Raw genomic sequence first — 144,179 nt, 5'->3', positions numbered from 1 at the left:
ATATCCTTTTAGAGTGTGTGGTGGTTGGAAGCTACATGAACCCCAGAAAAACATGTTCTTAAATGTAATCCATTCAAACCCATTGTAAGTAAGACCTTTTGAGAGTAACTTCAGTTATAGTATGGCCCAGTCCAATCAGGATGGGCCTTAATACTGGAGACCTTTTACAAGCAGAATGAAATTCAGACACAGAGAGAGAAAAAGCCATGGAAATAAAGAAGCTAAACATCAGTAGAATCCAGAAGAGAAGGGAAAGACCACCATGTGCCTTGCCATGTGACAGAGGAACCAAGGATCACCAACAGCCATCCCTAGAATACCACAGTCTTTGGGGAAAAAGCATCATTTTGATGATGCCTTGATTTGGACTTCTTCCCAGGCTCAAACTCTAAGTGAATATATTCCCATTGTTCAGCCCAGCTCATTTCATGGCATTTGCTCGAGCAGCCTAGGAGACTGAAATAGAAGGCTACATTAGAAGGAACACGCTAATAGAGCACTTCCAGAATGCCCTTCTTTTCATCTAGGTCTCAGGAGCCTTTTGGGGATGAAAAGTCTGGTATACTGCACATCAAACTATGTAAGAGAAATTTCTAGCCCTAAACTGCACATGTGCCAGTGGGTCTGTATCAGTCAGGGTTCTTGATTGCAAGCAACAGAAGCACACTACAGATAATTTGAGCAGAAAGCGGATTTATTAAATGGATATTAATAGAGTCTCCAGGAGGAAAAAATATGCAAGCTATTAAGTTACAATGCTAAAAACAATACCTAAAATCACACAGCAGGACTATAACCATCAGTTGCTGCTGCTGCCTCTGTCAAGCCACAGATGAATCAGGTGCTCCTCCAATGCCACTTGGCACCAAATTCACCTTTAGCACTGTCGCTGCTGCTTTGGGTTCTTGGTCTTTCCATCAGCACCACCACTACAGAGAGAGGGGACCCTTTGTGTCCCTGCTTCTTCATGTCACTAGTGCCAGACACTCAGTCAGGACCAGACATGCCTGGTTGGCTGCACCAAAGTCAAATTCCTACAGAAAAGGAGCCGCAAAAGTAAGATTCTCATAAGATGGGTGTTATGGGTTGAATGGTGTCCCCCCAAAAAAGATATATTTAGGTTCTAAATCTTCATCCTGCGAATGTGACCTTACTTGTATGTGTTTAGTTAAGATGAGGCCAAATTGGATGAGGATGGGTCCTAAACCCATTAGAATTGGTATCTTTATAAGAAGAAGAAATTTGAGCACAGACATAACACACACACAGAGGAGAAGGCCATGTGACAATAGATCCAACAAAGAAGGCTGTATTAGTCAGCCAATGGGGGGCTGATGCAAAATAGCAGAAATTGGTTGGCTTTTATAAATGGTATTTATTGGGGGTAGGAGCTTACAGATACCAGGCCATAAAGCATAAGTTACTTCCCTCACCAAAGTCTATTTTTGCATTTCAGAGCAAGATGGCTGCCAACGTCTGCCAGGGTTCAGGCTTCCTGGGTTCCTCCCTTCCAGGGTCTTGCTTCTCTCTGGGTTCAGGATTCCTTCCTTCCTGGCACTGGCTTCTCTTTCCTCTGTGTGCTGACTTCCCGGGGCTCCAGCCTAAGGCTTCAGCATCAAACTCCAACATCAAAACTCCAGCATCAGAAACCCTCATCTCTGCTCTTTGCCATGGCTTTTATCTGTGAGTCTCCACCCACCAAGGGGTGGGGATTCAACGCCCTAATCATAACTCAGTCATGCCCAGGTACAGACCAGATTACAAACATAATCCAGTATCTATTTTGGAATCCATAACCTGCTACAAAGGCTGTGTGAAGACAGTGGTGGAGACTAGTGTGCTGCAGCTACAAGCCAAGAAACTCCAGGGATTGCAGGCAAACCCCAGCAGCTTGGAAGAGGAGAGCAAGGACTCTTCCCTACAGAGTTCAGAGAAAGCATGGCCCTGCTGGCACCTTGATTTCAGACTTCTAGCCTCCAGAGTGACTTGTAACCATTCAGTTTATGGTTCTTTATTACTGCTCCCCTAGGAAACCAAGACATTGGGGTAGTTTGGAAGTGCATGTATCCCAGAAAAACTTGTTCTTAAAGTCAACCCATTCCTTTGGGTGTGAACCCATTGTAAATAGGTCTTTTTTTTAAAATTTTCTTTGTTTACTTATTTTTATTTATCCCCTCTCCCCCAAACGGTTCTTTCATCTTTCTCTTCATTGTTTGCTCACCTTTTCCAGGAGGCACTGGGAACTGAACCAGGGACCTCCCATATGGGAGGCAAGTGCCCAACAGCCTGAGCCACATCTGCTTCGTGCAGGTTGTGGTGTCTCCTGGCTTGTGGCACCTGCCATTTAGGCATCTAGCTCATTGCAGTGGGTGCAACATCTGCTCGTCTTCTTTAGGAGGCACTGGGACATGAACCCAGGACCTCCCACGTGGTAGGCAGGTGTCCGACTGGTTGAGTCACATGCACTTCCAAAGTAGGGCCTTTTGATAGGTTACTTCGGTTAAGGTGTGGCCTATCTCAGGATGGGTTGTTTTCTTTAGAAGATACCAGGATTGAACCCAGGACCTTGCAATGTAAAGCAGGCTCTCAACCACTGAGCTGCACCCATTTCCCAGAAGCTAAAGTCAATGGAATCCAAAAGACCAAGAGACACTGCTATATGCCTTACCACATGACAAACGACCAAAAATATCTGACAGCCAGCCCTGGAACACCAGGCTTCAGGGAGAAAGCATCACCTTGATGACACCTTGATTTGGAATTTCTCTTAGCCTTAAGACTGTAAGATTTTCAGGACTTGGAGTTGTCCTGAATGATATCGCAGGGACAGATGCAGGACATTATATATCCTGCCATAACCCACTAAATGGCCTGGGAGAGAGTGTAAAGCACAACATAAACTATAATCCACGCTGTGCAGCAGTGCTTCGAAAGGTATTCATCAAATGCAATGAATGTACCACACTAATGAAAGAAGTTGTTGATGTGGGAAAAGCGGGGGTGTGGGGAGTGGGGCATATGGGAATCACCCATATATTTTTAATGTGACATTTTGTGTGATCTATGTATCTTTTAAAAATAAATTTTAAAAATATTTTTAAGCAAAGATAAGCTGGGGGGCAAGTGTAGCTCAGTAGTTGAGCAACTGCTTTACATGTATGAGGTCCCAAGTTCAATCCCCAGTACCTTCTAAAAAAAAAAACATAAGCTAATAAATTTCCACGGTTTACGTCAATCCATTTCATGGTATTTGCTTGAGCAGCCTAGGAAACTAAAATATATAGGAAGGGGTTTAGATTCTGGGTGGCCAAAAGGAAAAACAAAGATCCACTTCAGGTTTTAATTTGGTTCTAAAGAGCTCTCCAACCCTTTCCCCAGTCCTAATCAAAGGCAGTATGTCCCTGTCCAATACTTCCCATAAGCCTAATTAAATAGGGATTTTACCCTGAGACCCACGCTTTAAGGGCCCAGCTCCATCATACCCCACCCCACAGGGTTTAAGTCAGGGGGCTAATGTGATGTGCCCACCTTTTAGGCCAGGCTCTTCTGAGTACCCAGAGCTTGCCTCCAGGACTCCCACAGTCCTCCTTGGATCCAGCAATAGGTAGAGCCCCCGCTTGAAGGGTGGCCAACTGGTGCTGTTTGCAGAGGGTGTGGATGGAACTTGCATGTGCTGCCAGGGGTATCCACACATGTGCCAGTAAGGGCCCTCTTGATGAGGGACAGGGCCAAATGCATCAAGAGAAGAGGTGTGGGCCAGAGGCCAGGGCCCAGCTCTCCCCATGCAGCCGTGCTCTGGCACAGAACTCCAAGGAATCTGAGAATTGTACATTTGAACCTAGCCTTCCATTTAGTACTGTGGAGGTGGGTGGATGGAACGTATTTTATTGGAGAGTTTGGTAGCTTGTTTTATAGCTTAAATACTTAGGCATAAGAGATGCACGTCCCCCATTTCTACTCTGAGCCCAGACCCAGCCGTTGTTAGGGTTGGACCTCCACTTATCGCCATAATTTATTAGAGAAGTGTATTTGTTCTTCTGGCTTCCATAGCAAACAACCCCAAACTCAGTGGCTTCAAGCAACAGAAATTTATTCCCTCACAGTGCTGGAGGTCAGATGTCTAAAATCAAGATGTTGACAGGGGAAGACACCACGTGCCCAGGAGGCAGAGACCTAAATGCTGCAGGAATGGCAGTGACTGCCAGCAACCCACCAAAAGCTAGAAGAGGCAAGGTTTTGGGGGAGCTGTGATCCCTTGATTACACACATCCAGCCTCCAGAACTTGGTGTTCCTACAGATGTGAGCAGGCAACAGGGTTGGTGCACAGAAAAGACTGGACCCATAGAATACACTACTCCCCAAAGGCAGCTGTAGGCACCAAGGAAGATCCTAATTCATTTCCCTCTACCACCTACAAACAAATCATGGGATGCTTCTGTGACGAGGACAACAGTGCCGTCATCTGGTTGTGGCTGCACAGAAGCCATGGCATTGGCTCCTTATCCCATTGGGGGGAAAAAGGTATCAACTGGGTGCACTCTATCTGGAAGCTCTAGAGGAGAATCTGCTCCTTGTCTCTTCCAGCTTTTGGTGTCTCCAGGCATCCCTTGGCTCTGGGCAAACCCACTCCAGTCTCTGCCTCCATCTTCACATGGCCTTCTTCCTTGTGTCTCTGTATGTCCTTTTCCAACTCTTATAAGGACACTCTCATCTAAATCCAGTATGATCTCATCTCCATATTTACCTGAACTGCATCAACAAAGACCCTCTTTCCCAATAGAGTCTCTGTGCTGGTTTGAGTCTTATGTGGACCCCAGGAAATCCTGTTCTTAAAGTAAACCCATTCCTGTGCCTATAAACCCATTGTAGATGGGACGTTTTTATTAGATCGCTTTTGATAGATCGTTTCAGTTAAGGTTATTCGATTAGATTGCAGGACCCAGGGTGGGTCTTAATCCTTTTACTGGAGTCCTTTATAAACAGAAGACTAAAAAGCTGCAGACACACAGAGAAAAAAGCTGCAGAAATGAAGAGGAATCCGGGAGCTCAAAGAGGAACCCAGAAAAGCCACAGAGAGGGCTGCCTGAAGCAGAAGTAGCAAAGAGGCCCAGAGGAGAGGGGAGAAATGAGAGGACAAGCATTGTGACTTGCTATGTGCTTGATGACCTACAATTGAACTTGGGGAGAAAGAAGGCAAAGACCCAGACCAGCAGATGCCGCCATTCTGTCTTGCCACACGGCAGGATTCCAGGATGGCCGGCAGCCGATCTTTGGTGAGACAGCATCTCTGATAACACCTTGATTTGGACATTTTCACAGCCTAGAGCTGTAAGCTTGTAACCTAAAAAATTCCCAGTTGTAAAAGCCAACCCATTTCTGGTATAATGCTCCCAGCAGCTTTTAGTAAGCTAAAATAGTCACATTCTGAGATTTTGGGTCTACATGAGTTTTTAGGAGAGCCTATTCAATCCACTACAGGAGATGAGTCTCTGCCCACATGCTCCATTGCACCAGCAATAGAGAACCCATCTGAACGGTGCTGTTGGCAGCTCAGGAGGTAACCGGATTCACCAGCTAGGAGCATCCCAGACCTGTCCTCAATGGGTGGACACTGGCTCACTCTAACTCAGAAATGTCAAAACACTGTGTTCTTTAATTTTCCAGAAATGAGCTGAGTTGCTCCCAAACTCCCATACCACCTTTGTTCTGGAAAGGTACTTAATCTTGGCCCCCCAGAGTTACCCAGTCCGTCTCTTCTGGTTTAAGTAGTTCTTTTAGACCAACAAGCAATTAGGGTTTCAAATCCAGTCATTTTAGAGTTTCAACTCCATGCCAGAGTGACTCTCCTCTCTGAAGAGTTCTTTCCTCACATTTCTCCTTGTAGAGAAGAGATGGCATCTGCCTGCCAGGGCGGCTATGGGACCTCACAGCATTAGAGGTTGTATGAGTTCTTCAAGATTCAAATGCCAAGATAGGATGCATAGGCAAGGATGTTGTGAGGCTGTTGAGCGTGTAGGCTGACCACAGTGCATGTCTGAGCCCACCTGAGGACCAGGGAAGGATGGTCTGCGGATGGGCCCAAGCCTCCCAGGGCAGTCAAGGATGCAGGGAAGCTACCAGGAGAAATCCTTGAGTCCAGTTGGATTCCCCTCAGGAATTGGCCTGTCCTGGTCTCCCTGCCAGCTGTGCCACCAGCTGGAGTCATTCTAGGAAGGGTGGCGATGGGTTTCCGAGCACAGCCACTGGGGCACCAGATAAACTACACTTCCTGCAGGCAATTAATATTAAGGTAATTAATAGTTTAATAAAGTTAACCCTCCCATTTCTCTTCTCTTTTCCCATTTTCTCAATAAACTACTGGCCTAACTAAACCAATACGTTTTTAAAGTCTTTTCTGTAACATAGCCAAGAACCTACAGGAATCCATCTTCCCGTGACTTCCTCCAACGACTTCACAGGGAAGAACTGCACACAGTTTCCCACTTTCTGCTCTCGTCTTCTTTCCCCAGCTCCACCGCCAGCTCTGCCAGAGGCTTTCATCTCCTGCGTCTGACCCCCTCCCCCCAACCACTGTCATCAGTCTTCAAATAAACATCCCATGTGCTAGTCCTCCAGGCTGCACCTATTGATATTTAAAGCCCTGCTTTGGAAGTTCCCAGAAAACCTCTCCTCCCACTGTCTCCGCAATTAACTTTTTTTTTTTAAGATTTATTTTATTTATTTATTTATTTATTTCTCTCTCCCCCACCCCTCCTTGTTTGCACTCGCTGTCTGCTCTCTGTGTGTGTTTGTTGTGTGCTCTCTGTGTCTGATCAGAAACCAAACCCAGGACCTCCCATGTGGGAGGGAGGTGCCCAATTGCTTGAGCCACCTCTGCTCCCTGCTTGTTGTGTCTCCTTGTTGCATCAGCTCACTGCACCAGCCTGTCATGCCAGCTCGTTGTCTTGCTCAGCTTCTTTAGGAGGCACCGGGAACCAAACCCTGTACTTCCCATGTGGTAGGCAGGCACCCAACTGCTTGAGCCACATCCACATCCCTGCGATTAACTTTTTTTTAAAGATTTCTTTTTATTTCTCTCTTCTTCCCCCCTCCATTGTCTTCTCTCTGTGCCCATTTGCTGTGTGTTCTTCTACATCCGCTTGCATTATCCTGTGGCACTGGGAAACTGTGTCTCTTTTTTGTTGCATCACCTTGCTGCGTCGGCTCTGTGTGTGTGTGGCGCCACTCCTGAGCAGGCTGCACTTTTTTCACATAGGGCAGCTCTCCTTATGGGGTGCACTCCTTGTGCGTGGGGCACCCTTATGCGGGGGCGCCCTTGTATGACACAGCATTCCTTTCATGCAGCATCACTGCACGTGGGCCAGCTTACAACACGGGTCAAGAGGCCTGGGGATCGAACCCTGGACCCTCCATATGGTAGACGGACGCTCTATCAATTGAGCCACGTCCACTTCCTGCAATTAACTTTTTAAGCCCTGTTTTAAAACTCAAGCATGGACGATGGTGTTTGTTCTGGGCTGCAGAGCCCAGAGGACATGAACCTCAGCCAACAGGAGCCTTTTCAGACAACAGAAGCTCAGCCTCCACGGGTAGAGAGCCACAGGTAACATGCTCTTCTGCGGACAAAAAAATACATCAAAACATATTTCAAAAATATTATCTCTGCCTCATATTTGGGAGGTGGGCAGGAGATGAAGTTTTAAGTGATTTCGACTCTAGGCAACAAAAAGACCCATTTATTTCTTATTTTTTGGAGCCACCAAGTGGTGATTTAATTTTTCAAGGAATAAAAATCACTCAGTGATTATTTTTATTCTTGTTTCACTGCTTCTATAGAAAGTCAGACTGTTGCTTTAGGAGATTTATCCTAAAAGACCCTGGACAACCCTTCACCTTGGCCAGACTCCAAATTAGTCAAATAGTCAGCGAGTGATTCTGAATTTCCAGGAGGCAGCATCCAAAAGGAGTTTTAATGAAGTCCCTGCGTTTTCTACTCAAGATAATACTGCAAGATAATCAAGTATTGTCCACCCTATTTCCTATGCCCTCGCTCATGGATGTTTCTCTGAATTGTTTCAAAGATCCAAGGGTAGACCGAAGGCGGGTTCACGGACAGATTTTCCAAACCTACCCAATCGCTGCTTCCCTCTCACCAGGTGACCGGCCTCCCTCTTATATGCTCTTGATGACTGACAGTGATGGCATCCAATGGCAGCTTTTCTCTTCTCCTCTGTGGCCCTGAGAGGTGGTGGGTCTGAGCGGTATCTCTAAAGGCGCCTGACGAAATAGCAAGCATGCAAAAATTATCATGACATAAAGTGAGCTCTCAAGCCTAAGAACATCCTAAGTTCTTGATCCATTTCATTATTAGAAAACATTAAGTGAAGTCAGAGAATGGCACAGAAGGGCCTAGAGAAAGAGTCGTGATGGAGGCAGTACAAGCAGCTTAAACCCCAGCTTGCTTCTGTCCAGGGGTCACCAGAACATCTGCAGTAAATTAAAAATGCAGAATGAGCCTAAGGGGCTGCGATCAATCCAAGGGACGTGCATGTCAGATAATTTAAACAGAACACTAGACAAGATTGATTGGAATTTTTCCCAAAAATGTACATGTTTACATTCACATGTATTATATTTTCTCAAGGCCTTTTTTTCGGGCAGAAAGCACAAATACCAGAGTATCTAGTTCAAAATTAGAGATGACACCCCAGCCCCAGCTGACCCCTGATTTCAGCCTAATGAGGCTGAGCAGAGAGCTCAGCCTACCCATAACTGAACTCTTTTTTTTTAAGATTTATTTTATTTCTCTTCCTCTTCCCCCATCCCCCGCCTCGTTGTCTGCTCTCTTGTGTCCATTTGCTGTATGTTCTTCTGTGTCCCTTGCATTCTCGGCGGCACCAGGAATCTGTGTCTCTTTTTGCTGCATCATCGCTCCGTGTGTGCGGCGCCACTCCTGGGCAGGCTGCGCTTTTTTCGTGTGGGGTGGCTCCCCTTGCGGGGCATACTCCTTGCTCATGGGGCTCCCCATGTGGGGACACCCCTGTGTGGCAGGGCACTCCTTGCTTGTGGCAACACTGAGCATGGGCCAGCTCATCCCACGGGCCAGGAGGCCCTGGGTTTGAACCCTGGACCTCCTATATGGTAGGCAGACGCTCTATCAGGTGAGCCACACCTGCATCACCGTGATTGAACTCTTGACCCATGGAAACTGTGAGATAATACATGCATGCTGTTCTGAGCTGCTAAAGTTGTGATAATTTTTTATGCATCAGTAGAAAACTAATACATGGGCCAAAGCATCCTGAGGATCCCTGTAAAGAGAAAAAGGAAGCAGGATAGAGGAAATGTCAGGCACAGGGGAGATAAAATGAAATGACAGAGTCAGGAAATAGAAAATAAAAGATTAAGTGATCGGAGGAGCAATCCAGGAGGGTCAACATCCAAACGTGGTTTTAAAAAGAGAATGGAGGACAGAGAGAGGAGGAACTTACCAAACAAATAATACCATAACATCTCCAAGAATGGAAGTCACAATTCCCCAGACTGAAAAAAGCCCCCTAAAACAAATCGTCATGAAATAGCAGAACCCTGGCGATAAAGCAATGCTGTTCCATTTTGCTTGGAAATAATTACAGTGAGAAGTGGTTGAAAAAAATTGTGTCGAGAAAGCCCATGTACCCTTTGCCCAGTTTTCCCCTACAACTTACATCACTACTGTACAATATCAGTATTAGAAAACCGACATTAGTTCCAGTGGTTTTTAATATGCAGTATGGGTGTTGGGAAAGCAGTGTCATTCATTCTGAGTGGTGTTGAGAAGGCAGTGTCATTCATTCCAGGTCTTTTTCTTTCCTCTGTCACCTGGCTTTCTCTGGGGACGCTTTCAGCATCTTTTAATCTCCAGTGTTCTAAACACCCACCCCTGATGATGACAACCCAAAAAGCCTGCAGACATTGCCTTCAGGAGGAAAATCGCCCTCCGGTGAGGCCAGATCTAGGAAATAGTTCTCTCTGGCTGGCAGCACCACAGGAAAAAAAGAGAGATGAGACAATCTGATGGCTAGGAGTGAACACCCATGAAATAACCTTGCCAAAATAAAATTGAACCTGAAACAACCTAAAGCTCTAGAATACAAGAGACAGAGGAACATGTTAAGTCCGAAAAATCTAGACTATGGGAATCTCTCCAGGACAAATTTCTTCAACAACAACAACAACAAAAAAAAAAAGATAAGAAAAAAAAAGAGGGAGGGGAAAAAACCTATAGACTAAAAGAGACTTAGGAGACATATCATCTAATAATCACTGAATCTTATTTAGATGCTGTCTCAGTTTGAGATTATTTTATGAATCCCCAAAAAAGAAAGATTGTTTTTAAATTAATTCATTCCTGTGGGTATGATACTCTTTGCATTTAACTTGGTTGAGGGTACTTTGATTAGATTACTTGGCATGATCAATGTAGGGCTTCTTTCTTTCTGCTTAAAAATTTTTATTGAAGTATTAATATATCATTCACACATGAACATACATAGACAATAAGTGTAGAGTAAAAGTTGTGAACTTACAAAACAAAAACGTGCCTAACAACAGAAAGGGCCCCCAAACATCAAAATCTTTTATTGTTGTGAAACATTTGTAACAAATCATGAGAGCATCATTAAAGTATTACTTCTAGCTATAGTCCATATCTTGCATTTGGTATATTTTTCCTCCATCCCATCGTATTTGATTTAGGGCTTTTGATTGGACGAGTGAGTGAGGTGTGACTCAGGTTGTGTCTGCCTGAAATTGGATATAAACCCAGAGACACAGAGAGAGACAGACAGGAAAAGGAAACCGCCCTATTTGATCCTGTCACGTGCGAGAGGACCAGACGATCACTTAGATCTCTTAAGCACGAAGGCCCCAAGAGGCTGGGGGCACGGAGCAGCTCAAGAGGAGACGGTGAGCCCCAGAGAGAAGGCAGAGACCTCGGCAGAGACTGGCAGGCGTCTTGCTCTGCCATGTGCCCAGACAACAGGATCCACAGTAGCTGACTTTGGTGAGAAAGCACCTCTTACGGTGCCTCAGTCTGGACTTTTCACAGCCTTGGAACTGTAAGCTTTTACCCCGTAAAAACCCCCTTTATAAAAGCCAACCCATTTCTAGTACTTTGCATTGGCAGCCCTGTGGCAAATGAAAACAGATGCTGATTCAAACAAACACGCAAACTACTTTTTTTTTCTATCTGGTTGCATCATCCTCCTTTTGGTGTGTCTCTTGGGCATGGGGGCTGTTCCTCTCAGCACCGCTCTGGGACGCCTTTTTCATTTTTTTACTAGGAGGTTCCAGGGATCAAACCTGGGTCCTCAAATGGTAAATGGGAGCACAACTGCTTGAACCACTGCCACTTCCTCTGTACTTTGGAAAAGCCAACACATTTGTAGAACTGAATGGATATTTGATGACTTTAGGGAGTACTGCCAATTTTTTCAGGTGTGATATGGTATTGTCAGATTTTTTTGAGTCCTTATATTTTAGAGATCAAACATAATGAAATATTTACAGATGAAATTATATGTCTGAGGTTTGGTTCTAAAATAATCCAGTGGTTGGAAGAGCCATTGAGGGTATAGATGAAACAATTTTGGACATAAGTTGGTGTGGTGGTTTGGAGCCATGTGTACCCCAGAAAACATGTTCTTAATTAAACCTAATCCATTTCCATGAGCGTTAACCCATTGTGAGTAGGACCTTTTGCTGAGACTACTCCAGGATGGTTCTTAGTCCCATTACTGGAGTCCTTTAAAAGCAGAATGAAATTTAAACAGAGGCAAGAAAGCCATAGAAAGTAAGACATTGAAATTTTCAAAGGAACTCAGAAGAGAAGGGAGAAGACGCCATGTGCATTGCCATGTGACAGGGGAGCCCTGGATGAAGGATCACCAGCAATCAGCCCCAGAACACCAGTTTTGGGGAGGAAAGGTCGCCTTGATGATGCCTTGATTTGGACTTTATTCTAGCCTCAAAACCATGATGTAACAAAATCCCATTTGCTTAAGCTGACCCATTTCATGGTGTTTGCTTGAGTAGCCAAGGAAACTCGAATGGTTGATTACTGTTGAAATTGGGCAATGGGTTCACATAAGGATTTAGGTATTTTTTTCTCTACTTTGGCACATGTACAAAATTTTCCATAATAAAAAGTTTTTTTAAAGTCACCACCTTCATACCCTTTCTTTGGAAACCCCTCAGGGATGTGCTAAGGAAAGAGAAAGTCATTGGATCCCAAACACTGTGTATCCAACACAGGAATGCAGCCAATAAAGAAGTCCCAGGGCAAGAGCTGAGAAACCCAAAGAGAACCCACTGAGATTGGGTCAGGATGACAACGTGATCCAGGAGGGAGACCCCAGGAAAAACTGGGACAAATTGCTTAATATGTTGCTAGCTACTTGACATATAGAAGGGAAAAAATAAGAATAAATACAGGGAAACAGACTTGGCCCAGTGGTTAGGGCATCTGTCTACCACATAGGAGGTCCGTGGTTTAAACCCCGGGCCTCCTTGACCCGTGTGGAGCTGGCCCATGAGCAGTGCTGATGCGCAAAAGGAGTGCCGTGGCACGCAGGGGTGTCCCCTTGTAGGGGAGCCCCATGCACAAGGAGTGCACCCCATAAGGAGAGCCGCCCAGCGCGAAAGAAAGTTCAGCCTACCCAGGAATGGTGCTGCACACACGGAGAGCTGACACAGCAAGATGACGCAACAAAAAAGAAACACAGATTCCCGTGCTGCTGACAACAACAGAAGCGGACAAAAAGGAACACACAGCAAATAGACACAGAGAACAGACAACTGGGGCAGCGGAGAAGGGGAGAGAAATAAATAAAATAAATCTTTTTTTAAAAAAAGAATAAATACATCGAAAATTCCAAGTTAAAATATGTAAGTGCTCTGTCCTCCAAAAGAAGCTTTGAAAAACCAGCAAGAACTGGCAGAAAGCCTCAGAAGACGATTGAAGGCCTGCAGTAACCAACATGTGCCAAATCAAGAAACCAGCTATTTAAAAACAGTAGGTAGCACTGATGTGGAGAAAGTGGCCACAGCAGTTGCTGAGAGCAGGGAAAGTGAAGAAGAGATGTGCTGTGGGGGCATTTTAGGAACTTGGAGTTGTCCTAAATGATATTGCAGGGACAGATGCTGGGCATTGTATGTCCTGCCATGGCCCTCTGGGTGGACTGGGGGAGAGTGTAAACTACAATGTAAACCATTATCCATGTGGTACAGCAGTGCTCTAAAATGTATTCACCAAATGTAGTGAATGTGCCACAATGATGAAAGAAGTTGTTGATGTGGGAGGAGTGGGAGTGGGGTATATGGAACCTCTTATATATATATCTATTTTTTAAGATTTATATTATTTATTTCTCTCCCCTTCCCCCCCACCCCTTGTCTGCTCTCTGTGTCAAGTTGCTGTGTGTTCTTCTGTGCCCTCTTGCACCCTCAGTGGCACTGGGAAACTGCATTTTTTTGTTGTTGCGTCATCTTGCTGTGTCAGCTCTTGTGGGTGCAGCGCCACTCCTGGGTGGGCTGTGCATTTTTCACATGGGGTGGCTCTTCTTGTAGGGCGCACTCCTTGAGCGTGGGGCCACTCCCACATGGGGGCACCCCTGCGTGGCACAGCACTCCTTGCACGCATCAGCTCTGCGCGTGGGCCAGCTCACCACACGGGTCACGAGGGCCTGGGGCTTGAACCCTGGACCCTCCCATGTGGTAGGCAGACGCTCTATCAGCTGAGCCACATCTGCTTCCCTTATATTTTTTAAAGTAACATTTTTTGTGACCTATGTATCATTTTTAAAAAGGTAATTAATTTTTTAAAAAACATTTAAAGATAAGAATCAATAAAATATCTGAAAAATAAACAAATAAAAACAGTAGCATCTCCTAACACCCTTTACCGGCTCACAGCGGAGCCAGCTCGCAATTCCAGTGCAGTCTCCTGGTACCGGTCGTGGAGGGAGAAGAATAATTCTTGCGCACGTACAAGGAACCCAATCCCTCAGCGGTGGCCTGAGGGACTCGCTGTGCCAGAATTTGCCCCGCATGTGGAAGGTTGCACGAGGAACCGGTGGGAGAACAGTCCAGCCGTGCTGCCTGGAGCGAGAAACGCTGGCCGTAGGATGTAGAGTGCAGCGCCCACGACATGAGGAAGCATTCTCTAGGGAAGAAGGCCTTTGTGTCCCTGTAAATGGAGAGATTCAAAGGGCCGCTTGGGTATGCCTGATACAAGACAAATGCGCAGAAAGTATCGTGGAGGCCCCTGCGTTTGAGCTCAAGCTGTTCTCTAAACCCACTGTGTAGATAAGCCACAAAGAAGGCACTCACACGTCCATTTGTGAAACTGGGAAAGGAGTTTCCTATTTTTACTTCTATTTCTATGAGCTTCCATAGTCTCTGATATTTTCTCTGTAGGTACCCTGGGGCTTAAATTTAGCATCCTGTATCTATAACAATCTTGTTTGCTTAGATAACAAAATCTCAGTACTATACATTTACGATGTTCCTAAACTTCTCCATCCCCAACTTTAATGTAGTTCTTGTCACAAATTACATGTTTATACAATATAAAACTGGTTGATCATTTACATTTTATGCATTTTCCTTTTAGATCCTGCTGGAATTTTTTTTTAAGTACAGTTACAAAACAAAAATACAATGTCCTGGCATTTGTATTTACTCATGTTGTCAATATCCTCGCTGGGGATCTTTATTTCTTCATGCAGTTTTGATCTATTTCCTTTCCTTTCAACCTGCATAGCTCTCTGCAGCTTCTCTTGTAGGGCTAGTCTAGTGGTGACAAAGTCACTCTGCTTTTCTTTCTCTTGGAATGTCTTCATGTCTCCCTCATTTTTGAAGGGCAGGTTTGCCGGATGTAGAATTCTTGGGGGCAATTTTTTGCTTCCAGCACTTTACGTATGTCATCTCACTGCCTTCTTGCCTCTGTGGTTTCTGATGAGAAATTGGCACTTAACCTTCCTGAGGCTCCCTTGTATGTCACACAGTGCTTCTCTCTTGTGACTTTCAGAATTCTCTCATTATCTTTGGCATTCAACAGTTTAGTTATAATACTCTGTGGCATGGGTATGTTCAGGTTTATCCTGTTTGGAATTCATTGAGCATCTTGAACATACATGTCCTTTTTTTTTTTTTCATTAAATTTGGGAAGTTTTCAGCTGTTATTTCTTTGGACATTCTCTCTTCCCCTTTCTCTTTTTCTTCTCCGTCCAGGACTCACAAAATGCATATCTGGGTAAGCTGGGTGGTGTCCCACAGGCTCCCCAAGCTCCCTGTTTCTTCAATCCACTCCTCAGACAGGAAGATCTCAACCGTCTTATCTTCAGGTTCACTGATTCTTTTTCCTCCCAACTCCAGTCTGCTGTTGAGCCCCTCTGGGAAATTTTCATTTCTGTTCCTGTGGTCTTCAGCTCTGTTGGGTGCCTTTTCATAATTTCCATCTCTCTACTGATACTTTCTATGTGTTCATCTATCATTTTCCTGATTACCTTTAGTTCTTTGTGCATGTTTTCCTTTAGCTCTTTGAGCATATTTAAGCCCATTTTGCCTGAAATTTCCCAAGACTGGTCCTCCTCATTGATGGTTTTAATGCTTTAATTTTCTCCTTCAACTGGGCCCTCATTTACTGTTTTTTTTTTTTTAAAGATTTATTTTTATTTATTTAATTCCCCTTCCCTCCCCCGGCTGTCTGTTCTCTGTGTCTATTTGCTGCATCTTGTTTCTTTGTCCGCTTCTGTTGTCGTCAGCGGCACGGGAAGTGTGGGTGGCGCCATTCCTCGGCAGGCTGCTCCCTCCTTCGCACTGGGCGGCTCTCCTTATGGGTGCACTCCTTGCACGTGGGGTTCCCCTACGCGGGGGACATCCCTGTGTAGCACGGCACTCCTTGCGCGCATCAGCACTGCGCATGGGCCAGCTCCACACGGGTCAAGGAGGCCCGGGGCTTGAACCACAGGCCTCCCATGTGGTAGACGGACGCCCTAACCACTGGGCCAAAGTCCGTTTCCCATCATTTACTGTTTCTTTGTATGTTTTGTCATCTTTTTTTCAAACCTGGATATATTTTGATATTTTAATGATGCATTGCCACTGGAATTTAGAATCCAAGGCATCTGTTCCTTAAGCTTGAATCTAGCTAGAGTTATGACAGAGCTTCCCTTAAATGCTAGGAGCTAACAGAAAAGGAGAAGGAGAAGAAGGAGGAGGAGGAGGAGGAGAAGGGGAGGAGGAGGAGAAGAGGAGGAGAAGGAGAAGGAGGAGAAGGGGAGGAAGAGAAGGAAACACCTCTTGCAGTCTTTGCAAATCTATCCATGTGAATGTTGCCCTTCAGAACTTAGCCATACAGTGGGTTTAAGGATAACTAAAGGCCAAAGGCTGGGTACCTCCTGATTTCCCATGAATCTTGGATTGATCTTGCACGTGTGGCCACAGGAATTCACTCGTTTACATGAATAGAAATGTCCCCACTTCCCAGCACTGTATGTCCCACAGCCAGCAACCCCTTCCACCAGGCAGCCACAGCCCGACTGCTCTCCCACAGCATTCTGCAGGAGAGCTCTGTGGTCTGCTTTCTGCACACAGGGTACGTTTTGGAACAAATCACCTGGTTCAATCCCTCAGGCCACCACCAGAGAGATTGGGTCAGACATCCATGCCCCAAGGATGTGCACGAGGTTTACTCTGCTTCCTCTGGAACCAGGACCAGGGATCCTCACTGAGTATGCATGCCCGTCTCATTGCTCTTCTAGATATTTCTTTTATCAAATTGGCAAAATTTGTTTGGTTTTGTTTTAGGATAAAGTTCAATGGCACAAGTGACACTCCTCTGCTTTTTATGGAATTAGCGACTGGTGAAAAACTTCTCAAAAATGGTCCCACCAGTAAATTACATTTATTGACACTCATTATGGGTCAGGCACTTAGGTAAGCACTTTACAAGCATGAAATCATTTTCATTTTCTCAATGGCCATGTGAAGTAAGTACTGCTGTTATTATCTCCACCTTACTGAAAGGGAAACTGCGGTTTAAAGATTAATAAATTGCCCAAGATCTGACAACTAGTAACTTGGAACCAGTTTTAAACCCAAATCTCTGACCCCAAATCTGTGTCACGATCATTATGTTTTTCTGCTTCAAAGTCTTAAACTTCCTCATGATTTTTAAGGAAGTTCTTAGACTTGAAGTATTCTGTCTGTGATGGTTTGAATCTACATATTCCCCAGAATAACGTGTTATTAAATCTAGTACATTTCTGTGGGTGTGAACCCATTGTAAGTAGGATCTTTTTTTTTCTTTATTCCGCTCCCCCTCCCCTCCCCCAAGAGATGGCTCCCTTGTCTGTCTTTCATCTTCTTTAGGAGGAACCGGGAACCGAACCCAGGGGCTCCTGTGGGGGCGGGGGGTGGGCAGCCAATTGCTAAGCCACATCCATTCCCAGTAGAATCTTTTTTTCCTGCTCCCCACCACCCGCCCTATTATTTTTGGTGTCTGTGTCCATTCACCGTGTGATCTTCTCTATCTATTTCTCTTTTTGTCTTCTCGTCTTTGTCCTCTAGGATTCAGCAGGATTCAGCAGGAGATCCTGAGGACCTCCGATGTGGAGAGAGGTTCCCTGTCAATTGTGCCACCTCAGTTCCTGGTCTCTGCTGCACTTCACTTTGACTCTCCCCTTGTCTCTCTTTTGTTGCGGCACCATCTTGCTGCATGACTCACTTGCATGGGCGCTGGCTCACTGTGTGGGCACTTGGCTTGCTGCATGGGCACTCAGCTTGCCGCACAGGTACAGGCACTGGCTCTCCACACGGGCACGCGTTCTTTTCTTCTTTTTCACCAGGCAGCCCCAGGAATGGAACCAGGGTCCTCCCATAAGGTAGACAGAGGCCTCATCACTTGAGCCACATCTGCTTCTCCCAGTAGGATCTTTTGATGAGGCTACTTTAGTTAAGGTGTGGCCCAGCCCAATCAGGATGGGTCTTAGTACTATTATCAGAGTTCTTTATAAGTGGAATGAAATTCAGATGGACATTTAGACAGAATTTACAGTGAAACTAAAAAATAAGAATAAACAAAAAAAAAACAGCATCATATTATGTAGTCATCAAGAATCACAGTTGTGGCAGTTTGATATAACTGATGAGTTCAAAAAGAAATATTGGATTATGCTTGATCTGTATCTGGGCATGATTGAGTTATGATTAGGGCTTTGACTGGGCCACGTCATTAGGGCATTGATTCCCCAGCCCGTGGTGGATGGGGACTATCAGGTAAAAGGCATGGCAAAGGATAGAGTTGGAGCTTTTGATGCAGGGGTTTTCTGATGTTGGAGTTTGATGCTGAAGACTTAAGCTGGAGCCCTGGGAAGTCAGCACACAGAGGAAAGAGAAGCAAGCTCCTGGAAGAAAGGAACCTCGAACCCAGAGAAAAGCAAGCCCCAGGAACATAGGAACCCAGGAAGCCTGGACCCTCGCAGACGTCGGCAGCCATCTTGCTCCAAACAGACTTTGGTGAGAGAAGTAACGTACACTTTACGGCCTGGTATCTGTAAGCTCCTACCCCAAATAAATACCCTTTATAAAAACCAAGCAATTTCTGATATTTTGCATCAGCACCCCTCCGGCTGACTAATACAACAGTTTTGAAGAATTTTTTAAAACAGTAAAATATAATACTAGTGGCATAAATTAAGTAGATCCCAGGAAATCTTTCAACATATTCCTAGAACATATCTTTAGGATGGTGGCAAACCCAGGGTATCCAGTAGTTTTCATTTTCTTCCTTCTGCATTTTTTCAAAATTAATAATTAATGTCTATTTCTTTTAGTATCAAGGAAAGTCATATCTTTTATTAAAAAAAAAAAAAAAAAAAAGGAACCAAAAGGAGTTGGAGCAAAGGCTGGTTTCTGAGACACCCAAACCCATACTTGAACCATAATATCTAAGACAGTCTTTCCAAGCTAATATTGTCAACTATTTATAACACTGCCCTCAACACCCCTCCCCAACTTCCTTTCACTTGCATCTCCTTTTTAAATCTTCTGTTCCCTGTTTGTCAGAAGAGAAATTTTTTTTCTTAGAAAAGAATGGGATTATTGTTGAGGATACAAGAGCCCATGTTAGCACTTACTGGAGATGATGTGACATTTGAAACATTGAGAAGGCATCCTGGGATCAGTTTGGAAATAGATGAGCTGTCCCATAGTCCCTTAAAAATGCCAACCTATAAGAATGAAAGAGATCTTCAAAAAACATTATTTTAGCTTGGCTTGGGCATGGAAATATTCACATAGGTTTTTGCCTAGTGTGGGGCGTGCATGTACTCATGCATAAAACAGAACACATTCAAGAACACTTTCTCTGAAAAATGTGTAAATACATGAAATCTTTTTTTTCCAGAATATTTCAGCTAGGAGCTGTTACACATTTTCTTCAAACCCACCATCCGTCATTCCTCAATTCAGTACTAAGTAGCTCATTTTGACTGCCACCAATTCTTTTTGGAATGAGGCATTTTCTTTTTTTATTACAAAGAAAACATTTTGCCATAGTCCCAAGGTACCACTGATGGACCTCGCTATTTTAAGCCAGCGAAGTCCAAAGCACTCTCCAAAGACTATTTATAGATTTGCCCATCCATCCATTTTCTCAGTGGAATATTCTTGGGGAGCAAACTGATTGTCACAAAATAACTTTTTTTATTAAATATAATTTCACTCAACCAGGAACTTTACTCAGTGAGTTATTTGGTAGTATTGGGGCAGTTCTAAGAAATGACAAGAAGGTGCATCATAAAGCATAAATTAGAAAATGTATTTTTAAAAATATCACAATGGTTAATATTCCATAATATCTGAAATGCGCAATGAAATTGAAAAGAAAACCATGGAAACACTGATAGATAAATGAGTAATGGAGACTATAGGTAATTTATAAAAACGCACACCCATACATAACACTAACATACATGCATACACAAATACAAATGGCCCATATATTTAATAAAAATGTAAATTAAATAACAATACAATTTTAACCTACACAAATAGCAAAACCCAAATAAACAAAAAGATGATCCCAATGGCTAGCCAGACAGTGGTGAAAATGGCAGTAACATACACTGCTAAGAGAATAAGTTGCTACAACTTCTTTTGAGAACAGCTTGGCAGTTTCCCAATCCTCACTCTATCCTAAAATGGAGTGGTGATTCATTCAAGTGAATGCTCTGGCTGGTTCCTCAAGGTTGATAAGAGCCTTAGCCGTACTTTAAGGCTGCCTGACAAAGCCGTGCAGACTATCTCGCCTCCAGACCTCAAACAGCAAATACAACTTTGAACTCACCGATATCCTATCCTCATTAAAAATGCAGTTGTGAGAATTAAGAATTACAGATAATTGCCAGAAGAACATGGACTCCCTCTATCTATGCTTCCAAATATTTCAAATTTTACTCTAGAATGAAAGCAGGTCACTTCAGAGCCAAGTCATTAGAAAGCAATTATTTTGTACTCTTGTTAGTTGCCTTTAAAAAGTTAACCTTTGCTGCTCCACATTTGACTTGCCCTGGGAAACATAATAAATTACTACTGTAACCATTCCACTCTACTTGTTGAAGGGATGTATTTGAGTATATCATCCACCACATCACACGGTATCCTCTGAATAAAATCTGGGCATCAGGAGAAAGTATGCTTCTCTTGAATAGTTATTTTTTTAAATTCTTACAGACGGTATGACTCTTATAACTCAGCACTTTTCTCATTTTGCTTTGACAGCCAGGAAGCTCAGAACGAAATTTATGGTCTACTTGAAACAATTATACTGGACCATCTAATAGGTGTTTATGTTTGCTAATATTATTTTTCTTTTCTGACTATAGTTACCCTTCCCCCAAAGTCTGCAGAAACCCATGGAAGCAAGAAGTTGAAATCAGTGAAACCCAGAAGAGAAGGAAGAGATGAGCGGATGCCACCATGTGCCCTGCCACGTGGAAGAGGAGCCGAAGATTGCCAACAGCCAGCCCCAGAATTCTACAGTCATCTGGGAGAAAGCATCGCTTAGATGACGCCTTTTTTTTTTTTTTTAGCCTCGAAACTGTGCACAAATAAATTCCTATTGCTTAAGCCAACCCATTCCAGGTATTTCCTTGAGCAGCCTAGGAAACTGAAACATGTTTTGGTGAACGTCTTCAGTGACAGAATGGGGGTATAAATGCATTTAAGTTCGTTTAAAATAAGAAAAGGAAATTTCCTAAGCTCCAACTGGTTGTCGGAGGAGTCTATTTGAAAAGTCTGGAAATGACTCCCTTTAGTCACAGATTAGATCTCGGCGCTTTTAACTGGGCCTCTGTCCTTTTTCTGCCATTGATTCTGCATCAGTTTTAAGGCAAATAATTTATTTCATGGTCTGTACTACGGGGGGGGATCTGAGAAACCTAGGACTTATCCAGATGTATATACTTATCTCTGTACCAGTAACTGTTTATTTGAATAGCAGGATCCATCTGTAAAATACCTTTAGTCCTTGTAGAAAGGAATTTTGTCAAATACTACTATGGCACTTATGTATTCATTTACTCCACAAATATTTCTTGAGCACCTGGTCTGTTAGAAGTATGGTTCAAGATTCTGGGGAAGGGAAATGGACTTTGGCCCAGTGGTTAGGGCGTCCGTCTACCATATGGGAGGTCCGCGGTTCAAGCCCCGGACCTCCTTGACCCGTGTGGAGCTGGCCATGCGCAGCGCTGATGCGCGCAAGGAGTGCCGTGCCACGCGTCCCCCGCGTGGGGGAGCCCCACGCGCAAGGAGTGCGCCCGTGAGGAAAGCCGCCCAGCGTGAAAAGAAAGAGCAGCCTGCCCAGGAATGGCGCCGCCCACACTTCCCATGCCGCTGACAACAACAGAAGCGGACAAAGAAACAAGACGCAGCAAATAGACACCAAGAACAGACAACCAGGGGAGGGGGGGGAATTAAGTAAATAAATAAATCTTTAAAAAAATAAAAAAAATAAAAAAGATTCTGGGGAAGACATTGTGTATCAGCTTTGCATGAGTCTAGGTCTCCTCACTCCCACCCAGTCCTCCAGGCTGTTAGAGCCTTCAGGGCAAGGCCATGCCTTACTCACCCTAAAATTTCTAGCTCCAAGTAAATTTCTGGCACTGAAAAAGCATTTAATAATTGTTTGTTTAAAGAAATAATTGAAAAATATTCTTATAACCTCTGTCTGCCTGTATCTCCCATTATACTCCTGATTTATTAATGTTTAGAATTAGTACCACACTTTCTTTTTTGGCAAGTAAACAGAGGCATTTCTTTGGGTCTTAGAATTGCAATTGGACAAATGATTTAGGTAGCAAACCCAATCATTTCCCATCTTGGCATTTCCAGGCAAGAGTACCACATATTTTATTAATTAGTTATTTGCTCTGTGTTTCTGTGTTTTCCCCGGTAGACTGTAAACTATTTGAGGACAGGAGCCATATCTACATCTAACTAGAAGCTATATCTCTATCCATCTATTACCGTGCCATAAAAAGAGACTGAATTATCAGAAAATAGAATGAGGGTGAGAATGGGAAGCTGATGGTTAATCTGTGAATAATTGGTTAAAGATTGTTTGTAAATCTTTGGAAATGAATGGAAATGGTGAGAGCACATCATGGTGTGTTTGACTAGCACAGCTATTAAATGAGTATGACAGTGGTTGAAAGGGAAAGCCTAAGGACATGTATATTACTAAAAGGAAAGCTAAAAAATGTAAGAGAGACTATATAACATAGTGAAACCTCATGTAAAATATGAATATGGGTGATACTGCATATATAATAAGACTGTTTTTACAAAATACAAATAAACTAGAGAGAAAGAAACAGAATAGCAGCTATGTACAGCAGGGGAAGCATAGAGAGATTGACAGGTGATGAGTTTTGTTTATCATTATTATTATTACTGGAATAATGAAAATGCTCTAAAAATGATTGGAGTGATAAATGCACAACAATGTGATTAGGGAAGCAGACGTGGCTCAACTGATAGAGTGTCTGTCTGCCTACCATATGGAGGGTCCAGGGTTCGATACCCAGGGCCTCCTGACCCATGTGGTAAGCTGGCCCACGTGCAGTGCTGCCACGTGCAGGTAGCGCCGTACCATGTAGGGGCACCCACATGTAGAGGTGCCCCATGTACAAGGAGTGCACCCTGCAAGGAGAGCTGCCCTGTGTGGAAAACGTGCAGTCCACCCAGGAGTGGCACCGCACAGACGCAGCCAGATGATGCAACAACAAAAAGACACCGGTTTCACCTGTGCCGCCTGACAATGCAAGCGACGCAGAAGAACACACAGCAAATGGACACAGAGAGCAGACAGTGGGGAGGGAAGGGGAGAGAAATAAATAAAATAAATCTTTATAACCAAACAAAAGAAACAAGGTAATTATACCAAACACCATTGATTGTACACTTTGGATGGATTTATGCTTTATTAATACATATCAATAAAATTGTTTTGTTAAAAAAGAAAAAGACCAAATGCTTTGTAAGTATGTGACTCAACATTAGACCTGATTAGATTCCACGAATTAGTGTATTTTTTAGAACCAGTTTTTCCCTGCATATAATGATCCAATATCAATGCTTTGATTCCCGGGAAGCTAAAGAGCACGGAGGTTGAATGGGGGAGCAGAGGTGAGGTCAAGGTAACCAGAGGTGGCCTCCCTGTAACGGCACCACTTGAGGAAAGATCTGAAGTAGGTGAAGAACATGGAGAAGGGACTCGGCTAGAAGTAGGAGAACAGAAGCCATCTCAGAAAACAAGGCGTTTCGAAAGTGAGTGTTGAAGCTTGTGTAGTTCTCGGTGTATAAGATGTGGAATGGACACAACCAATCCAAGGTCCACAGGATGGAGGAATACAGTAAGGATTAGAGTGGACTTACTGATATTCTATTCATAAACTATTGTGGTTAGTAATAAATGTGGCATTGGTGTGGGAAAAGTGGCCATGGTGGCTGCTGGGTGTGGGGAATGGGAGGAAGAGATGAGATGTGGAGGCATTTTTGGGACTTGGAGTTGTCCTGGGTGGTGCTGCAGGAACAGTTACCGGACATTGTAGATCCTCCCATGGCCCACTGGATGGAATGTGGGAGAGTGTGGGCTATGATGTGGACCATTGACCATGAGGTGCAGCGGTGCCCAGAGATGCCCTCACCAAATGCAATGGATGTGTCATGATGATGGAGGAGAGTGTTGCTGTGGGGGGAATGATGGGGGGGGGGGGGGGGTTGAATGGGGACCTCGTATTTTTTTAAATGAATTTAAAAAAATAAAAATAAAAAATAAAAGCTTTAAAAAAAAAAAAAAAAGAAAGTGGGTGTTGACATCAGGCTCCAGACACAAGATGCCCTGGGGTTTTGTTTTGATCTGAGTCCAGAGAGCAAGAGCCTCTTGGAGCATGCTGTGCAGCCCAGTGTTCACGGACACGATGGTTCCGTGGGAGAACGTGGCTGCCCGTGCTTCCCTGATGATCTAAAGGTCCCAGAGCTCCTGGTCCCAGGAAAGGCTCTTTCTCTGTCCCTTTGAGTGACGAACTGTTTTAATCACCTCCCATGTATCCCATTGGTGAGGGAGATATTCCCACCCTAACATTATGGAGAAGACCAAACACGTGACACCCAAGACGAGGAAATCGCCGCAGGTCATTAATAACACAGTCCAGGGAGACCAATGGGGGCTGCGCTTGGAAACAGGATAAACAACAGGGGCTGTGGGAGGCAGACTTTGTAAGAACAAGAGGGTGTGGTGACTCCTTGTTCCCATGGGGGAATGTGAATAGTTTGTTTGAGTAATTCCGTGGGCTGGCAGGGAACTGAAACTAGCTACTGAGGGGTAAGCCAAAGCCGTACCTGGTCTCTTTGATAAGGAGGGCTGTTTCACCGGAGGACCTTATCCATAGGAACAGAATTCAGCCACTCAAGCCTCCCAATTTTGCCAGACCTCCATGCCGCATTTGATATTGGGTCTCAAAGTTAGGCTTGGCCCACAGCGGCTCTTACCTGGACGACACTGCGTCATGTCGGTGTGAGCTTGTGCTGAAGTACGAATGGGACTTTTCCTGTTGTCCCCAGGCTTGATGACTAAACCCCAACACTGAGAACAAAGAGATGATAAGCACCCCACAGTCTAGGGAGGGCTGCCAACTCTGGGACTGCCCCACGCTTAGTAAGAGGCCCCCGCTGGGGCAGGGACCATGGGTCCAAAGCAGCAGGGGGCAGGAGCCCCGGTGGGTGCGGTAGGTACAGTGAAAGGTCATTCTCTTAGACACTCCCCTATGGGATCTGCTCTTCTTTCTGCAGACAAATGGGGGACTTCAAGAAGAACATGTTTAAGTTTAGGGGTATCTGCAAGAACTGAGATACCCCGTTTCTCTTCCATATGCAGGCTTGGGGAATGGGCTTTGCTGCCTTACTCAGTGCGCAACCAAGCAGCGACAGAGAAAAAATGGGGCACGAATGGGATAGTTGGACAAGAACCAGCGCTCATACCCCCTAAATTTTCTAAGCAGGGAGCAGATTCCTCAAAAGATAGCTGGCTTGACTAGAATGAGATACCACTTCTCAACCACTAGGATGGCTATTGTTTCAGTTTGCTAAAAGCTGCTGAGAGCAAAATATGAGAAATAGGTTGGGTTTCACAATAGGGGTGTATTGGCTTGCAAGCTTACAGTTCTGAGGCTGAGAAAAATGTCCAAATCAAGGTATCATCAGGCTCCATCTATGACTTTCTCTGTCAGCTTCTATGGGTTTCTCTCTAAGCTCCTGTGTGTCTCTCTCTCTGTATTCATTCTGTTTATAAAGGACGCTAATAAGAAGATTAAGACCCACCCTGGGCCATGCCTTTTTAGTTTTTATTTTTATTTTTTTTGAGGAGGTACTGGAGTTTGAACTCAGGACCTTGAACATGGGAAGCAGATGCTCAACCACTGAGCTACATCCACTCCCCATCATGCCTTTTTGAAGTAATCTAATCAAAAGGCCCTTAACTGAAGTAATCTGATCAAATGATCCTGCCTGCAATAGATTCACACCCACAGGAAAGGATTAGCTCTAAGAAATATCTGGGCCCCATCCAGCATCAAACCATCACAGCTTTCATTTTAAAAATTGAAAATAACAAATGCTGATAAGGATGCAGAGAAATAGGAACCCTCATACATTGTTGGCAGGAATGTAAAATGGTACTGCCACCTCGGAAAACAATTTAACAGGTCCGCAGAAAATTAAACATAGAATTACCCTATAACCTGGCAATGCCACTCTTAATTACACATCCAAAAGAACTGAAAGCAGTTACTCAGATAGATATTTGTACACCAATGTTCATTGTAGAATTATTCACAATAGCCAAAAGGTGAAAGCAACCCATATGTCCATCAGCAGATGAACGGATAAACAAAATGTATGCGTGTGTATGTGTGCCCATACAGTGGAATCTTATTCAGCCATAAAAAGAAATGAAGTGCAGGTACATGCTGCAGCATGGAGGAACTTTGAAGACATCATGTTGAGTGAAATAAGACAGACACAAAAGACAAACATTGTAAGATTTCTCAAATATGAAATACTTAAGTAAATTCATAGAGACAGAAAGCAGAATAGTGGTTACCGGAGGGGAGGGGAGGGGATAATGGCAGGTTATTGCTGAACGAGTATAAGTTTTGGTTCGGGATGATGAAAATAGTTTGGAAATAGATAGCGGTGAAAGTTACTCAGTATTGTCAATGTACTCGTCAAAGAACTGTCCACTTAAAATGGTAAAATGATTTTTATGATATGCATATTTTACTGCAATTAAATATTAAAAAAATTTTTTTGTAAAGTTAGCTGACTTGAGCATCTAAGAAATACCCACTCAAGAGAGTGCCTGCCAGGCACTGAGGGGGCTGGGGACGGAAGCCACCTGGAGTGAAGGAGGGTGTACCATGCACCCATCTTTGAGAACTACTCTATGGGCAGCTCCAAACAAGTCCCAACGCATCTCAGGAGAGAGCCAGAGCCTGCCTCTCAGGGACCCTCAACCCCTTAAAGTTGGCCAGAGAAGCAGCGATGGAGATGGAGAGTGGAAGGGAGAGACAAGAGGGCAGGGAAGTAGTTGGCGTTTAAATCCAGTCGGAGACAGAAATTTCAACATGGATGGATTTTTATTTACCTGAACGGATTGAAATCTGTTTGGGAAGTGTTTAAGACACGGGAAAGCAAGATTTGACAGGGTGGTTTAAAGGCAGCCGTGGAAGACACAAAACCATTTTTATGTTTAAACCATACTGAGTTGAAGCTGTTCAATAAATGGTGAAATTTGGAGATCAAGAGACCCTTTCCCCCATAGATTACACAAAAGCCAAATCCATTCCTGGGAAGTATTGTCATTGAGCTGAATTTTATGAAAAGTCCATACATCTTGTAGACATCCTGAATTGGTAAGAAGAGCGCCTGGGGTCTTGCTGAGGTGACACTAAATTGTGAGGTGCTCTCCTCACTGAGCCTTCTCCGGAATACTCCTCAGTTTGACTTTGCTACTCACGCATGGTCCATGGAGGGCGGCATCGACATCACCTGGGGACTTGTTAGATGTGCAGAATCTCAGTGCCACCCAGCCCTACTGACCAGAATCTGCCCTTCAACAGGACCCCTTGTGATCTGACATTGTGCCGTGGGACATAAGGACTTCTATTTAAACAAAAAAAGAAAAAACTTTTTTTCTGGTTTCCTTTTTACTCATGTGCCCTCCTAGAGGTTGCCTTAATTTTGATGGAGGTGGGATTCTTTGGTGAGAGCAGCCGACACCTGCTTCTCTACAAGAAGAGAAACATTTTTATAGCTTTCCATAACAGGATAGGGTGATTGGGTCCCATTGTTCCGGGAGAAGAGTTTAACCAGATTTTTTTAAATCTCTCTTTTTTTTTTTTTTTTTTTTCCAGTATGGCAGAAAATAATTTCACTATTAAAGGGAGCAGCAAACACTACCCCATTAGACAAAGTTTTCACTGAATGTTTAATGGGACAATAGGTGAACCCTGAGCATCAATCTAAATCTGCCGTAACAGCAGACTGACATTTCCAGTAAACTTCAAATGTATTTCAAACAACCAAACATATCAAAATTTTTATAGTTTTATTAATCCTCTGGTGAAAAATCTGCAAAATCACCAATCAAGTCACTGAAGAATCTTTACTCCTTCTTTTTGCCCGCACCAACATTGGCCTTTGCAGTCCCCCTGACTTTCTTCATTCTGTTCTTGCGTTCTTTTCGCTGTTTTCTTGAGGTCTTTTTCTTCTCATACAGGCCATGTCTTGCAAGTCTGTGTTTGGGTTCATTTTTCTTTGCATAATCCAAGGAATCATAAATCATGCCAAAGCCAGTTGTCTTGCCGCCACCAAAATGGGTTCTGAATCCAAATACAAAGATGACATCAGGTGTGGTCTTATACATTTTGGCTAGTTTTTCCCGAATTTCTGTCTTAGGTACTGTTGCCTTCCCAGGATGAAGGACATCGATGACCATTTGTTTCCGCTGAAGTAGTCTGTTAGTCATGAACTTCCTGGTCCGGATAGTTACAGTGTCATTCATGATGGCTGGAGTTCTTCAGGCAGCCAGGGAGAAAAAACTTAAATCTCTTTATTTAAAATAATTCGAGAGCTGCAGAAAGTTGCAAAATAGTAGAGTTCCCTTCTGCCTTTCACTCAACTTCCTCTAACTGTCATGGGCAGGAAATTAATGTTGATTCAATGCTACTCACTGAAGAGCTTTAGCAAAAGCTGCCCCCCACCTCCATTTTCAAAGCTGCTAACTGGGGAGAAGGAGAAAAAAACAACACCCCAACCAATCCTTCCTCTCCAAGAATCAAAATTATGAAGACACTTAAGATGCGTGGTGGCCCTATCCAAGGCCCAGGAGTTAACAAAGCTCCTGAAAGTAAGTTACTGTGAGTCAAGAGATAGGTGTGAAAAATGGCCCTCTCTTGGCCAAAGACAGAGGATGAGGAGGGAGGAGGGGCGGGATGGTGGCTCTGAATTCATGAGGTGTAAAGTGCTGGAATCAGTTGTTCTGCCCTTTTATACCCTTCTGTGTGTATGAACTTGGAAGACTGTAATATTTAAAATCTAACTGGAAAACCCACAGCCAACAAGTTCTCTACCTATTTCTGTAGGAGCACAGCTCCTGATTGCCCTCTGGTGTTCCCAAATCGCATCTCCTGCCCCATCTGTCCTCTCCGGGGAGGTCAGGTGAGGGAGGGGGACTGCCATCCCATCCCCCAGTCCCTGCTCCCAAGCAGCAGATGCTCCGTCACCTGCGCTGCCAGGCTTCCCTGCGGCTCAGCATGCCGCCCCTGGCTTCTGGTCCCAGCTGGTTCCCTGCTTGCTGGCTGGTGGCCCTGAGCAAGTGACTAAGTTCCCAGTGATTCAGCTTCCTCATCTGTAGAACGAGAGCACTAAAAGTATCCACTTTCCAGGCTCGCAAGGATTAAATATGTCAGAAAAGGAAGAGTCTAGTACAGTGGCCGTCACACAGCAAGCCAGCAAACAAGTCATTGTTGTTGATCGTTTTGATACCCATTGTGACAGTGTGAAGTTCTTTCGTAAATCCCAGAGAAGACTGTTTTTGAACTAATCTATTCCTGTGGGTGTGAGACCCTTTGATAGTATTAGATTCAGTTAAGTGATCTTGATTGATGGCTCGATTAAATCGCTTTTGATTGGACTATGTCAGTGAGGCATGACTCAGGTTGGGTCTCCGCCCTTTTGCTGGATCCTTTTTTTTTTAAGATTTATTTTATTTATTTCTCTCCCCTTCCTTGCCCTGCCCCAGTTGTCTGCTCTCTGTGTCCATTTGCTGCGTGTTCTTCGTCTGTTTCTGTTGTTGTCAGCAGCATGGGAGTCTGACTCTTTTTGTTGCATCATCTTATTGTGTCAGCTCTCCATGTGTGCAGCGCCATTCCTGGGCAGGCTGAACTTTGTTTTGTGCTAGGTGGCTCTCCTTACGGGGCGCACTCCTTGCACGCATCAGCACTGCGCGTGGGCCAGCTCCACACGGGTCAAGGAGGCCTAGGGTTTGAACCACGGACCTCCCATGTGGTAGATGGACGCCCAATCTACTGGGCCAAGTCCGCTTCCCTGCTGGGTCTTATATAAACTGAGAACACATGGAGATCCACAGAGAAAGGAAGCTGCCATTTTTATCCTGCCCTGTGAGAGAAAGGAGAAAGTAGAGAGAGGACTCTGGGTTTGCCTACAGCTGCAGAAAGAGAGAGAGATCCCTAGAGGACCAAGGAGAGATGCCTGATCGCCCACAGCTGAGCTCAAGAAGAAACTAGAGAGAGACCGGCAGACCCTCCATCTTGCCTCGCCTCATGGCAGGATGCCAAAATAGCCAGTAGCTGACCGGTAAGAAAGCATCTTTGATGATGCCATGGTTTGGACATTTCAGAACTGTACGCTTTTACTCCAAATAAATCCCCTTTACAAAAGCCAAACCCATTTCTGGTCTTTTTGTATTGGCAGCCTTTGGCAAACTAAGACACCCATTGCATACCTGATACAAACCACGGAAGGCAAGAGTCAACAAATTGTTCTTGGAGGTTGAAGGTCCCCAGATGGCAGCTTGAGAAAGCAGGCACAGGGTGTGGGTTGTAGAAGGTTGAGAAACACTTTTGTTACAATAAATGCTTGTTTGCTGTGATAGAAACAGGGATGGTGTCAGGAAGTGTTCCTCAAGTGCCACTGAAATAACTTCAGGTCTCCCAGCACACGCCTGTGTGTGGTTCCAGAGCGTCGTCTTACGGCGGGTGAGAGTCCACAGCCCCCAGGACCCTCGAGTCCCAACTCCAGACCTCCGTTTTGCGCTCAGAGAAAGCAAAGCGCTTTCAGTAGTTCACATGGGGCGGAAATGAAGGAAGGGAGGGTGTTAACAATGATAATCACCGTGGAACTATGCTACACAAACAGAACCCTAAGTTAAACCACAGGCTGTAGTTAATGGTACACCTACAGCAATGTGCTACCATCAGTTGTGATGAATGTTCCACACCCACACTAGGTGTGAATAATAGGTGTATATGGAAATATGCGTAATTGTTCTGTAAACCCACGATTTCTCTAGCAAAGAAAAAAAAAGTATTTTTTGTTAAGAATGATAAATACAAAGAAAAGCCCTCTCCCCCACATCCACATACATACAAACAATGGAAGAGGAAGAAAGTAAACAATCCTGTTCTGTTATTTTCCTTATAAAAATATCAGGAAAGAAGGGAAGTTTGGGCCAATAATATTCTTTATTTTTAGATTTTAAAAAATGTTTTTATTAAACTTTGTCTGAATAAAAACAAAGTTCATCGGTGGGAAGCCCTTTTTCATTCCTTATCGTTTGGTGCCATCGTGTGGCCCGTTTGTTCATAATAAATAAATGAATGTATATGCTTACCAGTATATTTCTTGTCATTTTTCTACTCCTTGAAAAGGCATCTGAAATTATTCTTTTCTGAACTTTGAATACCTTTAAAGTACAGAACTTTTTTTACGAGATGCCTATGTATCTTGGGGGCAGAGTTGCCAGATGGATTTACAAAAATATTAGGTATATGTGACACAAATTTGTCAACTTACTAGATTTTTATGTACGGCATTTTCTTAACTTGCTTCTCAGGAGAAAGGCACAAACATTAAGGGTGTCCAAGTACAAGGCAGACACCTGGCAATTCAGTGTCGGGAGTTGTCACTGAGTGTCCAATCTCTTTTGTCTCCAGAGGGTTCTGGATCTTCCTGCAAATAGGTCATCCAGAGGTCGAGGGACAGCTGCTCCCACCTCTCCACAACCACGCAATAACTAATTCTTTTCTGTCCTTGGCTGAAGAGGAGCTACCTTGGTTCGCCAGCCAGGAACATTCCAGGAGGAGGTAGGAAAATTCAAGGGAGCTGCCATCTGCGTGCGGCGCTAAGGAATGTCCACAGGTGCATGTTTGTGAAGTGGCTCACACAAATAAATCAAACGGAAATGTGGACAGAGACAAAAGTCAAAATCAGAAAAGCCCAGGTAGGAGGGAAGACTTGGGCCACTGGGGAAATTAAACTGTACATATGCAGATCACAGAGACAGATGATGCTACAGCTGCGACATCTGTTGGACGCCAAGGTCCCTAGAGTCAAAGCAAAGAGAAAAACATAAGAAGATCCATGATTTGCATTCACCATAAGATAAAAGCTAACTAGCTCCCAGCTAGGGGGCATAACGAGGGTAAGAGGAAAAGAATTTCTGCTGTGCATACTCCCAGCAGAGAGCAGAGACTTTAAAATCAACCTTGCAGTAAGTGCAACTTTGAGGTCATCAGAAGATGTTTCTTATGACTCAAAAAAAAAAGTCTTTACTGAGATACAATTCGCATACCATAAAAATCATCCATTTAAAGTGTAATTCAGTGGTTTTTTTAGTATTTTTGGGTTTGGGCAGCAGCACCACAATCTAACTTTAGAACATCACTCCAAAAAGAAATTCCATACACATTAGCTGTCACACCCACCCCGTCCCCAATTCCCAGCAGCAGCCATCTTCTTTCTGCTTTGCCCATTCTGGACATTTCATATAAATGGAATCATACGACACTCGGTCATGGGTGATTGGCTTCTTTCACTTAGACTGTTTTCAAGGTTCATCCACAGTGTAACATGTATCAGTACTTCATTCCTTTTTATGGCCGACTAATATTCCTTTATGTGGATCTACCGTGTGACTCTTTCACATTTAACAGAGAGCATTAACTCTAGGATGGTGAGGGAGCACACATCAGATCAGAGGCCAGGTCCATGGAATTAACGAAATACCTAAGGAATGAGATGCATAGCAAGTCCTTCAAATTATATTCACACTTTTTCACCAAAATTGAGCAGGACGCCACCCCAGTATATATGGACTGAAAACATTTGGGTGAGCAGTAAGGTTTGTCATATACTTCAAGACTTAGCTGATCAACTGATAGGATCAAGAGCATTTGGGGGGGCTGGGGCGGGGCTGGGGTAGGGTCCCCATGGCTCAGTCCCTGCTGGTGGTGGGGGAGGGCGGTGGTGGCGGCCCCTGTGGCTGCAGGTGGTCCCGGGTAATGGCAGGCCCCGGAGGCCAAGGACAGCAGCTCCTTCAGTGGCTGAGTTTTCCAAGAACCCTTCTTTCCCCATCCTCCTGAGCTGGCTCCCTCACCTGTTAGCTCATTGCTTTTGCTCATTGTTTGTGTTTGTTTTCTGCTCGTTGTTTTTTGCTCGTTGCCTGTTTTTTCTTTCAGGAGGTGGTGGGAACCAAACCCAGACATCCCATGTTGGAAGCAGGTGCTGAACTGCTTGAGCCACTCCCACTCCTGTTTGTTCTGTTTGTCCATTGTCTGCTCATTGTCTGCTCGTTGTCTTGCTCGTTGTTTTTGCTCGACGTCTGCTTGTTGTTTGTCTTCCTTAGGGGGCACCAGGAACCAAACCTGAACCTCTCATGAGGGAGACAGGTGCTTAACTACCTGAGCCATGTCTGCTCCCCCCAGGAACCCTTCTTGATGCTCATGTCTCCCTCACCGTGCCCTGGCTCAGTGCCATACTGCTGCTGGTCTCCCCCATCAACCCCCAATCTCTCAGCTCCAAAGAGCCTCCTTTCTTGCCTGGTGTTCTGCAACCAAATATGAAGTTGCTGCTTGTGGAGAGACTTTGAAAATCAACTAATTGGACCAGAGTCCATAGCCGACATTGAGGATGTGCCGTTTACCAGTACCACAGATGGCTGGGTGGTCACATTTGAAAATTATGGTGAGGTAGAGACAACCGCCCAATTTGGAGCTGGCCTATGCAAAACCCAAGATGACGAGCCTGATTGTGGGACATACGTGGGCATCCAGGCTTGGCCCAACAGGACCCTCTTTGTGGTCGACACCTACAAGGGACTATTTGAAGTAAATCCTTGGAAAGTGAAGTGAAACTGCTGTTGTGTTCTGATACACCCATTGAGAGAAAGAAAATTTCCTTTGTCGATGATCTTACGCTAACTAAGGATGAGAGGAAAATTGATTTTACAGAAGAAGCTGCAACTGGCAAAGATGGGATGATCTGCTTTTGCTTATGTAAGGAACAGATGAAAGCTGCCTGCTCGAGTATGACACAGTGACCAAGGAGGTGAAGGTTTTATTGGACCAGCTGCGGTTCCCTAATGGACTCCAGCACTCTCCTGCAGAACTTTGTCCTGGTGGCAGAAACAACCATGGCCAGAATTAGGAGATTCTACATTTTGGGCCTGATGAAGGGAGGGACAGACATATTTATGGAGAACATGCCTGGATTTCCAGACAATATCCATCTCATCAGCTCTGGGGGACACTCCATTCTTGCCCTGACCTTTCTATGTTGGGCTTCTTATCTGAGAGGTTCTGGATTACATTTTTAAGCTCTTCAGTCAAGACCCGTGATGAACCTTGCGTCATGGTGCAGCCTGGTCCTGGAACTCTGGAAGAGCCCGCCGGACTCCAAAGGGCTGATGGCCACGTACGTTGGTGAGATGCACAAGCAGGACAGGCACCTATACCTGGGCTCGTTTGGGGCCCTCGTTCCTCTGCAGGCTCAGCCTCAAGATGGTTTAATGAGCATCCCCTTTCCCCAAGCCACCCCACCAGGCAAGGCCATATCTCCTGGAACCCCACCAGGCTGCAGGCACCCAAGGATGGGCACCTATCCATCCTCCCTCACCTGGGGCTGACTTCGTATTTGAAGAGACATATAACATACCTGCTCTCAGGAAAATAAGTCTATATAGAGCCATTTTTCTCTTTTTTTAAAAGAAGTTTTCTATATATAGTCATTCCCTAGGAATTGGGACACTTCATGCACTTTTTGGTTTAACAAATAAACTTTGTTTCAACTTCAAAAAATAAAATTACAAACAGAAGAGAATTTGTTTCCTTAACAAAGTATTTGTCTGGAGACATTTATCTCATCTAATCCTCAAAACATAGTGTTCTTCCAGTGTTCAGGAAGATATACATATGAGCACAGACTGATTAAGTAACACGACCAAGGAATCCTTGTTAATGAAGAAAATGAAGAAAAATGCTTAATCATATTCATATGATTCAACTCCCAACATTCTCAACCTGGGCAGTAGACAAGAGAACAGCTATTGTTTAGAAGTGGTCAACAAATGGCTGAGCTGGAGAAACAAATACAACAATTCTTGGCTTTTAAGTTAAAAGCAAAGTAAAACAAGAAAAATTGAAAGGCTGTCCCATTTGAAAAAACCATTTTCCCTACAACTCTCCCTCAATCCCACCTTCAGACCATGAGCTGAAGGACAGTAAAAGGAGTTAGAGGAGAAGTCTGTGGACTGCAGTTCTCCACAGGGGTAGCACCTTCCATCAACCTCCATTCTTTGAAATGTTCCATCAGTGGTAAGACAGTCACAACTTTCTTGGATTTTCCTGCAAGCTCTAACCAGCCCACCTGCCCCAGCTCTTATGGTTGGTGATCCTCTGACTCTGTCTTCCACAATTTCACTTCCTCAATATCTCCCATATTTGTATAAGCTTCATTTCCTGTGGTAAATCCTTATTCCCATAATAATTTTAGTGGCTTTGCTTCCTGACTGAACCCTGAATGATATTTTTGGGTACTAGAAATGGCTCCAGGGTAACTAAAACTTTAAGTTGGAAATCTAGAATTAGTTCTCTGATCTAACAAGCATTAAAGACAAAAATGACCCATTATGAGTGATAAATGAGGCACTGGCTGTCCATGGCATGAAGTTGCAACATGTAAATTATCACCTGCAGTCACCCATAGCCAAATGCCTGTAGAAGACAAGGTTTTGGGGGGCCAAGTAGCTGCTGCCACAGAACATTATAGTGGAAATAAAGCATAAGGAATGTGGGGACTGTTGGCCACTTAGTATGTGGAGGACTTGAATCATGTCCCCCACAAAAGGCATGTTCAGGTCCCAACCGTTAGTGTGGATATGAACCCATCCATAAATAGAGCTTTTGAAGACATTATTAGTTAAGGTGTACCCAAAACTAATGAGTAGCCATTAATCCAATATGGCAGGAGTACTTTTAAGCAAAGGAAATTGGAAACAGAGAGAAAGCAGTAGGGAACAATGAGAAGCTGGAAGTCAATGGAATCCAGAAGAGAAAGGAGAGGATGCCATCCTGTGCATTGTCATGTGACAGAAAAGCCGAGGTACCAAGGATCACCAGCAGCCAGCCCTGGATTGCCACAGCCTTCTAGGATGAAGCATCACCTTGCTGACATCTCAATTTTGGATTTCTCTGAGCCTCAAAGCCATCAATAAACTCCCATTGTTTATGCCTACCCATTTTATGGTATTTGTTTTAGCAGTGAGGAAACTAAAACAGGGGAACTCAAAGTAAAGAGAGGATGAGGGAAAGAATATCTCAATGAATACTTCAAATAATACCAATACATAAGGTTTACATGTGATAAGAATCTGAGTGGTCTCTTCTATACTTAAATTTACCTGCCACTTAGCCAGGAATTTTCTTTAATTCCCTTTAAGTCTCTTGTCAAACCAGGAACTGGAATACAATTTACTGAAACATAGAACCAATAAACTGATATTAATTTGTCAATAATCAATTGGTAGTTCTCCAAGCAGATACACAGATGGCCAATGAGCGCATGAATGGGTGCTCAATATCATTTGCCATTAGGGAAATACAACTCAAAACTACAATGAGTTCAGGAGCAGGTGTAGCTCAGTGGTTGAGCACCAGCTTTGTGTGTACAAGGTCCTGGGTTCAATATCTGGTACCACATTAAAAAAACACACACACAATGAGATACCACTTCACACATTGTATAGAATAGATATTATTTTTTAAAAAAACAGAAAATATCAAATGCTGGTGAGGATACAGAGAAATATAAACCTTAGTATCTTGTTAGTAGAAATATAAAATGGTGTCGTCACTGTAGAAAACAGTTTGGCAGTTACTCAAAAAGTTAAAGAGAACTATCATATGACCCGGCAATCACATTTCTAGGTATATTCCCAAAGGAATTAAAAGTAGAAACTCAAACAAATAGTTGTCCACCAATGTTCCTATCAGCATTATTCACAATAGCCAAAAGGTAAAAGTTAACTCAAATGCCCATCAGCAGATGAATGAATAAACAAAATGTGGTTTAGACATACAATGAAAGATTATTTGTCCTTAAAAAGGAATGAGGATTCAGTTTGTCGCCCAGGGCAGCTAGTAAATAGTTAGGAATTGTATGAAACAACTGTTTGAGAACTCCAGAGACCAGAAGAACATCATACACAATTCCCCACTGACAGAGCAGGCTGCCTCAGGGGCCACACCTTGGCTAGAAAAAGAAGTATTCTCTCCAAGATCTGGGGGTAGAGGGAAGCACATGGCTTAAAAGCACAAAAGAACTCAATGAAGAATACTGTTTCCATCAACTTTGGGAGGATGCAGCCTCTGAAGCCACCTCGCCTTTCTCACTCTTGTGGTCCAGGATGTCATGGCTGGCCCCCTTGTTTGGGCCTGCTTACCACCATCTTCTTTATCCTTTTGGTAGGTCCATATATCTCAAATTCAAACTAAGTTTATTTCTTCCAGAACAAGATATTAGACATGCATGGATTTCATCCAGTTCCAACCACAGTGCCAGACCTGTCTTTCCTCAACCTTCACAGAATAGCCAGAGGGTTTTATACTCGGTCAGGCAGGGTCTACTCCCCCTAAACAATGGGAAGCAGCTACAGAAGAATGGCCATTGCCCTTAAGCTCCCCCTTAAATATAAGGGTGTAAACTCTCTGAGAGGGTTGCTGAGGCAGGTTAGGGAAAGAGGGAAGGCAACTGGGTCCTGGCAGAGAGCCTGGCTGATAAAGAACATGGTCATGAGGTCCCACCCCGAAAGTGCCTACTACCAAGAAAGCCAGAGAAACCCCGCAAGTCGCATTTGGAACTCTTTCTGGGGTTAAGGGGGAGCCCCAAATAACTCCAAACAGGCCCCCCATTGTTCCCCCTAGAGAGCTAACAGGTGGGTATTATAAGGCAATCAATCAGAATAGCAAACAGCAGGGGCCCTGCCCCAGCTTTAGGAAAGAGGAGAAAGAAAGGTCTTAAGAGGCACAACCTAGGGCCCCACAGGCACACTTCACCCTGCAGCATGCCCACAGCACATGCCTCAGATTATGTACTCTTTACTCCTTTGCCTACCCTGTGTTGTGTACTTAAATGCTTTTATGCAACAATAGCCAAGAACCTAGAAACCCAGAATCCAGAGCATTCTGCTAACAGTTCCTGTTCAGCCCCTTAACGTTTATTAATGAAGGAAACTGTGCCCAGCTCCACCTCAATTATTCACTAGGACCCTGGTGTTATAAAATATTAAAATTTCTGCAGATCAGGGGGGCAGTTTGGGGCTATGAGGCCTCTGTGCTCTATTGCTTATGCAACTAATAAACTTTTTCTCTCTCTGAAAAAAAAAAGACACAGTACCACCTAAGGGTTGAGGGGAACAGCTGGCCAGGAAAGCACAGATTCCAGGAACCATCAAATAGAAGAATGGCCACCTGCAAGTTCTCCTCCTCAGTACACTTTGGACTAGATCCATATCCCCTTCATGGGTCCCTGGCCCTGTTGCTAGTGGGGGAAACTGGTTTGGGATAGTCCTTTTCAAGGACTATCTAATTGCGCTATTGCAATTAGAGCAATCTCAAAAATTGTGCATATATATGGCAAGAATCAGATGAATAAGAGCTGAAAAAATATGATCAGTTAAAAATGAGCCTTTCTAAAGGTCTACAGTAAGTTGAACTAAGTGTCAAAGAAGAGCATTGACACAAAGCAAATCAAACGAGAAAACTCTAGGCAAGAGGGAGAAACCAGTCTCCCAAGTAAACTCATCAAGAAAATCAAAGGCCTAGACACCAGCAAAAAATTACAAGTCATACTAAGAAGCAGGAAGATATGGCCCAATCAAAGGAACAAATTAAAACTTCAGATGAGACCCAGGATTTGAAAAAACCAATCAATAACGTTCAAACAAATTTTCTAAACCAATTTAAGGAGATGAAAGAAAATATGACTAAAGAGTTAAAGTTTATTAAGAAGACACTGGTTGAGCATAAAGAAAATTTTAAAGCATACAAAAAAAATAACAGAACCTATGGGAATGAAAGACAAAATAAAAGAGAATTAAAATACACTAGAGGTATTTAAGAGCAGATATGAACAGGCAGAAGAAAGGACCAGTGAACAAAAAGGCAGGACATTACATCCGAAATCTTATAGCCAGAATATCAGACAAAAAAGAATGGGAAAAATTGAGCAAGTTCTCAGGGAATGAATGAAGCAGCAAGTGCACAAGTATATGCCTCATGGGTGTCCCAGAAGGTGAGAAAAGGGAAAGAAGGCCGAAAGAATATTTGAAGAAATAATGTCCAAAAACTTCCCAACTCTTATGAAATACATAAATGTACATGTCCAAGAAGCACAATGTACTCCAAAAAGAATAAATCCTATTAGACATACTCCAAGATACATACTCATTAGAATGGCAAATGTCGAAGATAGAGAATTCTGAAAGCAGTGACAGAAAATCAATTCATCACACACAAAAAGGGATGTTCAATAAGACTAAGTACCAATTTTTCATCAGAAACCATGGAGACAAGAAGGCAGTGGTATACTGAAAGAGAATACAGAAAGATATTGAGGGAAGCAGATTTGGTTCAACCGATAGGGCATCTGCCTATCACCTGGGCCTCCTGACCCGTGTGATGAGCTGGCCCACGCGCAGTGCTGATGCATGCAAGGAGTGCCCTGCCACGTAGGGGTGTCCCCCGCATAGGGGAGCCCCATGCGCAAAGAGTGCACCCTGTAAGGAGAGTTGCCCAATGCGAAAAAAGTACAGCCTGCCCAGGAGTGGCACCGCACACACAGAGAGTTGACACAGCAAGATGATGCAACAGAAAGAGACATAGATTCCCGTTGCCACTAACAAGAATATAAGCAGACACAGGAGAACATAGAGCAAATGGACACAGAAAGCAGACAACTGGTAGGGGGGGGGGTGGCAGGGAAGGGGAGGTAAATAAATAAAATAAAGAAAAAAGAAAGATATTGAAAGAGAAAAACTGCCAGCCAAGAATTCTTTATCTGTAAAACTGTCCTTCAAAAATGAGGGAAATGCAGAAAGGGTATAGCTCAGTGGTTGAGCACCTGCTTTGATGAATGAGATCCTGGGTTCAATCCCTGGTATCACCTTAAAAAAAATGAGGGAGAGTTTAAAATATTCATAGATAAAGAGAAACTGAAGAGAAAAAAAAAAGAGAGAAAAACAAAGAGAGTTCATTGACAAGAGACCTGCCCTACAAGAAATACTAAAGGGAGTTCTGAAGACTGAAGGAAAAGATAGGAGAGAGAGGGTTGGAGGAGAGTGTAGAAATGAAGATTATTAGTAAGGGTACCTAAAAGGATAAAAAGAGAAACAAAAATAATATATGACATATAAAAGCCAAAGGATTAAATGGTTGAAGAACTGTCTTTGCAAATAATATTGAATGTTAATGGATTAATCTCCCCAATTTAAAGACACCGATTGGCGGAATGTATAAAAAACATATGACCCATTTATATGCTATCTACAAGAGACTCATCTTAAACCCAAGGATACAAATCTGTTGAAAGTGAAAGGCTGGAAAAAAATATTCCACACAAACTATAACCAAAAAAGAGCTGGGATAGCTACACTAATATCAGACAAAATGGACTTTAAATGCAAATCTATTATAAGAGAGAAAGAAGGACATTATATATTAATAAAAGGAGCAATCCACCAAGAAGAATTAATAATCATAAATATTTATGCACCTAACCAGTGTGCCCCAAAACACATGAAGCAAACACTGGCAAAAATTAAGGGGGAAATAGCCATCTCTACAATAATAGTTGGAGACTTCAATTTACCACTCTCATTAACAGATAGCATTTATACAGAGGATCAGTAGAAACAAAGAATTTGAATACTACAATAAATGAACTAGACCTAACAGACATATACAGAACATTATACCCCAAAACTGCAGGATGTACATTCTTCCTAAATACAAATGGTTCATTCTCCAAGCTAGACCACAAGTTGGGTCACAAAACAAATCTCAGTAAATTTAGAAAGATTGGAATTATACAAATCATTTTCTCTGATCATAACGGAATGAAGCTGGAAATCAATAACAGATGGAGAACTGGAAAATCTATTACTACAACTAGATGGAAGTTGAATAACACCCTCTCAAACAATCAGTTGAATAAGATCTTCTTTAAAAAGTGTTCAAGAAAAAATTGCAAGGGGAATCAGTAAATATCTCACAACGAGTGAAAATGAGAATACAACATGTCAAAAATGATTAAATGTAGCAAAGGCAGTGCTGAGAGAGAAATTTATAGTCCTAAAGGCTTACATTAAAAAAAGAAAAGAGCCAAAATCAAAGACCTACCTACACAACCGGAGGACTAGGAAAAAAAACAGCAAACTAATTCTAAATGATGCAGAAGGAAAGCAATAACAAATATTGGAGCAGAAATAAATGAAAGTGAGAATTTTAAAAAATAAAGAACATTAACAAAACCAAAATTTAGTTATTTGAAAAGAGATCAATAACGTTGATAAACTGTATGTAGACTGACAAAGCAAAAAGGAAAAAAGATGCAAATAAATAAAATCAGAATTGAGACAGGGAACATTACTACTGACCTCACACTCACACAAAAAAGATCAAAAGAGGATACCATGAACAACTGCATGCCAACAAATTAATTTCCTAGAAACGCACAATCTACACTGAGTCTAGAAGAATTAGAAGGCCTCAAACAAGTAAAGAGATTGAATCAATCGTCAAAAACCTCCCAGTGAAGAAAACCCCAACACCAGATGACTTCAAAGGTAAATTCTATCAATCACTCCAGGAAGAATTAATACCAATCCTGCTCAAACTCTTTTAAAAAATTGAAAAGAAGGTAACAACACCTAACTCATTCTATGAAGACAACATCACTCTAATACCAAAACCAGATAAAGATACTACAAGAAAAGGAAATTACAGTCCAATCTCTCTAGTGAGCATCGATGCAAAACTCCTCAACAAAATACTTACAAATCAAACCCAACATCACATTAAAAGAAATATACACAATGATAAAGTGGGTTTTATCCCAGGTATACAAGGTGATTCAACAGAAGAAAATCAATAAATGTAATACACCACATTAACAAATTGATGTTATCATCTCAGTTGATGCAGAAAGGCATTTGACAGGGAAATGGACTTGGCCCAATGGTTAGGGCGTCCGTCTACCACATGGGAGGTCTGCGGTTCAAACCCCGGGCCTCCTTGACCTGTGTGGAGCTGGCCCATGTGCAGTACTGATGTGCGCAAGAAGTGCCCTGCCACGCAGGGGTGTCCCCCGCGTAGGGGAACCCCACGCGCAAGGAGTGCGCCCCGTAAGGAGAGCCACCCAGTGGGAAAGAAAGTGCAGCCTACCCAGGAATGGCGCCGCCCACACTTCCCGTCCCGCTGACGACAACAGAAGCGGACAAAGAAACAAGACGCAGCAAAATAGACACAGAGAACAGACAACCGGGGCGGCGGGGGGGAAATAAATAAATAAATAAATAAAGCTTTTAATAAAAAAAAAAAGACAAAAGAAAGGCATTTGACAAAATCTCAATGCTTTCTTGATATGAACACTTCAAAAGATAGAAATAAAGGAAACCCACTCAAAACGATAAAGGGCATATATGGAAAACCCACAGTTAACATCGTACTCAATGGTGAAAGACTGAAAGTCTTTCCCCCTAAGATTGGGAACAAAACAAGGATACCCACTGTCAGCACTGTTTTTCAACAATGTTGTTATTCAACAGAAGTTCTAGTTAGAGCAATTAGGCAAGAAAAAGAAATAAAAGGCATACAAATCAGATAAGAAGAAGTAAAACTTTCACTGTTTAGAGATGATATGATTCTATTTTTTTAGAAAGCCTCCAAAAAGCTACAAAAAGCTATTAGAGCTAACAAATGAATTCACTAAACTGGAAGAATACAAGATCAACACACAAAAATCAGTAGTGTTTTACTATACACTTATTGTTTAGGTATGTTCATGAGTAAATGATATTCTGCAATGAAATTTTCATGAAAAAAATCAGTAGTGTTTTTATACACTAGTAATAAGCTACCTGAGGAGGAAATTTTAAAAAAAGTTCCACTTACAATAGCAACTAAAAAAACCAAATATCTAGGAATAAATTTAATCAAGGAGGTAAAGAACCTGTACACAGAAAATCACAAAACATTTCTTAAAGAAATCAAAGAAGACCTACATAAATGGAAGGACAACCCATGTCCATGCATTGGAATATCAAATATCATTAAGATGATAAGTCTACCCAAATCAATTTACTGATTAAATGAAATCCCAATCAAAATTCCAACAGTCTTCTTTACAGAAGAGGAAAAGCCAATTATCAAACTATTTGGAAGGGAAAGAGTCTCCAAATAGCCAAAATCATTTGGAAAAAGAAGAATGAGTTTGGAGGACTCACACTTCCTGATGCTAAAGTATATTGCAAAGCTACAGTGATCAAAACACCATGGTACTGGCATAAAGATAGATACATTAATCAATGGAATCGATTCAAGAGTTCAGAAATAGATCCTCACATTTATGGTCAATTGATTTTTTTGTTTTGTTTTGTTTTTATAAAGGGTATTTATTTTGGGGTAGGAGCTTATCAGATACCAGGCCATGAAGCATAAGTTACTTGCCTCACCAAAGTCCATTTTCACGTGTTGGAGCAAGATGGCTGTCGACATCTGTGAGGGTTCAGGCTTCCTGGGTTCCTCCCTTCGTGGGGCTTTCTTCTCTTTCCTCTGTGAGCTTACTTCCTGGGGCTCCAGCTTAAGGCTTCAGCATCAAACTCCAACATCAAAACTCCAACATTAAAAAACATGCCCCCTCAATTGATTTTTGACAAGCCTACCAAATCCACTAGCTGGGACAGAATGATCTCTTTAACAAATGGTGCTGGAAGAACTGGAGATCTATACCCAAAAGAATGAAAGAGGATCCCTATCTCACACCTCACACAAAAATTAATTCAAAATGGATAAAGACCTAAATGTAAGAGCCAAGACCATAACACTTCCACAAGAAAGTGTAGGGAAGGATTTTCAAGATCTTGTGGTAGGAGGTAGTTTCTTGGACTTTAGACCCAAGGCAAAAGCAACAAACCAAAAAATAGATAAACAGGGTCTCCTCAAAACTACATACTTTTGTGCTTCAAAGGACTTTGCCAAAAACCAGTCCACCAATGGGAGAAAATATTCAATAAAGGCTTAACATCCAAAAAATATAGGGAAATCTTACAACTCAACACTAAAAAGACAAACAACCCAATTAAATAATGGGCAGAAGTGTTGTTGGGGGGGGGGAGAGGGGGGGTGGGGGGGTGGGGTTGAATGGGACCTCACATATATATTTTTAATGTAATATTATTACAAAGTCAATAAAAAATAAAAAAATTATAAAAAAAAAAAATAATGGGCAGAAGATTTAAATAGATACTTTTCCAAAGAGAAAATACAAATGGCTAAAAAGCACATGAAAAGATGCTCAACATCATTAGCTATTAGGAAAATGCAAATCAAAACCACAATGAGATATCATTTCACACCTACCAGTATAGCCACTATTACAAAAAAAAAAAAAAAACACAGAAAACTACAAGGGTTAGGGAAGATGTGGAGAAATAGATACACTTATTCACTGCTGATAGGAATGTAGCATGGTGCAGCCACTGTGTAAGACAGTTTGGCAGTTCCTCAGGAACTAAGTATAGAATTGCCATATGATTCTGGCAATCCTGCTACTAGATATATACTCAGAAAAACTGAAAGCAAAGATGCAAACAGGCACTTACACACCGATGTTCACAGTAGCATTATTCACAATTGTCAAAAGATGGAGACAACCCAAATGTCCGTCAACCAATGAATAGATAAGCAAAATGTACTGTGTACAGATGATGGAATATTATTCAGCTGTAAGAAAGAATGAAGTCCTGATGTGTGCGACAACATGGACGAATCTTGAGGACATTATATTGAATGAAATAAGCCAGACGCAAAAGGATAAATACTGTATGTTCTCACCGAAACAAATTAATAATAATGAGTAAACTCACAGAGTTAAAATCTAGAGTATAGGTTATCAGGATATAGAATGAGGGTAGAGAATGAGGAGTTGATACCTGCAGATTTTTTAATAAGGTTGATTGTAAATCTTTGGAAGTAGTAGAGGTGATGGTAGTGAATTATTGCAAGTGTAATCAGCACTGAATTATGAGTGTGATTGTGATTGGGTCATGTGTATCCCTAGAAGGAAAAGTAGAGGATAAAACTTGAGACTGTATAACAGAGCGAAGCCTGTTGTGGATGACCGTAGTTAATAGTACAAATATAAGAATGTTCTCCCATGAACTAGAACACATTAGGTCACTATTACAAGGTGCTAATAATAGGGTGGTATATGGGAAAAAATACAAGTAAAGCAAATTATGGACTAGAGTTAACAGTAATATTGTAATATTCTTTTGCCAGTTGTAACAAAGGTACTATACCAAAGCTAAGTGTCAATAACAGGGGGTAAAAAAAGTATGATATTTTTCTTTTCGGAGCAATGGAAATGTTGTAAAATTAATTGTGGTGATGAATGCACAACTCTGTGATTATACTGAGAGCCATAGACTGTACACTTTGGATGGACTGTATGATGTATGAATAAAACTGTTTTGAAAAAAGGAAATGGGAAAGGGAAAAAAAGTAATGAAGTTCTGATACATGCCACTACACGGATGAACCTCGAAGCCTTCATGTTAAGTGAAGTAAGTCAGACCCAAAGGTGCAAATATTATACGATACCATTTATAGGAAATACCTAGAAAAAGCAAATTGGTAGAGACAGAAGGGAGACTCCAGGTAGGAGGGAGAATGGGGAGTTAATTCATAATTGATGTAGGGTTTCTTTCAGGGATGCTGGGAAAGTTCTGGAAATGTATGAAGTTTCTGGTGAGTGTACAGCAACATTGTGAATGTGATTAATTCAACTGAAAAATTCTCTTGGGAGTGGCTGAGATGGGAAAGTTCATGCCGTATATGTTTCCACAATTAAGGGGCAAAAAGGAGAGAGAGACTAAAGAGACAAGTCATTAAATGTAATACATGACCCTGCACTGGATCTAAGAAGGGAGGAGAAAATGCCCCAAAGGACATTATTGGGGCATATGAAAAAATTAGAATACCGACTCTAATAAGCTAGATCCATTTATGGTTGGACTGTCCTGTTAGCTAAGTCCAAGGGGAAGACACTCAATTGGAGGGTGAACAATTAATTGGCTTTAACTGCCAGGGGATGATGTCAATATTATAAATTCAAAACCATGGCATAGGAATGGAGACTGGCTAAAGAGAGAGATGGTACAAAAATTATAGGCAAATGTCAAAATGCACTAAAATTACTTGCTTTTGTGCATTGTCTTTGCTCATTACTACATTTTTTAATAAATGTCTTTTTTATCCAGTTCCTGATTCTGTCATCTAGTTCTGGTAAGAGCCCTTAGAAAATCTCTTTCGGGAAGGCGGGGAGCAAATGGGGAACACAGGGGGCTTTTCCACTGGCCCAGGGAGGATTGATGTCTGAGATCATCGCTGCTGGCTGTAAGGAGGCACCAACTCCTGGGTTCTGGGAAGGAAATATGGAGCTTGCAATGGAATCTGCCTGAGATAGAGAAATGATGGAAGGGAAAAGGGAGGAAGGGCAAAGTGAAGCCAAACAGGATCCTCTCTGGTCTCGTATCCTCTCGCACACATCACAATATGGAGACGCATGCTTAATACAACTTAATAAAACTGTGAACTTTATATCAATGTTGAATTTCTTGAACTTGGTAATGCACTTAAGGTGGATACATAAGTAAATATCCTTGTTCTTAGGAAAAGTACATGGAAGCATTAAGTGTTCAAGGAGCATGATGTATACAACCTACTCTCAAATGTTTAGAAAACATACGAAGTCCAGGATTCAATACTCAGTACCTCCAAAAGAAAGAAAGAAAGAAGGAAGGAGGGAGGGAGGAAGGGAAGACAGGAGGGAAGGAGGGAGGAGAAAAGAAAGGAAGGGAGGAAGGGAGGGAAGGAGGGAGGGGAAAAGGAAGGAAGGGAGGGAAAGGAAGAAAGGAAGGAAGAGAGGAAGAAAGAGGGAAAGAGAAAAAGAAAGAAAGAAAGAAAGAAAGAAAGAAAGAAAGAAAGAAAGAAAGAAAGAAAGAAAGAAAGAAAGAAAGAAAGAAAGAAAGAAAGAAAGAAAGAAAGAAAGAAAGAAAGAAAGAAAGAAAGAAAGAAAGAAAGAAAGAAAGAAAGAAGAAAAGATCACTTTGGCAAATATGGGTGATTGGCAGTATGTTGGAATTCTCTGTACAGATATTGCAGCAGTTTGGTATTATTTATGAATTCCAAAAATAGATATTGGATTATGTTTTTAACTGGTCTGTTGCTCTGAGTGGATTAGATGGTATTATCTTCAGAGGTTTCACTTTTACTTGATTAAATAATGATTAAGGCTTTGATTGGGCCACATCAGTAGGATATTGAGCCACCATCCCTTTGGTGGGCTGGGACTCAGAGAAAACAACATGGCAGAGGAAAAAGCTGGAGTTTTGATCCTGGAGTCTGGAAGGTAAGCACACAAGAAGCAGATCCATGAGGAAAGAGAGCTCCCTTAGACATGGCAGAGGCCCCGGGAAGAGAGATGAGCCATTCCCCTGACAGTTTACACCTGGCCTTGTGGAGAGAGCATAGCAGCTAAGGCCAGAAAGAAATGAGCCCCGAGAGAGAGAAGACTTGCAACTGATATTGGAAGAATCTGGGACCTTGGAGTCTTGGGAGTAGAAGGAAGACTGAACCCTCACAGACTTTGCCTGCCATCTTGCATCAAATTGTGGCAACAGACTCTGGGTGAGAAAGTACCTCTTATGGTACCTTGAGTTGGACTCTTAAGGGCCTGGTAGCTGTAAGCTTCTACCCTAAACAAGTACTCTTCATAAAAAACAACAGACCTCTGGTACTTTGCATCAGCACCCCTTTGTCTGTCTAATACGTATATTGTATTATTTTTGCAACTGTCTTGTAGGTTAGAAATTATTTCAAAATTAAAACATTTTCTTTTTAAAGAAAAGAAATAATCAATTGGTAGGGGATGAAAGGAAAAACTTTCCTCAGTTTCCTCATTTGTAAAATGGCAATTAAAAAGTAGCAAGATAAATTTTGGAGATTTTTAAATAAATTGATTCCATCCAATCAAAGCAAGTTATATTAGTTGTCCCAGTAGAAGGTAGGCTACAGCCTAGGCAAAAAGGTCAAGTTCATGGCTTCGAAGCTTTTTTTTTTTTTTAAAGGAGGCACCAGAGATTGAACCTGGGACCTCATACATATGAAGCAGGTGCTCAACCACTGAGCTATACCCATTCCCCTTCTAAGTTTAATTTATGTGCAATTTTGGAAAGATAGGGAAGAGACAAATGTATGAAAGCTAAAATACTTTTAATTTGCAAATGCTTGTTCCTGAGAGAGGTTTTATTTTATTTAACTTTTTTCCCCCACAATTATGAAAAGTTGACATGGCATATCAATAGCAGACCCTCTTGGGTTCCATAAAGAAATCATGAGTAGAAAAAATGTCCATGCCTCTAAGCCATAATAATATATATGTTCAAGTGTTCACGGGGCATTGTCTCAGTGAGTGGAGACTCACATGGTAACTGAAAGAATACCGAATTCCCATCCTGAGGAGTACTTCTAGCAGCACTCCCCAGAATGGCAAGAGTCCAAGGGCAGTGCCGAGTGAAGGAGGACAAACCATTATGCCAGTTCCTTGTTACTGTGATTGTACTTATGAACCTTTTATTGTGAAATTGAAACTTAGCCTAGTATTATATATTGCCTAAGAATTACTTCCTGAATGCCTCCTTGTTGCTCAAATGTGGCCTCTCTCTAAGCCAGCATATAAGCATACCTTCCCTCCAGCATGATCTCCTCCTCCCTGGCACCAAGGGATTATTACAAGCCCCAAATAGCAAAGCATCTAGAAAAAGACCTTGACCAAAAGGGGGAAATATTAAATACAGATGCTATTTTATGGCTAAGAGATTTCAAAGTGAGTGGGGAGGTCATTCCAGAGGTTACGTTTATACACGTCTCAGCAGGATCTTATTGATGGCCACAGTAAATAGACCTCAAACAGCACAACTCCTGAGGGCTCTAGAGACATCCAGACACTGTAAGCAAGGCAGACAGGCTCAGGAATTTGGCACCCTGTCAGTGAGCCTTACTTTGGAATTTATGCTCCCCAGTGTAACAGAGTTAGACTCATTTATAGTTTCCCTACACATGGCTCTTCTACCCCTTTTATATGAACATATAATTAGCACTATACTTGTTAAATATATGTTCCAGAGACTTAAATCTTTTGTCTGTTCATGTGCCAGTTGAGCCCTGAATCTCACCAGAGTTGCAACGCCTATGTTCCAGTTCACTGGACTTATCGAGGACAACTAACAAGGAGATGATGATGGACAACACCCATCCCAAAGAACAGAGAGTTTCTACAACTGTGAGCAAGACAGTTCCATCCACCTGCCCCATGGGATCCAAGTCTCCCCTCAATTAGACACAGAGTGGGCATCACCATTCTAAAATTCCCAAGATTGGGGAATGAACAATGGACTAAAGTAGACTAATTATTATTCTATTATAGACTTATTATTCTAGCAATGGAAGAATTTGTATCATTGATAAGAGACAGGGTCCAACTGAGGTTCTGAGGAGGAGAGGAAAGAGTAGGTGTAACATGGGGACATTTTTGGGACACTGGAATTTTCCCATGACATTGCAATGACAAATACAGGCTTATACATTTTGTCAAAACCTATAAAATTGTGCAGGGCAGAGTGTAAACTAGAACATAAACTATATTCCATGGTTAGTAGCGATGCCTCAACATGTGTTCACCAATTGTAACAAATGCACCACAGTAATGAAAGATGTTGTTAAAGTAGGAAAGTACAGGAGGAGGAGGGGAGCATATGGAAATTCCCTATATTTTTAATGTAACATTTATATAATCTAAAGTTTCTTTAAAAATGAAAAATTAAAAAAATTTTTAAATGCCCATTGACAAAGGAGCAATTTCCCTATCCAAAAAGAGATAAATATTCAACCAGTCGGACGGTGAGAAGGTAGAGCTTCAAGACCATGGGTCTATGCATCTCTGACAGACCTGAAGCAGTTCATGTCTGCTGCTAAGGTTTCCACTACAGAGGCAAGAAAAAGACAGTCCTACACTCTTTCTGTCTGGTTGTGGCAGCCAAGATTGAATGGGGGAATACAGGAAATTCTAAAAACACAGGGAGGGAGAAATAATCTTTGCAACTCAGAAATAAACTTAAAGGAAAGCGAATGTAGGTCAAGTGATTGGGCTCCCGTCTACCATATGGGAGGTCCAGGGTTCAATTCCCGGGACCTCCTGGTGAAGGCCAGCTGGCCAGTGCAGCAAGCAGGCCTGAGTAGAGAACTGGCCCATGCAGAATCTGGCCCATGCAGTAAGCTGGCCCAAACGGAGTGCTGGCCTGCACAGGAGTGCTGGCCTGTGTAGGGGTGCTGGCCCACGTGGAGAGCTGGTGCAGCACGACGACACAACAAAAAGAGACACAGAGGAAAGACAATAAGAGACACAGCAGACCAGGGAGCTGAGGTGGCGCAAGAGATTGAGGGCCCCTCTCCCACTCCAGAAGGTCCCAGGATCGGTTCCCAGGGCCTCCTAAAGAGAAGACAAGCAGACACAGAAGAATGCACAGCGAGTGGACAGAGAGCAGACAGCGAGCACAAAACAACAAGGGTGGGTTGAAGCGGGGGATAAATAAATAAAAATCTTTAAAATAAATAAATAAACTTAAAAACAGAAAAAAAAGAAAGAAAAGACTATGGGCCTCTGAGTCCTCTGCCTCACGTGGGAAATGAGGAGCTATTATAAGAGTAGCCTTCAATGGATTTAGGATTTCAGAGCAGAAAAGCAACTGAGTGCCTTCCTGGGATGCAGCAAAAGCACACCAAACGCAAACTTCAGAGCAAAACCCCACGACATAACCATGGAGAAGAAAGGCTGGCGATGAGTCCCGGCGGTTGGGCCTGACGGCAGGAAGCAGCCCAGCGTTCTGTGACCCTTCTACCAGGGTTGCTACGGCCCCCAGCACCCAAAACTGAGCCTAGGGCAGAGCTGGTGCTCAGTGAAACACCAGTTACACACTCCAGGGTTCTGGCAAAGTTAAAACAGCATTTTGGGGGGAGCAAATACAGCTCGAGTGGTTGAGCACTTGCTTCCCATATACGAGGTCCTGGGTTCGATCTCTGGTACCTCCTAAAAATTTTTTTGAAATGAAAGAATAAAAATCATTTAAAGAGACCAGAAGTAAACATGTGCTAAATGAGAAATCAGGGTGGAGAATAACAAGTGCTTCCCTCCCTTTTTCCTATTTTCCACAATATGAGCTTTTTTTTTTCCCAAGTATAAATAAAGCTTTGTGTTTTGCAGAGTTCAAGCATCGTGTTTCAGAGGCTGAGCACAAGGTGTCTCCAGAACCGCGCAGAGCCGCTCTGGGGCTCCCCCACAAGGCTGGTGGCAGGTGCAAGGAGGGGCTGAGGACAGCCAGGGACACTAAAGGAACGATCCGGGCCAAATCGGGAGCACAATAGCCCTGAGGAAAAAGCCGGAGCCGAGCATAGAACTGCGTTCCTCCGGCTCACGCTATCCTGAGAACACTGGTCCTCACGTTTCCAGCTCACCAGGTGGGAGCCGGGGTCCGGCTCGCGCTATCCTGAGAACACTCGTCCTCACGTTTCCAGCTCACCAGGTGGGAGCCGGGTCGTTGGCAGAGTCGCTGCAGGCACTGGGGACATTTCTCAAGAGGGCTGGAGACCAAGTCTGCACCAGGGATTTCCTTAACTGGGGCTCATACCGCCCCAGGGGAGGTCAAGGGCAGAGGGAGCCAAGGGGAGGGGGCCGGCAGCTGTCCTGGAGGTGGTGGGCTTAAAACCCACGGCCTGTTCGACTTCTGTGTTCAGAACAGGTTGGACCAGGGGCCGGATATAAGCGACGGAGCAGGCCGTGCCCGCGGCTCTCCGGCTGCGCTCTCCTCCCAGCCACGCCATCCCAGCGGGCCTTAGAGAAAGGTGTAAAAGGCAAAGGACACCAAGAGTTCAGACAGGGACGGGGAGGAACGGGGGAGCCCTACGCGTCGGATCTCAAGTGTCGAGATTCCTCCGAGCCTGTTCAGGCACTCTTGGCTGACAACAACCTTCCAAGGGATTCCACCAACCAGGGCAGCACTGCGAGCAGCGCCTCCGGGGCCCGTCTCCAATTCAGCGCAGACTTGGTGAACCCTGCCTCCTTAGTTGATTGTAAGGTGGCGATCGTAGTACTTAGCAGACAGGAAAGCACTGAGGGGTAACTTAAGCAGAAGCTTAAGAAATTTAAATAGATGTCGATGTGGTAAGCAGAACGACGGCCCTCACCCCCCACGCCCAGAACCTGTGACTGTGTTCCCTTACCTGGGAAAAGGGACTTTGCAGGCGTGACTGAGTTGCACTTGGAGAAGGGAGACTATCTAGGATTACCCAGTAGGTCCCAGCTAATCAGACGGGTCCTGAAAATCAGGAGACCTTTCCCACCGCGGGCAGAGGAAGGCCGGCTGCGGAAGAAACGGAAGACGCGAGGTTGCAGGCTTTGAAGACGGGACAAAGGGGCCATGACCAAGGACTGTGGGCAGCCTCCAGAGCTGGGCAAGCCCGGGATTCTCCCTGGAGCCCCCAGGGGAACACAGCCCTGCTGACACCTTGGCCTTAGCCCAGGGAGACCGGGTCAGACTGTAAGAACAAATCTGGGTTGTTTGCAGTCACTGAGTTCCTGGTGATTTGTTATGGCAGCATCAGGAAACTAATAGAAGTGGGAGCAGTGATAGCCAGTGAGACGCAATTAAGAAAGGTCCACAGAATATCTCAGGCTTTTCCCAAGCAGGGGAGCTCTATTTTCAACAAAAACAACGTTTTAAAAGTTTTTTCATGGTTAAAAGTAAGAACTGGGAAGCAGATTTGGCCCAATGGATAGGGGCGTCTGTCTACCACATGGGAGGTCCGCAGTTCAAACCCTGGGCCTCCTGACCCATGTGGAGTTGGCCCACGCGCAGTGCTGATGCATGCAAGGAGTGCCCTGCCACGCAGGGGTGTCCCCTGCATAGGGGAGCCCCACGTGCAAGGAAAGCCTTCCAGCGCAAAGGAGAGTGCAGCCTGCCCAGGAATGGCACCGCACACATGGAGAGCTGACACAACAAGATGACGCAACAGAAAGAAACAAAGATTCCTGTGCCGCTGACAACAACAGAAGCAGACAAAGAACACACAGCAAACAGACACAGAGAACAGACAGCCGGGGCAGGGGGAAGAAAAGAAAAAAGAAAAGAAAAGAAAGAATACAAGTGGACACAGAAGAACACACAGCGAATGGACACAGCAAAAAATGGGGGGGGGGATGAGAAGGGAAGAAAAAGTTCTTAAAAAAATTTTTAAGAAAGTAACTGCTGAAGCCACAGATGGCAGTGGACAGTTAGGTTTGTCATTTAATGATGGGAGAGGGTTGGGATGGAAAGCACTGCCATGAAGAATGAGTTGGACAAGATGGAGCATGGGGTCGGGGAGGGGGTGACAGCACAGAGGCCTCAAGGCGACGAGGGGGCCGAGGTGACCTTGCGCCCGACGGCGCTTTCTCCGCTGGGCCGGCACAGGAGTTGGCGAGGGCGAGAGGGACGTTCCCGAACCACTGGACATCTGATCGAGGACAGAAACGAAGAATTCCAGGACAGAGTCAATAAATGACACCTGGCTGGTGAGGCACAGGGCAGGGCTGCAGCGGAAGACGGAGAGCTGGGAAGGCCACTGTGTGCTTCTTAGAGGCTCAGTGAAGCCTTGACAAATGAGTAAAGTGAACTGAGTCATCGGCACTGCTGAAGCGTCTCATACTCCCTAGAGCTACAGCGAATCCACAGCATCAGGCCCTGTCCTTCCCTGCGCAGTCAAAATGATCACTCACCACTCATCTGAGGAGGTTGTTTCCACTTCTCAGGTTTGCTTAATTCAGGGCACACCTAAAAGCAGTCAGACCCCCAAACCCCACAAAAGAAAGGGAGATTCTCCTCAGCTTATATGAAGTTACATTCAGGGAAAAAACAAAACCGTCCTCTCTGGCGTGGTGTGGTAAGTGAATGAATCCACCTCCCGTCCCAGAGCCTCGCTGGACTCCACTGCGAGCTGCCCCTCTGCCCCTCTGCCTTCTGGAAAAGCAGTTCTAAACCGCTCTACCTGGACAGGGCCTCCGTCAATGATTCTGTTTTCACGGAGGAAGAAAAATTTCTTCAAAACAGAATTGAAGGATGCTTTGCTGAATCTTCGAGTCAAGCTCAAAGTTGAGCAAACAGCCCAGCTGTGTGTGGGTACCTAGAAGACAATTACTGACAAAGGTCTGTGAAACGTGGGACCCTGTTGAGGAAACAAAAATAACTTGATTATACCCTTTCAAGGCTGAGGTAAATGAAGGTTATTTTTTACCTGAGGTAAAGGTTATTTTTTTTATTGTTTCTGAAGTGAATATTAATGTTTTATGGTTTTCAAAACTCATCAAGAATGTCACCAATACACATGGGCATTTACAGGGCTAAACCACCCTTTAAAGATATAAAAATACAAAATAAACTTAGAAAGACCATTTCTAAGGCCTACCTCCCCAGCAGCCCAGCAGCCACGAATTTCTCCCCCTGAAATGACATGGCCTTTGATTCACGTGGCGTCCAGCTCTTTTCCTAACATCTGTCCATAAGGCACTTTGGACAATCAGTTTAGGTTTCCAGGAGGGTTGACTTCTTCCCCAATAATTTAGAGAAAAAAAAAAGTTTTGGCCACAAAGATAGCATATCCAAGGATTTCTTTATCGTGGAGAATATTTACAGAATTTCACATTGAAACCAAGTTCCCGGTGAGGCCCACGTGGACGTGTCTGCGAGCCGAGTAGGATTCGCGACTGTGGGGCCGGCGAGGGCGACCGGGGCTCCCCGTGGACGCTCAGGGCCGGGGTCCTCCCAGGAGCAGCGCGATGAGTGCCCAGGTGGTAATTATGCCGCAGACTCTGCAAGGAAACGACGACAGAGGTCAGCCAGGCGCAGGCCCGCCCCTTCTGTCTTCAGCTTAGTCGCCCAGTTGTTTTCCTCCATCTTGCTCCCAAGGCCAAAAGCAAACCCATGCCTCTCAAAGTCCGACTGGCTCTGGGAAACAGACAATTCATCTTTCCTCGTGATTGACCCAAGAGGTTGACAGAAGGGAAAACGGGTTGCCTAGGGACCCAATATTTTTCTTTGATAATGATATTTCATGTAGGTGTGGCTCCTAAGCAGCAAGCTAAAATCCTTATAAAACTACTTAAGGGCAACTCCAACATTCTAGTTGCTCAGGCCAGAAGCCCTGAGTTTCCAGAGGCAGTTCTGCGGCTCCTGGCCGGGGCTGCACTCAAGCTGCGTTCGTTTCCTAACTGCTCTCCCCCTTCTGGCCTTTGCCTCCTTCCAGTCTATTCTCAACACTGCCGTCAGTGTAACCAGCTCAAGACATAAATCGGCTAAAAGAAAAACAAAACCAATTGCCCCCAGTCTCTCCCAAGAGTGGACCGCAGCGCCCCCGTGGGCCTCCCTGCGCTGTGGGCGCCGCGGCTTCTCCAGCCTCACCTGTGGCCGCTGTCCCGGGCCCAGCCCCTCCGCACGGGCTCCCCACATCCGGGAGCCCCTGCCCTGAATACTGCCCCCCTAGCCGCCCTCAAGGCTGTGCTCCGCTCTCCCTCTCCATGAGGGCCGCCCCCCGTCACTGGCTTTGAACTGTGCCCCGCCACCCCCTTCACATCCCGCTGGTTTTTTTTTTAACATTCATTTATCCCCCCACACCTTGTGGCTTGTTTTGCTGTCTGTTCTGTGTCCATTTGCTGCGTGTTTTTTTTTCCCTGTGTCTGCCTGTCTCTCTTTTGTTGGGTCATCTTGCTGTGTCAGCTCTCTGCGGCACACAAGCCAGCTTTGCCTTCACAAGGAGGCCCCGGGACGCGAACCCAGGGCCTCCCATACAGTAGACGGGGCCCAGCTGATTTGAGCCGTAGCCGCTTCCCACCCTGTTGTTTTAAATAAACACTTATCACCTGACCCGGCATCCAGCTCACTTGTTCATCCGGCTTACTGTTCACTACCTTCCGCTAGAATGTAAGCTGCGTGAGAGCGGAGTGTCAGCGTCATCCACTGCCGCATCGCCAGACACCAGCCCGGGGCCCAGCGTGGCAGGCCAAGCGGATGCCGCTGAACCACCAAACCTGCCGACGCCCCAGCCGGCGACCGGGGCTCGGTTCAGACCAGGCTGGGGAAACAGAGCGCCGACAGCAGCAGCTCCTCGGTCCCGGCCACTCACCGGAGCAAGCAGGTGATGTCTGGCGAGTGTCTCCAGTACCGGTACAGGGAGACCTGGAGGCTCGGGTGATGCCTGTACTCCTTCAGGACGTTCCGGGCACTGTCGAGACAGGTTTTCTGAGGTCAGCCAAGCAGCATGATCAGACCTGCTGGTCCAGGCGGGATCAGCTGGACAGAGGCGACGAGCCAGGAGGAGGCTCACAAGGAGGGAGAATGAACTGAGACCCACGGCACCTACTCCTTGAACTTATTGGTCAAAAGCAGGAACTGGCTCCGGGCGAGTCGCCGGACGTCAAATTTGCAGAGATTCTGAAACTCACGGTAGACCTGCTGTTCGCTGACCCCAGGCCACCTCTTGACGCTGACGATGAGGATGGGAGGTCGGATACTGGGGTAATCTGGACCACAGAAATTCTGGAAAACACAGAATGGGATGAGAGAAGTTCTTCCACAATTCTTATTGGCATCTTACCCAATGTGAAAATTCTGAAAGAGAAATGAGGAAAGGCTCTATTTGGGTTGGGAGGAGGAGGAAGAGTGAACAAGTCCATGCTGGATTTTGGTAGAAAAACACAAGGAAAAAAAAACAGGATGAGAGGGCAAGTGTAAATATCCTTTTCAACTCTTATTCTGGTTAATATCTGACCTCCTCTAACATATCAGAGACAAACACCAAGCAGCTTCCCCCTGGGAGCCTCTAAATCGCATAAAGGAGCAAAACGGAATCTACTCACGATTTTAGGGACCCCAGCTCGGATAAGGTTCACTTGGTTGACGTAAGGAGACAGCACATCAAGGTACTGAGAGAAGGAGGGCTCAGGGGTGCAGCCGTTGCTACAGGGACAGGGAAAAGCCAGAGCGTTGAGCCACGCGGCATTCATTCACCACGTCCCCACGTAGCCAAGGGCCTGGTGTGAGCACAGGGGAGGGACGCGGCCTCGGGCACCTCTACCCTCACCCCTTCACCACCTTGGAGCCTGCACAGTGTGCTTCCCCCCAAGCAGCCCGTCTCAAAGACCCCTCCAAAGCCCAGCCGCCGGGCCGTTACTGCTGGGTCTGCACCTGTCTGGCGGCGTCTGCTGAAGAGCCTTCTGCTGACAACAGCAGCAACAGGCTCAGAGAATGAGCGAGAGCCCGTGCGTGCAGGGAGGTTCTGCCCCGACTCCGCTGGCCTTGGCCCCCCCCGCCTGGGCACCCCCCCGTTCACCCACGCACTGGACCCACACGGCCAGAGCCAGGAAGACCCAGGCAGGCTGCGGAGTGTCTCTGAACCGGACACGTGTTTTAAAGCCGTGAGGATGAAAAGGAAGAAAGGAAGGATGGTGAGCCCAGGTGCCCGGGACAGAGGCCCTCGGCTGCCCCTGGCTGCCAAGCCCACCCATGCCCACCCATGCCCACCCAGCAGAGGCACATCTCCCGCCAGGGCCTGAAACTCTGTCTAACCCCAGGAGAGGGAGGGCAGGGGCAGTTTCTTACAATACTTAAAAGTATAATGTCAGTGGTTCATCAGTCATTTGTACTTAGAATATCCATTACTAAGATGAACAGATACAGACAGTACCCGACTTAACAGATTATGGTCCAAAAACAGGTTTCCAAATTCAACTGTTTCACTAATAGGACAATTCTTCCCAAAGAACACATGACGATTCTGATTAGGCCCTTGAGCTGCCCACTAAACCCCATGTGACCAATGAATCCACTGGGGGGCACCAAATACAGACAATTTCTGAAGGGCCCAGCCCTGCGGACGTCAGGACGATGCTGCTGCGGGAAAACGCACTCAGGATTCCAGCTCGAGGTTTCAGGAACCTCTCTCTCCAGGGTACTTACTCCAAGCCTCTGCCCGTCTCCCCAGCCTCTGTGACTCCACCAAGTGTCACCTGTTGACCTGAATGCTTTATCTTCCTACCTTGTTGTTTACAGTAACACCACTGCTCTGCAGATGGAGCAAGCAGATGATGCTGAGAAGCACTGAAGCAGGTAAGGGGGCCTACACCTCACCCCACCGCCGGGGTCTCCTGACACGGCGGGGTCTCCCAATCCCCAGGCGGGCAGCAGCAAGGCGAGGCCTCGCGCAGGCTGAGGCAGGCTGCGGGACGGGCTCTTCCTGTGCAGGAAGGCGGCTGCTCCCGCACGGTGGCTGCTGCCCAGTCTGGGCCTCGCTCCACAAACTACAGTCCTCATTCTCCTCTCCCGGCACTGAAGAGTTCTTGGCTCACAGCAAGGGCCCAATAAACCTTGACCACTAATTAAACAGGGGAAGTGGACTTGGCCCAGTGGTTAGGGCGTCCGTCTACCACATGGGAGGTCCACGGTTCAAACCCTGGGCCTCCTTGACCCGTGTGGAGCTGGCCCATGCGCAGTGCTGATGCGCGCAAGGAGTGCCCTGCCACGCAGGGGTGTCCCTGCGTAGGGGAGCCCCATGTGCAAGGAGTGTGCCCCGTAAGGAGAGCCGCCCAGCACGAAGGAAAGTGCAGCCTGCCCAGGAATGGCATCACCCACACGGAGAGCTGACACAACAAGATGACGCAACAAAAAGAAACACAGATTCCTGGTGCCACTGACAAGAATACAAGCAGACACAGAGAGCAGGCAACTGGGGGGAAAGGGAGAGAAATAAATAAAAAATTAATTTTTAAAAAATAATAATTAAACAGAAGGAAAAGGAAGATACACTTACCTGTGTATTCTCTGTAGGAGCAAGTGAGCCACTTTCAAAAGAACTGGGGGAAAAAAGCTAGAAATTTAATAGACCTCGAGTTTCCTTTTGATAATCTTATCAAAATATGTGCACAGAATGACAAAGGAAAAAAAAGAAAGAAGTGAACTGTTTTACTTCCATTATGTGCAAACCAACTCGGAAAAAAAAAAAAAAGGAGAACCTGGGGATAGCAGGGGTTTATCATTAATAAAAACCTAAGTCTCGTAAAAGTTTTAATAACGGAAGGTGGTAATGGTAGTAAACATCGACAAAGTAATTAATACCACTGAATTGTCCGCTTAAAAATGGTTGAAATGCAATTTTACGTTACATATATGATACACCACAATTTTTAAAAATCTTTTTTGAAAAGAACAGCAATTCTTACCTGAGCCACAAAGAAAGGCATCATAAGCCGCTTCATGAGGGTACTTTGTCTCAACTAAAACATTTTCCCGTAAGTATAAGAGAAAGCATTGAGCAGTGATCAGAAACACCATCTGGGAAAGGAAGTCTCTATTCCCCACCCTGGTCCAACATGCACGCCAGCTGTGGCACATGCAGCTCATCACCCTGTTCAACATGCACACCAGCTGTGGCACACACAGCTCATTACCTGTTCAACATGCACGCCAGCTGTGGTACACGCAGCCCATTACCCTGGTTCAACATGCACGCCGGCTGTGGCACACGCAGCTCATTGCCTATTCAACATGCACGCCAGCTGTGGCACACACAGCTCATCACCCTGTTCAACATGCACGCCGGCTGTGGCACACGCAGCTCATTGCCTATTCAACATGCACGCCAGCTGTGGCACACGCAGCTCATTGCCTATTCAACATGCACGCCAGCTGTGGCACACGCAGCTCATTGCCTATTCAACATGCACGCCGGCTGTGGCACACACAGTCATTACCATGGTCCAACATGCACGCCGGCTGTGGCACACACAGCCCATTACCTATTCAACACGCACGCCAGCTGTGGCACACGCAGCTCATTACCCTGGTCCAACAGCATGCCAGGTGTGGCACACACAGCCCATTACCTATTCAACACGCACGCCAGCTGTGGCACACGCAGCTCATTACCTATTCAACATGCACGCCAGCTGTGGCACACACAGCCCATTACCTATTCAACACGCACGCCAGCTGTGGCACACACAGCTCATTACCTATTCAACATGCACGCCAGCTGTGGCACACGCAGCTCATTACCCTGGTCCAATAGCATGCCAGGTGTGGCACACACAGCCCATTACCTATTCAACACGCACGCCAGCTGTGGCACACACAGCCCATTACCTATTCAACATGCACGCCAGCTGTGGCACACGCAGCTCATTACCCTGGTCCAACAGCATGCCAGGTGTGGCACACACAGCCCATTACCTATTCAACACGCACGCCAGCTGTGGCACACACAGCTCATTACCTATTCAACATGCGCGCCAGCTGTGGCACACGCAGCCCATTGCCTATTCAACAGGCACGCCAGCTGTGGCACACACAGCTCATTACCCTGGTCTAACACGCACAACAGCTGTGGCACACGCAGCTCATTACCCTGGTCCAACACGCACGCCAGCTGTGGCACATGCAGCTCATTACCTATTCAACATGCACACCAGCTGTGGCACACGCAGCCCATTACCCTGTTCAACATGCACGCCAGCTGTGGCACACCCAGCCTACTTCCCTGGTTCAACATGCACGCCAGCTGTGGCACACACAGCTCATTACCCTGGTCCAACATGCACGCCAGCTGTGGCACACGCGGCTCATTACCTATTCAACATGCACGCCAGCTGTGGCACACACAGCTCATCACCCTGGTCCAACATGCACGCCAGCTGTGGCACACGCAGCTCATTACCCTGGTTCAACATGCACGCCAGCTGTGGCACACACAGCCCATTACCTATTCAACATGCACGCCGGCTGTGGCACACGCAGCTCATCACCCTGTTCAACATGCACACCAGCTGTGGCACACGCAGCCCATTACCTATTCAACATGCACGCCAGCTGTGGCACACACAGCTCATCACCCTGTTCAACATGCACGCCAGCTGTGGCACACGCAGCCCATTACCTATTCAACATGCACGCCAGCTGTGGCACACACAGCTCATCACCCTGGTCCAACATGCACGCCAGCTGTGGCACACGCAGCTCATTACCCTGGTTCAACATGCACGCCAGCTGTGGCACACACAGCCCATTACCTATTCAACATGCACGCCGGCTGTGGCACACGCAGCTCATCACCCTGTTCAACATGCACACCAGCTGTGGCACACGCAGCCCATTACCTATTCAACATGCACGCCAGCTGTGGCACACACAGCTCATCACCCTGTTCAACATGCACGCCAGCTGTGGCACACGCAGCTCATTACCCTGGTTCAACATGCACGCCAGCTGTGGCACACACAGCCCATTACCTATTCAACATGCACGCCAGCTGTGGCACACGCAGCTCATCACCCTGTTCAACATGCACGCCAGCTGTGGCACACGCAGCCCATTACCTATTCAACATGCACGCCAGCTGTGGCACACACAGCCCATTACCCTATTCAACATGCACGCCAGCTGTGGCACACGCAGCCCATTACTTATTCAACATGCACGCCGGCTGTGGCACACACAGCTCATTACCCTGTTCAACATGCACGCCAGCTGTGGCACACGCAGCTCAGTACCTATTCAACATGCACACCGGCTGTGGCACACGCAGCTCATTACCCTGGTCCAACAGCACGCCAACTGTGGCACACACAGCCCATTATCTATTCAACATGCACGCCGGCTGTGGCACACACAGCTCATTACCCTGGTCCAACAGCATGCCAGCTGTGGCACACACAACCCATTACCTATTCAACACGCACGCCAGCTGTGGCACACACAGCCCATTACCTATTCAACATGCACGCCAGCTGTGGCACATGCAGCTCATTACCTATTCAACATGCATGCCAGCTGTGGCACACGCAGCCCATTACCTATTCAACATGCACGCCGGCTGTGGCACACGCAGCTCATTACCCTGTTCAACATGCACGCCAGCTGTGGCACACAGCCATTTTCTGCTCCTCTGGAGACTGGGCGTGCCCCTTTCCCCCACCCCACGGAACCTTTCCCAACTCCTCCACGGTGGCAAGAGCATCCAAGAGGAGGAGAAGGCAGTGGACTAAGGGCTTCCCGACAGACTAAACACCATGTCCAGGAGGAAACGGGCAGTTCCACAGGGTCTAATACTTTCTGGGATAACTCAGCCTGAGGCAGGGAGGGCCATCTGAAGTAGACCACGGGAAAACTTCAGAGGAAAAAGCCCTCCCACACACCTGCTGTACGCTGAGACTAGTGCAAGGAAAAAGCTCTCAGCTCTAGCACCTCAGTCGTCTCCCGTGTGAATGGCGCCCGATCTAAGGGGAACATACCATATTTCTCACATTTGCTTGCGTGAACAATCACTGGACCAGATTTCTTGGTGGGGTTCAAGTCACTATTAGAGAAGGAAAACAGGACCAACAAAAATTCCCTGAGGATAGTCCTTGCTTGTCCCCGCACCCCCACCCCAGTCCCTTAAATTAATAGAAATTAAAAGGTCATACTGGGACTCATTTAAAATAAAACTTTAAAAAACACAGACCTAGGCATGAACAGACAAGTCTTTGTAACTGGGCAACAGGAGAGGAGAAAGGGAAGCCCAGGTCATTCTGGGACAGTCAAGCATTTGACACGAGTCTAGGTACAACGACAAGCCCCTGCCCTCAAGAGGCCGCCAGCTAGTGTTATGAGTAACAAACATAGAGACAATTACAACTGCGTCTTATAAATGCAGCTTCAGGCATTCAGGAACAAAGGCCTCCTGAATTAAGTGGTACTAGAGGAGGGCCTTAAAACTGCAGGCATTTGGTTAAGAAATGGGGTGGTATCAGGAATTTCAAGCCTGCACAGACAAGGTGGAAGAGAGAGCAAGACTGGATCATGCACCCCTGGGAAGTTAAGAGGATTTTGGGCCACTCTGTGACAGGCAGGAACGAGATGGGGAAGGGCCTCACAAGTCACGTGGAGACTTCTGGAACCACCGAGAGATTTTAAGCAGAGAAATGGCCCGGGTGAGGTCACGTTTCAGAACGAGCACTCAAGTGGCATTGAGGGAAATGAAGCAGCACCCGCCACAGGGCTGGGGTGCCGACAGTGGGCTGCTAGAGTCACAGTCACTGGAATGAAAAGTACAAGCCAAATACTGGGCATGCTGCGAAATGAACAGATTGGAAAATGATTTAGGAAGTAAGATCAAAGGACCTGGATGCCTAAAAAGCCCAGTTCTCAGCTCAGTTATCTGGGTGAATCGAGGCAGCATTCAACAAGGAATCCTTCTTTTCATTTGTCAGCCAACAAAATCTTTTCACACCTCTATGTGATTAAGCTCTCTGAGCCTTAATTTTCTCATCTGCAAAACAGGCCTGATACCCACACGCAGTGCTGATGCGTGCAAGGAGTGCCGTGCCACGCAGGGGTATCCCCCGTGTACGGGAGCACCACGCCCAAGGAGTGCACCCCGTAAGGAGCCGCCCAGTGCGAAAGAAAGTGCAGCCTGCCCAGGAATGGCACCGCACACACGGAGAGCTGACACAGCAAGATGACGCAACAGAAAGAGACACAGATTCCCATGCTGTTGACAACAGAAGCGGACAAAGAAGAACACACAGCAAATGGACACAGAGAACAGACAACTGGCCTGATAATTGTACTCATGCCATAGTTTGTCTGTTTAGATTAAAAGAATTGTCAACAATCCCAGTAGCTAATACTTTGCAAATACATATTAAGTGCAAGGCATGATTCTAAGGGTTTTTACTTGAATTCATTCATTTAATCCTCACAACTGTCTGTGAGCTACATGCTATTGTTTCCTCCTCATTTACAGAGGATATAACTGAGGCACAGAGAAATTAAGTATGTAGTTTCCCCAAGGTCAAACACAGGGTAGTGAGTGGCAAAGCAAGGATTTAAACCCCTACTAGATTCGGAGCCTATGAACTAAAAAAATTTACACACACGCAGACATGGACATAGCCCTCAGTATCATGCCTGGTACCATCAGGACTCAAAAGCTGTTGTTCCAGGGACAGGCGGAGGCCTGAGGGGCAGGGAGAAGGAAAGTGCCAGGTTGAAGGTGCCTGTGGGACATCCAAGGTAGAACCATCCGGAAGAGAGCTGGTCAACTAAACGTCACGAGCTGGGGGTCTGGGCTACAGACGTACAAGTGGTGGCAGCTGAAGCCGTGGGAGTGGACCAGGTCTCCAAGACACATGGCAACGGGCAAGAGGAGAGACCCTGGGGAAAAATCTAAGATGAAGAGAGGAGCAAGATCCTGCAAGGAACTGATTCTAAAAAAAAAGCAAGACGAGAACAACGCAGGGAGTGGTACAACACAAGAAGGCAGGAGACAGAGGCCGAGCGCATCGCGCGCCATAAGAAACGCGTTAGCATTTGCCACGCTGCAGGTGTGCATTCCCACCAATTCAGGTGACAGACAGGTCCTGCTGGGTGGCCTGAATCAAGAGCAGCTGGCGTGGGTGGGGACGGGCTGACCGCAGCGGCCGAGGTGAGTCAGTGGCCTGCAGAGACTTGCTGCAAAGGGAAGAACGAACGGTGGCAGCTAGAGCAGGAAGCTGAGTCAGAAAGAGCAACCTTAAGTTAGGGAGAGCAGAGCTGGATGCGGAGCGGAAAGCTATCCACGAGAGGGGAGGCTGGACCACCAGCAGGGACGGCCCGCGGTGAGCGGTTGCCGACCCGTGGGGAGGGCGGAGCGCAGCAAAGACGCGCTGCAGAGGCAGGGGGCATGTGGTAGGTGTTCCGATCTGCTGACCAACGGGAGAGGCGACGACAAAGATGCTGACAGTGACAGCACAACTGTTCTTGGAGGAGAGACCAGGGAGTTGAGAGATTTCCTGCCTTTGGCCTCCGATTTTCTTCTTGGAAATGAGAGGAAGAAGCCTATGGAGCTAGAGGAGAGCATAGTCTGAAAGAACCGATGCAGGGAACAGGAGAGAGGATTTGTTAGGAACCCCAAGGGCTGCCGAGCAGCGAGAGGCCAGCTGGGGCTGCAGACCAGGAATCTACAGCGGCACCCATGCGTACGGTCACACGAAAGGGACACAGGGACACGCAGCATCTTTCTTTCCAAAAGGCCCTGCTGTCAGCTGCCACGGATGCCATCATCGTGGCTCTGGGTCGCCTGCGGGTGCTCCCGGCAGGGGAGGAAGAGGTGCCCAGCAGCCCCCGACCACTCCAGCGCTGTTTAGGAGACACGCTCTCCGCCAGCCTCACCCGAATGGTCGGGGCTGTGCAAGAGGCAAGAGAGCGCCTCTTCCTGCAGGAAAGGTTTTAGGATTCGCGCCCCCGTTCTTGTTTAATGTGCACCTGCTATGCCTCACACTGTTGTAGGCCCGTGGGAAACATCAGGGAACATGACCAAAAAACGCCTGCTCCTGTGCGGCTCATCACTCCAGTAATCAGAGACAGAGCCAAAGAAGACTAACACCCTGGCCAAGAGAACACTCCATGTCATTCAACGGTGCAGGTCCTCGGCCTCTAGAACAGGACTAGTCAGCACCGGCTACCAGTGTTTTGAGCTGGACGGCTCTTGCTAACACGCTGTGGGATGAGGAGTGGCAACCTTGGCCTCCCCCACTTGTTGCCAGCAGCAGGCCCACTCCCAGCTGTGACAACCAGAGATCTCTCCAGACACGGTGACTGTGCCCTGGGCTGCAACCTCTTTCCCACAGCTGAGAACCACCACTCCAGAAACGGCTCCAGGACTACGCCTTCCTTACCTGTTCAGGACTTCATAGACTTCTGAAAGATTTGAAACCCTTGGGAAGTTCAGCTCCTATAGTTATGGAAAAAACCAAAGAAGAATAAAACTTTTGTGCTTTTCTTTATTATCTGCTTCAAGGTTTACCAAGCAATCGCTAAAATGGCCTGGGGAAGGCTAACTCCCACAGCGCTCTCTCTTCCGACATGCTAACTATCCCGCTCCTTACTCAGCAGGTCAGGCTACCAAGGATCCTTGGATTTCTTGTAAAGGTGCCAAACACACAAAAGCACACAAACACAACTCACACCATCTTCCTCAGACGGGTTTTGAAGGAACCCCTATTTAGAATACCAGGATTCTAAGGACTAGACGGTCTTGATGCAATGCTCGGGTAAGCCCGTAGAGTCTGTCACATGTTGTAAGGAAAGGGAAATATATCAGTTCTATCAGTCAGCCCCAAGATTCTTCCCTAGGACTCAGTGTATATGGAGACCGGCTGACAACACAGAACACTACTGTAGCTAAAACATACAGAGCACAAACAGTAAGCGCACAAAAATGTATCAAGTAATCCACTCCCATTTTTGTGGTTCCCCTTCTTGAATAATTTTCTTTACATGGTCAGCTTATGGCTTTAAAACACTGACCTGATTTCCCTTTTCTCTGTTCCTCAGTTTAATTTCTAAGCTGCATTTAAACCAGTTGGTCGTTCTGTTCTCCATATGACTGCAAATTAGTACACCTGGGAATTTTTTAAAATCCCAAAGCTGAGGCCCCATCCAAGATCAGATGAGAAGCTGGGCCTGGGACTCGGGCAGCAGTACGTAACTTCCCAGGCGATTCCAACGGCAGTGAGGGTTGAGACTCCGTCACCTTGAGGCCTGGCAAAAATGTTTACGATTTGCCAAGAGGGGATCCCACCCGATGCTCTTTAAGCATTTTGCAAATTTTTACTAGGCATGTACCAAGTTCTAAAATAAATGGTTCCATCATCTGATCCTAAATAAGCACAGGAAGTAGAGACAAGAAAGTAAAAACATGAAAGCTTTAATAAGGGAAGGAAAACAGTAATATATAAGCTAATATAACGATGCTGATGTGCCCAAAGACAAAATGACGCAAACTCGAGTTTTAAAATATGAGAAAAAAGGTTCAAAGACCAAAAAGAGAGAGAGAGAGAGAAAGAGAGAGAGGGAAAGCTGTACGGCTACATGTTACTGGAACGAAGCATTCCTTAGTCCAAAGCAATTTCATAAACTTACCTTCCAGATATCCTTTGTCACGTTCTTTGTGTCAATGAGAACCGGAAATAGGTTGTGGATGTTCACCTTGAATTGCTCATAACTTTCTGAGGAGAAACAAGACCCAGAGTCAGAAGTGAGCTTACTTGTTGGTGAAACTGGGAAAGAAGGTTTTCCAACCTAGCTTGTCAGCAACACCAGTTAATAAACAAAACCAACAAAAACAAAACAAATAGGAACTGAAAACGTCCTTAACTTTATCATTAAGGATTTCTCTTCTCAATCCAACCTGCCGTCACCATTTTTAATAGAAAAAAGCCAAACTGTTTTCCATTAAAATCAGGATGTTTTCTACTGACAACATTAATTAATATCATTTTGGAGGTTCTAGCCAATGGAAGAAGACAATGGGAAATAGAAAATCCAAGAAAAATGAGATGGTGATGAGAGAAAGTGGCCTGATGTAAAAAAATAAACAAAAAACTATGAATATATCTATTTCTCAAAGTTATATATACATGCATATAGTTTAGAGGTTTACTGAAGGGAAAAAAAAAGCCTGCAATCTCCTTCCCAGTACCTTCCAATTCCTTCTGCCCCAAAGGCAATTAACTACTTTCAATTCTTTCTTAGTATTTATTTATTCCCATATCTCTAAATAACTTGCTTATGCTGCTTGTTGATTTTTTCAGTTTTAGATATTTAACTGAAAAAACTACTGACTCCCACTAGGTCTAAGATGCTAATGAACCCTTTTCTTCCCCCTCCGCCTCCTCCCACATTTCCCACCACAAGCCCCATCTTCACTTACCTGCTGTATCATCTTGTTACAATCACACAGCCATTATTCACACTTCTTTTTTGTGTGTGTGTGCATTTATTTTTTATTAGGGCTATTCACACTTCTTTAGTACTGTTCTGTTCTCTCAGGGATTGTGTGTCTGTGTGTGTTGCTGTTTGTTTAGATTTGTATGAGTTCTTATTAATTTTATCCCCTTTTTCCCCCAATTCTCAATCTTTTCTCAATGTGCTCAAACTCAGGTGTCTTATCATTTTTTGTTGAACTCTCTCCAGGAATCTTACTCTTTTAAACTAGACGTGTTTCTCTTTACATTTATTCACTTAATCCCCCTCAACGCCACGATACTGGTATTACTATCGGTCCCTACCATACAGGTAAGGAAACCATGAATAGAGACAAGTTAAAGCAACTTGCTTGAGATGCCCGCTCAGCATGGAGAGGCACACCAAAAAAAGACAATGACACAACCAGATGGGGGAAAAAAAGTTACTTGCTGAGACTGCACAGGGAAGTAGAATTCAAGTTCGGGTCTGGGCTCCATGCTTTTAACCACAATGCTACACTGAGGAACGTGCAACAAAACTCAGTCAGGAGAGGTCATGACAGTATCACACAGCCATTACAAGGTGGCATTGGGGCGGCGGACTTGGCCCAGTGGTTAGGGCGTCCGTCTACCACATGGGAGGGCCGCGGTTCAAACTCTGGGCCTCCTTGACCTGTGTGCAGCTGGCCCATGCGCAGTGCTGATGCGCGCAAGGAGGACCCTGCCACACGGGGGTGTCCCCCGCGTAGGGGAGCCCCACGCACAAGGAGTGCGCCCCGTAAGGAGAGATGCCCAGTGCGAAAGAAAGTGCAGCCTGCCCAGGAATGGCGCCACACACACCGGGAGAGCCGACACAACACGACACAACAAAAAGAAACACAGATTCCTGTGCCGCTGACAACAGATGGGGACAAAGACACAGCAAATAGACACAGAGAACAGACAACCGGGGTGGAGGGGGGGGAGATAAATAAATAAATAAATCTTAAAAAAAACAAAGTGGCATTGGTTTTTAACCATGTAGATAAATGCTTTGGGTAAGGGGGGGGGAATTCAAAATAAATATAAGCGCAAACATGTGAAAATTCACAACGGAGGAGAAAAAACAAACAAAAAAGCATTAGGATTACAGTTAAGGGCAAAGACGACCTCTCTCCATACAGTTCTGATTTTGCCAAGTTCTATACACTGAGCCTGAACAACTTCAGTGATGAGGAGGGATCAGTTCAAAGTAGACTGAAGTTCTCTGCCTGGGGGCTACCTTGGGAACGCGATGCTGGGCCAGCCGCCTTGCCGGCCGGTAAAGCCACATAGAAAGCTGGAGGACGACAAAGGGGCTCCTACCTGGCAGAGGTCTGAAGAACTTCTCGTGAAGATGCAGCAGGTCCATCATCATATTATGTCCAACCAAGGGCTACTTGGAGTAAATCGACGAGTTAGAGAAACAGAACTTTAAACGATAAAAAATAAAAACAGGTACCACAGGCGAAGAGCAGTTTCTTGCAAAGGCTTTAGCTTTAGAACTCCCTGCAGTTACAATCAGATGATAATTCCATCCATACCCTCGTTCCACCCCCACAAGAGGCAGCCCAATTGCTAAAAGATCTTAAGGAATTTTATTTTACTGCTGAAGGATCTGAGTATCAATATCTACAGCTAAAAAATACTGTAACTGGTAAAGGCCAAGAAAAGATGTTTTCCCCCCTACCTTCTTGGCTTCTGCCAGCATCTGGAAAAAGACAGAGAAACCTCTTGCCGAGAGGAGGATCTTCTCCTTCCAGGAGCTCTCGCCATGGCAGGAGGTGTTCTCCAGGTACCAGCGGTATTGTTTGCTAACTTTCTTCACTACCACCTGAAATGGAAAGTGGACACGGGCCTACTGGTAAAGTCAAGAGGAATGGTTCTTTACAGCAAAACAGAGGTGGGATGGTCTGGGGAGGGAGAGGCATGAAGGAGCTGCCAAGGACCCCATTCCCAAGGCCAGGACTCACTCCTTGATCGCTCAGCACCGTCCAGACGTTGGGGAGGGCTTGCTTCAGCACTAACTGGACCTCGAAGGCCTGGAACCCTACAGCAGGAAACACGAGGCTCACAACGAACCCCCCAGAGAACCTGCAAGGGCATGCTTTCCACTTTCCCCCAGAAGAGAAGCCCAGGAGGAAGAGAGTCTTGAGGCAGCCCTGGGGCTGGTCTAAAGCCCACAAGGCCAGAGGCAGGGCCACGACATGACCTGGGCCAGCATTCTCAAGTTCTTGGTCTAGGGCCACTCAAAGTATGGAGGAGCCCAAAGAGTTTTGTTTATGTGGGTTCCAGCTACCGACGGGGACCATGTTAGAAATTAAAGCTTATATTGAGGTTTTCTTTGAAAATAGTAAACACATTATATATTCACCTAAAAAAAATTATGAAAAATAACTTTAAAAAAAATTAGTGAGCAGAGTGGCAATGTTTTACATTTTTGCAAGTCTCTTTAATGTCTGGCTGGAATCTTGTATTTGCTTCTGCATTTGATCCACTGTGATTTGTTATTGCTGAAGCATGTGAAGAAAACCCAGCCTCAAGTAGGTATAGTTGAAAAAGAGATTAGGTATGATATGGAATTGGAACCATGACCAATGAACTTGGTGGACTATTTCATTACAACCCACTGATCTCTCTTGCACTTTGAATGATCTTCACCACGATTTTATAACAACACCCATGGGTTATTTGGAAGACACTGGTTTGCTGAGTTGTGCAGATCTTCCAAATGTACACACACCTAATTACACAATACAAACAAAAGGCATTTGTAAATATAATCACTGATGTCATCAGAAAAGTCTTGGTATTGGGGAGCTGTCCAGTTTTGGTGGCAGGTGCAAGTTTTCCAAAATGCCAGTTTTTTATCAAAAGCTTGAATTTTATCACTAGCAAATACTGTCCATTATTTCTCTTGACATGACTGACAAGCTTGCTTTTCTCATGCAAGGAAACGGCTGCAAAATACTCAAGTCTCAATAAGCACAGTCAGTTATTTCAAGTAAAAATGTTTCGTGGGAGGAAAAAAAATGGCTAGTTCAGCCCTCAACAAATGGGACAAGTGCTTTTCCTCAGGACAACCGTCATACTGGCATGTAGCGACACGCAGCAGCAGTGTTTGACGCAGTCTTATTTTCACACACAAAATAGTAAAGATGACTAAACAGGACGTAAGATTTAATCAAAGTAAGTATTATTACTGCTTTACTAACAAGGTTCTTAAATAAAACTTGTGCTTGTTTTTTTAAAAACTGAGCATGCGTAGTAATGAAGAGCCCTGACTACTTGATGCTTCTGCCTCAGTCTGTGCTAGTCTCGGGAGGTTCACCCACCACTGCTTCAGCACCATTAGTGCAAACGTTGCGATAATAATGGCAGGTCACACCGGAGTGGTATCTTGAAAACTGTTTGACCTTGTCAGGCCCTTTTAAAGGATCTCAAAGACCCCAGAGACCTAGAAATCAGGCTTTGAGAACCGACAATCTAGGGTATGTCCACTGTGAGTCCACATTTCATTGGGGGCGGAAGGGTCCAAAACTTAACAAAAGTAAATAAAGTAAGTACACCAAACACTTGGGATCGCAATAAAGTGGATGCCCCTGGTGGAACTTCACTTCCTAAGCCTTCAAATTCAGAGGAAGTAGAAAAGCCTTCAACTTTTAAATTCAAATCGGTGCTTTAGCTAACCACAAGGACCACCTACCTATTGAGAAAATAGTGGCATCCAACTCAGTTATTAGGTTTTCGGGCCCAGGATCCCTGGGAAAAGAGGGTAAGTTTCCCTAATTGCTGGTCTAAGTCAGCTCCAAGGTCATGGAGGGACCAGCCCTCAAGCCTACCAGTTATCCCAGCAAGAGTCATCCAATCGCCCTCCTCTGCCAGGTCCAGCCACCGCGTCACATCATCAATCACCACCTTGATTTGGTCTTTATCCAAAGAACTGAAAAAGGAGCACATGTCAGTGGAAATGTTGAACCAAACCACATCAGAACTGCGGACAATTTTTTAATGAAAGGTGTTCCTGAGGCCTCCAGTTTAATGTGATCTGGTAAAGAGAATGGATCCTCCCCCCTGAAAACAAAACCCATTATAATGAAAATTTTTTAAAAAAGGTTTAAAAGACCATTATATTTCAAGTCTTGTTATGTAACAGGAGGCCAAACACTTGGCCTATACCCTCACACATGTTCACAGGGATATGTTTCATCTCTCTCTGCTTCATTATGAGGTACAAAGGAAAGTTACTGGGATTTGGCCAACACTAAGCATTACTATCAGTACTGTCTTTATTCAGCTTTTGGTGACAAAAGCACCATCTGGTAAGAAGAGGAAGAGACAAGGACTTTGGTAAATACGGCTTTTCCTGTGTTAGAAAAATGAGAACACAACGTTATTTTGAGATAAGGACCTGGCTCCAACATCAGAAAATAACAGAAGGTGAAAAATTCCAACTGTGTTTTTCCATTACAAAAAGCTACATTCTTATGAGAACCACAAGGTAGGATTTTTAAAACTCCAACATCACCTAAGATAATTATCTGGGCTGGATAATCAATCATAACTTTTCAAAGAGTTGTCTAATGCGAATGGATAACTGAACTGTAGTACATACACACGACGAACTATTATTCAGCAGCTATAAGAAGAAATGAAGTCATGAAGGATATGCCATTGATGAACCAGAAGGACATTATGTTGATTTCACAATTATAAATTAAATATAATGAGCAAACTCATGAGGTTAATAGCCAGAATGTAAGTCATCAGAGAATGGAAAGTGGTTGGAGAATGAAAACTTGAGGTTTAATCCGTACAGAATTGGTACAAAAAGAAGTTGTTTGGAAAAGTTCAGAAATGAATAGAAATGGTGAAAGCACATGACAAAATTTTTAAGTAGTGCTAATATATGGGTATGATGGCGGTTTATTTTTGTTTTGTTTTTTTTTTTTTGGAGTAATGAAGATGCTCTAGTGTTGATTAATTAGGGTTATGAGAGCACAGCTCCGTGATTGTACCAAATGCCATTGATTGTACACTTTGGATGGACGGTATGGTTTATGAACAACAAAATATAATAGGGTGGGTTGGGGAAAACACACACCAAATGTAAGATATGAACTATAGCTAGGAGTAATACTTTGACAATGCTCTTCCATAATTTGTTACAAATTTTTCACGACAACAACGCAAGGTATTTGTGGTAGCTGATGTATTGGAGTCCTGTTACGATGTTACGCATTTTTGTTTTGTAAGTTCAGAACTTTTACTATATATTTATCATTTATGTATGTTCATGTATGAGTGATATACTTCAAGATATTGTTTTTAAAATGAAAACAAAAAATTGTCTACTGTAACCCCCTTTACAATAAAGGCAGAAAAATCTAAAGCCGATATAGCTTACAGTGACTTGCTGGAGGTCACTCAGCTGGTGACTAGCTGTGCCCAGACTAGAATTAAGTCGCCTGCCCTTTCTCCCACCCCTAATTGCTCTCTCACTCTGGTCATTCCTGATTCTAACTCCATAGCAGTGTTTCAGTTACCACGACTGGCACTGGGGACCAAAAAAGAAAGGCAGAGACCCTGTCCTCCGGGAACGCAAATGGGTCACAGGCAGCAGAATCAAATATACCTGAGCAAATACATCCAAGGAGAGGCCCAAGTTCTAAGGCTGGTGCACAGCATAGAATGGGCCTAGTCAAAAACATCCAGGATTTACCCTTGAAAAATCCCTTAAAAGAGCACAGTGAAGACCAACACAGTATTTCACAGCAAATCCAACAGAACCTTTTGTCATTCTTTCCCTCCAGCACTGGAATGGAGTCCCCATTTTCTTTAAACAGATTTCTTTTTACTCCTTCATTTTTTAACATGACAAACACTCAATACAGTGAGAGGTCTGTATGGGAGCTGAACCTGAAGGAGAGAGCCGAATGCCAGTTCTTATCTCCAGCTCAGGATGGAATCATCAGCCCCACAAACTGTTTCGTTTTGGCTAAGCCCATGTAGTTGAAGTCATTCACTTACGTGTGATGTGACATCGCCACACTACAGAAAGTTACGATCAATTCAAGGTAAGCATTCCAACCAAGAGAAAATGCAAAAAGCAGAATAAAAACTGAAAACTGCTTGAAGAAATCTGCTTTACCTGCGAACTCTCCAGTTCCCGGTGAGGATATTGTGCTTAATTTTCTTCTCTTGTTCTTCGTTCATATACGGGATTCCATTTTTGAGAAACTAAAGGCAGGAACAAAACAAGGAGACTAGCTGCGAGAATCCTCTGTGGCAGGGAGCAGAGGGGAAAGAAAGCTTTTTGTTTCACATGGACAAGGAAGAAAGGAGAAAGGAAATGGGACATCGACCAGTTAGAACAGATAACTTCAAACAGTCATGCTTCCCTCCTCCAATGCCATACCTTGTTATAGTCGAAGCCATACTGATTCAAAAACTGAACACTAGAAGCCTGGAAAGAGAATTCTGAATCCAAAACCCCAAATGTTGTAGGGAAGAGAAAGAAGTTACATGAATGGGCTATATACCTGTTTAAAAAAAGAGAAACAGAGAAAAGGACAAAACCATTTTTAAATTTGCTGGCTCACAGACCAGGCTTCAGATAGGCTCTTCTTTCATTCAAGAAGTATCCAAATGTTTCAAGTACTATGATTCAAGGACCAAAGACAACAGGCAGTGGTCCTGCCCCCAGGACAGAATCTACCACACAGGCCTGTAACGACCTCCCCAGGGCTGCTATTCAGGCAGCCAGCAGAGCTGAGCACACTCATCTGTCTATAGATTGGTGCTATTCTGAGAGTTCAGGCACCCTTTCTGAACGGCTGGTGCCTGTCATCTACCAGATAAGGATTTTAAATATCATCGTCAATTATCACATAACACACTGTGTTAATCATGATAATGAAGGTGCACACAAAAGACAATAAGAGGGACGTGGATGTGGCTCAACAGACAGAGCATCCAGCCACCACATGGGAGGTCCAGGGTTCAAACCCAGGGCCTCCTTGACACGTGTGCAGCTGGCCATGTGCAGCGCTGACGTGCACAAGGAGTGCCCTGCCACGCAGGGGTGTCCCCCGCGCAAGGAATGTGCCCCGAAAGGAGAGCTGCCCTGTGCAAAGAAAGCGCAGCCTGCCCAGGAGAGGTGCCGCACACATGGAGAGCTGATGCAGCAAGATGACACGACAAAAAGAGTCACAGACTCCCGGTGCCACCGGCAAGAATACAAGCTGACAGAACACACAGCGAACGGACACAGAGAGCAGACAACGGGGTAGGGGGAGAGAAATAAATAAATAAATCTTAAAAAAAAAAAATAGATTACCTAGGAAATAATAATGAATTAAATTTATTTTTTAAAAAAAAGACTATAAAAACAGGGAAAGAAGCACTTTAAAAGTACAGGGCAGAAAAGAAGACGTGGCTTGAGTGGCTGAGCTCCCACTTCCCACATAGGAGGTCCTGGGTTCAGTTTCTGGTGCAGACAATGAGCAAAAACAATAAGCAAAAACAGATGAGGAAAGAGGCTGTGGCTTAACCAATTGGGCCATATGGGAGGCCCTGGGTTCACATCCTGGGGCCTCCTTGTGAAGGCAGGTTTGCCCACACATTGAGGAGAACTGCCAGCCCGCAAGCGCTGCAGCACCTCAACAAGGTGATGCAACAAAAAGGGAAACAAGTAAAAACACGGAAGAGGGGCACAGTGAATGGACACAATGAGAAGACAGCAAGCAAGCCACAAGGAGGGAAGGGGAAATAAAAAAAACAACCAAATGAGCAGGGAAAAGATGTGTCTTGAGCAGTTAAGTGCCTCCCACATGGGAGATTCCAGGTTTGGTTCCTGGTGCCTCCTAAAGAAAAAAAACAATGAACAAAAACAACAAGCAAACAGATGAAGGAGCCATCTCAGGGAGGAGGAGAGTATAGGGCAGGAAGCAGGTATGGCTCAAGTGGTTGAGCGCCCACCTCCCACATAGGAGGTCCCAGGTACAGTTCTGGTGCCTCCTGAAAAATACAAAAACAAACAAGTAAAACAAACAAAAGAAAACCAACTCAGGGAAGCCGATGTGGCTCAGTGGTTGAGCACCAGCTTCTCACATACAAGATCCCGGGTTCAATCCCCTGCACCTCAAAAAAAAAAAAAAAAAGTACAGGGCAGGGGTGTCAGGAAAGGCGTCACAGGAAGGTACTGCTAAAAGATAGGCTTGAGGCTGGAATACGCAGAGGAGACAGCACGTCCAAGGGCATGGAGGCAGGAAGGACTATGGGGTGTTTGAGACATAAGTGGTTCAGATGCCTGAGGCCGAATTCAAAAGGGAACATTTATAGACAATAAATGAGCAAGAGCCATACACTTTGCGAAGGTCTTTATACATACTTGTTTGATTCTCCTTTAACACTGGAAAACACCGACAATCCTAGAAGGATAACAGAGAGAATGAATACCAAAGTAAAGCTACCTGGAGTTAGCTACAAAGACAAAACATTTTAAACAGGATTTTACATCCAAACATACTGTTGCAGACTTTAAAATAGGATAACATCTTTATTTTAAAAAAAAATTAGAGAATTAGGAAAGTTAGAAAGCCAATCTTTAGACACATCTTTGTTTCATGTACACATCAGTAGAGTTCTCCTTGACTCAAAACAGCAGTATGATATAGTGGAAAGTCCAGAACACTTAAGCTTGAAGATCTGTATAGAGCGGTATATAAGCAATAAGCTCACAATGGTTTTAGAAGTCAATGCAGCCTTGAAGTTCAGAAAAGTTCATTATTTTCCAAGACACTAATTTACAAAGAACATGTTCAGAAGAAAAGTCACTTAAAAAAATAAAATAGACACTTACATAAAGTCTACTGGGTGCGGGGGGAGCCTACTGAATCCAGGCAATAAGAGAGACTGAGTAAAGACAGATTTAATGCATGAGGACAGTCAAACTGAAATTTACATCAAAGTTACTAAAATGTAACTGCGGATAGTTCTTCAAACAAAAGTAAATCTTAATTTCAAAACTAACCAGAGCAAACAAGAAACTATAAAGTGAAAGATTTATAAACTCAACTGCTTCAAAATATCTGTACTGTTAAAAAGACTATACACAAAGGGAAAGACTTCAAAAAGTGGGGGTGAGGAGGTGGAAACAGAAATATAACTAACTGCTGTTTCCCCTTACTTTCCAAAATGATCTCACAATTAGCAGATACAACCACAGTGTAAAAATAACAAAGGATAAGGACAGACAATTCAGAGGAACACACGCTGATATTCACCATCACTCCTATTAAACACAAGGGTTAGAAACAAAACAAAAAAAAAAAAAGGAAAGAGAAAAAAAAAAAGCAAGGGTCAGTAAAATCCAGCCCATGGCCTGGTTTTGTAAATAAAATTTTATTGGAATACAGACACTCACTCATTGACCTATTAACTAAGACTGATTTTGTACTATGATGACAGAATTAACAGCTGTAATACAGACCATGTGATGCTCAAAACCTAAAATATTTATAGAAGAAGTCTGCCGACCCCTGTACAAATCAAGACACGGAGATCAAAATATAAATCAAGGGGAGTGGATGTGGCTCAAGCTGTTGAGCACCTGCTTCCCACATGGGAGGTCCCAGGGTTTGGTTCCCAGTGCCTCCTAAAAAAAAGCAAACAAGCAAACAAACAAAAAAAACCAGCTCAGGGGAGCTGATGTGGCTCAGTCATTGAGCGCCGGCTTCCCATATGAAGTCTCAAGTTCAACCCCTGGCCCTGGTGCCAAAAGAAAAAAAAATATATATATATGTATATATATATATATATACATATATATATATACACAAACACACACACACATATACATACACAGTAGATCACTTTTCCTCTACTGGGTGGACAGAAGTTTTAAGAGTGATAAAGCCAAATGTTAGTGAGTGAAAGAAACATATAGATTCACTGCCGCTATTAGTAAAATCTCTGTAAACTCTGTGGATGGTTAGAACACTTTTAAATGCTCTAACTCTGCAATTCCACTGCTAGAATTCCAGCAGATGCAATATTAAAAAGTACAGTAATATATAAATACTAAGATCATTAATGCAATCTTGATTTATTACACCCAATAAATGGTAATGTAAATAAATATTATTAGGAGACCGAGTCCATAGACACACACATTCATAGGTTGAACTTGTATGCGCGACTGTTCAAAAAAGAACAGCATATCTATCTGTATCTGCTGATCTAGAAAGCTCTTCAGACCACACTAAGTCAAGTCAAGGTGCAGAATAAAATATTAATAGCGTGATCTTGTGTTATTTTACAAAATACGTTTTGCATGTTTTTCCTTGAGATATGGACAAGAAACCGCACCAGTGCTTGTTCCTTAAGGCTGACTCATTTAGGCATGTAAACAATGCTACTAATTTAAATTTCTGCTTGTTCCAAAGCATTAGGTTACACTGGCATAGCCCAGTCAGAAACCAACAAGCATACAAAACTGTCAGCTAATATAGCCTTGAAAAAAAACACGAGGGAAGCGGACTTGGCCCAATGGATAGGGTGTCCACCTACCACATGGAAGGTCCGTGGTTCAAACCCCGGGCCTCCTTGACCCGTGTGGAGCTGGCCCACGTGCAGTGCTGATGCACGCAAGGAGTGCCAAGCCATGCAGGGGTGTCCCCCACGTAGGGGAACCCCACGCGCAAGGAGTGCGCCCTGTAAGGAGAGCTGCCCAGCGCGAAAGAAAGTGCAGACTGCCCAGGAATGGCGCCGCCCACACGGAGAGCTGACACAACGACATGACACAACAAAATGACGCAACAAAAAGAGACACATATTCCAGGTGCTGCAGGCAAGAAAGCTGTTTTTTACCAGCAGGAAACAAAGACAATGAAAGTATCTTTTCCAGTAACTCATAACAAACAGCCGGATACTGAACTCACCAATCTGACAGATTGTAAATTGTTGAACACTCTGACGTGTCTTTAGATACCACTCCGAGGGCAAGTCAAAGAGACTGTGGAAAAACAGGTACCCCATTACACAGGCAAAGAGATAACGTCAAGAGAAGAGGTCCTCCCTGCAACCACGCTCGGCCAGAGGGGAGTATTTTTTTGGTTACAACAACTAGGGAACACCGCTAACACTGAGTGGGCAGAGACCAGCACACACAGCCACCCCCCATGCGGGGAGCATCTCACAGTGTTCCCCTGCCCCCCAAATGTCAGCCTGCTGAAAATAGTGCTGGTCTCTCCAGGATGGACAGAGGTGGCACAGGCTCAGCTCTCGGGTGGGGTTGGCCTACCTGATCTGCTGGCACCCGGACAGGTTAGAACGAAGGCCGGTGAACTCGATGTCCAGACCTGGAGGCAGAAAAAAGACAGAGTCCACGCGAAGACCACGGCCACACGCTCGATGCCGTCGACGCTGCGGGTGGCAAGGGTGCCCAGGCTCACGCTCTTGGTGCTCCGGAAGCCAGGTAAAATCACGAAGGACAACGGAGAAAGGACTACCCTGCCGCCCCGGCCCGCCCCGGCTCCACGTGGGCCACGACAGCGCTCTGGCCACCGAGGGGGCGGGACACGGTGCGGGCAGTCCCCGAGGAATCGCCCTTCCGCCGGCCGGGAGCCCACTCTCGGGGACAGGGGTCCCGCTACGGGGCCCAGGACCCCTGCGGCCTTGGCCAGCCCACCTGCCGGCCTGGTCTCCCCCGGACCCCCCCCCCCCGCTGGACCCCCCCAGGACAGGGCACCGGGCCAAGGGACGGCGCTCCGGGTGCTGTACCCACGAAGTCGGCGCCCTGGACGAGCTCCCGCAGGAGAGGCAGCGTCTGCTCGAACTCGTCGGCGCCCACGTCCATGGCCACGCAGCTCCCAGGACGCCCGGCGGGCCCCGCGCGCCCGCGCCGCTTCCGCAGCACCACGCGCCACCCCCCGGCCGCGCGCCCCCCGCCCCCGCCGCGCGCCCCCCGCCCCGCGCGCCCCCCGCCGCGCGCACCCGCCTTGAAGCGCTTGCGCAGCTCGCTGCCCCGAGGAGCCGCAGCTGAAGGCCGCAGCTGAAGGCGCTGCAGGCGAATACACAGGTGCTGGGGTCCGGGCTGGAGCGTACGAGAAGGACGGCGTGGTTTCCAAATCGTCACCCCTTCCCAGCTTGTCCATCAACACTGCTGTCCCTTCCTGCCGGCTGACATCTCCCTTACTTTGCCCCGTCCACACCACTACTGCCCTTTTTTTTTTTGTCTTTGTTTTTTTAATGTTTCATTCAAAAAATATGAGGTCCCCATATACCCCACTCCTCCCCCATTACATCAACCTCCTCCATCATCATGAGACATTCATTGCACTTGCTGAATACATCTCTGAGCACCGCTGCACCTCATGGTCAATGGTCCACATCATAGCCCACACTCTCCCACAGTCCACCCAGTGGGCCACGGGAGGACATGCAATGTCCCTGCAGCCCTTTAATACCTTTGCACCACAAGAGTCACCCATTAAATTGGAGGATCCCTTAGTTGACCCATTAGCTACTACACAGGATTAGCTAGTATAATCGTACTCCTTGCCAAAGAGATCTCTCCCTATGGCATCACTTACAAGTGGACCTTTTTTGTCAACATCAGTTTCCAGAGACACTTAGTAGAGTTCACAGTCTGCCCTATAGCCTCCCTCAATTCTAGGCTTCTGTTTAAACCTTCTAGAACAGTAGCCTTCAAAATGAGGCACTCTATTCACTGGATTCTGACGCCCTCTCAGAATCAATCATACTTTTATATTGGTGTTATATTTTTTAAAATAACATAATACTCAGATTGGCAATGATGTATTTCACTTACAATGGAGGTACACATTTAAACATCTGGAAACCAATGCAATAGACATTCCTTACAGGTTCTTCTCAGATTTATCTGAAATAGCCAAAAACAGCTGATGCCATACTTTGACTTAATCCAACTCCTGTCAGAAAACTACTGTATGTGAATGCCTCTCAATAAAACTGCTTTTAAAAAAAACACTACCATGATTTCCATCTACCCAAGCTTCAGTTTTATACAAATTTGCAAGCATTTCATCTACTATCTTGTATCTAATAAACTTTTACTTCATAGCAAATTTAGCATACACAAAGCCCTGTCCACTTGCACCTTCACTTTTCAGTACCTCATTGCTCTCGTTTCAAATATTTCTCTGCTTATTAGGATTCTGGCCACCACCAGCAATGCCCAATTACGGTTAGCATTTGTTCCCTTTTCCTTCACATTCCTAAGACTACTTGCAAGCAAATTATCATTTGAGATCACCTGCTATGAACCAGACGCCTCATATGTGCACTCTTGCCACAATGAACTCAAAGGCAGAGAAAATATCATAGAATCACAAAGTTCATCATATGCCTTTATTTTTAAATTATAATCAACTTTTAATTTGTCCTTCAAAAGCTAATTATAGTCAGTTGACTACTTTGCTAAAATAGCTTTCTCAACTGCAAGAGAGGAGTCCTTGATTAAAACACCACCACAAAGGGGGTGGGGCACACAACCTTTACTACAAACAATATTCCATGGTTACAGGATTGTCATAAAACATCCAAGCTGGTTATTCTTCCAGAAGCTCTCCTTTGTTGAATTTATTAGCTGATATATCAAGTTCAAAACAATGTTTCTATTTTATTCATAGATCCTCCGAGGTTCCTTTAGCACCACACCACCTTCTGTCATAGCACTTTGTAGTCTTTTCATCTGGTTTTGAAAATTAGGATATAAGGAAAAATAGAGTTAGCACCACAGATAAGCCTGAAAATAAATACGGAGTCAAGCCCTGAGCCTCAGCTTATTTATGAATAAAATGGGAATAGCAGTACCTACCCTTAAAGGTTACCGTGAGGATTAAATGAGGTAAGTCAAGAGCACGGCCGCCAGGGTCAGACAAATGGAAACTATTATTACTACGTTCTCAAAAATTAACACAATACCTTTTAATTAAGTACATGAAAACAAACACATACCGAATCTGAGGCTGCCTCCCAAGGAGTCGGCTGGTAGACCATGAAGTTGATTCCTGCCTCTAAGCATCTCTCCGCCAGCACTCTTCCTATGTTTTCACAAGCCACCACATTTCTGGTGCTATAAAGGTGCTTTTTAATAGCCCATTCACGAGTGGATGCAGAAACCACAATCTGGCCATTCTGATGCTCAACAAATGCTTCAACGTGATGTTGAGTCTTTATAACTCGTAACCTAAAAGAGTGAGAAAAGGATAAAATGATAGTCTATTTACCTTAAATTACTTCAGTTGAATAAATTTGTCCAAATACTTCAAAGTTGTACAAAGTATGGTTGATTTACTTCAACATACTTAAACTGGATTTTACTTAGGAAAGGTGTTTTTCTCTGACTTTATGAGGACATGCTCAATAATAATGAACGAAGGAGGTCCACTTAACCTTAAGAATCAAGGAGTAATTTGGTGTTTCTGGAGAGCTGAGTTTTACTTATTTATACAACATTTACTTCAAAAAAAAGAATTTAAAGAGCCAGAGCTAACTTGCTGATCCTACAACGGATAAAGACATACTTATTGTGTAAGTTTCCAGCTCACACCAACATAAATGTGAGACACAGCTTAGATTTAAATGTAAAAACTGAAATCACAAAAGTACTAGAAGAAAACATGGGAGCATTTTTTAATAATCTCAAAATAAGACAAGCCTTTTAAAATATGAAATCAGAACAAATGTCATAAAAGATGGATAACTTTGACTATATAACAAAAATTGTCTGCAGACTGGAAAAAAAAGTGAAACGAAATCAAAAAATTTTAAACTCATATTATTCAAATGGTAATTACAATATGAAAAACAATAATGACCAATGACTTAATACCCAATAGGCAGAGAATTTGTTCAGTCACAGAAAAGAGAATTAACTCTTAAACCCACAAAAACATGCCTAATCTCACTCATCAAGTGCATGGATGAAAAATTTCCTGCAACAATGTGTGTGTAATCATAAAGGACCACCACCAATAGGAAGTCAATTAAACAAAACATCCACACAATGGAATTCTATACAGCTACTAAAAAAAAAGTGAGGTAGCCCTTTATAATAAGAATAGGAACATTTATTGGGCACTTACTATGTTCCAGGTATGGTCCTAACTGTGCGGGTATACACAATATCTACACAATATCTCAAAGCAATCCCATTAATATCCCCAATTTTGTTTTTTAGATGCTGAAACAGAAAAAATTAACTAACAAGAGTATGATTATAACCAGTAAGTAATGGAGCCGGATTTAACCACTATGCAGGTTTCCAAGATATATTTTTAAGCAGCTCTGTGTGTCCGTGTGGGTGTGTGTACATTTGTGTGTCAAGTGGTTGCAGGGTGGGAGTAAGGTGCCTAACAGTATATGGTCTGCTAAGATTTATGATTAAAAAAAATACAAACATATGCTTATCTGCATAAACTATCTTGGAAGGATATGGTATTCCCTTTTGGACTTTGTTCCATGTATATGCATTACACATTTTAAAAATATGCTCAAATTAAAGGAAGCATGCCAATTAGAAGAGTCTCACTAGGATTCTTAATGTGAAATAGCAAAAAGCTCTAGATTTGAAAATATAGGTTCTACTTCTGGTTTTGCTGGTGACCCTGGTTTAAAAAAAAAAAATCACAATCTTTTAAATCAGGGATCGGTAAAAATTCCTGCAAATAGCCAGGGTACATATTTAGGTTTTGAGGACCATAGTCTCTGTTGCAACTCCTCTATTCAGCCTTTATAGCATCAGACCAGCTACAGACAATATGTAAATGAATGAACATAGCGGTATTTATTCCAATAAAACTTTTAATTTTCACGTGTCACAAAATATTACTCTTCTTTTGATTTTCAACCTTTAAAAAAATGTAAAATGATTCTCAGCTCACAGTCCATATAAAAACAGGCATGGGCCAGCTTTGGCCATAGTTTGCTGACCCATCTTAAACTATGTGTTCAACAAAAAGGTAGGGCTTACCATCTCTAAGGTTATCTTCTACTGTAATATTCAAAAATTCTGTACTGATAATATTGTAGGAGTAAGAGGAAAAAAGAGACAGAGAAAAGAGACTTCCAGTTATTTAAAGAATCCTAATAGTACATGAAAGTAATAGGTTGTATGTTTCAAAAGATTTTTAGAGTTAAGGTCCATATTACTTCAAATTTGAACTGCCTACTCCCTTTCTTCGACTCCTACATTAATACTCTAAGAATGATTCATAGCAGCTTTAACACTTTTTTATCCCTATTTCATCTTTCACTATTAAACTGTTTAGGGCATGGGAGCAGGGATGATATCTACTATATCACTGCATATTCGGCATCTAGCACAATGTCTGGCTGATAATATAGGTCCAATGTTTGTGGAATGAATAAATACATCACACAGTTATAATTTCCAAATCACTCTTATAACTCCACAGAGCCCTTAAGAAAAAATTTATTTTTCACAAATCCTTACCAAGCAGGTGGGCAGCAGATAAACACCCACATGCTGCAGTTTATGGGTAACAATTTAGTACCCTAGCTCTGAGATCAGAGAGAACATGATTGAACCTTCACCTTAGCACTTACTAGGCTTTCACGAGGACTAATAACTGCTTATCTTGACTTACAAAACTAATGACCTGGCCCCTTACAATCTGTCCATTCTCATCTTACACCATTCACCTCTTTGGCCACTGAGCTCCAGGCTCACAGTACTTCTTTCTGTTTCTCAAACACACCAAGCTCATTTGCACCATAGCTATTTGCTCTGCTGGGAATGCTCTTCCTGGCATTTCACATAGATGGCCTGCGTTCTTCCTCTTTCAGATCTCAGTTTTTTAAGCATCCTTTCCTCAGAGACGTGGTTAAAAAAAAAAAAAAAAACACCCAGTCATCCCCTCTCACATCATCCTCTTAAGTTTTCTGAGACACTTAAGGTTCCACCATGCTGCTCCCCACCCTTGCCCACTTCCTAAGAGCAGAGTCCCCAGCAGTATTGGCACATGGTAAGGGTTGAATAAAGGTTGGATGAATGAATGCATGTAAGAAACTTGTAGGATACCCTCAAAAACAAAGTATTATTTACCTGTGCCAGAACTCACGGGAAGGCCACACTGTCTTCCAACCCCGCTCTTTCCTGGCTACAGCTAAGAGTTCCAGATTGCGTGGGTTCCGGTTGGTGAATTCTGGGGCGACAGCTTCATTTTCTGGAGGGTCCACTTCAGGATTCAACGCTGGTTTGGAACTGGTTGAAAGGGATGCGAACCTAAATTCTGTAAGAAATAAACACAACATTTATCTTAAAATATGATGAATGAGGCTAAAACAAGAATATGATCTGACCTTTCTCCCTATCCACTCCCCCAATGTTCCCGCCCTAGAAGGGGAACGAAATTTGTTTGGCCAGACTGTAGCAATCCCAGGCCCCTAGTTTTCTACTATCGTCACCCTAATACTGTGAGTTTGTTTACTTCTCGATGGTGTACATTGAAAATAAAATGCAATTCACAGATTCATTTATTGTACGGGCCCTTGAGATTAATCTAAGGTGAGTGGGGGAAAAGGTCAATTACCGAGGTTTCTGTAAACCGATAACTTCCAGACTCGCGAGCGAAGCGCCATAACCAGGCGATTTCAGGCAAAGCCTGGCCCGTGCTCTTCAAGGGTGTCTCAATGGGTCCCCGGGCGCAGCCATATTTACTCAGGGAAAATGCCTTCGGATCGCGAGGCTCACCAAAACCTCAACACGCGAGACACCCTCCACCAGGAACGAACACGGCGCCTGCAGCTGAGTGGCTGGGTGGGCAATCTGTTATCTCCGCTTGCCCAATCATCGCCTACATTTAGGTGCACGCAGGCCCTGGAGCTGACCAATCACCCCTCAGGAAAGCATTTGGTGGGCAGGGCAGGGTCCTGTAGTCTCAGGGTAGAGTCTACTTGAGCGACCCCGGTCCAGAAGGTTCGTCTCTTCTGTTAGTGGCTTTTGAGACCCAAACTCTCCTGGGAAGCAGGTTTACAGTCCAAAGGCACCCACAACTTCATGTTAAAATATAGTGGGGAGGCGTAGACCAATTGTTGGATCCACGCAAGCCCCAGCTGGGCACGGGGAAGAAATGGGGCTGGACGAGTTGAACGGTTATCTTTTAAACGGGTGGTCATCTTCCTCTAACCGAAACGTTTCTCCGACAGCCCACGGGAAATCCGATGGAGCTCCTGCCCCGCCCCACCTAGGTTCGGGTCCCTAAAAGCTTACGAGTGCTGAGGAGAGGCCTGCTACCTTGCCTCTCGTTCACAGAGCAAACGTCTCCATTTAAGGAGAAGAAACAGCTTAAAGCTGAAACCAAAGACTTGCTCAAAACCCCAGCTCCGCCTTACACAGGCGCCCGCCCCTCCCGTCACACTCCAAACTCCGCCCTGCCGCCACCTTTTCTAGAAAGGACTAGAATGTCCCAAACGCGCAGGCGCAATGATGCCCGGCACGATTGCTTACCCGAAGCCTTTCTTTTCCTAGAGGCTCAAGAGCTTGACTTCCGCTCTACACCCGCTCTGATTGGACAAAGATGCTGGCTCGACTCCGCAACCGCCCACTTCCGTTCCTGCACTTCCGGCGCGCTCCCGTTCCTCTCGGCCTCCCCTCTCCCCCCCTTCTTTTTCCCGCCCTGCCCCGCGGCGGAGCCCGGCGAGGGGAGGCGGGGCTACCCAGCACCCCGCGCCACGCCGCTCGCACCCGCGCAAGCTGTCTTCTCTGCTGTCGTCCCGCCGCCCGGTCTAGGGGTCGAGCGCTGGTGGCCCGCGGTGTGAGTGATACTCAAGACGTCCCCTGCGGCGAAGATGGAGGGGCCTTTGTCCGTGTTCGGGGACCGCAGCACTGGGGAAGCGATCCGCTCCCAGAACGGTAAGGGCCTGCGAGGCCTGGTCGAGCCCGGGGAGTACTGAGGGCCGAGCCGCCCCATCCCGCCCTGGGAGGCCCGCGGCTGCCTTCTCTTCCCCTTTCCTCTTCCCCGCGGCCCCCGCCAGAAAAGGGTCGGCCCGGTAAGCCCCTTCAGCCGGACCCTACCCACCGGCTGAGCCGCGGTTCTCTGTGCTTCCGGGGCGGGGGGGAATGAAGGGAAGCCTGAGAGAGCGGCACGTTTTTTGAGAGCTGCACTGGATGGCTGCGGGTTGGGTGAAATGTGTCCACCGCGGCTGGCGTCCCCTAAGGTCCTTGTGCCCGCACCCCCTTTTGTTTCGATCCCAACTAGGTGGAGCATCTTTCTCAGCTTTTGGTCTTTGTTTTAGGGCCATTGGCCTTAGTCGAGGACTTCGTTTCACCTAATTTTATGGGTGAGCAAACGGAGTTTAGGTGGCTTGCGCCCGCTCCCTAGCCCGGTTACCCCGATGTCCAGATCCGTTTCTTAATCCTCTTATTGGTGACAGCCTGTCATTGTAAAATTAGCTGATGAAATGTCAGTTGCGTGCTAACGTTCTTTGCTTTAAGATCAAGAAAAGTGGTTCTTAAAATGAATTTACTATAGTAAATAAGAATAAGAAGCATATTTGCAAATTTGGGAAATTCAGGGGCTGTTGGATGTCGTTTGCATTTTGGACTGAAACGTTTCATCTTTGGAGAAGTGTTATTTTCTCATTTCTTTTTTCATTGGTCGTCCACAGTTATGGCTGCAGCTTCTATTGCCAATATTGTAAAAAGTTCTCTTGGTCCAGTTGGCTTGGATAAAATGTTGGTGGATGATATTGGAGTAAGTATGCCTAATTTTTGTGTTTAAGTTTAAATAAAAGGGATAGGTAAGTTTTTGGTATGTGAATTTGGTATGTTTATATTAGGTTTTTTGTATTGGAATATGTATTTGGTATGTTTATATTAGGTTTTTTGTATTGGAATATGTATTAAAAATGAACAGTTGCCATAATGGGACCGTTAATTTGGGGTCTGGGGGGGGTAATTTATTTGATTTCTGTGGGTGATTTACACTGTCTTTTTTTTTTCCCCTGCAAATTTTTTAGGATGTAACCATTACTAATGACGGGGCAACCATCCTTAAGTTACTAGAGGTAGAACATCCTGCAGCTAAAGTTCTTTGTGAGCTGGCAGATTTGCAAGACAAAGAAGTTGGAGACGGAACTACTTCAGTGGTAGGTAGTCCCCTGGTAGAGTGGCTGAAGGCTAGTTTTCCTAAAAGCTCATTTTCAGAGTGAGACCATAGTAAATCATTTGCTTCTAAGTCAGAAATAAGTTAAATTTAAGAGAAAAAAGTCAAGTTTCTTGGGTAGTGACTAAGAAATAAATTTGAGAAATGATGATTATAGTTAGTTTACACAATTTTTTTGTACAATTAAGTGCTGTTAAATTCACAATATTATGCTACCAACACTACCGTCCATCACCAAAACTTCATCACTTTAGTTTGTTTTGTCATTTTGTTTTTTGTTTTACCTTAGTTTTTAATATAACCTTTGTTTCACATCTTAGCTTTTGCGAGTATACTTGGGTAGTTCAAACGTTATTTGGTGAGGAAGAAGTTAATTCTAGCCAAACTTTTTTGGGGAAAAAATGTTCATATTTCACTTTAGCCGTGAAAGAACGAACTATTATTCTTCTAAAGTCATGAAAATGGTCTCCCAAGAAGTTTATGAGTAACTTATTTATGATAATGTGGTCTAAATAAATGTAATTTCCAGGGCGGGTGAAGTTCCCAGGATTTTAAGATTTTTTTTTTCCCATTAAATAATATTTTTTAATGTTTTTTAGAATAATGATTTGTTAAAATAAACTAAGTAATAACCAAATTAGCACAAATGTTTGAGTAGTAGCACTTAGTTTACTTTCTGTTGACCATTTACTCTGAAGAGATAAAGGATGTATAGTCTTTTACTACTGTATTGCTGAAATAGATTCTTACAGAACATTTTTATGTCTCTTATTAGTGTTTTCATGTATGCATTGCACATACTGAATGTCTATACTTAGAGCAATAAATGTTTTCTTAACAGGTTATTATTGCAGCAGAACTTCTAAAAAATGCAGATGAACTAGTCAAACAGAAAATTCATCCCACATCAGTTATTAGTGGCTATCGACTTGCTTGCAAGTAAGATTTGCATTCAGAGAAAAGTATGTTGTTGTAATAGTTGTAAATGTCCTGTGTGCTCATAAACTAACGTTTTTACTCAATTTTAACTTGAAAAAGTTGTATTTTAGTTCTTAAATAGCAATTTTTGAAGTAAGAGCTAGGGCTAGTTTTGTATTTTTTTCCCATTTGACTACCACTTTTTCTCTTAATAATAGATGTTTGTGGCTATGCTTGTGGGATAAATGAAAATTGCCATGATCTGAAGAGGGAGGATTTGTGTGTGTGTCCTCCTCCTATATGAAATGGCTGGACAGAAAACTAGTGGCTATGTTGTTTGTATACGTATTGAATTCGATAAAACAAGATGTTTGAATAGTAAATTTGTGTTTCCTCCCCACCCTTTAAACAGGGAAGCAGTGCGTTATATCAGTGAAAACCTAATTATTAACACAGACGAACTTGGAAGAGATTGCCTGATTAATGCTGCTAAGACATCTATGTCTTCCAAAATCATTGGAATGTATCCTTGTGATGGTTCACTAAAGTTTGGGCTTATTTACAAAAAAAAATCCTCTGTAAGGTTTTATGCTTGGTTGTTAGTTGCATTAGAGATCAGTAGTGCTGTATTGAGATCGCCTGTTGGCTTCCCTGCCTTTCTAAAAGGGGAAGGGCTTAATATAGTATGTGTAAAAGTGTAAATTGGAGATATAAGTAGTACTTGCATATGTGATGTATGGAATTGCTAAAAGGAAACAGAAGACCCTTTGAATAATCCTTTATTTTCATGTATAATACTTTTTTGTCCATTCCAAACCTGTCTTTATCCTTAACTATTGGGTTAGTGATGGAGATTTCTTCGCTAACATGGTAGTAGATGCAGTACTTGCTGTTAAGTACACAGATATAAGAGGCCAGCCTCGCTATCCAGTCAATTCTGTTAATGTTCTGAAAGCCCATGGCAGAAGTCAAATGGAGAGTATGCTGATCAATGGCTATGCACTCAACTGTGTGGTAGGATCACAGGGTAAGGTTTGAGGATTTGGTCCTACTATGAGATTACTACAGATTGTAGCCTGCATGTGGTACATTTCCAAATGAATGTGCACTAACTATACTCTTTAATGAATTAATATTATGTTCAATTATAGGCATGCCCAAGAGAATAGTTAATGCAAAAATTGCTTGCCTTGACTTCAGCCTGCAGAAAACCAAAATGAAACTTGGTGTACAGGTAGTTATTACAGACCCTGAAAAACTGGACCAAATTAGGCAGAGGTATGTTGAGAGGTTATTTTGGGCTTTAGAAAGGGGTGTTTGTAAATTAACAATTAAAATTAATCTGATAGCAAACTGAAAGAAATGAGATGATGAAATAAATTGAAACCATTCACTACAAGTTGAACTGATTAAATTCTGGTGGTAGATGAGAAAGAATTGTTAATATAATTTGTAGTTTTGGGGAAAATATTTAATGGGAGTCACAGCAGTATTATACAAACATACAGAAAGTAACTTTAGATTAATACCCAGCTTTTTTATAGGGAATCAGATATCACCAAGGAAAGAATTCAGAAGATCCTGGCAACTGGTGCCAATGTTATTCTAACCACCGGTGGAATTGATGATATGTGTTTGAAGTATTTTGTGGAGGCTGGTGCTATGGCAATTAGAAGAGTGTTAAAAAGGGACCTTAAACGCATTGCTAAAGCATCTGGAGGTATGTTTTCTGTCAGCTGTCACGTGCATTACTCCATATGACCACATAAATGGTTTTTACACATTGGAGTATTGATACTGAACTGCCTCAGAACTAACATTTTTATTACCTTAGTGCTTTGCATGCTGTGTGTGTGTGTTCGCACATATATATATGGACAATCCTTTTTTACAGACCTGGAAAACTTGGTGAACTTGTTAAAAATTCATGAGTTGAATTTGTGTTCACTTCAAAAATGAGATAGAAATGAGGCAGTTCCATCTGAGGATAAGAGGACGGTTTTCTATCTGATGCTTAACTGGAAACTTTAAATTTGTATATATCATTTTGATAGACAAATGTTTCAGAATTCCAGAGAGGATATTAAAGTCCTCAGAACAGAGTATGCAAGGAACAGTGTTTACAATTGCTTACAACCTTTATAATTCTCTTACTAGCAACTATCCTTTCAACCCTGGCCAATCTGGAAGGTGAAGAAACTTTTGAAGCTGCAATGCTGGGACAAGCAGAAGAGGTGGTACAGGAGAGGATTTGTGATGATGAACTGATTTTAATCAAAAAGTAAGAGCTACCTTCTAAATTGTAATGCTGTATAGGTTTTGTCATTGTTCAGTAAAAGGAGATCACATTCCCATTTATTTGCTGCTATTGTCTCTCAGTGATATGAGCAGTTATACGTGTGGGATAAAATAATACTGGGCTATTGTAAATTGAGATGGAATAACCATTTCATCTCTTCTGCATGGTCTAGACATTGTGTAGTATATGGTATGTCTAAACGTCCTACATAAGCAGGATTTAAGATGTTGAGTAAATTACTCTGTGGACTTATACTGTGTGAACCTATTTTTGTTTTTAATAGCACTAAGGCTCGTACATCTGCATCAGTTATCTTACGAGGGGCAAATGATTTCATGTGTGACGAGATGGAGCGCTCTTTACATGATGCTCTTTGTGTGGTGAAGAGAGTTTTGGAATCAAAATCTGTGGTTCCAGGTGGGGGTGCTGTGGAAGCAGCCCTTTCCATATACCTTGAAAACTATGCAACCAGCATGGTAAGAATAGCTAAAACCTTGCTTAATAGTCAAGAAGGGCATGGGAGGTAATTATAGTGACATAAAAATATACCTCGTCTGAGGCCCAGACAGCTAGAAACACCTATTGGTCTTTTTTTCTTAGGGGTCTCGAGAACAGCTTGCTATTGCAGAGTTTGCAAGATCTCTTCTTGTTATTCCTAATACACTGGCAGTTAATGCTGCTCAAGACTCTACAGATCTGGTTGCAAAGTTAAGAGCTTTTCATAATGAGGCGCAAGTCAACCCAGAACGTAAAAATCTAAAATGGTAAGCACATCATTTCCATGTCAACTATATATAGTAGTTTGGTTTGTTTTAAATTCACAATATATTATATGCATCTCAGCCTACTTTTGGGAAAATAGCATAAAAAGGGATTGCTGACCTGTCTCTTTGTGTTGGCCTTGGCAAACATAAATTAAGCAGACTTGTCAAGGATGAGGAAGGACCAGCTATTGACTATGTCCTAACCTCGCCCTGCTTCTCTAAATAGGGTCTACCCACAGGAAGTCCCACATAGATGAAATTATTTTAAGGTGGTCCATGTCTTTTTTAATCCAATTACCTTATCAGCTTAGTGCAGCTTTTCTTTGCAATTTTTAATGGATAACGGGATGTGTGGGTTTTTTTTGTTGTTGTTTTTAAGATTCATTTTTATTTATTTAATTCCCCTCCCCCGGTTGTCTGTTTTCTGTGTCTTTTTGCTGCGTCTTGTTTCTTTGTCCGCTACGCGGCACGGTAAGTGTGGGCGGTGCCATTCCTCGGCAGGCTGCTCCCTCCTTCGTGCTGGGCGGCTCTCCGTATGGGGCGCACTCCTTGCGCGTGGGGCTCCCCTATGCGGGGGACACCCCTGCGTGGCATGGCACTCCTTGCGCACATTAGCACTGCACGTGGGCCAGCTCCACACTGGTCAAGGAGGCCCGGGGCTTGAACCGCGGACCTCCCATGTGGTAGACGGACGCCCTAACCACTGGGCCAAAGTCCGCTTCCCGGGATATGTGTTTTCTAAGAGGCCATTTAATAATTTCTCTCATCCATTACAGGATCGGTCTTGATTTGGTCAGTGGTAAGCCTCGGGACAACAAACAAGCAGGGGTGTTTGAACCTACCATAGTTAAAGTTAAGAGTTTGAAGTTTGCAACGGAAGCTGCAATTACTATTCTTCGAATTGATGATCTTATTAAATTACACCCAGAAAGTAAAGATGATAAACATGGAAGTTACGAAGATGCTGTTCATTCAGGAGCCCTGAATGACTGATGTGGGGTTTTTTTCCTTTTATTTATAACAATGTTAGATAGAAATGTCTTGTACCTTGAGCATACACATTAAAGTACAAGCTCTACTAAATACTTGTCTCTTGGGTCTTATGAAGTAGAAGATGGGTGCCATCTTCGGTTTGGTCCTGTTTTCACACAACAGTACAGTTTTTTAAAATGCGGGTGTGTATCAGTAAAATTGATTTTTAAAAAAGGTGAGGTTCAAGTTTAGTTTAGGCAGGATCATTGGAACAATTTCATCCTCTTTGAACACACATTGCTATTCCCATCCCACCTCCAACACACAGGGCAGCAACACCTCTACTTCCACCAGTTCGCTCCATTGTGTGTAACAGGGTGACAAGAATTCTACAGCCAGATGCTCCAAGAGGATGGCCCAGGGCTATAGCCCCTCCTTGAATGTTGACCTAAAAGAGGAGAGGAGATTTAGACCATTTATTCTACTTGTGGGATTAAACTAATGCCCTTTTTTCTTATTACACCAACAAACTACTTGTAAACAACTTAGAACGCATTCACACCTCTGAGCATCTTTTCCTACCTTCCCTTGCTCCTTAGTGTAAAAATTGACTGTAAGGGGGAAAACTGGCAAAAAAAATTTTAATGCTCTGTTCATGTCTGAAACTGAGACAAGGCTTTTTGCCTTGGGAAGCAACAATAAATAAGGTAGGTGAGCCTGAGTCACACTAGCAATCTGCACCAATTACCATATGGCCAATGCCTAATATATGCACATACGTATTGTTTAAAAACTGGTTAAATTTGTTTGCCAGCTGCGCTAAGGACTGTTTTCTCACGTTTACCTTCTCTGGGTTTAAGCCAAGTTCTTTAGCTATTGCAACAGCGACGACTGCAAAGGCTTCATTGATTTCAAATACATCAACTTCCTCCAGTGACCAACCTGCTTTACCAACCTAAAGGAAAGATGAATAAAGGTCTAAGAGCTGAGAGGAAATGACAAATATAAACCATTCTTCATTGTAGAAGTAAATACAGAAGCAGAAAAAACTATCATTCTGAAGACTATTATAAAAACTGCTAATGTGGGTTGCCTGTCTTAACCCAGTGAACTCACATTTTTTTATGTAATTTCATAAAGTGTTCATTAGAGAACATCGCTTAGAAATTCAAAAACACCTAAATTTTGAACCAATACCATCTGTTAAGTGCAAAAGTGATGACAGAATTGGTTCCCCTAAAGAACATGTAATCCAAATGTTCTTGGCATTTGGAAGTTATGTTACCAAAACAAAAAAGCCCTAGGATTCAGTGACACTCACAGCTTGCTTTATTGCTGGAATTGGCCCAGTTCCCATGATAGAAGGATCCACACCAACTTGTGCCCAGGAAACAATCTGTGCTAAAGGTGTAAGCCCACGGCTATCAGCTTCCGACTTCTTCATAAGAACCACAGCCGCAGCACCATCGTTGATTCCTGTAAAATATTAATGTCTATTTCTAAAATAATACTCATTAACCTTAGTTACTGATCTGACTTCCACCTAAGATTTTAAATTATCCTTAAAACATTTTGATAATGGTGTTTGTCATAATTCAACAGACTTTACAGTTACAAGTATTAAATGGCAATCTGACGTCATTGAGCACAGTACATCCTAATGAAAGACTGGGAGGTTGGTGGATGTTTATGAAAGGAAATGAGAAAAGTAAACCCAGACCTCCTAAGAGGTAGTTCACTTGCATGTTTAGTCAGAGTATCAAGAACCCAAATGCATTCTTCCAATGTGGGTTCAATCAATTTTCAAATATAGGGAAGCTACATTTTCCCCTAGAGAAAGTTTTGGAATAATTTTGGGTATAAATAGTTAAATGGTTAGGAAAAAAGGGGATTAACTTGGTGGCTGACCTTGCAAAATAAACTGCCCTTTCAGGCAATCTAACCTGAAGCATTAGCTGGAGTAACTGTTCCTGTTCCATCTGTAAGGAAGTAAGGCTTTAGCTTGGACATTGCTTCTATGTTGCTTCCATGGCGAGGAAACTCATCTCTCTTAACCTCAATAGGATCTGGAAAAATGACAATTAACCAGTTAATACAGTGATGGCATTGAGCATTAGAGAGGTATGCTGAATTTCTCAGACATGTTACATAAGGATTCATCTCTGGAGGAAAGGTTTCCTAACAGCAACTTTCATTCCAACAGGAGGAAACTACACAACTATCAGAGTTAGGGAAGTGGATGTGACTCAAGCAATTGGGCTTCTGCCTACCATGAGAGGTCCCAAGTTGATTCCCAGTGCCTCCTGGAAAAGGCAAGCTGGCACTGCGGGCAGGCGCAGCAAGATGACGCAACAAGAAAGACACAAAGGGGAAGACAGACACAACAAACCAGGGAGCTGAGGTGGCTCAAGTGATTGAGCACCTCTCTTCTACATAGGAGGTTCCAGGTTCAGTTCCTGGTGCCTCCTAAAGAGAAGATGAGCAGTCACAGAGAGCAGACAGTGACCACAAACAACAAGGAGGGGGATAAATATATGTCTTTGGAAAAAAAAAAAAGTTGCTGTTCTCAAAAGTGAGCTCAAACAAATAGATGATAGGGTACAAGGGGGAGGGTGGGAGGAACTGCTTAGAAGTATTGGTAATGGATGGTATTGGTAGCACAATATTGTGAATGTGATATCACTGAATTGTAAATTTGAAAGTGGTTAAAAGGGAAATTTTACATAAACAATACAATAAAAATGAAAAAGTAAACTCAAGGAGCACAAGTGTGCGATGCAAATGCAAGGAAAATCAGTTTGTTTTTTGAAAATCCATGCATAAAACAGCAATTCTCTGGGAATATATTTTTTCTATGAGATGCTTCAAACAATTAATTTCAGGTCACAATGACATCCATCTCAGTCTATCCTCAACATATATGCCATAAGGAAACCAGCTTCCATGAGTGAAACTGGGAAGGATTTGAGGATGCTTCCATCCACTTCCATTAAACTAGTTTAACACCCTTTTCCCACAGTTTCAATGCTTCAAACTTCCTATTAAGAAGACCTGGAAGCTGGTAGACCTCAGTGGCTGAGCGCCGGCTTGTTGAGCTCGAGTTCAACACCTTGCCACAGTACCTCAAAAAAAAAAAAAAATCCCAACATCTTTTGAAAAACTACCTAAAACCCAGAATGCAAAAACAAGTAATGACAATTAACGATTTCATTGGATTTATAGATGTGTTGGTAAGCTTGCTTACTATATAAATGCAAAATACCCAGTTCTATGCAGTCTATTTTGGCTTCCCTTCATAAACTCATTACTTTCTGTTAAAAGTGTTGCTTAAATGTTTCTTCAAAAAGTCATTTCCAAGTCACTCCTCTTTATGAACTGCTCTCATCTCAACCACCTGGTCTCTCTCTGGGACACATGGAATTGCATAATGTACCCTAAGCCCTCCAGGAGTCGTGAGTGATTCCCACATCCATAACCCCTTTCTGAGGAATGTAGTTACAGGTTCTTTGTGCAGAAGGTTTGGGTCACGGGACACTGTTGGTTCCAGCTAACAAAACCAGGGAATGCCAAGGCCAATCTCATAAGGTCTGGACATAAGAGATATCAGTCATCAGCAAGGGAATTTAACTGGAGTGCTCCATGAGATAGTGGCAAAGTAACCAAAAAAAACATGCACTGAGGGAGCAGACGTGGCTCAAGCAGTTGAGCACCTGCTTCCCACATGGAGGTCCGGGATTCAGTTTCCAGTGCCTCCTAAGAACAAGGAAACAACAAGCAAACTAGCGAGGAAACTAACTCAGGGGGGCCAATGTGGCTCAGTGGTTGAGCACCAGTTTCCCACATGAGGTCCCAGGTTCAATCCCTGGCCCCAGTACCTCTGAAAAAAAAAAAAAAAAAAAAACACACACACACACACACACACATGCACTGGAGATATGTCTGTATAGAATTCTTGCTTGGCAATTTTTTGCTGTCAGCACTTTAAATATGCCACTCCACTGCTGTCTTGCATCCATGGTTTCTGGAAAGAAATCAGCATTAATCTTGAGGCTACCTTGTATGTCTGACATAGTTTCTCTCTTGTGGCTTTCCGAACTCTACTTTTCTCTGCCATTTGCAGTTTGATTGTAATACATCACAGCATGGGTCTATTTGGGTTTATCTTGTTTGGAGTTCATTGAGCATCTTGAATATGTATATTCATGTCTTCTGTTAAATTCAGGGAGTTTTCAGCCTTTATTTATTTATTCTTTCTTCTAGGATTCTCACAATGTGTGTACTGGCATGCTTTATGGTGCCTACAGGTTCTTCAGGCTGTGTTAACTTTTCACTTTCTTTTTTCTGGATGATTTCAATTCTTATCTTCAAGTTCACTGGTTCTTTCTTTTGCCTCCTCCAATCCACTGTTACCCCTAAAGGGAATTTTTCATTTCTGTTACTGTGGTCTTCAGTTCTTTTTGGTTCCTTTTCAGAATTCCCATCTCTATATTCATATTCTCTTTGTGTTTTCCTGATTTCCTTTAGTGCTTTGTCCAAGTTTTCCTTGAGCTCTTTGAACATCTTTAGGACTGTTTTTTAAAAGTCTTTAGTATGTCTCAGAACTGGTCCTCTTCTCATGAATGAGTTCTACTCCTTTAATTTTCTCCTTTGCCTGAGTTATCACTTCCTGTTTCTTTGTATGCTTTGTAATTATTTGTTGAAACCTGGACGTTTTGATATTTTAATGTATTATTGCTGGAATTTAGATTCAGACTTGTTCCTTATGCTTGTATCCAGCAAGTGTTATGAGAGAGCATTCCTGGAACACTGGGAGCTTACAAAAATAACAGGCCGGCGAGGGCGGTGAGACACCTTTCCCAGTCTTTACTGACTAATCTGGACTAACGCTCTCCCGCTTTCCTTCAGGGCATACAAATGCAATGAACTTGGAGAAGAGCTCAAGGTCAAAAAGTAGAGACCTGCCCTGATCCTTTCTCGAAATGCTTGTCGTGGACATGTGCAATGGCCCTAGGAATTCCTCTGTTCACAAAGTTCTACACGTCCCCACTTCCCTAGGGAATAGTTCCCTCACATGCCCAACACTATACTGTATGTCCTACACCAGCAATCCACTGCCCCAGGCAGTCACTTGCCGGCCCTTCCACAGCATTTTGCAGATCTCTGAGCTGTCTTCCACATGCAGGGCAAGCTCTGGGATAGCAAGCATAGACCAGGGCTCTGTTTCAGTCCTTCAGGGCATTTCCAAACAGACCATGTAAGCTCCCAGTACACACGTGAGGGCTACTCTCTGCTCCCTCCAGAACTGGGACCTCGGATCTGCACTGGAATCCTGGGCCCACCCTGCACCCAGTGAGTAAGCGATGAAGGAGGGGCCAGTCAGGAGGCAAGAAGACCCCAATAAATTAAAATGCCTTTTTCTTGCTTTGGTGCTCGACCTATTTTCTGGAGCTTTGAGAAAGATGTTTCTGCCAGTTCTTGCTGGTTGTTTAAAACTTCTATGGGGGTAAGGAGCTCAGAAGCTTCTTACTCCACCATCTTGATCAGGGTGGGCCCTAGAGGAAGTAATGGCTGTTAACTTGAGATTTAGCCTGTAGGGTCAAAGGTTTGCTGCTGACTGCCAACAACCACGAGCCAGTGCTAGTTTTCCAAGAAACCTGCACAGACACTCTGGGTCCAAGAGTACATGAATGTTGATTGTTTCCCATGTTTCCTTATTCCATAAATTTGTAACATTCCCACCACCTCTCACCCCACCCCCCGTATTTAGATATATCCAGGAGATGTCTTTTCTCTGCAAACTGAAAGACATAACTAATACACTGTATTTTGGGCCCCATAAAACATCCCTATATTCTACCCTTTTGGATATTACCCTTATCTCTAAATCAGGGGTTCTGAACCTTTTTTTGTTCCATGGACCCCTTTGCCAGTCAGGTGAAATGAATACTACTGTAACTTATCTATTACATACATTCATAAATGAAGGAAATGCAAGATTTCAGTCAGAGGTGAGAGAAAATAAAGATAATAAGTTGATTTTTTTCAATTCAAGCTTGCAGACCCCCTGAAATCTTTCCACAAACCCCCAAGGGTGAAATCTTTCCACAGATCCCTGGTTAAGGATCCCTGCTCCTGGGTTTCAGCACCAAAAAAAAAAAAAAAGAATCCCTACTCTAAATAGGTTGATGTTTAAACCACCATACACACACACACATACCTTTTCTGGAAGGTACTAAAACTGGTACAATCTCTTTGTCAAAATAGCCAGCTTTCTGTGCACTCTCTGTCCTGTTCTGGGACAGAACTGCAGCCTTGTCTTGATCTTCTCTACTCACTTGCCATTTTTTGGCTACATTTTCAGCTAGGAAAGAAAAAAAGGAAAATCAAACACTTTCAGGAAACGGCTTTTGGTAGTTCAAGGTATTCACAGATAAACAAGTACTAACATGCAATATTAGCATGCTCTGGCCAATAAATCCAAAGTGCTGCCATGCTGAAAATGACCAAATGAAGTCATATTTCTTCCTTCCATTTTTCTTCTGACCTTTCTTCCTTCCTTCCCTTTTATATAATTTCAACTTAAAGAAATTTCCTTTATTCAGATTTACCAACTGTTAATATTTTTCCCCATTTGCTTTATATTTTTGCCTCTGAACCACCTGGGAAGTTGGAGACATCATGCTCCTTTACCTCTAACTTTTAACTGCTGAATGTATTTCCCCAACATTGTCTTATATACCCAGTTATCAAAATCAGTAAGTTAATGTTGATATAATACAATTATCTAATCCTCAGTCCACATTCAAGTCTCATCAATTGTCCCAATGATGTCCTTTATAGCTATTTTATGTTCAGTCCAGGATCCAATGCAGGATAAAGTATTGTATTAAATTGTCCATCTCTTTCATCTTCATTTTATCTAGAACGGTTCCTCAGACTATCTCTGTGTTTTTCAATAATATTTTTGAAGAGCATGGGCCAGTTATTTTGTCAAATGTCCTCCAATCTGGATTTGTCTGATGTTTACTAATGATTACATTAATATTATGCCAAAAAGCAGGTATGCCACTGAATGATGATGGTGTCGGTTTATCTCAGGTGACGGTAGTTTTGATTCTTGGTTAAAGTGGTGTCCACCAGTTCTCCATTGTAAAATTAATATTTTTTCCATTTATAATTCTGTAATTTAAGGAAATATATTTTGATATTATGAAAATCTTATTCCTCATAAAATTTTCACCTGCCAGTTTCAGCATTCACTCATGATTTTCTAAATCCCAACATTCCTTCTATATGTATTAACCGGCATTCCATTGTAAAGAGCTTTCCCTTCTTTCCCCATTTATTCATTTACTTTTATCCACATAGGCTCATGATTCTTGCTTTATTCAGTGAGTTAAAATCCTTTAATAGCAATTATTTTTGTTGGTCAAACTGTCCAAGATTTGGGCAGTGGGAGCCCTATTAAACTGGCTTATGTCCTTTTGACATGTCCCCATGGTACTTAGCACGGCTCAGGCACTTTTGTCCCAGCCATTTGTTGAAAGAACCCTGGTTCCTTTTCGTGGAGAACGGTATTTAGAAACAAAGCTCAGGATGTTAGAACTATTCATTATAACTGGTAAGTCATTATTTGTAGGTCTATTCAACAGAAACTTTTATATATGTATACAGCTCATACCTTATACACTGCTGGTGATGCCCTGGGTTCTTAATAGCCTGAAATACAATCTAGCACCATAAGCTACATTCTTCCCTCTTTTCATACTTGTAATTCCCTTCTACAACAGTGCAAAAGCTAGCTTCCATTATCCTCAATATATATACTCATCAATTATCACCAAAGATAACTGGAGAATTTGCTATCCCATACCCTGTGGAAAAGCAAACCTACTAACTAAAGCTCAGTGATTTATTTACAGCTTTTTCCTATTAAGGTAAAATTGATACAGTGTGAAATGCAACACTTTTAGTGTACACTACAGAGAGTTTTGACAAATTCAAACAACCACAAAACATTTCCATTTCCCCAGGAAATCCTCTCACCCTTCCCAGTTAATCTCCCTTTCCCAAAAGTAATTAAAGCTCAGTTTTCATCACCATAGATTATAAATACAATTTGGCTTCTTTTGTTGTACGTTGTTTTGCAGGTTTCATCCATGTTGCTGTGTATAACAACGGCTTGACTTTCAAAAATTGCTGAGTAGTACGCATGGTATAAATTTACTATTTGATGTATGTTCTCCTATTGTTGCACACTTGGCCTGTCCCCAGATTTTGGCAATTTTAAATAAAACTGCTAAAATCTTGTTTTATGAAGTTTTTTTTAAGATTTATTTATTTTTATTTATTTCTCTCCCCTTCCCCACCCCCCTCCTGTTGTCTGCTGTGTCCATTCACTGTGTGTTCTTCTGTATCTGCCTGCATTCTTGTCATGCAGCACCAGGAAATTGTCGTTTATTTTGTTGTGTCACCTTGCTGTGTCAGCTCTCCTTGTGTGTGGCACAACTGCTGGGCAGGCTGCGCCTTTTTCACATGGGGCATATTCTTTGCCCGTGGGGCACCCCTATGCGGGGGGCATCCACGTGTGGCGCAGAAGCACTGCACGTGGGCCAGCTCACAACACAGGTTAGGAGGCCCTGGGTTATCGAACTCTGCACCTCCCATGTGGTAGACGGACACTCTATCAGTTGAGCCACAACCACTTCCCTATACAAAGTTTTTTGTGATCAGCATTTTCATTTCTCTTGGATAAATGGAGTGAAATTGAGGGGTTATAGGGTAGGAGTAGACTTAATATTTTAAGGAGCTCCAGTCTTTTTCCAAAGCAGTTGCACCATTTCACACTCCTGCCTGCAATGGTAAGTTCACATTTCTCTACATCCTTGCAAACATTGGGTATTGTCAGTCATTTTAATATTTTAACCATTCTAGTAGGTGTGCAGTTTTATCTTATTGTGGATTTTCACATGCAGTTACCCTTAGTAATGCTGTATGCCTTTTCAGATGCTTATTGGCTATTCATATAGCATCCTTTATGAAATATCTACCCAAACCTGATTGAACACCCCGATTTCAATCAGGTTTTTATCTTTTTATTATTATTGTTGTGGGATTTCTTCATATATTTTAAATACAAGTCCTCTGTCAAATATGTATATTGCAAATTTTTTCTCCCCATCTGTGGCTTGATTATTCCTTAAGAGTGCCTTTGCTGAGCAGTTTTTAATTTTTAAGAAGTAATTAAAATTTTCTTTTAAGGTTATTGCTTTCTATAGTTATGTCTTGTCTTTACTTACCTCCAGATTTGAAAGCTATCTCTTATGTCTCCTTCTATAAGGTTCATAGCTTTAGCATTTATGTTTAGGTCCAAGATCCACTCAAATTACTATTTGTGTATAATGTGAGAGGTAGGGGCCGAGGTTCAACTTCTCCACGAGGAATGTGCTGTCCCAGCACCAATCACTGGAAAGGCTTTACTTACCCCTTTCATTACTTTATTGTCTTTGGTGAAAATCAACCGACAGTATAAATCTGGGTCTATTTCTAAACTCTCTTTTCAACTGGTCTACTTGTTTATCCTTATACCAAAACTACAGTCTCGATTACCACAGCTTTACAGTTAAGATCGAGTAGTGTAAGTCACCCTAGTTGGGTCTTTTTCAAAATCATCTTGACTATTCTAGATCCTTTGCCTTTCCACATAAATTTTAGAACCAGCTTGTCAGTTTCTAAGAAAAGACCTGCTGCCATTATGATTGGGGATTGCACTGGGGCCATAATTCTTTGATATTTTTTTTAAAAACTATCTAGGGGTTACAATATATATCCTTATCAGTCTACTTGGAGTTACTATTGTTCTATTTTGCATAAATTTAGACATAGTGTGACAGTATAATTCCATTTACCCCCATCCTTAGTTCTATTGTTGTCATGTACATTATGCCTACATGTAATAAACCCCACAATACAGTGTTATACTTTTTGCTTTAAAATTATTACAATTTTTTTAAAAATTGAGGGGAAGAAAAATGGTTTCTCTGTGCACTCTATCTTCACCTTCACTGACCCTTTCTTATTCTGTCCCCAATTTGCAGTTCATTGCAGATTGTGTCCTTTCCAGTTCCAGAATTTCCATTTGGGTCTTATTTACATTTTCCCTTTTATTGCTAGGATGCAATTCCCTATCTGTTCCTATTATGATCAAATCTTCCTTTATGTCCTTAACAGATAGAGGAGCCCCTTTTCTTTGCAGCCCACTTTTCTCCAGTAACCTGCCCCACATACTCGAGCCATCTCACCAGCCCCATCTGATGTCTGCCTGCTAGCTCACTGAGACCACTGCTCCCTGGACTCCACTTCCCCACATCACAGTTAGGAAGCCTCACCGAGCAGGAAGCCAGTGAGATAGGAGGGACTTTCCTCATGGCACGTGTCCTGCTGAAGGCTCTGTTGGCCGATAACTGAAAACAGAAGCTTCATATATTGTAGCAGTTTGATATGGTTATAAATTCCAAAAATAGATATTGGATTATGCTTGTAATCTGATCTGGACCTGGACATGATTGAGTTATGATTAGGGGGCTGAGTCCTCACCCTTCGGTGAGTGGGGACTCACAGATAACAGGCATGGCGAAGAACAGAGTTGAGGGCTTTCTGATGTTGGAGTTAGATGCTGAAGACTTAAGCTGGAGCCCCAGGAAGTCAGCATGCAGAGGAAAGTGAAGCCAGCCCCAGGAAGAAAGGAACCTTGAACCCAGAGAAAAGCCAGCCCCAGGCACGTAGGAACCCAGGAAGCCTGAGCCCTTGCAGACCTAAGCAGCCATCTTGCTCCAAATAGACTTTGGTGAGGGAAGAAACTTAGGCTTTATGGCCTGGTATCTGTAAGCTCCTACCCCAAATAAATACTCCTTATAAAAACCAAGCAATTTTTGGTATTTTGCATCTGCACCCCTTTGGCTAATACTTATATTTTGACCAGTTTTATAGTTTCTTCTAGTAGGATGTATAGTCTTTACCAATACTCCACTATACTCTGAGCCAGTACTTTTCCATGATATATATTTCTCATTGAACTAGAGCCATTCCTACATGACTTTGAGTCAAGTACTTAAGCTCTCAGAGTTTGCTTCTTCAACTTTAAAATTAATGTCCCTTCTGTTTGTAGGTTTTATGTTTATACATAGTGAAGACATGAGTTCTGTTGACTTTCCAGTTGCTTTGTCAGTAAATCTGGACCGCAGCCTTCTAGATGGATAATCGATGAAGATCTAATTGTATGGTGTAAAGAACACTTGTTTATCTGTAACCTTGCCTCTGCTACAAACTCATTGTTTATACGGCCCATTTTATCATTTGTTAAGAAGTGGGAAATGATCCAGAAAAATCTTAAGATACCTCTACTTCCATAACATTGTATGATCATGAAGAACTAGCAAAGTGGAGCAGGAATATCATTACACAGTTCAGTTCATCACAGAAAAATTACGCCTGTCACTAAGGGCACGAAAATGTTAGGGCATGGTCTCTGTCGAGGGAGGAAAGAATCTAACATATTATTATGCGATATCGATTATATATTTCTACACATTTACACCATTTATACTATTCTTTTACCTTCTTAGTTAATATATTAAGCCACATGTATCAGCCATATATATGTTAAGCCATATATAAATCAGCCATGTCTACCTTACCTGTAACACCCATGTGATAGTTGTAAAACGCATCTGTAAGACCATCGCAGAGGATACTATCAGTTAGTGACTTCTCACCCATTTTTATTCCTGTTCTCAAGTGAACCAAGTGAGGAGCCTGGAAACAAAAAAAGAAATAGGGATTTACATTTGGACTTCTTTGGTGCTCAATCTCTACCCAGTCCCCCCTGCTAGCCTTCTCCCCTCTTCCTGCCCATTCTCCTCCTCACCCAGACCCCTGGAACTAGCAGACTCCTCCACCCCACCTTCTCTTGGGAAGCCATTACTCTCACCCCTACCAGTTTTCCATTTCGCCACCAAAACTTATCCATGCTATGCACTATTTCCTTAAGAACCCCATTTATTCTTTGCAAAGGGGCACCTAATTATCTGTCAAATGAAGCTCATGAAAGGGCTTAAGAGATGCTAACAATGTACTACATATTTTTATTTAAGACATAATACCTACAGTGAGAATAACTGGATTGCCTAATTAACTGAAAGGGAAGGACTTCTGTGCTCTTAACTCCCACTTGAGGGGCTTAAATATAACCACATGTATAAAAAAAGCGCCTGGCAAAGTATTACACAGACACTGGAATGCTCCAGCAACCTCCCATCAAAAGCACTCCACGACGTTTGCTCCCTGCAGCTTCCTGAGCCCCCCCAACAGCTGGGCTGAACCACCCTATGCCGAGAGGAGCCCAGGTCAGACCCTGAGAGGATTCAGTGGGAAGCAGGGGATACCGCTGTTCCCTTCACTGCTGTGCCAACTTGAGGGCTGGAACTTGGGGGAACAAATCCCATCTGGAGAAGAGCACCAGCCGAGGTCTGTACCTCCAAAAGGTCAACAAAGTCTGGTCCCTGAGGTTTGTAGAAGGGTAAGTGGCAATATCTATTTCTGACTTTTTCTTCACAAAGAGAAAGAAATTTAAAAACAGGGCAGCAAGCAATTAATGTTATGGGTATAATTCAGAAAATATTTTATGCTTGAGTAACATTTTAGAAAAAAATACATTCTATTCCAATTGTGCTGATGCACCTGGATTTCCCATCCAACTTGAAGATTATTAAAATTCAGGTAGTGGGGAGCAGATGTAGCTCAAGTGGTTGAGCACCTGCTTCCCATGTACAAGGTGCCGGGTTCAATGCCCAGAACCTTGTTAAAAAAAAAAAAATTCAGGAAGGGATGGAGGCTGAATCTATTTTTTTTTGTTTGCTTGTTTACTGTTTGAGTCAAGCCTGTTACACATCGGTTTACTCCGTTATGGCAGGGAAATGAATTTGTCAGTGAGAGGGCAGTGACAGCCATCTCTTCAGAGGCCTTACCTGGCTCATATTTTCCATGCCTCCTGCAACCACAATTCTGGAGTCCCCCATCCCGACTGACTGCGCAGCCAGGCACACGGCTTTTAGGCCTGACCCGCAGATCATCTGGCAGCTCCATGCTGGAACAGTATAAGGGATCCCTGCACCCACACTGGCTTGCCGAGTGGGATTCTGCCCGCAACCTGGAAGAAGGAACACATAGGTCTCTCAGCAACCAAGGAGAAAGACAGAATGTTGGGGTGAAGGCGCAGACAAAATCAAGAGGCTGTCAACTGTGTCTCTTGCCACTTCTGAAAGCCTAAGGCCAGCTCTGTTGCCATCACAGACAGCAAGGCCTGTGCACACCCAGGACCTGTTACACAGTTGAGCCCTTGAATACACACTGGCTGTGCCGTTCTCTAGTTCTTTTAGAGGTCTAAGCTTTCTCCCCCGCTCTCCCAAAGAAGTTACTAATTTCTTAAGAAGAAACTGTCTTCTTGACCCTTTGATATGGCTTGAATAAGCACACACTTTCTTATAAACTCAGGGCAGAACTCAGCAGCGTTTCTAACTAGGGCTACAGCACCATGATCACAGCTTCGTGAGACACCGGGGAAGATAAGAGGTGTTATTAAAGAGGAACGCCTCTAGCCAAGAAGCAGTCCCGGGGAAGCGGACTTGGCCCAATGGATAGGGCCTCCGCCTACCACATGGGAGGCCGGCGGTTCAAACCCCAGGCCTCCTTGACCCCTGTGGAGCTGACCCATGCACAGTGCTGATGCGCACAAGGAGTGCCCTGCCACGCAGGGGTGTCCCCTGTGTAGGGGAGCCCCATGCGCAAAGAGTGCAACCTGTACGGAGAGCCGCCCAGCGTGAAAGAAAGCCTGCCCAAGAATGGTGCTGCGCACATGGAGAGCTGACACAACAAGATGACGCAACAAAAAGAAACACAGATGCCCAGTGCCGCTGATTAAGGACAGAAGCGGTCACAGAAGAACACACAACAAACGGACACAGAGAGCAGACAACGGGGGGGGAGGGTTGAGGGGGAAGGGAGAGAAATAAAATTTTAAAAAATAAATCTTAGGAAAAAAAAGCAGCACTCCCTTTCTTGCTTATCACTCAGTACACTGTGGCTGAATGGTCCATGAAATATACAGAATCGGAACTCACAAATACCTTTCTATAACTTCCTTCAGGAAATGGGGAAAAAAATACATTACATACCTAATTTAATCAAAGCAGCAGAGAACGGATGCCGCTCAAAGTTTCAAATGTTCTCAGTTACCACTGTGGGATTTTTTGTTCTTTTTAAGATTTATTTACTTTACTTCATTTATTTAATCCCTCCCACCTTGCTGTTGGTGCTCATTGTCTGCCATCAGCTTTCCACGGTGATGCAGGCCAGCTTGCCTTTAGCTGGAGGCCCTGGGAATTGAACCTGGGGCCTCCCATATGGGAGACGGGACTCCAATCACCTGAGCCACATCCACCTCCCACCACTGTCTGTTATCAAAGGGTCAACAGTAAATATTTCTAGTGTCAGCTCTATTGCCGGTTTCATACATATCATACCCAGTGCCTTTCCTTGGTGAGTTTGTTGGAAAAACTAGCAAATGGGTTGACAAAAACGTACACCGAGGTTATATTTATCACAGAATTAACCAGGGATTAGGCTGGAAGCTAAAAACAGGTAAGGTTACTTGAGACTGAAAATACATGCAGGGAAAACTATAAAGACAGTATTAAAAGAGTATCGGAATTGAACTCATAGGACACTAGTTGTATTATTTAAGGTCTGCTTTTTAAAGTAAAATGGATTACATATACATAAGTAATTCCTTTATAAGAATTTTTACGTACCTATTCATAATCCCCACACTTAAGGGACTCACAGTTAAGTGATGATATTTACAGTTACTGATCATAATTTAGCGGGCCAGGGTTTCGCAGCATGTAAGCGTCACAAGAAGGGGAATTTCCAGCTGCTATGAACCTTGCTTATCCCCGGTGGCTTGAGCAGTGCCTGGCACACAGCAGCTGCTCAGAAAATAGCTATTATGGGAAACGGACTTTGGCCCAGTGGTTAGGGCGTCCGTCTACCATATGGGAGGTCCGCGGTTCAAACCCCGGGCCTCCTTGACCCGTGTGGAGCTGGCCATGCGCAGTGCTGATGTGCGCAAGGAGTGCCGTGCCACGCAAGGGTGTCCCCCGCGGGCGGGAGCCCCACGCGCAAGGAGTGCGCCCGTGAGGAGAGCCGCCCAGCGTGAAAAGAAAGAGCAGCCTGCCCAGGAATGGCGCCGCCCACACTTCCCGTGCCGCTGACAGACAACAGAAGCGGGTGCCGCTGATGACAACAGAAGCGGACAAAGAAACAAGACGCAGCAAACAGACACCAAGAACAGACAACCAGGGGAGGGGGGGAAATTAAATAAAATAAATAAATCTTTAAAAAAAAAAAAGAAAATAGCTATTAGTTGACTGGGGAAGGTGCCCAGGCTTAATGAGTAGCACAGACCCGGGGATCACGTGCTAGCCCCACTTCACAATGTCAACCTGGTCATTTGATCTCACAAAGTGCCATTTTTCTCACTTGTCCAGGGAAGATAAGAGTATCTAATGGATTTATTAGGAGGACTGAATATTCGAGTATTTTACTTTTAGGCCCTCCTTAAACAAGGCGATTATTTTTATCCATGATTTTGCGGGAGGTACTATGGAGAAAGGCACAGTTAAGAAAGTAGATAACAGGCAACAGCAGTGTAGCACCCCAGGTTAACTGAGGAAAGAGGGGTCATGGGTCAGGGAAGACAGAAAGGAAGGAGCGGCCTAAATGTACCCAGTCTGAGGGTGAGGGGTCTGTATTTTAAAGGCTTGGAGAGTAGAGAGAAAGGGATGTGGTTCCTACAAGACTTTAAGGCCCGTAAGGACAAGATGAGAAAGGGGAGTTAAGGGAAACACAAAACCCCAAAGTAAAGACAGAAAAACTGACCAGCTCTCAGATAGGGTTGGGCAACACACAAAGCATTAAAATCAGGACGAGCGGGAGTAAATGTAATCCCAAAATAACCTCAGGCAAAACAAGTGGACATGCTTCATTACCTGTGTAGATACCTGATATTTTCAATTCCAAAAAAAATATCTGATTATGTTTGTAAACTGGTCTGTTTCTCTGGGCGTGGTACCCTTTGAATGTATTAGATTCAGCTGAGATGTCTTTGATTAAATTATGTTAAGATTCGGGCTTTAATTAGACACGTCTTTAGTGTGTGCAGAGTTGAGTCCCCACCTGCCTCGTGGGCTGATAAAACAGATGCTCACAAGGAAGGACACACAGAACACAGAGGATCCTGCTGCCCTGGGAAGAGAGACGAGCCTGAGAGTCTACAGCTGACCTTGTGGAGAGACCAGAGCAGCTGAGCCCAGAGAGAGACGAACCTATGACAGCTGGGACCTGAAGAAGCTGGCACCACGGAGCCTTAAGAGGAAGGAGGGGGGAGCGGACTTGGCCCAGTGGTTAGGGCATCTGTCTACCACGTGGAGGTCCGCGGTTCAAACCCCGGGCCTCCTTGACCCATGTGGAGCTGGCCCATGCGCAGTGCTGATGCGCGCAGGGAGTGCCGTGCCACACAGGGGTGCCCCTGCGCAGGGGAGCCCCACGCGCAAGGAGTGCGCCCAGCGCAAAAGAAAGTGCAGCCTGCCCAAGGATGGCGCAGCACACACGGAAAGCTGATGCAGCAAGATGACGCAACAAAAAGAGACAGATTCCCGTGCCACTGACAATAACAGAAGCGGACACAGAAGAACACACAGCAAATAGACACAGAGAACAGACAACCGGGGGGAGAGTGGGGAAGGGGAGAGAAATAAATTTTAAAAAAGAGGAAGGAGGAAGGCCGAACCCTCGCAGACATCACCTGCCATCGTGTGTCAACATGTGGCAACAGTCTGGGTGAGAGAGTACCGCTTATGGTCCCTTGAGTTGGACTCTCTAGGGCCTTGTGATTATAACCTTCTACCCCAAATAAATGCCCTTTATAAAGGCCAACGGAGTTCTGGTACTTTGCATCAGCACCCCTTTGGATGACTAATACGATCTACATCACTTTTCGTCATCCTTTCCTCACCAAAGCCCCCAGCTTGCACCAGGGGAAAGAAATGCCATAACCTCAGTTGCATCAAGGTATTAGGTTGTCAGCTATCCCTGTAAGGTTTGCTGTTTAAAAATATTTCAGGGCTAGGGCAACACCTAACATCAAAAATGCATCGCTAGGGGCAGGATTCCAAGCTCCTAACGATAACAGTCTCAATTGCTAACATTTATCTGCATTTATTCTATGCGCAGAGTAACTCCACTTCATACCTGAGGAATATGAGGAAGTTAGACAACTTAAAACAAAATCACCCAAAAGTAAGCAATTCCATCAGGATTTGAGCCCAGGTGGTCTGGTTCTGAACCTCCTCGCCCTGTCTTTTCTCAGCACCGTCTGGAATTCCCACTCAGTGGTCCCAAACATGCAGCTGTCCTTACCCTCTTCCCAGCATACTCCTTGCAAATTTTTTCTCTAGCCGTATCTGGTTATCCTGAGGACATGGATTTCCCTGCGGCCTTCTAAGGTGGTGGCTGTTCCTGCCCTCAAAGCTAAAACCAAAGAGTCTAAAAGCGCCCCAGTCCTTGCTCCTCAGAGCCCCTTCCAGATTACTCCACCGAGGTATCAGAAAACCCCGTTCCCTTACTCCTGTAAAACTGATAATTAGCCTAATTATAATTAATGACTAAGAGTTACCTCGTGAAAACCTCCTTGTTACTCAAATGTGGCCTCTAAGCCAACCTCAGCAAATAAACTCACTACATGCCCCCCGGCATGGGACATCACGTCCGGGGATGAGTCTCCCTGGCACCAAGGGATTATTACCAAGTGCGTTACATGTGGAAATAGACCGGGGGAAGCGTTAAATAAAAAAAGGGTTTTTATGGCTAAGAGATTTCAAAGTTAGTCAGGAGGTCATTCCAGAGGTTACGCTTATGCTCATCTTAGGAGGAGGATTTCATTGACTTCCACAATAAACAAAACCTTGAACAAGAGTGCTCGCAAGGGCTCCAGGCACATGCGGACGCAGCAGGCAAGGCATACGGCTGCATGAAACCAATACCCCTCAGCAGTCCATATTTGGGAATATATAGTCTATTTCCACAATACAGCAGAGATACTCATTTATAAATTTGCTACTCATGATTCTTCTATCCCTTCCATTAGAACCTATAATTATGACTACACTGATTAAATATATATGTCTCAGAGACTTAAATCTTTGGACTGATCATATATGCCAATTGAGCCCTGATTCTCAGCAGAGTTGTGGCCAAAATCTACTCTCCAATTCTTCAGGCTTGCTCAGGACAAGTAACAAGATGATGATGATGATGGACGCTAAAGAACAGGGAGAATCCACAACTGCAAGCAAAATAGTTCCTTCCAGCTGCCCCATTTTAGCTAAGCCCCGTCTCAATCTGAAAGAGTCAGAGTGGACATTATACCAAATTCCTCAAGATTGGGTAAAGAACAAACATAAGGGGGGAGGAGGGTAACTATGTACCAATATAGATTGTTATTGTAGGTATTATCATGTGGTAAAGAAAGAACTTGTAACTTTGATAGAAAGACAGTGGTGGCAGTGAACCTGGCCCAGTGGTTAGGGCGTCCATCTACCACATGGGAGGTCCACGGTTCAAACCCCGGGCCTCCTTGACCCACATGGAGCTGGCCCATGTGCAGTGCTGATGCACGCAAGGAGTGTCCTGCCACGCAGGGGTGTCCCCGTGTAGGGGAGCCCCATGCGCAAGGAGTGAGCCCCGTAAGGAGAGCCACCCAGCACGAAACAAAGTGCAGCCTGCCCAGGAATGGTGCCACACACAGAGAGCTGACACAACAAGATGACACAACAAAAAGAAACATAGATTCCTATGCCGCTGACAAGAGAAGCGGACAGGACTGATAATATGACACCCAGGCCCAGAGCCTCAACAGACTTCAGCTCCTACACTTTGATTTATTGGACTTACTCCACTCAGCTAACATGGAGTTGAAGAAGGTCAACCACCACAACATAGAGCCTAGAGTGTCTACAACTGGAAGCGGGAGGAGTGCATCCAGTACCCATGTGGAATCTAAGCCCTCACTTGACATAGATGTGCAATGGACACAATCAATCCAATGTCCACAGAGAAAATGTGGAATGGGTGTGGGAACGGTAGCCATGGTGGCTGCTGGGTGTGGGGAACGGGAGGAAGAGATGAGATGTGGAGGCGTTTTCGGGACGTGGAGTTGTCCTGGATAGTGCTTCACGGACAATTACGGGACATTATAGATCCCCCCAGGGCCCACTGGATGGAACGTGAGAGAGTCTGGGCTATGATGTGGACCATTGACTATGGGGTGCAGTGATGCGCAGAGATGAACTTACCAGGTGCAATGGATGTGTCATGATGATGGGAGAGAGTGTTGCTGTGGGGGGAGTGGGGGGCGGGGGTGGTAGGGTTGAATGGGACCTCATATTTTTCATAATGTAATTTTTAAAAATAAATAAATAATTTTTTAAAAAAAGAAAAAAAAAAAAGAGAAGCGGACAGACGCAGCAAATGGACACAGAGAACAGACAACTGGGGTCGGGGGGAGGGGACAGAAATAAATCTTTAAAAAAAAAAAAAAGAAAGACAGTGGTTACCAGTGGTTCAGAAGGGAGGGGAGGGATGAATAGGTGGAGCACTGGGCATTTAGGACATTGGAATTGTTCTGTATGACCCTGCAATGACAGACACATGAGAGATTATATGTTTGTCAAAGCCTATAAACTGAACAGTGCAAAGTATAAACCATAAACCATAGACTTGATTAGCAGCAATGCTTCAATACGGTTCATCGATTGTAACAAACGTACCCCAACCCCACTAATGTAAGATGTGAATAATTGGGGGTGGGGTAACAGAGAATCCCTATACTTTTGATGTAACTTTTCTGTAATCTAAAACTTTTCTAAAAATAAAGTGTAAAATGATTTAAAAAAGAAAAACAAACCCTGTTCCTGTGCAGCCCATGCCTTCAGGTGACTTTTCTTTCCCCTCCTCCACATTCCAGGCAACTCCAGCACCTATGAGGACCTCCCAATTCTGTGGACTCCTGTCCTCTCATCCATCTCAGCCTTGTCATCACCAGAAAACGGACAACTTCTGAACTTAGTAATCCAAACATCCCACTATTGGACCATGGCACATTTCTACAATTCTTTGACCTCATAAAGCCGTCCAAATAGCTGACTCTTCCCTTTATCCCCACCCTTCAACCACTTCCTTTTTCACCTTACTTCTTAGCCAGCTCAGAGGTGAATCGTATGAGAAGGACCTTATCTGTGTTGCTCAAGCCACATCCCCAATACGTAGGACAGTGTCCAGCACATGGGAGGAGCATGTATTTTTTGCTGAATGTCTGCCACTTTAGGGGAATATGGAAAGCCAGGTACACTCTGCTATGAATGAAAAGTATAGGAAAATGGTCTACATTCATTCAGGTGAAGCGCTGAAGAAACTGAGTCTCCAACCAAGCCAAGATACATACAGAGCATAGCAGAGGTAACTACATGAGCAAGTGTACGGAGGCAAGCATATGGAGCGGAGTGGGTGTCAATGGGCTGTTTCTAACAAACCTGGCCACTGCCAGGATCACCTGTGAGTTACCTGCTGTCAACACATGTCCAAATATGACCTCAGACACCTCTTCTGGGGCCACATTGGCCCTCTTCAGGACTTCTTTGATGACAGTTGATCCCAGGTCATGGACAGGAACAGTAGACAGGGCACCATTGAAGGAGCCTAAAACACAATGGACAAAGAGAGCATCTAAACCCCGAGGGCAATTCAGAAACCTCACCCCTGTGCTCCAGGGCTCCAGGCCCTCTGGCACCAGGAAGTGATGAAACTCTGCTGCTTGGGAAAATCAGTGAGGAGGCTGCGTCCTCTTCTGTCCACAGATTAAAGGCAGGAGCATGCCACACACTGCAACAGCCAGAAGGGGCTATGCAACTCCCAGAGCTGCTTATAGAAGCCACAGGTTTCGGGAGAAAACCTTCCCATCTATTTCCACACACCACCCACACACACACACACACACCCCCCAAAAAAAAAAAAACCCACGGCATGGAAACCTTCCCCATGAATCCCCAACAAAAGAAGTCGAGGGAAGCGGACCTGGCCCAATGGATAGGGCATCTGCCTACCACATGGAGGTCCATGGTTCAAACCCTGGGCCTCCTTGACCTGCGTGGAGCTGGCCCATGCGCAGTGCTGATGCGTGCAAGGAGTTCTGTGTCATGGGGGGGAGGGGGTCTACCACGCAAGGAGTGCGCCCGGTTAGGAGAACTGCCCAGCGAGAAAGAAAGTGCAGCCTGGCCAGGAGTGACGCTGCCCACACAGAGAGCTGATATAACAAGATAAGGCAACAAAAAGAGACACAGATTCCTGTGCCGCTGATAAGGATACAAGCGGTCACAGAGGAACACACAGTGAATGGACACAGAGAGCAGACAACTGGGGAGGGGGGGAGAAGGAAAGAAGCCGAGAGACCCCGCACTTCAAAGGACTCTGAAAATGCTAAAGCACTAAGGAGTTACAAAGCTGCCATCATCCCTCACTATTTAACCTCAACTCCAGCTAAGCCCCCGCCATCTCAGACCCCCGGGCCAGACCTCCTAGGCCAGACCCCCAGTAGCCAAGATCCCCCATCTTAGACAGCCACCCCACACTCCCCATCCCAGATTCCCACTTCAGACCCCCATCGCGGACCCTCGAGCTCCCCCGCCCCAGAGCCCAGAGTTGGGCCGATGGCTCTACCTGGAGCCGGCCAATCAGGGAGCTAGCGAGAGGCCGCCTCTCACTGCCAGCCAATAGGAGGGCCGGGCTGCGCGGTGGCTCTACTTCGGGTAGCCAATCAGCGCATGAGGAAAGGCGCGGGGGTCCGCGGGCGTGCAGACGCGAGAGGGGCGGGACACCGGCGCGGGCCCAGCCCCGAGGCGCGAGCTCCGAGGCTCGCCGGGGTCCAGCCCAGGCTCGGCGGGCGCCAGCGGCGAGGCCCGCGTCCTCCCCCACTACAAAGGCTGCGGCCCTGGGCCCCGTCGCCTGGCCCTAGTGAGCCCGCGACGGTGGCGGGCAGCTCGCACGCCGCCACGCGCCGGGCCGCCGGGACTCACCTATGGCGGTGCGCGCCGCCGAGGCGATCACCACCGAGTCCACGCCCGCACTCATCCTGCCGCGAGGCCCCACCGCCACCTGCGACTGAGGCGCAGCTCCCGGCGGGCGCACAGGCCACGCCCCGAGGCGGAGTCTGGGGGCGGCGAGACCACGCCCCGCGCCTGCGCGCCGCCCCCACGCCCGACCCTCGTGCAGCCCTCAGTGCGCAGGCGCGGAGGGTAGACCAGGGGCCGGGCCGAGGCGGGCAGCGGCCGGGATCCCGCGCTCCGCTTCCGTCCTCAGGCCCTAATCCCGGCCCCTTTTTGTGTGTGTTTCTTAGGGCCGTTTCCAGTCAGCAAAGAGTGGGGTTGACGCGAGTGAGGTCGCGTTCAGCCCAGGAGCTGAATCCTAGGAGCGGGAATCACGAACTCGAGTCCTACCTGTTGCCGGCGTAGGGACTGTTTCGAAGGGCGTTTTGCTCCCGTGGCTTGAAAAAGTGCCCACACCCTTTACCTGGGCGCTAATAATCATTCACGTGGGGAGGGAGGAAGTTCCACTCTGGGAGACCCTCAGGAGAAGTAACCGCGTCTTCTTTGGATCAGCACCACCAGCTCTTCTTACCCTGGAATATCAGCCCTAGGGGTGAGCCAGTGAGGGAGCAGGTAGGACGTTCTGTGGTTGACAGTTTGGACCATTTGAACGGCCAAGAGACTATAAAAACAAGTTGGGTCACTGTTGGAAACGTTTTTTCACTTCCTCTCAGCTATGGGGAAAAATCCAAAATCTTTTGGTAATCATTAATAATGCTGCGGTGAACTTCAGCGTGCAGATGTCTGTTCGTGTCTCTGCTCTCCATTCTTCTGGGTATACACCCAGCAGTGGCTTTGCAGGGTCACATCACAAGTCTATATTCAACTTCTTTAGGAGCTGCCAAACAGTCCTCCACAGTGGCTGTACCATTCTGCATTCATACCAACAGTGAAGAGGTGCTCCTATCTCTCTACATCCTCGCCAACACTTGCAGTTCTCTGTCTTTTTAATAGTGGCCATTCTGATAGGTGTGAATTGATATCTCATTGTAGGTTTTTTTTTTTTAAGATTTATTTTTCACTTATTTCTTTCCCCTTCCCCCCACCCCCACAGTTGTCTGTTCTCTGTCCATTTGCTGCTTGTTCTTTTGTCCGCTTCTGTGTTGTCAGCAGCACAGGAACCTGTGTTTCTTTTTGTTGCGTCCGTCATCTTGTGTGTCAGCTCTCCGTGTGTGCGGCACCATTCCTGGGCAGGCATACTGGGCGGCTCTCCTTACGGGGCGCACTCCTTGCATGTGGGGCTCCCCTATGCGGGGGACACCCCTGGGTGGCAGGGCACTCCTTGCGCGCATCAGCACTGCGCATGGGCCAGCTCCACACAGGTCAAGGAGGCCTGGGGTTTGAACCGCGGACCTCCCATGTGGTAGATGGATGCTCTAACCACTGGGCCAAGTCCGCTTCCCTACAAGGTCTTGAAGATGTTTCACTACATTTTCTTCTAGTAGTTTTATGCTCCTGGCTTATATATTTAGGTCTTTGATAGGTTTTGAGTTGATTCTTGTATAGGGAGTGAAATAAGGTTCCTTTTTCATTCTTTTGGTTATAGATATCCAGTTCTCCCAGCACCATTTGTTGAAGAGATTGTTTTTTCCCATTAGCATGGCTTTGGTAGGTTTGTCAAGAACCACTTGACCCATAGGTGAGGGTTTATTTCTGGATTCTCAATTCTACTGATCAATGAGTCTATCTTTATGCCAGTACCATGCTATTTTGACCACTGTAGCTTTGTAATATGTTTCAAGCTCAGGTAGTAAAATTGCTCCCACATAGCTCTTCTTTTTTTAGAATGTTTTTGGCTATTCAGGTTCCAAATGTGTTTGGTAACTACATTTTATAATTCTGGCAAGTGGGCTGTTGGAATTTTGATTGGTATTGCATTGAATCTATAAATCAGTTTGGGGGGAAACGGACTTTGGCCCAGTGGTTAGGGCGTCCATCTACCACATGGGAGGTCCGCGGTTCAAACCCCGGGCCTCCTTGACCTGTGTGGAGCTGGCCATGCGCAGCGCTGATGCGCGCAAGGAGTGCCGTGCCACGCAAGGGCGTCCCCCGCGTGGGGGAGCCCCACACGCAAGGAGTGCGCCCGTGAGGAAAGCCGCCCAGCGTGAAAAGAAAGAGCAGCCTGCCCAGGAATGGCGCCGCCCACACTTCCCATGCCGCTGACGACAACAGAAGCGGACAAAGAAACAAGACGCAGCAAATAGACACCAAGAACAGACAACCGGGGGGGGGGGGGGGGGGGGGGATTAAATAAATAAATAAAATCTAAAAATAAAATAAAATAAAATCTTTAAAAAATAAATAAATAAATAAATAAATAAATCAGTTTGGGTAAGATTGACATCTTCATGATATTTATTCTTCCAGTCCATTAACTTGGAATGTCTTTCCATTTGTATAGATACTTTTAAGTTTCTTTTGGCATTGTTTTGTAGTTCTCTGCATATAGATCCTGTTCAATTTGGTTAAATTAATTCCTAGGTATATAAGTCTTTTTGTTGCCATTGTAAACTTTCCCCCTGAGTTCTTCCTCAGATTCTTCAATACTAGTGTACAAAAACATTACTGATCTTTGAGTGTTGATCTTGTATCTTGCCACTTTGCTGAACTCATTTATTAGCTCAAGTAGCTTTGTTGTGACTACTTCAGAATTTTCTAAATACAGGATCATGTCATCTGCAAACAGCGAGAGTGTTACTTCCTCTTTTCCTATTTGGATACCTTTAATTTTTTTTTGTCTAATTACCCTAACTAGAACTTCTAGTACACTACTGAAGAACACCGGTGACAGTGGGCATCCTTGTCTTGTTCCGGATCTTAGAGGGAAAGCTTTCGAGCTTTCCCCATTGAGTACAACGTTGGCTGTGGGTTTTTCATATATGCCTTTTGTCACATTGAGGCATTTTCCTTCTATTCCTATCTTTTGAAGTGTTTTTATCAAAAAAGGATGCTGAATTTTGTCAAATGCCTTTTCTATGCCAATTGAGATGATCATGTGGACTTTTTCCTTTAATTTGTTAATATGGTGTTTTACATTGATTGATTTTCTTATGTTGAACCTCCTTCATACCAGGAATAAATTCAACTTGGTCATGATGTATAAGTCTTTTGATATGCTATTGGATCTATTTGCAAGTGTATTGTTGAGAATTTTTGCATCTATATTCATTATAGAGATCTGTAATTTTTTTTCTTGTAGTATCTTTATCTGGCTCTGCTATTTAGGTTGATTTTGGCTTCATGAAATATGTTGGGTAATTTTTCCTCCTCTTAAATTTTTCGAAAGAGTTTAAACAGGATTGGTGTTAATGCTTTTCAAAATGCTCCACCTGTAAAGCCATCTGGTCCTGGACTTCTCTTTGCTGGGAAATTTTTAATGATGGATTCAATCTCTTTAAATGTGATTGGTGTGTTTCCTTCTTGTATTTTTAGTAGCATCAGTGTAGGTTGTTTGTGCATTTCTAGGAATTTGTCCATTTCATTTGGGTTGCCTAGTTTGTTGGCATACAGTTTCTCATAATATCCTCTTAAGTCCTTTTTATTTCCATGGAATTAGTCATAACATCCACCCTTTCATTTTTTATTATATTTATTTGCATCTTCTCTCTTTTTTCCTTGTTATTCTAGATAAGGGTTTGTCAATTTCATTAATGTTCTCAAAGAACCAGCTTTTGGTTTTGTTTGTTTTTTCTAGTGCTTTCTTATTTTCAATTTCATTTCTCTGCTCTAATCTTTGTTATTTCCTTCTTTCTACTTGTTTTGGGGTTGGTTTGTTGTTCTTTTTCTAATTCCTCCAAGTCTTTTCTAATTCCTTAGCTCTTTGTTGTTAGCTCTTCTTTTTTAATATAGGCCTTTTTGGCTTGACTTTCTCTCTCAGTACAGCTTTTGCTGCATCCCATAGATTTTGATACATTGTATTTTCCTTTTCATTCATTTCATGGGTAGTTAGTGATTTCTTTTGAGGTTTCCTCCAAGACCCACTATTTGTCTAAGAGTGTGTTGTTTAACTTCCATATCTTTGTGCCTAATCTGGTTCTTTGCCCCTTACTGATTTCCATCTTCATTCCATTGTGGTCAGAGAATACTTTGTATAATTTCAATCTTTCTAAATTCATTGAGAGTCATTCTGTGGCCTAGCATGTGGTCTATTCACATAATGATTTACGTGCACATAATGATCCATGTGCACTTGAGAAGAATGTATATCCTGCTGTATCTGGAGGTAATGTTCTATATATGTATATAGGTCCAGATCCTCTAATGTATTTTTCAAGGTCTTTGTTTCATTATTGATTCTCTGGTGAGATGTTCTGTCTAATGGTGGTAATGGTATATTAAAGTCCCTCACTATCATCGTAGGGTCATGTTTCTCTTCTTAATTTTTCCAGTGTTTGTCTTATGTATTTTGATGTACACTGGCTAGGTACATAAATGTTTTTGATTGTTCTTTCTTCTTCATGGATTATCCCTTTTATTAATTTAATTAATGGCCTTCTTTGTCTCTTACAATAGTTTTGCATTTAAATTCTGTTTTGTCTGATATTAGTATAGCCAGACATGAAAGGACAAACACTGTGTGATTGTATTTCTATGAACCAAATATATTGTGTAGGATATTGTATGATTTTTTTAAAAATTATATGTATCCAGTATATTTAATTGAGAAATGTGTATTTCTATTCAACTGTGTTTTTTAATTTTTTAATTATTGTTTATATTTTCAATTATTAAACATACAAAATGAAGTAAAAAAGAAAAATAGCTAAAGGACAGGCTGAAACAGCCTGTTAAAAAGTCTTCTAGGGTTTAGGACACCAAGAGAAGGCTGAACACTGCCCAAAAGAGGCAGAGAGACAAAGGTAAATAATTACAACTGCAAAACTGAGAGTTAAAACCAGCAGCTGGGGAGGGGATGTGGCTCAAGCAGTTGAGCAGCTGCTTCCCACAAGGGAGGGTCCCAGATTCATTCCCCAGTGCCTCCTGAAAACACAAAAACAAACAACAAGCAAGCAAACAAAAAACTAACTCAGGGGAGTCAATGTGGCTCAGTGATTGAGCACCATTTCCCACTTAAACAAGGTCCCGGATTCAATCCCAGGTCCTGGTACCTTAAAAAAATTAAAAATAGGGAAGCGGATTTGGCTCAACAGATAGAGTATCTGCTTACCACATGGGAGGTTCAAATCCAGAGCCTCCTGACCTGTGCGATGAGCTGGTCCATGCACAGTGTTTTAGCGCGCAAGGAGTGCCGTGCCACACAGGGGTGTCCCTGTGTAGGGGAGCCCCACGCACAAGGAGTGCACCCCGTAAGGAGAGCCACCCAGTGCGGAAGAAAGCGCAGCCTGCCCAGGAATGGCACTGCACACACGGAGAGCTGACGCAGCAAGATGATGCAACAAAAGGAGACAAAGATTCCCGGTGCGGCTGACAAGAATCCAAGGGGACACAGAAGAACACACAGTGAAGGGACACAGAGCAGACAACTGGGGCGGGGACAGGGAAGGGGTGAGAAATAAAAATATATAAATCTTTAAAAAAAAATAGCACCTGCTACTGTCAGCACCCTACCCCACACTAAAGACTTTTGAATTTTCAGGCTTCTGGTCCAGCTACAGACAAAGGGAGCCCCAGAGATCCACCTCCCCAGGAAAGGGGAGAGAGACATGCAGTCTAAGGGTGACTCAGCTTCTGACCACAAATCAGGCCTCCCAGGCAGGGCCATTGTTTGTCTTAGGAGCAAGCCCAGGACTAAAGAGATCTGGGACCAAAAGAGATCTGACTCTCTCAATCTCCTTCTCTGCTAGTCAGGACTGATTACTGAGGATGCATAGGGCAGTGAAATTATTTCCTACCTGGAAAAGAACAATGATGTGCAAGGAAATTAAAAGTAAATAACAAAGAGAGGCTTTAAAGTTCAGAAAAAGGCCTCCCCAAGGCCCTAGGAAGCTGGTCTGCAACCCAACTGGGTCCAGAGTCCAGTTTTGAACAACTAACAGGGACAATTCTCACAACCCAGGTTGAAGCAAGAATCAAAGAGTAGCAGTAACACACAGCCTCCAGCCACTAAATCCCTATGACAGAGAGAAATATTGAGCATCTGAGTAACTATCATCCTAATCAGATGCCTAGATATCAGCAAAAAATTATAAGCCATAAAAAGAAAATGTAAGAAATGACCCAAGACAAGGAATATATCAAAGCCCCAGAAGAGATGCAGGATTGGAGAAAATGAATGAGATGCACACAAATTTCCAGAATCAAATTAATGCATTCAAAGACAATATGGCTAAAGTGATAAACAACATCAATAAGACATTGAGCGGGAAGTGGATGTGGCTCAAGCAATTGGGTTCCCATCTACCATATAGGAGGTCCAGGGTTCAATGCCCAGGGCCTCCTGGCGAAGGTGAGCTGGCCCGTGTGGTGAGCTGGCCCGCACGGGTGCTGGCCTATACGGAGTATGCGTAGAAGTGCTGCCCCATGTAAGAGGGCTGGCCCACGTGGAGAACTGACACAGCAAGATGACACAATGAAAAGAGGCACAGAGGAGAGATAAGAGATGCAGCAAGCCAGGGCACTGAGGAGGTGTAAGAGATGATCACCTCTCTCCCACTCCAGAAGATCCCAGGATCAGTTCCCAGAGCTGCTTAATGAGAATACAAGCAGACACAGAAGAACACACAGCAAATGGACACAGAGAGCAGGCAATGGAGGGGTGGGGGGAGAAATAAATAAATACATACATACATGCATACATACATACATAAGACATTGCGCGAGCACAAAGAAAAATTTGAAATCCTCAGTAGAAAAGTAACAGAGCTCATGGTAATGAAATAGACAATAGGTGAAATCAAAAACACATCAGAGGCATACAACAGCAGATTCAAAATGATAGAAGAAAGAATAAGCAATGCCAAAGAAAGAACAGCTAAAATTGAAGAGAGAAAAGAATGGAAAAAATGAGCTTGGGCTCAGGGAACTGAATGAAAACACAAAACACAACAACATTCATGTCAAGGGAGGTCCAAGAGGAGAAGAGAAGGAAAAGGGGCAGAAAGGGTATTTAAGGAAATAATAGCTGAAAATTTCCTAACTCTCAAGAAAGAAATGGATGTATTTGTCTGAGAAGTGCACCATATCCTGATCAGAATAAATTCAAATAGATCTATTCCAAGACACATACTATTCAGAAAGCCAAATGTCAAAGATAAATGGAAAATTCTGAAAACAGCAAGGGAAAAGCAAACCATCACATACAAGGGCTGCCCAGTAAGTCTTAGCACGGATTTCTCTCAGAAACCATGGAGGCAAGAAGACAGTGGTATCATACAATTAGGATACTGTATTAGTCAGCCAAAGGGTTACTGATGCTAAATACCAGAAATCAGTTGGTTTTTATAAAGTGTATTTATTTGGGGTAGGAGCTTATAGATACCCAGCCATAACTATAACTTACTTCCCTCACCAAAGTCTATTTCCACGTGGTGGAGCAAGATGGCTGCAGACATCTGCAAGGGTTCAGGCTTCCTGGGTTCCTCCCTTCCTCAGGCTTATTTTCCTGGGCTCAGGGTTTCTCTCTTCCTGGGGCTTTCTTCTGTTTCCTCTGGGAGCTTACTTCCCAGGGCTCCAGCTTAAAGCTTCAGCATCAAACTCCAACATCAAAAACTCTCCAATACTGTCCTTTGCCATGCCTTTTATCTGTGAGTCTCCACCCACCAATGGGCAGGGACTCAACGCCCTACAAGCACAAGAGGTTTATTTGATTAAACCTCTGAATCCAATATAATCTAATATGCTCAGAGAAAAAGACCAGCCTACAAATATAATCCAATATTTCTTTTTGGAATTCATCAAAAATATCAAACTGCTACAGATAATAAAAGAGAAAAACTGCCATCCAAGAATTCTTAATCCAGAAAAAGTGTCCTTCAAATATGGAGGTGAATATAAAATATTCTGAGTTCATAAAAAGAATACACCTTTGCAGGAAATATTAAAGCCTTAGGGCCTGAAAGAAAAAGACCAGAGAGAGAGGCTTGGAGGAGAGTACATAAGAAAGAATAATTGAAAGTATAACCAAAAGAGTAAAAGACAAAAATATGATATGACATATAAAAAATAAAGAATAAAATAGGGGAAGTAAATAATGCATTTATAGTAACATCATTGACTATGAATGGATTAAGCTCCCCAATCAAAAGATAATGGCTAACAGAATGGTTACAGAACAAGAGACATGCATATGCTGCTTACAAGAGACTCATCTTAGACCCAGGGATAGAAACTGGCTGAAAGTGAAAGTTTGGAGAAAGATACTTCATTGCAAATACTAACCAAAAAGAGCAGGAGTAGCTATACTAATATCAGATGAAAAAGACATTAAATGCAAAAAAGTTGTAAAAGATACTGAAAGCTATTTTATTTTAATAAAGGGGCAATTCACCAGGAAGATATAGCAGTCATAAATACCTATGCACCTAACCAGGGTACCCCAAAATACATGAGACAAACCATGGCAAAACTTAAGGGAGAAATAGACATCTTTACAATAATCATTGGAGGGCTTAAGACACTACTCAAATCATTAGATAGAACAACTAGACCGAAGGTCAACAAGTAAACAGAGAACTTGAACAATACGATAAACATCTAACAGATATAGACAGAACACTGCACCCAAACTTAGCGGATTATACATTCTTCTCAGGTGTTCATGGACCTTTCTCTAGGATAGACCACATATTCCGGCACAGTGCAACTCTCAATAAATATAAGACTGAAATCATACCAAGTATCTTCTCAGATCTTAATGGAATGAAAGTAGAAATCAATAGACAGGAAAGAGGTAAATTTGCAAATGTATGGAGACTGAACAACACACTCCTAAATAATCAGTGCGTCAAAGAAAAAAATTGCAAATGAAATCAGTAAATATATTGAGACAAATCAAAATGAGAACATAACTTACCAAAACTTATGGGATACAGTGAAAACAGTTTTTAAATATATTTTTTATTTATTTTTAAAAGATACATAGATTATATAAAATGTTACATTAAAAATATATAGGGGATTCTACATATGCCCCACTCCCCACGCTAACAACTTCTTTTTCCCACTTTTCCTCCCACATTAAAAACTTCTTTCATTAGTGTGGTACATTCATTGCAATTGATGAACACATTTTGCCCTTGGTGCATTACCACTCAGCATGGATTATAGTTTACACTGCAGTTTACACTCTTTCCCACTCAATTTTGTAAGTTATGGCAGGATAAATAATGTTCTGTATCTGTCTTTGCAATGTCATTCAGGACAATTCCAAGTCCCAAAAATGTCCCCATATTACACCTTTTTTTTCTCTCTCCCTGCCTTCAGCAGCTCCAGTGGCCACTGTCTCCACGTGAATGATATAATTTCTTCCATTGCTAGAATACCAATATGTCTATAGTAGAATACCAATATGTCCACTTTATTCCATATTTTATTCCCCAATCCTGAGGATTCTGGGATGGTGAGGCCCACTCCACCTCTAATTGAGAGGGGGCTTTGATCTCATACGGCTGATGGATGGCACGCTCTTGCTGGCAGTCATAGACTCTCTCGGTTCCTTGGTGTGGTGGTTGTTCATCCTCACCTCCTTGTTTCCTGTCCTGGGTGAATCCAATGAACTAGAGAGTAGGTGTTGCAACTCCCCTGAGGCTCAGGGCCCAGCTGGAACATGGACAGCCCAGAGATTCAAGTCTCTTGGACGTACATCTACCAACTCCAGCACCAACTATAGGTTCAATAAAAGGGACAGAAGAGGCACATGTAGAGAAGTCGTATCTGAGCCCACCTCTGTCACACTTGGGAGCACAAACTCCAAAGTAGGGCCCACAGGCAAGGCACCAAATTCTGGAGCTATCTGCCATGAACATAGGACCTGGGTGTCTCTGTAGCCCCAGGAGTCCCACTATTTGGGGTAATACCCACTTTGGCTGTCTATGAGATCCTACTGAGACTTGCATAAGCATTACCTCTCTGATGACCTCCCAACTCATTTTGAAGTCTCTTAGCCATATAAACTTAGTTGTCTTTACCATTGCCCCCTTTTATTCAAGGTCTTTTTCTAGTTGCCTCACCAGCTGGTGCTAGGCAGTAATTCCTCAGTGCCATGGAGGCTCATCCCCAGGAGTCATGTCCAACCCTGGGGGGAAGGTAATGCATTTATTTACTTTTTTTTTTTAAAGATTTGTTTTATTTATTTCTCTCCCCTTTCCCCCCATTGTCTGCTCTCTGTGTCCATTCGCTGTGTGTTCTGTGTTCACTTGCTTTATCTGGCAGCACTGGGAAACTGCATCTCTTTTTTTTTTTTTTAAGATTTATTTTATTTATTTCTCTCCCCCCTCCCCCAGTTGTCTATTCTCTGTGTTCATTTTGCTGCATGTTCTTGTCTGCTTCTGTTGTCAGTGGCACTGGAATCTGTGTTTCTTTTTGTTACATCATCTTGCTGCGTCAACTCTCCATGTGTGCGCCCCATTCTTGGGCAGTTGCACTTTCTTTCACGCTGGGTGGCTCTCCTTATGGGGCGCACTCCTTGTGCGTGGGACTCCCCTATGCAGGGGACACCCCCGCATGGCACGGCACTCCTTGCGCGCATCAACACTGCGTGTGGGCCAGCTGCACACAGGTCAAGGAGGCCCAGGGTTTGAACCGCGAAACTCCCATGTGGTAGGCAGATGCCCTATCCACTGGGCCAAGTCCTCTTCCCTGCATCTCTTTTTTGTTGTTGTTGTGTCACCTTGCTGCATCAACTCTCCATGTGTGTGGCGTCACTCCTAGGCAGGCTGCGCTTTTTTCACACAGGGCAGTTCTCCTTACAGGGTGCACTCCTTGCATGTGGGGCATCCCTACACAGGGGCACTCCTGTGTGGCATGGCACTCTTTGTGCATGGCAGCGCTGCACATGGGCCAGCTTACCACATGGGTTAGGAGGTCCTGAGGATCGAACCCTGGACCCTCCATATGGTAGACGGATGGTCTATCAGTTGAGCCGTATCTGCTTCCCAAGGGTAATGCATTTATATGCTGAGTTTGGCTTAGAGAGTGGCCACGTTTGAGCAACATGGAGCCTCACAGGAGGTAACTATTAGGCACCCTGCAACACTAGGCTAAGTTGAAATTTCAAGAGCAAATGGCTCATAAGCATAGTCTTCAGATTCAAGGGCCCATCAATGGACCATCCTTCTTCACTGGTCATTGCCCCTGTACTTGGGGGATTAATTGCTGTTCTATTAGAGAAAGTGGCAGAGCTCCCCAGAATGGGAATTCAATATTCTCTCAGTTGTGTGACTCTCTACCTGCTGTGGCAATGCCCCATGAACATTTGAACACATTTATATGTCTTATATGTATGCCCAGGTGAACTTCCTCTCAAGTATCTCCCATCACTAACACCCCACACCAATGCTCCTCCCCTGCCATAGTTGAACCCTTCTGTGATCCAAAACTTCTTAAAAAATGAAGCCAAAGATATTGCCAAATTCAACTAATAGGAAAATGAGTAATGATAGGTTTAAACATAAATAAAATACATGATAATTTAGAAAAAGTAAAACTAAAAGTTTAAAAATTGGGGTATTAAAAAATGAAAAATAGTTTTAAATTTTTTTTTATGTTTTGCCTTTCATCACTGTAAGAAGACAGTCTTTAGAGGGAAATTTATAGCCCTTAACACCTATATTAAAAAAGAAGAAAGAACTAAATTCAGATTTAACTGAACAACTAGAGAAACCAAAAAAAGAACAGCAAACCCATCTCAAAGGACGCAGAAGGAAAGAAATAATAAACATTAAAGCAGAAATAAATGAAATTGAGAACCAATTTCTCTCAATAGAGAAAATCAACAAATTCAAAAGCTGATTCTTTGAGATTAATTAACCCCTAGGTAAACTAACAAAGAAAAAAAAGAGAGAAGATGCAAATAAATAGAATCAGAAATGAAACAAGACAAGTTATGTCTGACCCACAGACATACAAAGGATCTTAAGAGGTTATTATGAGAAACTGTATGCCAACAAACTAGACAACCTGGATGAAACAGACAAAGTCCTAGAAATGCACAAACAACCTACACTGACACTATAAGAAATACAAGAACTAAACAAATCACATTTATGGAGATTGAATCTGTCATCAAAAATCTCCCAGCAGGGACATGGACGAGGCTCCCACCCACCACGTGGGAAGCTGGTAGTTTGGTTCCTGGTGTCTCCTAAAGAAGACAGCAATGGGCAGGTGTGGCAAGCTGACACAACAAGATGATGCAACAAGAGTCACAAGAAGAAAAATATAGTGAGAGACACAAGAAAGCAGGGAGCAAAAGTTCCCAGTGCTTCCTAAAAGAGAATCAGAAGGACAGCGTGCTGGCACGACAGGCAAGCATGGTAAGCTGATGTGACAAGATAATGCAACAAGAGACAAAAGAGGAAAAACATAACAAGAGACACAACAAAGCAGGTAACGGAGGCAACTTAAGCAATTAGGTGCCCACTCCCACATCAGAGGTCCCAGGTTTGGTTACCAGTGCCTCCTAAAAGAGAGAAAAGAAGACAAACAGGCACAGCACATGCAAACAATGAGGGGGTGGGGAAAGATAAATAAAATAAATCTTAAAAAAAAATCTCACAGCAAAGAAAAGTTCAGGACAAGATGGCTTCACAGGTGAATTCTACCAAGCATTTTGAAAAGAATTAACACCAATCCTGTTTAAACTCTTCCAAAAAATTGATGTGGAGGGAAAATTACCCAACACATAAAGCCAATATCACCCTAATACCAAAGCCAGATGAAGACACTACAAGAGGGTGGGGGGTATATGGAGACCTCATATTTTTTTAATGTAACATTAAAAACTCAAATGAAGACAAAAAAAAATTTTTTTAAAGACACCACAAGAAAAAAAATTACATACCAATCTCTATAATGAACATAGATGCAAAAATTCTCAACAAAATACTTGCAAATAGAATCTAACAGAACATCAAAGACTTATATATCACAACCAAGTGGGATTTATTCCTGGTATGCAAGGCAGTTCAACCTAAGAAAATCAATGTAATACACTAAATTAGCAAATTGAAGTAAAAAACCCACATGATCATCTCAATCAATGCCGAAAAGGCATTTGATAAAATCCTGCATCCTTTTTTGATAAAAACACTTCAAAAGATAGGAATAGAAGGAAAAGTCCTCAATATGATAAAAGGTATATATGAAAAACCCACAGCCAACATTGTACTCAATGGGGAAAGATTGAAAGCTTTCCCTCTAAGATTGGGAACAATATTGTTTTTCAGTATTGTACTAGAAGCTCCAGCAAGAGCAATTAGACAAGAAAAATAAAAGAATTAAAGGCATCCAAATAGGAAAAGAGGAAGTAACACTCTCACTATTTGTAGATGACATGATCCTGTATTTAGAAAATTCTGAAGTATCCACAAACAAACCTATTTGAGCTAATTAAAAGAGTCCAGCAAGGGAAGCGGACTTGGCCCAATGGATAGGGTATCCACCTACCATATGGGAGGTTTGTGATTCAAACCCAGGGCCTCCTGACCCGTGTTGAGCTGGCCCACATGCAGTGCTGATGCGCGCAAGGAGTGCCCTGCCATGCAGGGGTGTCTCCCGCATAGGGGAGCCCCACGCGCAAGGAGTGCGCCCCGTAAGGAGAGTGGCCTAGTGCAAAAGAAAGTGCAGCCTGCCCAAGAATGGCACCACACACACGGAGAGCTGACACAACAAGATGACACAACAAAAAGAAACACAGATTCCTGGTGCCACTGATAAGGATAGAAGCAGTCACAGAACCCAGAAGAACACACAGCGAATGGACACAGAGAGCAGACAACTGGGGGGGCGGGTCATGGAATAAATTTTAAAAATAAATCTTTAAAAAAAAAGTTCAGCAAAGTGTCAGGATACAAAATCAATACAAAAAAATCAGTAATGTTTTTGTACACTAGTATTGAATAATTTGAGGAGGAAATCAGGGGGGATATTCCATTTACAAAGCAGCAAAAATACTCAAACACCTAGGAATTAATTTAACCAAAGTAGTACAGGATCTACATGCAGAGAACTACAAAACAATGCTAAAAGAAATTTTAAAAGACCTAAACAAATGGAAAGACATTCCATGTTAATAGATTGGAAGAATAAATATCGTGAAGATGTCAATCTTACCCAAACTGATTTATAGATTCAATGCGATTCCAATCAAAATTCCAACAGTCTACAGAATTAGAAAAGACAATTACCAAATACATTTAGAAGGGAAGGTGCACCCTAATACCCAAAAACATTCTAAAAAAGAAGAGTGATGTGGGAGGAATTTCACTGCCTGTCCTTGAAACATATTACAAAGCTAAAGTGGTCAAAACAGCATGGTACTGGCATAAAGATAGACACATCAATCACTGGAATAGAATTGAGAATCCAGAAATAAACTTTCACCAATATGGTCAACTGGTTCTTTTTTTTTTTTTTTAAGATTTTTCACAATTTATCCCCCACCCTTGCCGCCTGCACTCTTTGTCTGCTCTCTGTGTCCATTTGCTGCACATTCTCCTGTGTCTGCTTGTCTTCTCTTCTCTTTAAAAGGTTCCATGAACTGATCCTGGGAACTCTGATGCAGGAGAGAGGCATTCAATCACTTGAGCCACCTCAGCTCCCTGGTCTTTTGTGTTTCTCATAGTCCTTCCTCTATGTCTCTTTTTCTTTTTCTTTTCAGCTGTGCCAAAAATTTTATTTAACCAGCCCATATTGACAGACATTTAGAGTGTTGTTTTAACATTTATGATATGTTGTTTTATTAGGTTTTAAAGAAACAAGGTAAGTGGAACAAAAAGTTGTATAAAGGGTGGCAGATGTGACTCAAGCAATTGGGCTCCCATCTACCATATAGGAGGTCCAGGGATTGATACCCAGGGCCTCCTGGTGAAGGCAAGCAGGTCCATGTGGTGAGCTGGTCCATGCAGAATGCTGGCCTGCATGGAGTGCTGGCCTGCACAGAGTACTGCCCCACACAGGAGTGCTGGCCCACGCAGAGAATTCATGCAGCAAGATGACACAACAAAGAGAGACACAGAGAAGAGATAATAAGAGACACAGCAGATCAGGAAGCTGAGGTGGTACAAGAGAATAATCGCCTCTCTCCCACTCCAGAAAGTCCCAGGATCAGTTCCTGGAGCCACCTAATAAGAATACAAGTAGACTCAGAAGAACGCACAGCAAATGGACACAGAGAGCAGACAACGGGGCTGGGGGTGGCGGGGGGGGGGGAATAAATAAATCTTTTTAAAAAAGCAAAAGTTGTTGTATAAGTTTGCACAATTCTACAAAAAACTTATCTACTTGTCAAGAATACCTACTTCTAAGAAGGATCTGGCACCATTTAGAAAAGCACATTAAGGGAAACGGACTTGGCCCAGTGGTTAGGGCATCCATCTACCACATGGGAGGCCCGCGGTTCAAACCCCAGGCCTCCTTGATCTGTGTGGAGCTGGCCCATGTTCAGCGCTGATATGCGCAAGGAGTGCCGCGCCATGCAGGGGTGTCCCCCACGTAGGGGAGCCCCATGCGCAAGGAGTGCACCCGTAAGGAGAGCCACCCAGCGCCAAAGAAAAGTGTAGCCTGCCCAGGAATGGCGCCGCTCACACTTCCCATGCCGCTGACGACAACAGAAGCGGACAAAGAAACAAGATGCAACAAATAGACACAGAGAACAGACAACCGGGGGAGGGGGGGGATTTAAATAAATAAATAAATCTTAAAAAAAAAAAAAAGAAAAGCACATTAAGAAATATCTAAGTAACAAAATTTATTTTAAAAGAATAGAAAAGAAGTGTCACCTTAAACTTGTTTTAGATATTTTTGTTTAATATATCTTCAGAATATGGAAATAAAATATGAGTTACTAAATAAGCTGATATTTGATGGTTTTTCCTTGAGTCATTCAAATTTTATTAAAATATTAAAGTTATTTAGTAAAGTGGATATCAAGGCCTTCTATGCACTTATTACCTGGTAAGTTGAACTAGTGTCTCCAAAATCGGTTGACCTGGGACAAAAAAGGTAATATCCTCCATAACCATGCCAAATATCATTTAATTCTAGGCCTGATTTATACAGGGTGACTCAGTAGCTTCTGTTGCTGTTTAAATATCTTAGGTGTTTAGTGAATGCTGCTGAATTCACCTTCAAGCCTCCAAAGAATGAATAAATGAAGAGAGAGACCTTTTTAAAAGGACCGGGTCATCTCAGAAGACCTAAGCAGGGCAGATATCCAGAGGGTGGGCTTCTAGGATGAATTCTGAGCCAGCAGTTGAAAACGTGTCTCGTTTTTGTTGCGTCGTCTTGTTGCATCAGCTCACAGTGCAGGTCAGCTCACTCCGGTGCAGGCGAGCTCACCTTCACCAGGAGGCCCTGGAAACTGTACCCGGGACCGCCCCCATGTGGGAGATGGGAGCCCAACCGCTTGAGCCACATCTGCTTACCTAAACTGGTTCTTGACAAACCCACCAAAGCCATGGTAATGGGAAAAAAGAGTCTCTTCAACAAATGGTGCTGGGAAAACTGGATATCTGTAACCAAAAGAATGAAAGAGGAACCTTATCTCACTCCCTATACAAGAATCAACTCAAAATGCATCAAAGACCTAAATATATAAGCCAGGACCATAAAACTACTAGAAGAAAATGTAGGGAAACATCTTCAAGACCTCGTGGTAGGTGGTTTCTTGGACCGTACCCCTAAAGCACACACAACAAAAGAAAAAGTAGATAAATGGGACCTTCTTAAAATTAAGCACTTTTGCACCTCACAGGACTTTGTCAAAAGGTTGAAAATGCAGCCGACTCAATGGTAGAATATATTTAGAAATTACATGTCCACTAAGGGTTTAATATCCAGGATATATAAAGAGATGTTACAAATCAACAATAAAAAGGCAAACAACCCAATTAAAAAATGAGCAAAAGACTTGAATAGACATTTGTCCAAAGTAGAAATACATATGGCAAAAAACACATGAAAAAATGCTCAACATCAGATTAGGAAAATGCAAATCAAAACTACAATGAGATATCTTTTCACACCTATCAGAATGGCCACTATTAAAAAGACAGAGAACTACAAGTGTTGGAGAGGATGTGGAGCGATAGGAACACTTCTTCTCTGTTGGTGGGAATGCAGAATGGCACAGCCACTATGGAGGACTGTTTGGCAGCTCCTAAAGAAGTTGAATATGACATGACCCTGCAATACCACTCTGGGTATATACCCAGAAGAGCTGAGAGCAGTGACACGAACAGACACCGGGACACCTACGTTCATTGAGGTGTTATTCACGATTGCCAACAGTTAGAAACAACCCAGGTGTCCATCAACTGAAGCATGGATAAACAAACTGTGGTGTATTCACACGATGGAATATTATGCAGTTGAAAGAAGAAATGAAGCATATGACAACATGGATGAACCTGGAGGACATTATGTTGAGTGAAGCAAGCCAGACACAAGACAAATACTGTGTGATTGTGTTACTACGAACCAAATATATTGTATAGCATATTCTATGATTCAAAAATTTTTTGTAAGTATCCAGTATATTTAATTGAGAAATATATGTTTTTATTCAACTGTATTTTCTTTTTCGTTTTATATTTTTAATATTTTCAATTATTAAATGTACAAAATGAGGTTTAAAAAGGACATTTTAAAAAACTACAATGAGATATCGTTTCACACATATCAGAATGGCCACTATTAAAAAGACAGAGAACTACACATGTTGGAGAGGATGTGGAGAGATAGGAACAGTTCTTCACTGTTGGTGGGAATGTAGAATGGTACAGTCACTGTGGAGGACTGTTTGGCAGTTCCTAAAGAAGTTGAATATAGATTTGGCATGTGACCCTGCAAAACCGCTGCTGGGTATATACCCAGAAGAACTGAGAGCAGTGACACGAACAGACATCTGCGCGCTGATATTTATAGTGGCGTTATTCACGATTTCCAAAAGTTGGAAACAACCCAGATGTCCATCAACAGATGAATGGATAAACAAACTGTGGGGTATACACACAATGGAACATTGTGCAGCTGTAAGAAGAAATGAAGTCGTAAAGCATACGACAACATGGATGAAACTGGAGGACATTATGCTGAGTGAAGCAAGCCAGACACAAAAGAACAAAGACTGTGTGAGTGCACGGCTAGGAACTAAATATATTATTAACATATTATATGATTCCATTTATATAAAATATAAATTCAAATCAATTTATAAAGATGAAATTAATTAGTAGAGCTGGGAAGGCCTGCTAAGGGATGTGGAGATTTTCTTTCTAGAGTAATGAAATGGTTCTAAAAAATTTTGATGAATGCACAACACTGTGATTATGCTAACAGCCATTGATTATAACTTTGAATAAATCATATGGTATGTGAATATATCTCAATAGAACTGCTTAATATATAAATGAATAATTGTGCAGTTATAGCCAGAAATAGCAACTATGTGCAGCAGGAGAAACATAGAATGAGAGGTGAAGAATTTTCTTGTTTATTTTTTTGGTTTTTGTTTATTATTATTGAAATAATGAAAATGCTCTAATGACTGAAGTGATAAATGCACAACTATGTTATTATACAAAATACATTAATTGTATACTTTTTTTTTTTAAGATTTATTTTTTATTTATTTAATTCCCCTCCCCTCCCCCGGTTGTCTGTTTTCTGTGTCTTTTTGCTGCGTCTTGTTTCTTTGTCCGCTTCTGTTGTCGTTAGCGGCACGGGAAGTGTGGGCGGCGCCATTCCTCGGCAGGCTGCTCCGTCCTTCGCACTGGGCGGCTCTCCTTACGGGGCGCACTCCTTGCGCGTGGGGCTCCCCTACACGGGGGACACCCCTGTGTAGCACGGCACTCCTTGCACGCATCAGCACTGTGCATGGGCCAGCTCCACACGGGTCAAGGAGGCCCGGGGCTTGAACCGCGGACCTCCCATGTGGTAGACGGACGCCCTAACCACTGGGCCAAAGTCCGTTTCCCAATTGTATACTTTTGATGAATTAAATTCTTTGTTAATTGTACCAATAAAATTGATTTGTTTAAAAAAACAAACAGGGGGAACAGGTGTGGCTCAATTGCTTGAGCACCTGCTTCCCACATGGTACCAGGTTGGTTTTCTGTGCCCCCTAAAAACAAAAAAAATAAACAACAAGCAAATAAAAAAACCAACTCAGGAGAGCCACTGGCTCAGTGGTTGGGCACTGTATTCCTACATGCAAGGTCCCGGGATAAATCCCTGGCCCTGGTATCTCAAAAAAAGCAACACAAAAAAACAGTATGGTATTGGCATAAGAATAGACACATGGACCAATGGAATAGAATTGAGAGAGCAGAGTTAAAGCCACACACCTATGACTAGTTGATTTTTGACAAAGGTGCCAAGTCCACTAAATGGGAAGGGTCTCTAACAAATGGTGCTGAAGCAACTGGAAATCCACATGCAAAAAAATTAATACGTTCTCCTACCACTCATCATATACAAAACTTGTTTCAAAATGGATCAAATGCCTAATAAGAGTTAATACTATAAAATTGTCACAGGGGAAGCCAATGTAGCTCAGATATTGGACTCCTGTCTACTATAGGGGAGCTCCAGGATTCGATTCCCAGGGCCTCCAGATGAATGCAAACTGGCCCTCGCGGTGAGCTGGCCTGAGCAGAGAGCTGGCCCGAGTGGAGAGCTGGTGCAGCAAGATGACACAACAAAAAGAGACTCAGAGGAGAGACAATCAGAGACACAGCAGACCAGGGAGCTGAGGCAGCGCAAGAGATTGAGCACCTCTCTCCCTCTCCAGAAGGTCCCAGGATTGGTTTCCAGTGCCATCTAAAGAGAAGACAAGCAGACAAGGAAGAACACACAGCAAATGGACACAGAGAGCAGACAACAAGGGGCGTGGGGAGAAATAAATAATATTTTGGAAAAAAAACTGTTACAAGAAAGCATAGGGATATAGGCAATGGATTTTTGGATTTTTACACCACAAGCACATGTAACAAAAGGAAAAAATAGATAAATGGGACTTTATCAAATTTAAAAATTTGTGCATCGAAGGACATTACCAAGAAGGTGAAAAGACATCTACACAATAGGAGAAAATTCTGCAAACCATATATCTGATAAGGGTTTAATATCAAGAATATATAAAGAGGGAAGCGGACTTGGCTCAGTGGTTAGGGCGTCCATCTACCACATGGGAGGTCCGCGGTTCAAACCCCGGGCCTCCTTGACCCATGTGAAGCTGGCCCATGTGCAGTGCGCAAGGAGTGCCGGCCAGCAGGGGTGTCCCCCGCGTAGGGGAGCCCCACGCGCAAGGAGTGCGCCCCGTAAGGAGAGCTGCCCAGTGCGAAAGAAAGTTCAGCCTGCCCAGGAATGGCACCGCACACACGGAGAGCTGACACAACAAGAAGACGCTACAAAAAGAGACACAGATTCCCGTGCCGCTGACAACAACAGAAGCGGGCAAAGAAGAACACGCAGCAAATAGATACAGAGAACAGACAACTGGGGAGGGGGAAGGGGAGAGAAATAAATAAATAAATCTTTTTTTAAAAAAAGAATATATAAAGAACATATATATTCTTTATATATTATATATAAATATATAAAGAATATATTTGTCACAAAAGACAAACAGCCAAATTTCAAAATAAACCAAAGATGTGAATAGACATTTATCCAAAGATGATATTCAAATGACTAATTATATGGAAGAATGCTCAACATCATTAGCCATTAGAGAAATGTAAGTTAAAATTACAATGAGGAGGGGAATCAGCAAGATGGCAATGGAGCAAGGAGCTCCTAGAGTCAGCTCCTGCTACCGGGCAGTTAGCAAACACCTAGAGCTTTCTGGCTGCTGAAGCACCTGCTGGGGGGCTCCAGGAGACCAGAAGAGCATCCTGCCATATCCTTGAAGGAATGGAAGGAGGAGACCACCCATCTGCAGAGAAGACTCCTGAGTAGAGGCTCCACACCCCGGAGGCCGGTGCCCACCCTACGCTGGAGGCACAAGCCATCTCGGGAGCTGCACTGTGGCTGGAATTGAAAACTCCACTTCCCCAAAAAGGGGTAGGAAGAGATGGTTGGGCACCCATTTCAGCTACTGATGAGTAAATTCAGTGGGCTACAGTATGATCCAGAGAACAACTAAAGTTTGAGCCTGTCCAAGTCAGAGAGAGGCCAGGAGCCGCCATCTTGACTCCACGCCTGGCATGAGGGGAAGCGGAGTGGACTGAGGATCCCAGTGCTGGTAGGGACCGGCTTCTTTCCATCTAGGTCCTATTGCAGCTCTAGCCTAGGCCCCAGTGCCACCTCCAGCAGGGAGGAAGCAGCTGCACCAGCCTCCCTGGGAAATTACCAGCCAAGCTGCAAAGGCCAGTGATTATCCTACTCTGGGGGCAGGAGCGACCCCAGGAGGTATTCTGTGGCTGGAAAGGAGGCTCCATTTCCTAGAAACAGGGGAGGAGGAGACAGTTGGCTGCCAATTTCAGTTACTATTGGGTGGACTTGGCTGGCTAAGAGATAACCCTGGGAATAGCTGGGGTGTGAACCAGCCCAAGTCAGAACAAGGCCGGTAGCCACCATTCTGACTCCAACCCCAGCCTGAGGGGAAGCTGGGCTGACTGAAACTCTCAGTGTCGACAGGAACCAGTTTCTTTCACACAGATCAGCTTGCAGCCCTAGCCTAGGCTCCAGTCCCACCTCCAGCAGGGAGGAGGCTGAAGAGCCCTGCAATAGCCTATACAGGTAACTGCAGGTAACTTTGGCACAGACTGAAAACCAGAAGTCTACCAGGGCAACTGCAGTCATCTTGGACCAGCACTGCATAGATTGCTGCCCACACCTGCAGCTCCATCCCCACTCCAGTCAGGGGAGAAAGAGACCTGAAGCGGACACAAGAACACACAGCAAATGAACACAGAGAGCAGACAACTGGGGGTGGGACAGGGAAGGGGAGAGAAATAAATAAAAATAAATAAATCTTTAAAAAATATGTATTGACAAACCACTGGCTAGATTAATGAAGAAAAAAAGAGAAAAGATGCAAATAAATGCAATCAGAAATGAAAGGGCAGAAGTTATGACTGACCCCATGGAAATGAAAAGGATCTTAAGAGGATATTATGAGAAACTGTATGCCAACAAACCAGGCAACCTAGATGAAATGGACAAATTCCTAGAAATGCACAAACAGCCTACATTGACGCTACAAGAAGTACAAGAAGTTAACAAACCAATCACATTTAAAGAGATTGAATCTGTCACCAAAAAACTCCCAACAAAGAAAAGTCCAGGAACAGATGCCTTCACAGGTGAATTCTACCAAGCATTTTGAAAAGAATCAACACCAATTCTGTTTAGACTCTTCAAAATATTTAAGAGTAGGAAAAATTACACAACACATTTTTTTTTACCATAACCTCAAGGTTTTATTGTCATATCAAAAGACAAAGCTTAGAACTGGATCACTTGGCCCTTTCTCTTCTTTTCTCCTCCTAGCTCAAAGTGTTTGCATCTCTTAATAGCCAACAACCTCTTAGATCTGCAATTGGGCTCAACACATTCAAGCCTCAGCACAATCTTCTTTGTAGTTTTAGACTTTTTCTGGAAAATTGGCTTAGTCTGCCCACTGTAGCCACTCTGCTTCCTGTTATAACAATGTTTCCTCTGGGCATATGGAGAATCTTTGCATTTCTTGTATCGTGTTACTTTGTGGGGTTGGTGCTTGCTGCACTTCTTACAGAAAGTCTGGCTGGTTTTAGGAATGTTCACCATGTCTGCATGAGTACTATCAGCATGAAAAAGGCCCCAACACATTTTATGAAGCCAACGTCACCTTAATACCAAAGCCAGAAAAAAACACTACAAGAATAGAAAACTACAGACCAATCTCTCTAATGAAGATAGATGCAAAAATTCTCAACAAAATAATTGCAAATTGAATCCAACAGCATATCAAAAAACTTACACAAGTGGAATTATTCTTGTTGTGCAAGGCTGGTTCAACCTAAGAAAATCAATCAATGTAATAAACCACATTAACAAATTGAAGAGAATAAAAACCATGATTGGGAAGCAGACTTGGCCTGGTGGTTAGGGAATCTGTCTACCACATGGGAGGTCTGCGGTTCAAACCATGGGCCTCCTCAATCCGTGTGGACCTGGCCCATGTGCAGTGCTGATGTGCACAAGGAGTGCCGTGCCATGCAGGGGTGTCCCCGCATAGGGGAGTCCCATGTGCAAGGGGTGAGCCCCATAAGGAGAGCTGCCCAGCGCAAAAGAAAGTTCAGCCTGCCCAGGAATGGCACCGCACACACAGAGAGCTGACACAACAAGATGACGCAACAAAAAGAAACACAGATTCCCATGCCGCTGACAACAGAAGTGGACAAAGAAGAACACGCAGCAAATAGACACAGAGAACAGACAACTGGGCGGGGGGCGGGGCGGGAGGGGAGAGAAATAAAAAAATAATAAAATAAAATAAATAACAAACCATGATCACCTCAATTGATGCAGAAAAGTCATTTGATAAAATCTAGCATCATTTCTTGATAAAAACACTTTGAAAGATAGGAAGAGAAGGAAAATTCCTCAATATAATAAAAAGCCTATATGAAAAACCCACAGCCAACAGTGTACTCAATGGGGAAAGGTTGAAAGCTTTCCCTCTAAGATCAGGAAAAAGACAAGGATGCCCACTGTCACCATTGTTATTCAACCTATACTAGAAGTTCTAGCTACAGCAATTAGACAAGAAAAAAGAATTAAAGGCATCCAAATAGAAAAACAGGAAGGAAAACTCTTGCTATTTGCAGATGCCATGATCCTGTGTTTAGAAAATTCTGAATTGTCTATGACAAAGCTACTTGAGCTAATAAATGAATCCAGCAAAGTGGCAGGCTACAAAACCAGCACTCAAAAATCAGTAATGTTTTTGTACACTAGTACTGAACAATCTGAGGAGGAAATGAAGGGGGAAATTCCATTTACAATCGCAACAAAAAGTCTCAAATACCTAGGAACCAATTTCACCAAAGAAGTACAGGACCTATATGCAGAAAACTACAAAACAATGTTAAAAGAAATAATTGAAGACCTAAACAAATGGAAAGACATTCTGTGTTCATGGAATGGAAGACTAAATAAAGTGAAGATGTCAATCCTACCCAACTGATTTATAGATTTGATGCAATACCAATCAAAATTACAAAGCCTACTTTACAGAAATAGAAAAGGCAATCACCAAATTCATTTGGAAGGGAAAGTGCTCCCAAATAGCCAAAAACATTCTAAAAAATGAGTGACATGGGAGGAATTTCACTGCCTGACCTTGACACATATTACAATGCTACAGTGGTCAAAACAGCATGGTACTGGCATAAAGATAGACACACTGATGAGTGGAATAGAATTGAGAATCCAGAAATAAACCCTCACCTCTACAGTCAATTGTTGTTGTTTTTTTTTTAAGATTTGTATTCTTAAAATTATTTATCCCCCACCCAGCAGCTTACTTGCTGTCTGTTCTCTGTGTCCATTTGCTGCATGTTTTTCTGTCTGCTTGTCTCCCTTTATTGCATCATCTTACTGTGCCAGCTATCTGCAGGCATGGGCCTTCAGCTCTCTGTGGGCCATCAGCTCTCTGCGGGCATGGGCCAGCCTGCCTTCACAAGGAGGCCCTGGGAAGTGAAACTAGGGCCTCTCATATGGTATGATGGGGGCCCAATCAGTTGAGCCACATCTGCTTCCATGGTCAATTGGTTTTTGACAAACCAATCAATTCCTTGTTAATGGGACAAAACATTCTCTTCTAACAAATGGTGCTGGGAGAACTGGCTGTCTATAACCAAAAGAAAGGAAGGATCTCTATCTCATCCCTTCTACAAGAATCAAGTCAAAATGGATCAAAGACCTAAAAGAAAACCTAGGACCATAAAATTTACTAGAGTATGTAGGGAGACATTTTAAAAACCTTACGGTAGGTGGTGGTTTCTTGGACCTTACACCCGAAGCATGCACAACAAGAGGAAAAATAGATAAATGGGACCTCCTCAAAGTGAAGTACTTTTGTACCTCACAGGACTTTTCAAAAGGGTGAAAAGACAGTTGACCCAATGGGAGAAAATATTTGGAAATCATATGTCCAAAAGGGTTTAATATCCATGATATATAAGATGTTACAACTCAACAATAAAAAGACAAATGACCCAATTTAAAAATGAGCAAGAGACTTTAATAGACATTTGTCCAAAGAATAAATAAAAATGGCAAAAACAAAAACAACCCCCCCACACACACAAAACAGGGAAGCAGATGTGGTGCAAGCGATTGGGCTCCCCGTCTGCCATATGGGAGGTCCTGGGTTTGTTTGCCAGAGCCTCCTGGTGAAGGCAAGCTGACCTGTGCAGTGAGCTGGCACAACAAAAGAGACAAAGAGGATAGACAATGAGAGACACAACACACCGGGGAACTGAGGTGGCTGAAGCAGCTGAGTACCTCTCTCCCACATCGGAGGCTCCTGGATTGGTTTCTGGTGCCTCTGTAGGGAAGACGAGAAGACAAGCAGACACAAAGAGCACACAGCAAATGAACACAGAGAGCAGACAGAAAGTGCAAACAACGAGGAAGAATAAACTTTAAAAAATAAATCTTTAAAAAAGACAGAACTATAAATGTTGGGGAGAATGTGGAGAGATAGGAACATTTATTTACAGGCATGTAGAATGTTGGTGGGAATGTAGAATGGTACAGCCACTGTGGAGGAGAGTTTGGCAATTCCTAAAGAAGTTGAATATAGATTTGCTATGTGACCCTGCGATACCACTACTGGGTATGTACCCAGAAGTGAAAGCAGTGACACAAACAGATACCTAAATACCGATGTTCATAGTGGTGTTATTCATGATTGCCAGAAGTTGGCTACAACCCAGGTGGTGTATTCACGCGATGGAATATTACGCAGCTGTAAGAAGAAATGAAGTCGTAAAGCGTACAACCACATGGATGAATCTGGAGGACATTGAGTGAAGCAAGCCAGGCACAAAGGACAAAGACTGTATGAATGCACTGTTAAGAACTAAATATTTTGTTAACATATTGTATGATTCCATTTATATAAAATATAAATCAACTTATAAAAATAAGATTAGTAGTTTTGTAGGGCTGGGGAAGGCCAGCTAAAGGGTGTGTTTTTCTTTTTGGAGTAATGAAATAGTCCTAAAATTTATTGTGATAATGAATATACAACATTGTGATTATACTAAAAACCATTGATTATGCATTTTGGATAGATTGAATGGTATGTGAATATCTCTCAATAAAACTGCTTAATAAATAATTGTGCAAGAATAGCCAGAAACAGCAGCTGTGCACTGTTTGAGATTGAGAGGTGAAGAATTTTGTGTTTGTTAAAAATATCTTATTTATTGGAATAATGAAAATGCTCTAATAATGATTGAAATGATGAATGCACAACTATGTGATTATACCAAATACCATTAAGTGTACACTCTGGATGAATTGTATGCTTTATTAATATCTATCAATCAAATTGATTTGTTAAAAAAACATATTTGAGAAGAATATTACATAGGTGATGTGTCCTTCTCAAATGTACCGTTATTAGAAAGCACATGGGGGGAAGCGGATGTGGCTCTACTGATAGAGCATCCACTTACCATAGATAAGTTCCAGGGTTTAAACCAAGGGCCTCCTGACCCATGTGGTGAGCTGGCCCACGCACAGTGCTGCCTCACCCAAGGAATGCCATGCCATGCAGGGGCGTCCCCTGCATAGGGGAGCCCCACACGCAAGGAGAGCAGCCCTGCACAAAAAGCGCAGCCTGCCCAGGAGTGGCCCTGCACACAGAGAGCTGACGCAGCAAGATGGCACAAAAAAGAGATACAGATTCCTGGTGTCGCGGAGAACACAAGCGGACACAGAACAACATACAGTGAATGGACACAAGAGAGCAGACAATGGGGGGGGGGAAGGGGAAATAAATAAAAATAAATCTTAAAAAAAAAAAAAAGCAAGCACATGGGAGCGGATAGGAGGTCCTGGGCTCAGTTCCTGGTGCCTCCTGAAGAAACAAAAGGAAGCAAACAAAAGAAAAAAATCCAAGTAGGGGAACCAATGTGCCTCAGTGGTTGAGCACCAGCTTCCCACATATGAGGTCCCAGGTTCAATCCCAGGCCCCTGGTACCTTAAAACACACAAAGACATAACTTCATTTTAGAAAACTCGCTTAGATTTTAGTTATACATAAAACTTATTTTCTTTAAATATACTGTTAGCTTTTGATTAGTATATAACTGTGCTTTACCAGCATCCACAGATGGTGGCAGAACGGGAGACACTGGATTGACTTGGTTTGGTGCCAATTTGGCCAATAATTAGCTGTGGAACTCTACGTAAACCTCTTTAAATCTTCATCTATTAAAAAAAAAGAGATTTCTAAAGACCCTTGGAATTCTAAAAGTCTGTGACTGTGAAATCAGTGTTTTAGTAGAGACAGAATTGGATTTAGAATCAGGAGGCCTGGACTTGCGTACCATCTCTGCCACATACCAAGTGTGTGAACATGTACAAATCATGTAATCCCTCTAGGCCCTGCTGTGATAGTAATGCACTTTTTTTCCCCCAAATCAACTTTATTGATACATATTAATAAAGCAGGCAGTGAAGGCAATAGGCTTTCAGAAAAAGTGGCTCAATGGTGACAAATACATAGAAATTAAAGATTCATGTAAAAAGAAAAAATTCATGTAGAGTTTGAACACTTACTGGAAATATATAGGAAAAATCAATGTTCATCATATACTTCTCATATATGGTTTTAAATAGTATGTGTTTTAAAATATGCACCATAACTAAAAATAAAATAAAGCATACAATTCACCCTCATTAAACGTACTTTTAATAAGGGGAGTAAACCAGGTAGCTTCACTTTTTACATCAAAGATATCATAATCCACTTAAATGAAACCCAGTATCTTTCTTCTCAGGATCTCTCAGCTATCCAAAAGATAAATTTGTTTCGATGTAGTTTGAAGAGGTAGGTCACCAGGATTGAAAATTCACTTTGCAATCACAGTAATGACTAGCATAAGTAGTCGCTGTGTGCTTGGCACTAATGTAAGCACTTGATGTGTATTAAGCCATTTAACGTTCTTTTATAAGGAAAAAGCCAGGCCACAGGGGGATTCAGTAATTTGCCCAAGTCAGGCAACAGGA

The 144,179-nt window shown here is 43.8% G+C and overlaps 4 protein-coding genes, 3 non-coding genes and 1 pseudogene across 7 annotated transcripts; 5 read left to right on the top strand and 3 right to left on the bottom strand.

Annotated features, from left to right (window-relative positions):
- The first annotated feature begins 33,117 nt into the window (after nt 1-33,117).
- LOC101438643 (adipocyte plasma membrane-associated protein pseudogene) lies at nt 33,118-34,695 on the top strand (annotated as a pseudogene).
- A 15,758-nt stretch (nt 34,696-50,453) lies between these two features.
- LOC111761209 (small nucleolar RNA SNORA31) lies at nt 50,454-50,583 on the top strand. Its single transcript, XR_002794634.2, has one exon. It is a non-coding gene; the product is annotated as a small nucleolar RNA SNORA31 (small nucleolar RNA).
- Nucleotides 50,584-55,204: 4,621 nt separating this feature from the next.
- PNLDC1 (PARN like ribonuclease domain containing exonuclease 1) lies at nt 55,205-80,290 on the bottom strand. Its single transcript, XM_058289647.2, has 19 exons — nt 80,168-80,290; nt 79,689-79,746; nt 79,327-79,400; nt 76,776-76,815; nt 74,802-74,925; nt 74,535-74,623; nt 72,226-72,326; nt 70,357-70,433; nt 70,074-70,217; nt 69,710-69,779; nt 67,542-67,627; nt 66,296-66,351; nt 62,888-62,952; nt 59,822-59,875; nt 59,413-59,455; nt 57,464-57,563; nt 56,968-57,143; nt 56,731-56,829; nt 55,205-55,420 (listed from the first exon to the last, which is right to left on the bottom strand). The coding sequence occupies exons 1-19, from the start codon at nt 80,241-80,243 to the stop codon at nt 55,357-55,359; spliced, it is 1,596 nt and encodes a 531-aa protein (XP_058145630.1). The 5' UTR covers nt 80,244-80,290; the 3' UTR covers nt 55,205-55,356.
- A 1,474-nt stretch (nt 80,291-81,764) lies between these two features.
- Nucleotides 81,765-86,150, bottom strand: MRPL18 (mitochondrial ribosomal protein L18). Its single transcript, XM_004449790.5, has 4 exons — nt 85,987-86,150; nt 85,500-85,686; nt 82,388-82,619; nt 81,765-82,121 (listed from the first exon to the last, which is right to left on the bottom strand). Exons 1-4 carry the CDS (start codon nt 86,033-86,035, stop codon nt 82,050-82,052), a joined length of 540 nt encoding a protein of 179 aa, XP_004449847.1. The 5' UTR covers nt 86,036-86,150; the 3' UTR covers nt 81,765-82,049.
- Nucleotides 86,151-86,924: 774 nt separating this feature from the next.
- Nucleotides 86,925-93,624, top strand: TCP1 (t-complex 1). Its single transcript, XM_058289645.1, has 12 exons — nt 86,925-87,308; nt 88,064-88,149; nt 88,415-88,543; nt 89,402-89,499; nt 89,891-90,001; nt 90,324-90,505; nt 90,630-90,756; nt 91,023-91,198; nt 91,636-91,759; nt 92,061-92,253; nt 92,378-92,541; nt 93,318-93,624. The coding sequence occupies exons 1-12, from the start codon at nt 87,245-87,247 to the stop codon at nt 93,532-93,534; spliced, it is 1,671 nt and encodes a 556-aa protein (XP_058145628.1). The 5' UTR covers nt 86,925-87,244; the 3' UTR covers nt 93,535-93,624.
- On the top strand, nt 89,660-89,801 carry LOC111765251 (small nucleolar RNA SNORA29). Its single transcript, XR_002797646.1, has one exon. It is a non-coding gene; the product is annotated as a small nucleolar RNA SNORA29 (small nucleolar RNA).
- On the bottom strand, nt 90,928-115,898 carry ACAT2 (acetyl-CoA acetyltransferase 2). Its single transcript, XM_058289646.2, has 9 exons — nt 115,758-115,898; nt 114,250-114,384; nt 106,539-106,720; nt 105,210-105,327; nt 99,731-99,874; nt 95,457-95,579; nt 94,835-94,989; nt 94,358-94,468; nt 90,928-93,961 (listed from the first exon to the last, which is right to left on the bottom strand). The coding sequence occupies exons 1-9, from the start codon at nt 115,810-115,812 to the stop codon at nt 93,791-93,793; spliced, it is 1,194 nt and encodes a 397-aa protein (XP_058145629.1). The 5' UTR covers nt 115,813-115,898; the 3' UTR covers nt 90,928-93,790.
- Nucleotides 91,826-91,955, top strand: LOC111765250 (small nucleolar RNA SNORA20). Its single transcript, XR_002797645.1, has one exon. It is a non-coding gene; the product is annotated as a small nucleolar RNA SNORA20 (small nucleolar RNA).
- Nucleotides 115,899-144,179: the final 28,281 nt, after the last annotated feature.

The sequence above is a fragment of the Dasypus novemcinctus genome, chromosome 28 (assembly GCF_030445035.2).
Source record: "Dasypus novemcinctus isolate mDasNov1 chromosome 28, mDasNov1.1.hap2, whole genome shotgun sequence".
Classification (NCBI taxonomy): Eukaryota; Metazoa; Chordata; class Mammalia; order Cingulata; family Dasypodidae; genus Dasypus; species Dasypus novemcinctus.
This window is presented reverse-complemented; position numbering and strand designations above follow the sequence as displayed.

What these genes read in the sequence shown, in the direction of transcription:
- PNLDC1 (XM_058289647.2), bottom strand. Translation starts at nt 80,243, where the DNA reads ATGGACGTGGGCGCCGACGAGTTCGAGCAGACGCTGCCTCTCCTGCGG. An exon ending in GGGAACTGGAGAGTTCGCAG is followed by an intron (nt 72,327 to 74,534) that starts GTAAAGCAGATT and finishes CTCCTTTTTCAG; the next exon opens with TTCTTTGGATAAAGACCAAA. An exon ending in CTCCTACAGAGAATACACAG is followed by an intron (nt 57,564 to 59,412) that starts GTAAGTGTATCT and finishes CTGTCCCTGTAG; the next exon opens with CAACGGCTGCACCCCTGAGC.
- MRPL18 (XM_004449790.5), bottom strand. Translation starts at nt 86,035, where the DNA reads ATGGCGCTTCGCTCGCGAGTCTGGAAGTTATCGGTTTACAGAAACCTC. An exon ending in ATCGGTTTACAGAAACCTCG is followed by an intron (nt 85,687 to 85,986) that starts GTAATTGACCTT and finishes TATTTCTTACAG; the next exon opens with AATTTAGGTTCGCATCCCTT. An exon ending in GGGAGGCAGCCTCAGATTCG is followed by an intron (nt 82,122 to 82,387) that starts GTATGTGTTTGT and finishes TTTCAAAACCAG; the next exon opens with ATGAAAAGACTACAAAGTGC.
- TCP1 (XM_058289645.1), top strand. Translation starts at nt 87,245, where the DNA reads ATGGAGGGGCCTTTGTCCGTGTTCGGGGACCGCAGCACTGGGGAAGCG. An exon ending in CATTGCTAAAGCATCTGGAG is followed by an intron (nt 91,199 to 91,635) that starts GTATGTTTTCTG and finishes TTCTCTTACTAG; the next exon opens with CAACTATCCTTTCAACCCTG. An exon ending in GAACGTAAAAATCTAAAATG is followed by an intron (nt 92,542 to 93,317) that starts GTAAGCACATCA and finishes CATCCATTACAG; the next exon opens with GATCGGTCTTGATTTGGTCA.
- ACAT2 (XM_058289646.2), bottom strand. Translation starts at nt 115,812, where the DNA reads ATGAGTGCGGGCGTGGACTCGGTGGTGATCGCCTCGGCGGCGCGCACC. An exon ending in GGCGGCGCGCACCGCCATAG is followed by an intron (nt 114,385 to 115,757) that starts GTGAGTCCCGGC and finishes ATTGTGTTTTAG; the next exon opens with GCTCCTTCAATGGTGCCCTG. An exon ending in TTCCAGCAATAAAGCAAGCT is followed by an intron (nt 94,469 to 94,834) that starts GTGAGTGTCACT and finishes TCTTTCCTTTAG; the next exon opens with GTTGGTAAAGCAGGTTGGTC.